This window comes from Ovis canadensis, chromosome 18 (assembly GCF_042477335.2).
Source record: "Ovis canadensis isolate MfBH-ARS-UI-01 breed Bighorn chromosome 18, ARS-UI_OviCan_v2, whole genome shotgun sequence".
NCBI classification, from domain to species: domain Eukaryota; kingdom Metazoa; phylum Chordata; class Mammalia; order Artiodactyla; family Bovidae; genus Ovis; species Ovis canadensis.
Window position 1 is genome coordinate 48,059,951 of NC_091262.1, and position 127,280 is coordinate 48,187,230.

Here is a 127,280-nt window from a genome sequence, read left to right on the forward strand (position 1 = left end):
AGGTCCGCCCTGGTCTCCCCACTTAGAACAGGGGCTCATATCCTTGAGACCCTCAGCACTGAGCAACGAGGGGTTCTCAGCTCTGTTGAGTCCTGAGAGATGCCCTCACAAAGAACAGCTATGCCAGCAAGCTCCCCCTTTACCAGGCAAGAGACTGCTCAGGACTCCTGGGGTGGGTTGGGCAGAGTCTGTGATTGGCGCACCAGGCTTTGAAGATTCACATCTTTATTAAAGGCTATGACAGTGGCAAGAGGGCTGAACAGTCCTTCGCTATAACAAATGTGATCAACTCCATCTGAAGGAAGAAAGCCTTGTGGGGCTGGGCTTGGAGCTGGAAATCAGCAGGTTCAGTCTTGCGGTGGGGCTGGGGGGAAGATACAGTGAGGAGGGGCCCAAGTCCTGCCCTGCTGCCACCAAGATGGTCATCACAGGCAGACTGAGGCTCCAGCCCCCTCCTCCCCTCACCCAGCCGCCAGTTTTACTGAGCTTCAGAGCCAGCACTCTCACATGGCAACCAGTTCCTATGTGATCCCTCTGTGGGTCTTCAGGGTTCCCAGTGGATGGGGGCAGGGGTGTGGGCACACAGCCTTCACGCGTGTGAAAGCTGAGGCCATGGGGGTATCCCCAGGATCAGGGCGTCAAGGAAGAGGGATGGCAGAGGGGCTGAGGGGAAGGGGCAGTGGTTCCACTATGAGATGAGACCACCAGCCTGTGTCCTGCTCAAGTTTGGGGGCCTTAGTTAGCTTAGGGTTGGGGCCAAGGGCTCAAGAATGAAAACCTCCTTCACCACTGCCCCAGAGGCCTGCTGCTCATTCCTAAAACCCCAGAATGGTGGGGCTAGATGGGAGCTCTGGGACCACGCAGGCTAACCAGCCCATTTTATAGGTGGGGACGTGGGGGCTCAGGAAGGGGCCCTTTCCTGGGTCCCACTCAGCGCACAGTCAGGGCCAGGACTTTCTCTGCTGCTCCACACTGCTTCTCCTGGAAGGGCAGTCTATCAGAGCAATGGTGCTGAAACCTGGTGGGCCTCAGAATCATCTGGAGAACCTGCTAAAGCAGCCTGCTGGGCCCCACCCTAGAGATTCCCATGCTGCAGGTCGCTGGACTCCACTGAGAGCAGTGCTGGGTTGGAGGTCACACCTTGGGAGGCCTTGGGGCAGGTAGTGGCGTTGCAGAGAGCCAGAAGGGCCCAGTGTGGCCAGCAGGAGGGAACCAGGCTTGGAAGGTCATGTCTGGAAGCAGGGGGCGGCAGGGGGCGGCAGGGGGCGGCAGGGGGCGGCAGGGGGCGGCAGGGGGCGGCAGGGGGCGGCAGGGGGCGGCAGGGGGCGGCAGGGGGCGGCAGGGGTGGCAGGGAGCGGCAGGCCCTGTCTCCGCTGAGAGGAGGCCCTTGGGGGGTGAGAATGCCCCAGAGCGGACGTGAACTGGGCTGGCCTCCGGGCAGGCAAAGGCTGGAAGAACCCAAACCCCCAGGGAAGGTTTGGTTTGAAAGGCACTTTGGTACCCGTGGGGCCCCTGGTGGTGTAGGCAGTGTCTGTGGGTGCTGTCAGCAGGGCCCCTGGGGCCATGCCAGTGCTCAGGGAGGAGCAGTAAGGGACCCTCCGGAAGCTGGGCTCGGTTGGCTGGGGCAATATGGGGGCTGCTTCGAGAGCCCAGCAGCCAGCCCTTCTTCATCAGGGACCCTGCCCTGCCCCCGCTTCTGGCTCCCGGAGTGGGAGGCTCAGGGGATCTTCGAGCTAACTCACGGTGCTCCCAAGGCCGCCCGGGGATCTTGTGGCCCCCATCGGGTGGTTGCTTGGCCTTGGAACCTTCTCTGTGGAATTTTTAGAGAGGTGGAATTTGGTCCCGGAGAAGGAGAACTGATTCTGGACCAAATGACAAGGGAGATAGCTGGACCTGGGGATGCTGTGGTGGGCAGGGGCTCTCAGGGACCCCATCTCTCTCTGTCCCCAGAGAGTCTGAGCCAGTCAGCCCCTCCCCTCAGGTCTGCTGCGTAGCCCTTTCTGCCAAGCTGTGGCCAGCCGGAGGGGCAGCGACGCCTCCTGCCCCTGCCGAGGCCGGCTCCCCCAGCAGGCCTTCGAAGTAGGTGCCCAGAGACTGCAGGTCGAGTGCAGGCTGAGACGACGTGGGAGTCTGGAGGCTCAGGAAGCGGTTGTACCTCTTCAGGCCACCCTGGGGGTCATGGTGGTGTGCGGTCAGCAGCTCTATGAAGGTGACCTTGTGCAGGGCCAGCAAGCGGGCCTCGGCCCGGGGCAGGATGGCTGCCCGCACCAGGGGCTGCAGGGATGAGAAGCACTGCAGGCTGCTGAAGGGGTGGATGTGCGGGGCCAGCTGGGGGCCGGGGGACACCTCGAGGAGTCGGCACAGGTCGCGCATGGCCAGCACGGCCGCGAGGGCGCTGCGTTCGCTCATGTTTCTTGCCAGGTAGGTCTTGGCCAGGCTCTTGAGTTTGAAGCTGCTGGCCCCCGGCACGCACTCCCGGATGAGGGGCAGGGTGGCCAGGAAGCCTGAGATGGACTTCTGGAACTTCCCCAGCATGTTCATCTCCTCCAGGGCCTGGAAGAAGCTGGGGAGACTGGGTCCCCACAGCTTATAGCAGGCCAGGATGGGCTGGTGCATGCTCGCCAGGAAGTACAGGAAGTGCTGCAGTCCCACCTCTAGGGAGACAGCCTTGGAGTACACGTTGAGCGCCTCGGGCTGGATGAGCGCGCGGAACTGGCTTTCCTGGTTCACGGCTGCCAGCTGGCTAATCTTCTGGGCTGGGCAGGAGAGAATGGCAGCGTGAGGCCTCAAGGGCATGGCGGGGGGCACCAACCCCACCATTCAGAGACCCCACCTTGGGGCCTGATGGCAGGAATCAAGCATCAGCCTCAAACGCAGCTCTGACCCTGGCTCCAATAGGGATGGGGGTCAGAAGGGGAGGTAGGGCTGCCCTCCAGGGCCCCTTCCTCCCCTGCCGGGAGTCCTGCTCCCCCCTGCCCTGCCACCTTCTGGAATCCACCAAACCCTTTCACTCCAGTCTGTCTGCTGCCAGCCTCCACCCACCTACCCTAGGGATCCCTCACTGCTTCAGCCTAGCCCTCCACTCCCTTTCCCCCCGACCTCCAACCCCATCAGTCACATAGTTAAGGCCCCCAGCCATCAGAGCGCTGGGTCAGAAAGCACATTTGCCCAATCCACTCCATTCAGAGCATGGTCCCGAATCTTCCAGTGAGGTCTGCAAATGGCTTCCCTGTCCTGTGAAATACCCGCTGTTTGTGTCTCCCTGGGCTGACCCCACGCTGAGCCCAGGCAACTGGATGGGACCTAGCCTCCCGCAGGGCTAGGGTAAGCACCGCGAATTTGAGGGAGAAGGGGTCACATCTCTCTGTGACCTTGGCTCTGTTGGCCGCCCCCTGCAGCAACCTTGGAAAGAATGGGCCCTGTACTCAGCCTAAGGCTGTGTTTGGATTGCTGGTGTCACCTCAGCAACTTTAAGGTTGCGTTTCTGTTTACAAGTGTGTTCCCAAGGCTCCCTAATGGAAGCACCAGTCAGGGAGGGACTCATGGAGGTGCCTGCCTCATGCCTTCAGGCCCTGGTCAAAGCAGACGTCCTTATTCAGAGAACCAAGTGCAAACACCTGAGAGGCCCCGGGAGGTGCGGTGCTCTGACCACCCTCTGGCTGCAACCTCTGGCCACAGCTCAGGGCTCTCCCGAGCTCACAGATGGCTCTGCCTGCACTTATCCTGGGGACTTAGGGACTGAGCAAGAAAGGGTTGAGGGGTGGCCACCGGAGAACCCACTTTCATTGTCAATCTTGAGGTCAAAGAAAACCAGGGGCTTGTCTTCCACCAGGGAGTTGGAGGGGCCGTCGTCCAGGACTCCGAGGGAGCTGGGGCCCTCCAGCTGGAGGTCACTGGACTCGCTGCTGTTGTCGGCCAGCTCTCGGGAGTCCTGCAACACAGAAGAAATCAACAGGTCAGGGGCTGTGGGGGCTGAAAGGGGGCAGTGGCCATGTGAGCTGGGTCCCTGGGAACAGGTGTGCATGCTGGTGTGTGCGTGACCGTGGGGTAGAGGGCGATGAGAGCGCGTGGATATGGGGGGGGTGGTCTGTGTGTGCCTCAGGGAGGGCCTGTTACTGGAAAAGGGAGGGGGCGTTTCCAAGCGAGTGCCTGAACGGGTGTGAATGTGCATATGCACGTGTGAGGGTCATGCGTGTGAACCAGGGCACGTGTGTCAGTGCGTGAGTAGGATGGGATCATGGGGGGAAGTGTGAGTGTGAAAAAGTGTGGGAATGAATGCAAATATTGTGTGTGTGTGTGTGTATGGGGGGTGTGGGTTTGCGAGCCTGCGTTGACACACGTGTGTGTGCAAGTGTGATACTGTGTGGCTGAGTGTGCACATGGGTGAGCAGGGCTGGGGGGGTAGGCTCTGGGAAGGCGTCGGGGCCGAGGTGGGCAGGGCCGCGTGTGTCTGCTCCTTGCTTCAACTCCTTGAGCCGACTCAGAACAAACATCGTGAACTGGGGGGCGGTGGGGGAAGGAGTCCCATCTCGAACCTCAGGTGTTTCTCTGGAAGGGGCAGGATGCCTGGCTTTTCTTGTCCCCCAGGTGAGCTGAGGTCCCGGCACCCTGCACAAAGGAGAGGGGAGGGCCACCCGGCCCCTGGGATGCCGCCTCTACGGGGCACATGGCGCCTGGCTGTGAGAGTAGTGGAGAGAAGCAGGCTCAGACCTGGGAGCCCTCTGCCATTTGGCGTCCAGAAGACAGCTGCTTAGGCAAGCAGGCCGGGGCTCCGCCAGGCTGGGCACCTGAGGCTCTGTTCTCTGCAGCACCAAGGTGTGAACACTGTTGAAAGGCCCTGGGGGTGGGAGGGGCTCTAGCTGTAAGCGTTTAAACCCCAGGGGCTAGGGCGAAGGAGGGAGATAGAGCCTTTTGTAATATAGAGTTAATTGCTTATCATCTGCACACCAGGCAAAGCTAGGCTTTGGGGGCCCGCTCAGAACTTCCTGTGTCACCTGTGGATATTAACCAGACACCAGGGGGAATGGGTGTGGCCACTGACACAGGGCCTGCTGAGGGCACTGCTGGGACAGAGTCCAGAGCAGGCCCCAACCTTCCCCTCTGACAGACGGCCCCTGGTGGTTGATGGAGTTGGCCTCACCCAGGGCCTCTCTGAACTCTGACCTCTGGCTGTCGTCCCTGGCCTGGGGCAGAACTAGCCTTCTGTCTTCCGCCCTTCCACCAGGTGAAACCGCTGTTTTACTGAAACTTCAGCCAAGTGCAAAGTCTTTGCTAACCACAATTAAAATGTGCTGGGATTTTCCTTCGAGTGGCTGATTTTGGCTCTATTTGCATTTCATAGCCCTCTCCAACTTCCTCCTAGGCACTGATAAAAACAGACACTCCCTGAGTCCATATAGAGCTGGTTTGGCTTAAAGCACCCTGAGTTTTCTGGGACTTTATACCTGAAGCCCTACTGGGACAAAACATAGGCCTTGTGGACCAGTATCCTCGAGCTGGCCACGCATCCAAGGCTGGTTCGGCATGTCCTGCTGAGTCTCCGTCTTGCTGTCAGGGTTCCCTTGCCTCCCTGGAGTGAGCCTTCTCCAGGAGTCTTCTTTTTGAAGTTGCTAGAGCGCCGGCAGGAGACACCACCTTTTTCCGCCGTGGGAGAATCTCGTGGTTTCCTATCTCCAAGCTTCCAGTGCCTGTTCCGGCCACAAGGCAGGGGTGCTCTCACACTTGGGCTGGTGGAAACAGCTGCACTCCCCTTGCTGTGGCCTCCCCTGGGCTTCAGGTGAAGTGCCGTCCCCTTGGCCGAGTCTTCTCTGCCACCCACCGACATGGCCTTCCTCTCTTTGCTCCAAACTGCCAAAGCCTTCGCAGTGGCCCTGAGTGCTTCCGTCTGTCTTCCGGCACTGTCTCTTCAGGCTGGAAAGCCAGTGTCTTCTCTTCAGATAGTCCTTTCCAAGACTTGATCTCCCTGGAGAGCAGCATCTTTGAGCTAACTCCCCCATCTTTATACCAGGGTCACTTATGATAGCCACGAGACCCTCACTTTTTAAGAGCCTCCCATGGTCCTGGGGTCATTCTCTCTTTTATAGTCAAGGAAATATCCTTTGTCCTGAACTTGCTGAAGACCCTGCTGGCCCCCTTAATAAAAGAACACCCCTTTCCATCAAGTTGTCAAGGGAGGGAAGGCTGAATCTTCCAGCCCTGACTCCTTCCGCCCAGATTTCTCTTGCCCTTGGGGACAACCATAAAGTATGGCTACTCCACCGGGCTGGTCTCACAGGAATGCCTTCCACTGAACTCCAGCTAGCACTGCAAGCAGTTCCCCATCCCTGCCTTAAATCCCAGCAGTACAGCTGGGAAGTACTGACATTTAAAAAAGACTTTCCTAAAGACCCAGGGTTAACAGAATCAGCACAGCTGATTATCCAACTGATATCCAGCTCCGATGCTGAATATCTTTCTGTCCCTCTTCCACGCCCCCCACTGCCACTCCTCGGCCTCATTCCACAATCAGGATTAAGTGGGGGGTGGTGGTGGTGGAGCATGGAGCATAGAGGGGGAGAGTAGCAGAGATCTGAACCCAAGAATCCAGGAGAGGCCTTTTGTTGGAAAAAAGCTTGAGATTTCCTTGGAAGGGAAAGGAATGGCAGCAGAAAGAACCAGAGGAGGGGAGAGATCAGAGCCCTCATGTGAGGACTGGAAAGTGAAAAGTGAGAAAAGGCTTTGAGGGACCAGTGAGTAGGAGACGATGGTGGTGAGAATGAAGGGATGAAGGATTCAAGGAGTGTTGCTGTGAGGTATGAGTTGTATTCTCTGTAACAGTCTTTGAAAGATGACTGGTTAATGGACTGTGCTTCTTTGACTGCAAAACTGAGCCATGTGGGATCTGGGATATTTCTCAGGATACACAGGCAATCAGGATACATGTGCCATCGGGTTGAAGAGCTCAATTTCACTTATCTTCATCACAGTCAATTTAGCAGATTAACCACACCTCAACTTAACACAGCAGGTGTAATGGCCATACTGAGGTGCTCCGAGGAAGCCACTAGCTTCTCACCTTCCAAGAAACTGCTAGGAGGTTTATCTGGAAAGACCCAGCATCTCCCCTTCCCAACCTGGATCATATCCCAGCATGTATACATCACCTCTGTTCAAGGCTGATACATACACAAATGAGCAGCATTTCTTTCACACAGATATGCAATCGAATCCCTCAAGAGGAGAAGGGGGCGACAGAGGATGAGATGGTTGAATGGCATCAACAACTCAATGGACATGAGTTTGAGCAAAGGGAGATAGCAAAGGACAGGGAAGCCTGGTGTGCTGCAGTCCATGGGGTTGCAGAGTTAGACGTGACTTAGCGACTGAACAACACAACCTTGATTGTGCATAAGCAGTTTAAAAAAATCCTGATGTCCCGGCTGAGCCCCAGACCAATATAGTTAGACTCCCTGGGGGTGGGACTCAGGAATCTGTCCTTGGTAAAACCCCCAAGTGATAGCAGTGCGCAGCCAGGATTGGGAACAACTGTCCTAATTATGGATTCATTCCACGTTTGGGCATCAGCAAATCAGAAGCCAGGCTCTCTGCTATTCAACATTCTCACCTGAAGTATCTAATATTGACATTAATGCTAATCTAGAGGTCCTCGGCTCCTGAGGAACTTTCTCAGCACTTGAGCTTACAGTTGGGATCAGAATGGCCAGACACATGCATGCCTGTATTTTGCAGGCAGAAAACCCTAGCTCTTGCAAAGCCTGAAGGCCCCAGAGATACCGCACATGTTATCTGTTAACCCAGATGATCCCATTAGCCAGCCTGTGGTCCCTACGGCCCTCTGCCTCCTGCTCTGGCCCCTCTGCAGGCTCCAGGGGCCACGGCTCCCATCTTCTCAGCTGAGCACCTGTGTCTTTTTCTGAAGTGCACACTCACCACCACACATCCCTCCCCTGGGTCAGTTGCTCCCCTGGGCCTCCCTTCCACTGCTGGTCACCATGCACTTCTTCCGGGGGCTGCCCCCTCGGCAAGGCCACCTCCTGCTTCCACTTGGTCCTGTTGCTACCGGGAACTGGGGCATCTTCTGTTGCAAGAGTGGGTGAAGACATCTACCTTTTTCTCCTTTGGCTCTGTTGACACAGAGCCCGCAGTAGAGGTGTGGCTGACCCACCTCATTTTTAAGCACAGTCCTCACCACCATCAGACCTGGGACTCCCTCTCCACCCCAAGACTACAGCCCCACTGCCTCTCCCAGCAGGGGAGAGGTCTCCGACAGAACACCTGTGCTGCTCGAGCAGCCTCTCCCCAGCCCTGCCCACCACACCAGATCAGTGCCAGAGCCCCGACATGTCTGGATTCCAGCCATTGACACAGCTGCAGCCCAAGCTGGGGGCTTGCTTGCCCTGGTACACTTGGAAAACACAGTATCTTAGCAGGCCACTATTCCACAGCTCAGCAGGCAACATTCAAGAGATGTGAGTTCAACCCCTGGGTGGGGAAGCGCCCCTGGAAAAAGAAATGGCAACCCACTCCAGTATTCTTGCCTGGAGAATCCCATGGACAGAGGAGCCTGGTGAACTACAGTCCATGGGGTCACAAAGAGGTGGACACAACTGAAGCGACTAAGCAGGCATTCCGAAGCTCTCATACTTCGGAGGGGCAGGATGGATAAAGGCCACAGGGAGGGGAGGACGTGGGAGCCGGGAGCAACCTGCAGACATTGCCCTGCCCCCTCCTGCTAAGGAACTCTGGGAGCACCAGGGGTCTGGAAGGGGGCATGGCAGGTGGGTGAGAAATGCACCTACTTAGGAGGACCTAAATTGTTTGCTTTCTAAAAATTTTTTTTTTCCAATAAGTTTCAGACTCCTGTAATGGTTAATTTTAAAAACGTGTCTGAAGAACGCCCACACAAAAGCAGTGACCCTCTGGTTCTCTTGCCTCTAACCTGGTCTCCAAACATGAGCAGCTGCTTCTAATCATTTAATTCTTTGTAACCTGAAATGCACTTCTTCTTCCTGAGTTGATCAACCTCAGATAGCACCTAGTGGCTCCTTGCTACTGACAGCTAAGTACTAGTCTGACCCCCCATCCCCATGCCACCAAAATATTGCTGGTTTCAGTGCTTCCACCTGACTCTCACGAAGCCTGGCCATATTAACAGCATTCGAATCCTTTTCTTGCTCTTTCTTTCTCAGTCTTCTACTTCCATCCAGGGTTAACCTTGTTTTCATGTTATCAAGATTATGGGATAGAAAGAAGTAACCAGCTTTCTGAGGAATTTAGAACATGGTAAGATTCACAAAGTGACTGGCTCTAAGGAATAGTGAAAAGGGTGGGGGCACTCCTGGGCAGCTCTGGGGTCCCAGCTTCTGCAACTAGGCAGATGTGTGCAATTTACAGAGAGAACAAGAGGCGAGGTGAGTTTGAGGTTTCTGTGGGGCATCTGACTGGAGACACTGGGCTCTACTGGTCTGGCGGGCAGGAGCCCATATGCAGCCATGGACATGGTTGAGATCATGGGGATAAGTGTACAGATTCTAGAAGGAGATGAGATCCCAGAACCTAAGCTGGGAGAACAACATTTAGAAAAACAAAGAGACCTGAACGGGGAGTGAGGAGGACCAGCAGAGCTGCAGGAGGAAAATTCCTGAACCCAAGGGAAGCAGAGTGTGGGGGCGTTAGGACTGAAGGTGACCACTGGACTGAGAGGCACGGAGGTTACCCTGGAAATGGTGGCAGGGCATGGTGGGGAAAGGCACGGGACTGGGGCAAGGAAGGAGCACCGAGGGGTGAAGGTTGAAAGGTAAATGGTATGTGTGTTGGGGGGTGGTGCATGCAAAGATGGGACTTTCTCCAGGGTGCTTAGTTATAGCCCACAGGAAGTGTTTGAAGATGCAAATGAGGATGGAGAGATGGAGGGAGGTTCCCAAGGGGGCAGGAGGGCATGGCCAGGGAGAGGAGGAGTGAGTCCTAGAGGGGGGTCCTCTAGTCCTAACAGAAGGGACGGGGAGGGATGTGATGGGGTCGGGTCAATCAGTCATCAGAGAGCGAGATATGGGCCGCTGCTGAGCCACCTGTCCTGTGGTCCTCCTGGGGCAGAAGGTGCAGAGCGGCCAAGAGCGAGGGTGGGGAAGAGGGAGCAGAGCTAGGGAAGCAGGGGTGCGGCGAGGTGCCCTGGAGAGCAGGGGGCGGGGCATGCCTAGGCCGGAAGCTAAGGAGTCCAGGAGACAAATCGTTTGTAGCTTTCCTCCCTTCGACTTTTCTCCAACAGAAGTTGGCCTCCAGGTGGCAGTGCAGAGCAGGGGACAGGACTGCATCCTTCCAGGGCTGTCTTTGGAGGGCAGGCTACCAGGAGCGGGGCGGTGGGGAGACAGGGCACCAAGATCCTGGTGGAAGACTGGCTGAAACGGTGGACCTTGCTGGCTGGTGGGCGGGAGGTAATGGCAGAAGGAACTGGGAGGCAAACAGCCCAAGTCCTGGAAGTAACTGATGGAGAGCTCAAGGAAAAGGAAGCTATGGTCAGTCTGGGCCAGTCTAGAGAGGGAAAGTTCTCAGTGATGGAGTGGTCTGGGGGGAGGAGGCAAGGGGGATGGGGCTGGCAGCTACAGGGGAATGGGGCAAAGATCCCTGAAAGGTCAAGGAGAGGAGAGGCCAGGGTGGTGGACGTTGAAGTCATCCAGGAAGAAAGCGGGACCCGGGTGGGGAGAGGAAACCTAGGAGGCAGTCTTCCAATACAGTGGGGAGCCCAAGAATGTCTAAGATGAGCTGGGGAAAGCGGGGTTCATCTGGAGGGCCCGAACCTCAAGGGCATGGAGGATGTTGCCAGGTGGCAGAACCAAGACAGTCCAGGAGGCAAAGGGCCTGGACCCCACCTCCCACCTCTGCTGCTCACACAGGCTATGGCAGAAAGAGGGTCACAGCAGCCCCACAGGTGAACCAAGAGTCCGTGCAGAGGAGACAAAGACCACTAGCCGGGAGGAGAGGCCCAGCAGGGAATCCGATGGTCATGGAAGAAGGGTTTGCGAGGGTAATTGTTCAATAAGTATTTATTGAGCAGCTGCACCTGCCAGGGCCTGGGAGCCACACAGTCCCTGCCCTCATGGGCTTACATCCTGGCAGAGGCCCAGTGGGAAAGCTTGGGGTGGGAGAATGGGGCTGTGGGAGTTGCAAAGGGTGCGAGAAGCTTCCTTGTCTTGGGCAAAGAGACTTGAGGATGTGAGGAACGAGAATATCCTGACTGGGGAGGCCTTAACCCTGTTTGTTCAGAGGTCCATGGAGCCATGCATTCCCTGCTTCATTCTGTGACAAGATGTTCGAGATGCCAACCTGCCGAGCTCCAGGGCTGCAGAGGAGGGAGGCGCTTGGGACACTCAGAGGCTTGTCTGCGGGGTGTCTGTGCCGATGGGTGGCCTCTCCAGAGGGTGGAGTGGTAGGAATGTACTTGGAGAGGCCTCCGGGGGGACCTGGACTGGGGGATTTTCCATGGGGGCCCTGCCAGAATCCCCAGGGGAGACCCCTGCTCCAGGAATTTGGGATGCTCTGCCTCCCCCCATTATTCTCCTATAAAAGGTGTTACGCTGGGAGATCCCAGGGGGGTGAGGAAGGGGAAAGATGTTGAGCCACTGGGACACAGGAGGGAAGGGGTCAAGGGGTCGTGCAGCCAGTTGCACCAGGTGGGGTTGGCCGCTGGCCCTTTGGGGCCAGGTGGGATCCTCCTGGGGATTGGCAGGTTGGCTGGGAGGCCCAGTGGTGGCCGGGGTGGTGGCTTGACCCATGGACGGAGGCCAAGGCCACCTGTGGGCACCATACGTTTTGAGGGGCAGGTGAAAGGTGCTGCGAGGGCGCAGGGCTCTTTGCGCCCCACGTGACAGGAAGCTGATCCCACGGTGGACGGCAGCTTGCTCCTGGTGACCGGCAGGCTGGCTGGGACTCTCAGCGTCGGGGATGGCAGCTTGCTCGGCAGGATGGTGGGGAGGCCAAGCCGAGGGGCGGCATGTGCCATGGGACAGACGAGAGGCCCGGAGGGAGTGGGACGCTCGGCGAGCTCTCGGCGGGGGTTGGATGGATGAGGAAGGAGGCAGGACGGCGGTCTCAGTGGGCTCCGCACGCTTTCCAACACAGAACCTCAGACTGAAGGCTGGCAGGGGCCTCAGGGGCCACCCAGTCCAGCCTTCCACTCTAATTCCGATCCCTTTCACCCCTGGGCAGGTGACAGCCTGGCCTTTATGAACCGCTATGAACAAACCTCCAGGGACAGGAGGGTCACAACCCGTGCGGCCACTTGTCCCACTGTGGGATGGCTTTAAAGGAAGTTCTGCTTACATGGAGTCACAGTGTACTAGTCTGGGCCCTGCGTGGTGCTGCCCTGCACCCTCATACCCCCATGTGGCCCTGCATCACTGCCGTTAACCGGGGAACGGGTGCAGGTCCGCCCCCCTCACTGAGACTTAGGAGGGCAGACAATGCATAAGGAAGCCGCAGACACAGGCATTGGCTAGTCCAGAAAAGATATAGGGCTCTGAAGGGAAGCCCTGTCCAGGCCTTCAGAAAGAGTACGTGTGATTACTGATGGCTCCTACCCTGGTACGATGGGAGGGCTGGGGCGATCCAGGCCACAGCTGGCAATTGGAGACTATCCTCCGGACAGCTCAGGACTCACTGCCTCACTGATAAATCCCCTGGGCGCGAGGTGAGTCTGAGAGTCACCTGCTGGGGCTGTGCCCCTGGGGACCTGGAATGGGGGGAGGCAGTGTCCTGGGTCAGACTTCTGAGCAACTCACCGGGTTTTCAGCATCTGAGTCTTCCGAGCTGCTGATCACCACGACGCGCTCCTCTGAAACGGAGCAGGGGAGACGGGGTTAGGCCCTGCCAGGGCTGCTCGTGGACGGAGCCCAGGGTGTTCTCCTGTGGGAATCCTTGCAGGCCAGTGGGCTGGGTGGGTAACATGTGCCCTGCAAGGGGGCTGTCAACATTCAGCGTGTGTGCCAGCGTGGATCTGCCTGTTTAGTCGCTCAGTTATGTCCGACTCTTTGCAACCCTGTGGACTGTAGCCCGCCAGGCCTCTCTGCCAGTGGAATTCTCCGGGCAAGAATACTGGAATGGGTTGCTGTGCCTCCCTTCAGGGGACCCCCAATGCAGGGATCGAACCTGCCTCTCTGATGTCTACCTGTGTTGGCAGGCGGGTTCTTTACCACTGGGCCACCTGGGAAGCCAGGATCTGCCTGTACGGAGGGGTTACTCAAGGTGGCTTGCCATCACTGCCTGCTATGCCTTGTCTGTGACGACTTAATTCAGCTACTGGCCCTGGAATGATTCAGAACTGACTACCTGTGGAGGGGGTGTGACAAGCACCACCTGGTTTGGAACCTTTGGCCATCCTAAAGCAGCACACTGGTTGTTCCAATTCTCAGCTCTGTGAGCTGAGATGTTTGAGTTAAAAAATACTTTAGGTTTACAAAACCTGATTACCAATAGCATTTGTGAGCGAGGATTCTCCATTGGGGCTGAGTGTATGGCCAGGGTCAGGGTTCAGTGTGACCGGGGACAGGGGTCAGTGTGGGACCTAGAATGAAAACAATGCTGGACACTGGGTAAAAGAGCTCCAGGAAGAACAGTCTTGAACATTCCAGGATTCTGGGGGTTGACCTCCACTCACATGAAAGGACTCCCTGTCTGGCAGTGGCCATAAAAGATACCTTGAGCAAGCGAGATACCTTAGGTGGATGGCCTTCGTAAAAAAAATTTGGGAACCAACGGGTGTGGACTTTACCCAAGTCTTCTCTGAGCATGTGCTAGACACCCACCAACAAACATTGTTTGGGGAGACCCATCCTGTGCAGAGGCATGGTACTGGGTTCAAAAAGGGTGTGTCAGGGGAAGGAGCTAAGGAAATGTGTTCCCCAGGCTATCATGCTCCCTATATGGGCATCCCAGAAAAGCATGGGCTAAACCATCCGCGCTAGCCCCCCCCAGACAAACCCTGGGCTTGCCCTTCCCCATTTGGTGGCAGCTGAGGGCAAGACACACAGGGAATGCTGCTTGCCTTGGGCTTCCTGGGAAGGGCGTGAGGATGCAGAGGAGGGGTCCCACCCAGCCCCTGGAAGACAGCATGCAGGCCTCAGCCCATCCTGCCCATCCCCACTCCCTACCTGTCTCTGCAGGGTCGCCGGTTTGATGGTTGCTTTCAGGCAAGGGGAGCTCATCTCTTATGATGGGGCTCTTGGGGCTGGAGGGCCCATCCAGGTGGGGTGGCGAGACTGCCCTGGAGGTGCTGGGCCTGGGCTGCTCAGGGGAGCTCTGAGCCAACCTAGACTCTTCCCCCTCCTCAGACTCCATCTTGATGACCTTCCGGGGGCACTCGGTCTGGCAGGCCTTCCTCTTCTGCGTGTGGGTGCCCTCCTGTGCAGTGGGGTGTCACAGGGCAGGGTCAGGAGCCCTCAAGGGGACTGGGGCCGTGGGCAGAGACCCAGACCTGAGTGGCAGGAATCTGTTCCCCGCCCCATGCCCTTTGCTCCTCCTGTCCCCTTTGCTATCTGCCGTGCGGATCACACCTCTCTACACAGAGGTCCTCCCAAGTCAGCAGGCACACTGGCCCTGCTGGTGACCACTGACCACCAATCTCTGCTGGCTTCTGACTGCCCTGGGAGGGGCTCCTGCTTGGAGGGAAGCTTCCTAACACGGCAACCAAGAGCTGGGAGAGTGCAGAGTCAGTGCCTATTGAGGTCTGGGTTCTCACTTCCATTCCACCTCTTACCACCTAGTGGGATCCGGGCCCTGGGAAGGGGAGGGGAGGGCTGGGGAATATCTTACTTCTCTGCGGGAGGGGTCTTGGATGGAGAAGGCGTACACTGGCACAGGGTGTGCCCCTGGCACCGGCTGTACCACGGCCAATCCCGCGGCTTGCATCTGGTCCCTCGGCACCTCCTCTGGCTGCAAAGTTGGGACACAAAAGTAGTCAGAAATGACCAGGTAGGGGACTACCCTGGTGGGCCAGTGTGTAAGTCCCTGTACTCCCAATGCAGGGGGCTCAGGTTTGACCCCTGGTCAGTGAACTAGATCTCACATGCCGAAACTAAAGAGCGCGTGTGCCTCAACTAAGACCCAGTGCAGCCAAATAAATAAATATAAAAAACAAAAATGACCAGGCAGTAGGACCACCCAGGTCCCCTGGTGTGGGGTCAGCTCAGTCTCCAAGGCCTCACCCAGACATAAGAGCTGGCTCCTGGTCCAATACCCAGAGCCTACTGGGGACCAGAAGTCTTCCTTGCAGCCTCCATGACTTCACCTATGGCAACCCTGAGGCGCGGCACCCCAGGGACTACGTCAATGCCTGTGCATCCTAACGGTGCCAGAAGATGGCCTCAGGGATCATACTGCCAACAACTCAAGGCTCGCTTGACAAGTAGACCCAGCCTAGACAACTCCAGGGCTTCCCTGGTGGCTCGGACAGTAAAGAATCCACCTGTAATGTGGGAGACCTGGGTTCAATCCTTCGGTTGGGATGATCCCTTGGAGGAGGGCTTAGCAACCCACTCCAGTATTCTTGCCTGGAAAATCCTCATGGACAGAGGAGCCTGGCAGGCTATGGTCCATGGCGTTGCAGTCAGACATGACTGAGCGACTAAGCAGAGACCAGCACAGACAACTCTAGGGACAAAGTGGTGGTGGTGGTGGTGGTCCCTACTAATGGTAGTAGCTCCTCTCTAGCTGCAAATTCATCATAGAGAGGGGACCCTTCCACTGAGCTGACATTGCCCCCTGCCCCATCACCTGTTCACAACAGCCCAAAGGTGGAAGCAGCCCAAATGTCAACTGATGAAGAGATAAAATGTAGGGTAGCCATTCAGGAGAATGCTATTCAGCCAGAGAAAGGACTGAGTTCTGACCACACAAGGTGGAGGAACCTTGAACGCATCATGCTAAGTGGACAGCTAGCCACAAAAGAATGTATACTGTATGATTCCATTTATACGAAATATCCAGAAGTGCCAACTGCACAGAGACAGCAGACTAGGGGTTGCCAAGGGTTGGGGGAGGCAAAGTGAGGAGTGACTGCTCCATAGTCTGGGAGAGTTATACCAGACTGTGAGTGCACTAAATGTCACTGGATGGTATACTTTAAAATAGTGAATTTTACAATGAAATTAGTTAAAAAAAAAAAAAAGGAGGTGGTACTATATTATGATTATTGCCCATCTACAGAGAAGGAAACCAAGACACAGAGAGGTTAAGTGATTTCCTAAGGTCATATACCTAATAAGGGCCTGGACCAGGGGCTTGAAACTAGTGTTCTTTTTAATTTTTTAAAAATTTATTTTTGGCTGCATTGGATCTTTGTTGCTTTGTGCAGGCTTTCTCTAGTTGTGGCAAGAGGAGGTTACTCTCCAGCTGTGGTGTGCGGGCTTCTCTTAGTGCACAGGCTCTAGGCGCATGGGTGCCGTAGTCGCGGAGCATGCTCCGCGGCACGTGCAGTCTTCCTGGACCAGGGATTGAACCCACGTCCCCTGCACCAGTAGGCAGATTGTTATCCACTGCACCACCAGGGAAGTCCAAATCCAGTGCTTTTGAAATGCAAGTTCCCTTTCTGCGCCTGAGTATGTTCCCTTTTCTTCACTCACTGTCTCCTTTATGTCCCTCTGCACCATCTTTCCCTATCATGGGAAACTTAAGAGTAAGCTGGACCTTTTGCTGAAACGGTGTTTGTGATGTGGCGAGCATCCCTCTGCAATGAGAGGCCCAGATTCCAGGGCTCAGTCCAGGGGCTCCGGCCTGCCCCTCCTACCTCCAATCCTGACTCCTTGGCGCCTCACACTCCCTGTGTGCACTCGGCGGATGAGGGTTCATCCAGAGCCCGAGGTCCATCCACACAGCTGGAGGGCGCTCTTGGCCAAGCCGAGCTGCCTTAGAAAACCCAGGCACTGGGCTGTAAGAGGGTGAGGTCAGGAATGTGGTTTCCTCATGGGGACAGGCTCTGTCTGCTCCCGAGCAGTGGGGCACGGGGTCAGGCCCACCCTCACAGGGTGAACGGCAGGGCTTACCTGGCCAGGCCAGGGCAGGGGCAGTCGGGGAAGCCCGGCACGACCGGCCGTGTGCTGGGGACCAGGACCCTGCGGTGGGGCTCTTCTTGATGTCAAGTGCCTTCATGTCAAATGTGGGTTCCCAACTCATGGACTATCATGGACTGATTTCCTCCCCTCCTTCCTGGGTTTCTTTCTCTCAACAGCTTCACAAAAAGAGAGGAGAGCTGTCTCTCTGAATCAGAGTGGACCTGTTTGGGGTGGGGGTGGGGGGGACGGGTTGTGTGGGAGGAGGGGATAATTTGGCAGGTTATTTTCTCCCAGGCCTCTTGGAAAAATATACAATCTCCAGGGTACTCTCTGTGCCAGTGTTTTACAAATTACAGTTGTGACCCATGGGTGGATCATGGCAGCAAAGTCATGACTAGCATTTTTTGTATTACATAGAATACTACAGAACAGAAAAGTCTTGAGAGTACATTCCACATTTATAAGTGTAATTTATGGCACAAAACTTCTGTTTTAGCTATAGGTATGTGCATGGGTATACACCAGTAGGTTAGATGTAAAATATATCTTTTACAGTGGGTGGTGGTCAAAAAGTTTAAACCACTCCACAGTCATTAAGATGGCCACTACTTAAAAAAAGAGTGCGAATGAGAATGTGGAGAAACTGGAACCATTGTGGACTGTTGGTGCACCCATGCGGTGCAGCCACTATGGAAAATTTTATGGTGATTCCCCTAAAATTAAAGACAGAATTATTACACGATTCAGCAGTTCCACTTCCAGGCAAATTGATGTTATATGTATTTGATCACCATTAAAAATGAAAGAGTGGGGACTTTACTGGTGGTCCAGTAGTTAAGAATCGGTCTCTAATGCAGGGGACCTGGGTTCGATCTCTGGTCCAGAAAGATCCCATAGGCTGAGGGGCAACTAAGTTTGTGTGCCACAACTACTGAGCTTGTGTTCTAAGAATCTGTGCTCTGCAACGAGAGGCCACCACAATGAGAAGCATGCACACTGCAACTAGAGAGGAGCCCCTACTTGCTGCAACTAGAAAAAGCTCGAGTGAGCAACGAAGACCCAGTGCAGCCAGAAAATAAATAAATTTTTTTAAAAAATGAAAAGAGTTCGAAAGGTCTTGGTCTGCCTGCCTGTGTGTGTCTCTGAAAACTGCTGGCATGTAAGAGAACCTTGTTCCACGTGGGCTGTGAACTCCCCAAAGGCAGGGCTGGGCTCCTCTCAGCCTCTGCCCCATCCTTCCTGACACCACCTACCCATGTTAATGAAGCAGGGACACACATGAGAGCTCAGTAAAGAAAAAAAAAATCATCATGACTGATTCATAGTTATTTTACAGTTTTAAAACAATTTATTTTTTCCATTAAAGTATTGTGACATCATTACAAAAAGAACCAAGGGAGAGAGAGGAAGGACAATGTCCGAGGTGCCGTCCTACCCAAGCGCTCCTAGTTAATTACACCAGTTGGTATTCATCATCCTCTCCACCTAGGCACGGGGCTTCCCTGGTAGCTCAGAGGTTAAAGCGTCTGTCTCCAATGCTGGAGACCGGGGTTTGATCCCTGGGTCGCGAAGATCCCCTGGAGAAGGAAATGGCAACCCACTCCAGTATTCTTGCCTGGAGAATCTCATGGACAGAGGAGCCTGGTAGGCTACAGTCCATGGGGTCGCAAAGAGTCGGACACGACTGAGCGACTTCACTTTCACTTTTCACTTTCACTTTCCACCTAGGCATGGGGTGGGGATTAAAATAAACCAGCAGTTTCAGGAGGGACGCATGTTGGTGCTGGAAGCCCAGTTCCTGCCTCCTAAGGCAGGAATGTGGGTCCAAGCGGTGCTTCTCTCCTAGCACAGCCAGACCATGCCTGCCCTCCTCAAGCAGCTGCACCCGTCCTTTGCACTCACGGTGTATGACCCACTTCCATTCCCCAGCTCCATCCATCCCCACCCCCAAGCCTATTATGAAAATGAAAGCAAGAAGAGTCTGCACAGAGCATTCTTCTGATGCTCCAAGTTCAACCTGCTTAGAAACTGGCAATGAGAGGGCACAAGACGAGACCCAGAAAAATGCCCAGACCTTCTTCACACAAGACAACATAGGCTCTCTTGCTGTTGTTCATTAACTAACCACTGACACCTGGAAGCCAGAGCAGTCTGTGGCCCTGGGGCACTTTTCACCACCATTCATAACTTCTTTGAAGACTTTCTCATTCTAGCATTGTCTATCATATCAAAATAACCTAAAAGCCAAGGAACTGGCTAAATAAATCACACTACACCTATTTTAGCACAGACCACTATGCAGATGTAAAAAGGCATCAGGAAGCTCCCTGCCTACTGATGAGATAAGAATTCCCCAATAGTATTGTGCCCTAGGCATAATATATATGTGGCACTGTGCTACCTCTGTCCAAAAAAAAAAAAAAAAAGCAAGTATATAGTCGTATTTGCTTGTAACTACATAAAGAAATTCTGGAAGGATATATAAGAAATAAGCGTGGCTCAGTGGTAAAGAATCAGCCTCTCAGTGCAGGAGATGCAGGCTTGATCCCTGGGTTGGGAAGATTCCCTGGAGAAGGAAATGACAATCCACTCTAGTATTCTTGCCTGAGAAATCTCATAGACAGAGGAGCCTGGCAGGCTGCAGTTTATGGGGTCGCAAGAGTCGGACACAATTCAGTGACTAAACGACAACAATATGGGTGTAAACACTGGTCAGATGGGGACAAGGTGGGAGGAAGACATGATCACTTTCTGTTTTTATTATGATTTCTGACCATGTGATTGTATTACTTCTCCTAAATATCCAGAATTAAATGTCCTTTTAAAATTTTATATGTGTGTATATGAGAGTGCAGTACCCAAGACAGTTGGGAACTGGCTTCAAGTCCTGCCCTTAGCATTAGCATGCTGTGTGGCCTTGGGTTAAGTCACACCCTCTTTGGGGTCTTAGCTTCATCCTCTATACAACAGCAGGTCAGACTCCAAGATTTCTCCTAACTCTAAAGCTCTCAGATCCTAAGTTCTGCTTCCTACAGGAAGCCTCTTCTGATTGCCTCAACCTACAGCAATCTCTGTCTCCTATGGGCCACACCATGGCAGAGCTAGAAAGGCTGACTGCCCTCACCAGAAGACCTGCTTTCCAAGGAGGACCAGTCAATCCTGGGCCCAGCTCCTTGACATGCACACAGACCTGGATGACCAGGATGGGAAGCAGACCAGGTGCCCGATCCAGGGAGGAACTGAAAAAGCTTATCCTGGGAGAGAGGAGAAATGCGTGCAAGTAGCCAAGAGGACAGGTAACAGGATGCCAGTGCATTTGCACCCAGGGATGCGCTCTAAGAGCACTGCAGAGATGGGAGTGGCTCAAGCCTCAGGAATGAGCAAGCTTCCTACCCCTGGAGGTGTGTGCATGGTGGCTGACAGTCACAGGTCAGCGGCGCTGCAGAGGAATGACCGCGTGAGAGGCAGTGCGGGCGCTTTCCAACCCTGAATACTACGGCTCTTAGGCCTGTGATGGCCCTGAAATCACATCGATGGAACCCAGGCTGCTGTGATCACTGTCTGATACCTGGCCTCATTCTCCATTCCTCTCCAGAACCCTATGTGGCGGAAGGGCCACATATCTGGAGTGGGGCACACAGAGGGGAGGGTCATCTGCCATGTCTATCAAGGGCCTGCCTGCCAGGGACCACTGCTTTATCTCCTGTCCATCCCTGGGCCTAACACCTCCTGGAGACCTACTATGACATCAAGACCTACTATGGCACGTAGGAGCCCAGAGCCAGCCAGCCCTTCCTCCGCCCCCTCCCACTGAAGCTGCAGTCCAGGCCCCTGCTGTCATTCTCTCAGGTGCTCTCTCTCCTCCGTTGCCTGCAGACACGGGGACAGCAAGACTCAGCTTCCTTCCCAACAGAGGAGAACTCCCAACCCACCCGGCCTGCAGGATGAACCTCCTCCCCCCTTCAAACCTCAAGTCCATCTCACCGGGTCAGGGCCACAAGTGTCTCTGGGAGTGCTGGCAGCTTCTGGGCTGGCTCTCCTGGATAGAGCTGCATCTGGAGAACACAGAGAAGGTCATAGGCAGGTCAGGGACATCCCTGGCGAGAGGCATCCTGTCTTAGGACAGTGACAAAGGAAACATTCCTGTTGCTTTTCCTGGAGACCCCTTTTCCAGGGCCTCTGGCAGCTCCATGGAGTGGCTGTAGCTGGAAAGAAAGCTCCCTGATTGCAGTGGGCATGAACTCACCTAGAAGGAAGAGAGGGGTGGCATGGGAGAGTGCTTGCCTTTGGCTCCAGACCCCAAGCACAGCTCTCTCCAACTTGGGGCCGCCACCAAGGCAAAGCACGGACAATTCTAACAGCGTTACTGCTCACTGATTTCTCTGCACAGTGAGAGCTCCATGACACTCTTCTGACCTGTGGCCTGTTTTTATTAAATCTAAATCTCTCATGCTGGAAGATAAAATAACTCCTTTCTCTTTCACCACCGAGGCAAGCTGTTTAAACTCTATGGAAGTCATTTCCTGTACATGTGGTAATAGTTACCACCTAGGTGGAAAAGGCGCATGTCCACGCTAGGACTGCATTTTGATGAATGCATCCACTAGCTCCGAGGCCAGGAGTGAGCAGGTCTCCATCGCTGCCATCTGCCCAAGAACCTTCAGATTCTGAGGCTTCCCTCCCCTTTCTCAGTGAAAGGGCATCCTCACACCAGAACCGGAGATTTTGTCAAAGAGCCATTTCAGCCTCCCTACCCTGGAGGCCCTCCTGTGCAGCCCCTGTGTCTCCTGGAAGCCTCCTTGCTGCCTCCAGCCCCTAGAAAGCTGCTGTAAGTCCTGGATTTGGGCTACAGAGCCAAGCACTGTCTCATTCTCCAGCCACACGATGTGCCCCAACCTTGTCTCCCAGTCGGACTGGACAACTCCAGGTCAGAAACTGGTCCTCTGTCTCCTCACTTCCCCAGTGCCCAATACCAGGCAGGGCCCACACAGATAGGCAGCTAGTCCAGATGGCAGGCCATCCGAGGGGCAAAAGATCCCTTCCACTGAGCCTGGTTTTGGGTAAGCACCCCACCAGGGGATGGGGGTGGGGGTTAGGAGTGGTGGTGGTGGTAGTGGTCAGCCCCTCTGGGGCTAAAATGATACAGGGTATGGTTCTCAGCTTTATAGTTTCTTAAGTCCCTTGAGGGGCTTCCCCCAGTGGCTCAAGCGGTAAAGAATCTGCCTGCAATGCAGGATACCGGGGTTCAATCCCTGGGTCGCCAAGATTCCCTGGAGAAGGAACTGGCAACCTATTCCAGTCCCTCTTGCCTAGAGAATTCCACGGACAGAGGAGCCTGGTGGGCTACAGTTCATGGGATAGCAGAGTTGGACACAACTGAGTGACTTTCACTTTCAACTTCCTTGAGCGTCACAAGATCACAACTAATACTTAGGGTCTTATAAATCAGTCAGACGTGACCCTACTGGGTGGCTGCAGGCTTCTGCTCCCCCAGACTTATCCTGCGCTCTGTAACCTACAATGTGATCAAACCCAAGAGACTTAATAAAAACCCCACAGTTTCCTCTTATGTCACATGGGGCTGATCTTTTCCACCTGCCTTTCCCCACGGGCATCAGCAGGCCCAAGCCCTCACAGGGTAAACAGGCCAGCCATGAGGTGATGGTGGCTTACCTCTACCCTGGGTGATGCAAGAGACGAGGCCCTGCAGGCGCACCCTGAATTCGTTGAAGCTGTCTGTGTGCACAGTGGCTCGCAGACTCTGGGGCTCCTCTTGGCGCAGCTGGTGGAGTGCCTTGCGCAGGAAGTCATGCATGTCCAGCACCTCCTGATCCGAGGCGTATAGTTTCATCCTCTGCACCAGCACGCTGCCCATACGGATCCGCTGCAGTACAGCATCCAGCCGGCCCAGCTGGCCCGCTATCTCTTCATAGTCGCGCTGGTACCGCGCACCCACGCCTTCCAGCAGCTCACGCTCCTGCTCTAGCACGTGCGCTACCACCTCGCGCACGCGCTCACGGATGAACTCCTCAGTGTCGGCGCGTACGCGGCCCAGCTGGCTGATGGCAGAGCGCATCTGCGCCTGCGCTGCCCCGAAGCTGCGGTCCTGCTCCTGCAGGTCCTGGGTCATGGTGTCCAGCTCATCCTGCCGCTGCTGGATCTCCATGCTGATGTCGCACTTGAGCTCGCCGTGGTCCCTATCCAGGAGAGCGCACGAGCAGCACAAGGGCTTGGAGCAGCCTCGGCAGTAGATGCTGCGGACACAGAAGGTTGGCCTGATTTAGGGGATTCCTGCTTTCTTTTTCTCTTTAAATATTCTTTACTAAATGCCTCTTCAAAACAGTTACAAAAACTTTGAGTGCTGGTATGTTTCTACATCTGTGCTTTTCTCAGTTCAGTGTTTCTGGTTATGGGGATAGTATCCAAACTACCAATAAAACTTATTGGAACATAAAAAAAGTTACTAAAGTAGTAATAGCTAGCCTCCATCCATGAAATACTGTATATTAACACATACATGTAATTTAGAAAGACAGTAACAAAAATCCTACATGCAGGGCAGCAAAAGAGGCACAGATGTAAAGAACAGACCTTTGGACTCTATGGGAGAAGGCGAGGGTGGGATGATTTGAGAGAACAGCATTGAACTGTGTACATTCCCATATGTAAACTAGATGACCAGTGCAAGTTTGATGCGTGAAGCAGGGTACCCAAAGCTAGTGCTCTGGGACAACCCAAAGGGATAGGGTGGGAAGGGAGGTGGGAGGGGGTTTCAGGATGGGGTGGCACATGTATGCCCATGGCTGATTCACGTCCATGTATGGCAAAAAAGCATCACAATATTGTAAAGTAATTATCCTCCGATTAAATAAATTTTTTTTTTTTAAAGCAGAGTTAATCATCATCAGAAGTACCCAGCACTTCTGAATTTCTTTTCTCTGCCTCGGAGGCAACCAGGAGAGCATCCTGGGTGCATCCTTCACACCTCTGGCTCTTCAAACTGCTCCACATAAATAGTCACACTCTTCTGCTGCTAGCAGAATCCCAAGGACTTGAAACATTTCATCCCACTTAATCCTCCGTAGAGTGTCTTAAGAGAATGATTATTATCCTCACTTCACAGACAGAAGAAATCAAGATGTTCAGAGGTTAAATAACTGACTCATACCTACAATAATTTTGGGCAGGTTGATGTTTATTTAAAGAAAAAATCAGATCATGCTAAACGATTATTTTGTAACTTCCTCCTCTAATTTAACTTTTGTTCAGGACACTCCTCATCTAGGTCTACAAGCATAATCTTCAGTTCAGTTCAGTCGCTCAGTCGTGTCCGACTCTTTGCGACCCGATGAACTGCAGCATGCCAGGCCTCCCTGTCCATCACCAACTCCCAGAGTCCACCCAAATCCATGCCCATTGAGTCGGTGATGCCATCCAACCATCTCATCCTCTGTCGTCCCCTTCTCCTCCTGCCCCCAATCCCTCCCAGCATCAGAGTCTTTTCCAATGAGTCAACTCTTTGCATGAGGTGGCCAAAGTATTGAAATTTCAGCTTCAATAACAGTCCTACCAATGAACACCCAGGACTGATCTCCTTTAGGATGGACTAATGTATTTAATAGATCCATTACATTCCAGATGGACCACACTGACTCAGCCATTCTATTAATAATGCATTGGATCAGTTTAGTGGAAGACAATTTTTCCACGGGGTGGGTGGGAGGGGTGTGTGCAGGGGAGGGGGGATGGGTTGGGGAAGGGGTGGCAAGGGGTGGTTCAGGCAGTAATGAGAGTAATGTGAAGCAGCAGATGAAGCCTCCTTTGCTCCTCGCCAGTTCCTAATAGGTTCTGACCAGGATGGGTCTGCAGCCCAGGGTGTTGCAGAACTCTGTGTTAACGGGCATTCCAGTGATTTCCTGTTTGTGCATTTCCCCCCAATATGGACAATGCTTTATGTAGCCTAATGCATAGATCCTTTTGTTTCTATGAAGTATATGATAAAATAATGGAATTGCTAAGAGAGTGTATATTTTAATATATTTTAGCCAGCAGACACTTCCATAGTATTTACTATGTGTCAAGATATTTATAAACATTTCACAAATATCAACTCACTTAATCCTTATAACAATCCTGTGGAGTGGGAATTATCATTGTTCCCATTCTAAGGATGGAGAAACTAAGCATGAGGTGCAATAACTTGTTCAAGGTCACACAATTAGAAAGTGACAGAGTCCAGAAGCAAATTGTAGTAGGCAGAATAATGGTGTGCATTCAAGTACTAATTCCTGGAACCTGAATAGGACCCCTCACATGGCAAGAAGGGCTTCCCTGATAGCTCAGTTGGTAAAGAATCCGCCTGTAACACAGGAGACCTCAGTTCAATTTCTGGGTTGGGAAGATCCCCTGGAGAAGGGATAGGCTACCCATTCCAGTATTCTTAAGGCTTCCCTTGTGGCTCATTTGGTAAAGAATCCACCTGCAATGCGGGAGACCTAGGTTTGATCCCTGGGCTGGGAAGATCTCCTGGAGAAGGGAAAGGCTACCCACTCCAGTATTCTAACCTGTAGAACTGCATGGACTGTAGAGGCTATGAGGTCGCAAAGAGTTGGACTCGGCTGAGCGACTTTCACCTCACTTCACTTCACATGGCAAAAAGGACTTGATAGGTGTGATTACATTAAGGATCTTGAGATGGGAAGATTATCTTGGATTATCTGGGTGGACCCAATGTAATCACAGGAGACCTCATAGGGGAAAGAGGAGATAGGCAGGAGAGTGAGAGAGGGAGAGGAAGTAGGGGTCAGAGTGATACTGTCCTGGTGGCTTTGAAGGTGGCAGGGGATCATGAAATACAGAACGGAGGCAGGGACTTCCCTGGAGGTCTAGTGGCTAAGACTCTGCTTTCCAAATGCAGGGTCCAGGGTTTGATCCCTGGTCAGGGAACTAGATCCCACATGCCAAAACTAAACATTCCATGTGCTGCAACTAAGACTGGGAGCACTCAAATAAATAAATAAACAATATTTTTTAAAGAAAGAAAAGAATGCAGGCAGCCTCTAGAAGCTGGAAAAGGCAAGAAAATGGACTCTCCTCAAGAGCCTCCCTAAGGAACACTGTTCTACAGACATCTCGATTGTAGCTCAATGAGACCTACTGCAGACTTCTGACCTCCAGAGGTAAATAACCATCTGTCTGTAATGGTTCAAGCCCCTAAATTTGTGGTAAATTGTTATAGCAACAATAGGAAACTAACTAAAACCCAAGTAGCCTGGCTCAGAGTCCATGCTCTGAAACACTGCATGAAATATTACTCTTCAAATAGCACCAGGAGGACTTCCCTGTGATCTGGTGGTTAAGAATCTGCCTGCCAAGGCAGAGAACATGGGTTTGACCCTTGGTTCAGGAAGATCCCACATGCAGGGAGGTGACTAAGCCTGGGCACCACAACTACTGAAGCCCGTGTGCCCTGGAGCCTGCGCTCTGCCAACAAGAGAAGCCAGTGGAATGAGAAGGCTGAGCACCACAGCGAGAGAACAGCCCCGGTTCACCACAACTAGAGAAAGCCTGCAGTGCAGCAACGACGGCCCAGCGTAGCCAGAAGTTCATTAATCAATAAATTTAAAAAATATTACCAGGAAAAATATTAGTTACTTCCCTAGAAATACTGCTGTAACTTACTCTTGCCAGCAATGTGAATAACAAGTAAGCCCATCTAAGGCCAGGAGAAAGGATTTTAGCTGGGGCCACTTTGGTCTCAATTAGTGAGATCAACTTGTCCCAGAAATGCCAACAGAGAGCCTGCTGGCCAACCCAGTTCCAAAGTCTTGGCACCAGGTACCAGGTACGAGTCCTCAGCTTTGCCAGCTCTCAACCTTCCCAAGTTACCCAAGGTGGTAAGTCCCAAGGCTTGAGCCTCTTGATCAAACAGAGGAGACTTATTTCACACTAGCAAAGCTTCTCTGGAGACAGAAAAATGTGTGGAAAGGGGAATGGGGGTCACTACTGGGTCATGAGTCTTCAACGCCTCCAGCCTCAGCACACTGGATCTAAGTAACAGCCTCATCTAGCCTGTGAGCAGGGCCAGTGACTGAGGTAATGGTAGTGGGGAGCAGAGAAAAAAGCTGCGCAGATGCGGATCTGACCTCAGCTCAGTGTCCTTCCTTGGCAGGTCATGTAACCTCTCTGGACCTTGGTTTTCTTATCTGTAAAATACAGGTAATTCCCACCTCATATGGGAGTGGTTCTACTGCTGCTGCTGCTGCTGCTGCTAAGTCACTTCAGTTGTGTCCGACTCTGTGCGACCCTATAGATGGCAGTCCACCAGGCTCCCCCGTCCCTGGGATTCTCTAGGCAAGAACACTGGAGTGGGTTGCCATTTCCTTCTCCAATGCATAAAAGTGAAAAGTGAAAGGGAAGTCGTTCAGTCGTGTCCAACTCTTCACGACTCCATGGACTGCAGCCTACCAGGCTCCTCTGTCCATGGGGTTTTCCAGGCAAGAGTACTGGAGTGGGGTGCCATCACCTTCTTCGATGGGAGTGCTAGAGGAGATCAAGTAAGTCCTTCATGAATGTTTTTAACAAAGACTATAATTATGATTGACTGAAATATTAGTGTTCTCTAATGACACTATTAACAAGAAATGCTAAGGATCATGAAAACAATGAGTAACTCTAGAGAGGGAAATTTGGCAATATTCATCACAATTACAAATGTAATTATCCTTTGACCCAGCAACACCCCCTTCTAGATTTCTTTTCTACAGCTCTGTCTCCAGGCATAAAAGGTAACATCTGTACAATGTAACACAGTCCGTAATAGCAAAGAATAGAAACAAGTGCCCATCACTACTCAAAGAGTTACATAAATTAAGATGCACCTGTGCAAGAGAGTACTATGCAGCTGGAAAAACAGAGGAGGTTCATTAGAGGCAAAAATCTCTCTGGCAAAATAAGGATAATAATAGGAGTATTAGAAGGATTAGATGTGTTACATATATATAAGGTTAGAACAGTGACCAGCATATACTGTATTCAATTATGATGATATATATTTTAAATAAATCAAGATGTGGAAGTGTATATATAGGATGTTACCCTTTATATATGAATGGAGAAAAATAAGAATATATTCATATCTGATTGCATTTGAATAAAGAAACCTTGGAAGGTTACAAATTATTAGTTATGGGATGGAGCAGGGCAGAGGTGGAGTAAGACATTTCACTGTACACCTTTGAGTTTGCTCTCCTGGTTGAACTGTGTGAATGTATTACCTATGTTTTTAATTAAAGAACAGAATTCTATTAGATGTGGGCAATGCTGCTGCTGCTGCTAAGTTGCTTCAGTCATGTCCGACTCTGTGTGACCCCATAGACGGCAGCCTACCAGGCTCCCCCGTCCCTGGGATTCTCCAGGCAAGAACACTGGAGTGGGTTGGCATTTCCTTCTCCAATGCATGAAAGTAAAAAAGTGAAAGTGAAGTCGCTCAGTCGTGTCCGACTCTTCATGACCCCTTGGAATGCAGCCTACCAAGCTCCTCCGCCCATGGGATTTTCCAGGCAAGAGTACTGGAGTGGGGTGCCATCGCCTTCTCCGTGTGGACGATTAGACAGGCTATAGACATAAAGGCAGAACTAGAACCCGCTGTCATTTTCTCAGCTTTGGGTCCATGGGAGAGGGGCTGAGTCTGTGGTGAGTGTCCCTTTCTCAGAAAAGGTGCTCCATAGGGATTTCCCTGGTGGTCCAGTGGTTAAGACTTCACCTTCCAATGCAGGGGGTATATGTTCAATCCCTGGTCTGGGAGCTAAGATCCCACATACCTCGTGGCCAAGAAACCAAAACATAAAACAGAAACAATATTGTAACAAATTCAATGAAGACTTTAAAAAATAGTCCACATTAAAGAAAAAACAAACAGAAAAAAAGAAGAGTGCTCCAGGCTGGGAAGGGGACCCCTAGAGTGGCCTGGCTGGAGGGAGAGCAAGACTTGCTGGATGGACCACAGTCTCTGCTGGGTCCTCTTCTTTGGCCCCTTCTGCCCCTAGTGCGGTCTCCCAAGGGAAACCAGCCACCACTCCCCCTCTGCAATCAAATACTCTACCACTGAGTGATACCCCCACCACTCCCCCTCTGGATGGAAGGAGACAATTAGCTTCAGGTCTCTCTCTGTTTGGGGCCTTACAACAGACACCCTGGGGCCCAAAGCCCCCAACTTTCTGCTAAGACTGAGGTGCAGGCTCTGAATCAGAATGACCCCTCACGCGGCTGCCACCCAAGACCATGAATGATTTCCTTGGCTTAGTTCTTCATTCAAAAGACACTGAACACTTCCTGTGTGCTTGGCATTTTTAGGGGTGACAGAGGTGAGGTGGGCACCTGCCCACAGGAGCTCCATGATAAGGATCTGGACTTAACGCAGAGAAGTGTAGCTCTGGAGAGCAAAAGGGCACTAATTTACTCCTGGAATACTCAAAAGAACGAACTAAAACACCACAGAATCAATATGCCAGAATTAAAATAGCTTAATTCTATTCCAGCAAAGCAAACGAAAAGAAAATATGGTAAATATTTTCCAGTCCCCATTCACAATGGCAATTTTTAAAATGCTAAAAAATAATAATAATACCTAGACATAATCCTAACAAGAAACGTGTAGAACTTATATAGACTAAACGACAAAAAACCCACTAAGAGAGAAAGTCTAAAAAAAGGAAAGAGTGTATCAAGGACCCAACTACAGAGACTACTGAAAGGTTGTTGAATCACAACGCCGGGATTCTTGGCCCCCAGAGGAGAAGAATTCAATCTGGGGCCAGAGACGAGGCTCGATCGCTCAGAGCTTTTGTGTAATAAAGTTTTATTAAAGTATAAAGGAGATAGAGAAAGCTTGTGACATAGGCATCAGAAGGGGGCAGAAAGAGTACCCCCTGCTAGTCTTCAGCTGGATGTTATATAGTCACAAGCAGCCTGCTAATGAAAGAAAGGAATGTCTCAAAACTCAGAATGGCACCAGGCCCTTCACCCATAAGATGTATTTTGGGATAATCTTGGTACCAAACGGTTAATCTTGGGCCATAAAATGATTAACTTGAATCCTGAAGGGCAGATCACCATACAAATAGTTTCATTTACATAGATTAGAGGAACAATATCGGAATATAACATACTGGTTTATCAAGTAGGTTCTGAGCCAAAAGGCTTGAAGACAGAGAGACACAGAGACTTGAAGACAGAGTTTGGGGTAAATGCATAGTATATTAGCATAGCTTAAGATAAACATTTTCATAAGAAAAAGGCATTGGTTAACTTCAGGTGAAACCAGGTATCACTATGGCAACACAGAATTTTTAGAGAAACTTCCTTTTAAATTTGTATAGATTAAGGAAAAAATATCGCTAGTTTGTTTCCTCCTGCCTCTTAAGAGAGATAAAAATGTCTGACACTTGCAGGCTATTTCCTCTGGAGACCCCTGGCCTTCCTGCCTGTTACCCTCTCACTATTATTAATTTTTCCGAAGTTAATATAAAGGTTTGAAGCAATTTTAGGCAAACTACGAATGAGATTTTAAAGCAATTAAAATTTTTTTTAAATTATTATTTTTGGCTGCGCTGGGTCTTCATTGTGGTGTGTGGGCTTTCTTTAGTTGCAGGTTTGGGGGGTTCTCCAGTTTCAGAGCATGGGCTCTAATGCACGTGGGCTCTCTAGTTGTGGCACGTGGGTTTAGTTGCCACTCAGTATGTGGAATCTTAGTTTTCCGACCAGGGATCGAATCTGCATCCCCTGCATTGGGAAGGCAGATTCTTAACCACTGGACAACAAGGGAAGTCCCAAGAATGAGATTTTAAAACTTAACCAATTGATTCTAGATTTCACATGAAGGAGTAAACAGATCAAACAGCTAAGAAAATTTTTGAAAAATCCGTGTAAGGATAGGGATTTTTAGTGCCACTGACAACATTACAGAACTGCCACTATTAATGTAATGAAAAATAATAGCCAAGAGAAAGATCAGCACAACAGAAAGCCCTGAAAGAGACCCTGTCATCTATCAGAATACAGCATTTTACATAATGAAAAAGAGCATCCCAAACTAATGGACATTAAAGGGGTTTTCAACAATTTTATCAGGAAAACTGGTTACGGGAGGGGGCAGATAAATCAAGTTAGAGCTTTGCCTCATACACTACAGCAAGATATATTTTTGATGAATCAGAGTTAAATATGAAAAATAACACCATGGGGATATAATAGTTGGCTATTTACTCTCATGATGGTAAAGACCTTATAACCAAGGAAGAAAAAATCATACAATCAACAGATGGAGTCACCTGAAAATTCAAAATGGTCTATTTTTTGAAAAGACATGCATGAGCTCCTATTTTAAGGAAATTACACTTTGTGACACTCAGGGATGTTCATTCTGTTTTAGATAATTATAGAGACAGCAGGAAGGAAAGGAAAAATTCTATACTGATAGTAGTTACCTCTTTCTCTTCCTCCCTCCCCCTTTTTATGTACTGAGATTTTCCAAAAGTTTCCATAATCAATTCTAAGCAAAGGCTTTTGGACTTTAAGTAGGAAGCAATGGGGAACCAACAGAGAACCCATTCCAACTGGGAATTACAACAAAGCTCTATCTCTTCTGTTTTGTGACACGTTGTTCGGTTTACTCCATTATGACTGTGCAGTGAATTGACTGCACTATGACTATTTAAACAGAAGCTCCAGCAAGTTCCCTGGGTTCTCAGTCTTCCCATTCCTAAGCTGCCTGTGTCTAAACATCCACGCCAGAGGCCACTCAACCGTGGACAAGGCATCTGGAGCTCTTCCATGATTCCCATCTATGAGACCATGAGTGAGTGAATTACGTTCTCTGAGTCTTAATTTCCCCATCTATACAATAGGGACAAAGATTCTGTCTCACAGATGGTTACAAAGATGAGGGGCTGGTGTATGGGAAGCAAGCAGCACAGTGCCAGGTACACACTGGACATTCTGGAGTTGTGGAAGAAGACAAGGCATTAAGCACATAGCGGGGCTGTGTATGCGGGGAGGGGGGCTAGCCCTGCTGCTGGTGGGTGAGCCTCTCAACCTCGGGCAGTAAGGAAATATAAGCACTGAGTGTGGTCTCTGGACTGCTCCCTTCCCAGTATGGACATGCCACCCTAAACCAGCCTCACCTTCCACGAAGACCACAGCGGCATGCCACTTTTGCTGTCCTAGGAATCTTGCATCCTCAGAATGCAAGAACAAAAATCCTATGAAATCAGGACCCGTGGAGGAGAGCTGGCCCCAGAGCAAAATTCCAGGGCAGGGCCTGGCTTGGTGAATGGTGACAGAAAACTGTCCACGTCACACCCCCATCTCAACAAGGTGACTGGGAGCTTTCACTTCTGTGGAGTAGTGAAAGGAAAGGCCTCCTTTGGAAATTCAAATAATTAGCTAGAGGGGAATTAAAGGGCTCCATTAGTCATTTGCATGACTAATGCAGTATGAATGCATTTAACGGGACTGGTTTCCTGCTATCTCCAGGGTGACACAGTTGAGGAAATAAGATTTCTGAAGCCAGGAGAGGAGATGCATAGTTGGAGATGCCAAGATGCTCAAAGAGACTGAAAGCATTATCCATTAACTAGCCATTGGCTGAGGGGGTGGTGGCAGAGATGGGGAAACCTGAGGTCTTAGGAAGATAAAAGAAGTTAGGAAAGAGGGGAGAAGGAAGCCTTGTCTATTTCCCACTATCTCCTTATACTGGCCCCACAACCAAGAAAGAGGAAGAGAAAATTTGTACTTTTCCTCCCCCACTCTTTTCTGTGTAGGTCTCTGCTTTCAAGATGAGGCGGTCAGTGTTCTGTTGGGCCATGTCACTCATTCAGCAGGAGCCCTGCTGCATGGGATCCCGGCCTCCCCTTCTCTCTTTAGGGCAGTGAAGGGAACTAACATCCAAAGGCCACTCAAGCCAAACATCAAGGGGAATTCCAGACTCCTCCCCTTCTAGACTGCTTCAACAATTACTCATCGTTAAGTCTTATTAAATTCTATCTTCCTTTACTTAAATATAATTACTGAATACCAACTATGTTGCAGCTATGGGGCTAGAATGTAGAGATGATTAAGGCAGAATTCTAGTTCCTAGATCTGTCATACCAATTCCCAACAATACTGCCTTTGTTCTTGCCCCAATTATGACTTTGATGCCTTTAAGACTGTCCCTTTGTAGGCCTCCTTGGTCTCTCCAGTCAACCCTTCCTCCACACAGTATTTCTAATATGTAATTACCATCATTAGCTTAAGTGATTGCAATGATGCCCCTTGGAAGTACTGCCAGAATAGTTATCAAGTGCAGGAAATATTTTAAGTGACGTGTGAAAGTAAAAGTGAAGTTGCTCAGTTGTGTCCGACTCTTTGTGACCCCATGGACTGTAGCCTCCCAGGTTCCACCATCCATGGGATTTTCCAGGCAAGAATATTGGAGTGGGTTGCCTTATGTTAATGAAGGAGATTCAAGTTTGAGCAAACTTAGATCACTTGGGCAAATTCATTGAGTTGTATAATAATACACTATATAGTATTGAATACTAGTCCACATGAACATGATTTCAATTTACATGTCAGTAAATCTTGCAAGACAACAAGACAAAGTTTATCACATGGATAGTAATTATCAAGCTATTTTAATTTCTGCTTTATTGACTATGCCAAAGCCTTTGACGGTGTGGATCACAATAAACTGTGGAAAATTCTGAAAGAGATGGGAATACCAGACCACCTGACCTGCCTCTTGAGAAACCTATATGCAGGTCAGGAAGCAATAGTTAGAACAGGACGTGGAACAACAGACTGGTTCCAAATAGGAAAAGGAGTACGTCAAGGCTGTATATTGTCACCCCTGCTTATTTAACTTCTATGCAGAGTACATCATGAGAAGCGCTGGGCTGGAAGAAGCACAAGCTGGAATCAAGATTGCCAGGAGAAATATCAATAACCTCAGATATGCAGATGACACCACCCTTATGGCAGAAAGTGAAGAAGAACTAAAGAGCCTCTTGATGAAAGTGAAAGAGAAGAGTGAAAAAGTTGGCTTAAAGCTCAACATTCAGAAAACGAAGATCATGGCATCCGGTCCCATCCACTTCATGGGAAATAGATGGGGAAACAGTGGAAACAGTGTCAGACTTTATTTTTGGGGGCTCCAAAATCACTGCAGATGGTGATTGCAGCCAAGAAATTAAAAGATGCTTACTTCTTCGAAGGAAAGCTATAACCAACCTAGATAGCATATTGAAAAGCAGAGACATTACTTTGCCAACAAAGGTCCGTCTAGTCAAGGCTATAGTTTTTCCAGTCGTCATGTATGGATGTGAGAGTTGCACTGTGAAGAAAGCTGAGTGCCGAAGAATTGATGCTTTTGAACTGTGGTGTTGCAGAAGACTCTTGAGAATCCTTTGGACTGCAATGAGATCCAACTAGTCCATCCTAAAGGAGACCAGTCTTGGGTGTTCATTGGAAGGACTGATGCTGAGGCTGAAACTCCAATACTTTGGCCACCTTATGCAAAGAGTTGACTCATTGGAAAAGACCCTGATGCTGGGAAAGATTCAGGGCAGGAGGAGAAGGGGACGGCAGAGGATGAGATGGCTGGATGGCATCACCTACTCGATGCACATGAGTGTGGGTGGACTCCAGGAGTTGGTGATGGACAGGGAGGTCTGGAGTGCTGCACTTCATGGGGTCGCAAAGAGCTGGACACGACTGAGCAACTGAACTGAACTGAACTAAATTTCAATAAATAAAATGACAATTTCGCCTGCAGTGCAGGAGGCCTGGGTTTGATCCCTGTGTTGGGAAGATCTCCTGGAGAAAAGAAAATCTACCCACTCCAGTATTGTGGCCTGGAGAATTCCATGGAGTCCATGGGGTCGCAAAGAGTCAGACATGGCTGAGCGACTTTCACTTTCACTTTATGGGGGCTTCCCAGGTGGCGCTAGTGGGTAAAGAATGCTAGTGGGTAAAGAAGTCTCCTGCCAGTGCAGGAGCTGCAGGAGACTCAGACTCAGTCCCTGGGTCTGGAAGATCCCCTGGAGAAGGAAATGGGAATGCACTCAAGTATTCTTGCCAGGATAATCCTATGGATAGAGGAACCAGGCAGGCTACAGTCCACACGGTCACAGACTCGGACACAACTGAGCGTGCATGCACATATGTAACTTAATACTTTATTAGTTAAGGGACATATGATATAAAGAGGCAGCTCTTCTATTTAGTTGTACCAATCTCAAAATACCTCTCCAACTCTAACAGCTTTGACAGAACAAATCCAAAGCAGGTATTTGTTATGCAGTTCAATGACTATAATCATTAAATGTAAATAGAATCTGGGGACATAGAAAACAAGTAGTAATTCCTTATGTGACAAACAGTTTTGACATTCTCAAGTTCTTTTATAAAAATGTGTATAAAATGATTTTATGTAGTTTTGATGTCTACTGTGGTTCTGATCTTTGTTGTTCATTCAATACTCATTAAACATATACAACTAACTCCAGTATTCCTGCCTAGGAAATCCCATGGACAGGGGAGCCTAGTCCATGGGGTTGAAAAGAGTCGGACATAATTTAGCAACAAAAGTACCACCATAATTACTCTTATAAAAAAGATAATAAAATGATTTTATGTAGCTTTGAGGGTCTACTGTGGTTCTGATCTTTGCTATTCATTCAAAACTCATTAAACATACACGTTTCCCCCAAACTGTAGTAATACTGTTAAGATTATTAATCTGAAAAACAATAAAATCATAAATTTAAAACTGTAATACTAAAGGTAACAGAGCAAGAAGAAAATCAGTAAGAGGAAGAAAGAGGAGGAGGGGTAACATAAGAAATTTTCACTGAAATAGAACTTTTAGACTAAAGGAGCAAGATAGGGTCTAGAATAATTTGATGCAAAATGCTCAACACTAAGACAGCTTGGTTAAATTAATAAATCTCAGGAATGAAAAGTATCTTTCGGCATCAAGACAGAAAAAGCAAATGAATCTGTCCTCAGGACTCTCCTGGTGAACATTTGATGCTGAACAATAATTCAGCAAAGTCTATAAAGCGCTAAACAAATGACATCTGGACATCACCAGATGGTCAACACCGAAATCAGAGTGATTATATTCTTTGCAGTTGAAGATGAAGAAGCTCTATACAGTCAGAAAAACAAGACTAGGAGCTGGCTGTGGCTCAGATCATGAACTCAATATTGCAAAATTCAGACTTAAATTGAAGTAGGGAAAACTATTAGGCCATTAAGGCATGACCTAAATCAAACCCCTTATGATTATACAGTGGACGTGACAAATAGATTCAAGGTATTAGATCTAAAAGATAGAGTGCCTGAAGAACTATGGACAGAGGTTCGTGGCATTGTACAGGAGGCATGATCAAGACCATCCCCAAGAAAAAGAAATGCAAAAAAGGCTAAATGACTGTCTGAGGAGGCCTTACAAATAGCTGAGAAAAGAAGAGAAGTAAAAGGCAAAGGAGAAAAGGAAAGATATATCCATCTTAATGCAGAGTTCCAAAGAAAAGCAAGAAGAGATAAGAAAGCCTCCCTAAATGAACAATGAAAACAAATAGATGAAAACAATAGAACGGGAAAGACTAGGGGTCTTTTCAAGAAAACTAGAGATACCGAGGGAACATTTCATGCAAAGATGGGCACAAGAAAGGACAGAAATGTTATGGACCTAACAGAAGCAGAAGATATTAAGAAGTAGTAGTAAGAATACACAGAACAATACTAAAAAGATTTTAATGACCCAGATAATCATGATGGTGTAATCACTCACCTAGAGCCAGACATTCTGGAGTGTGAACCAAGTGGGCCTTAGGAAGCATCACTATAAACAAAGCTAGTGGAGGTGATGGAATTCCAGTTGAACTATTTCAAATCCTAAAAGATGATGCTGTTAAAGTGCTGTGCTCAATATGCCAGCAAATATGGAAAACTCAGCAGTGGCCACAGGACTGGAAAAAAAATCAGTTTTCATTCCAGTCCCAAAGAAGGGCAATGCCACAGAATGTTCAAACTATCGCACAACTGCACTCATTTCCCATGTTAGCAAAGTAATGCTCTAAATTCTCCAAGCCAAGCTTCAATAGTACATGAACTGAGAACTTCCAGATGTTCAAGCTGGATTTAGAAAAGGCAAAGGAACCAGAGATCAAACTGCCAATGTCTTCTGGATCATAGAAAAAAATAGAGAATTCCAGAAAAACATCTACTTTTGCTTCACTGACTATGCTAAAGCCTTTGACTGTATGGATCACAACCAACTGTGGAAAATTCTTAAAGAGATGGGAATACCAGACCACCTTACCTGCCTCCAGCAAAACCTGTGTGCAGGTCAAGAAGCAACAGTTAGAACTGGACACAGAATAATGGACTGGTTCAAAATTGGGAAAGGAGTACAGTAAGGCTGTATATTGTCACCTTGCCTATTTAACTTACATGCAGAGTAATCATGCAAAATGCTGGGCTAAATGAAGCACAAGCTGGAGTCAAGGTTGCTGGGAGAAATATCAATAACCTCAGACATACAGATAACATCACCATTATGGCAGAAAGTGAAGAAGAACTAAAGAGCCTCTTTTGAAGGTGAAAGAGGAGTGTGAAAAAGCTGGCTTAAAATTCAGCATTGAAAAAATGAAGATCTTGGCATCCAGCCCCATCACTTCACGACAAATAGATGGGGAAACAAGGGAAATAGTGAGAAACTTTATTTTCTTGGGCTCCCAAATCACTGCAGATGGTGACTGCAGCCATGAAATTAAGACACTTGTTCCTTGGAAGAAAAGCTATGACAAACCTAGACAGTGTATTAAAAAGCAGAGACATTACTTTACCAACAAAGGTCCATATAGTCAAAGCTATGGTTTTTCCAGTAGTCATGTACTGATGTGAGAGCTGGACCGTAAAGAAGGCTGAACGCTGAAGAATTGATGCTTTTGAACTGTGGTGTTGGAGAAGACTCAGGAGAGTCCCTTGGACAGCAAGGAGATCAAACCAGTCAATCCTAAAGGAAATCAACCCTGAATACTCATTGGAAGGACTGTTGCTGAAGTTGAAGCTCCAATACTTTGGCCTCCTGATGCAAAGAGCCGACTCATTGGAAAAAACTCTGGAGGCTGGGAAAGATTGAAGGCAAAAGGAGAAGTGGGCAGCAGAGGATGAGAAGGTTAGGTAATATCACTGACATGAATCTGAGTAAACTTCGGGAGACACTGGAGGACAGAGGAGCCAGGCACACTGCAGTCAGACATGACTTAGCGACTGAACAAGTCTAATTTTACTTCGATATCTTTTTCTTTTTGTCAAAGTCAAGAAAAATTAAACGTAACATTGCTTAAATAGCAAGCTTCCTTTGAATAATTTAATTCTAAGGGAAAATACAATCTCAGCTCTAAACAAGCAACTTGCAGAATTCTTTTCTTGCATCTGGGCTGGTTGTTAGTTGAAGACTGCCTGCAAGTGGAGGCTGGGAGTGCCAGGACAGGCTCTGTGCAGACAGAGTCTGCAGTCAGGAAATCTTGTGTCCTGGCCTGGTCCTCGCTCAGATAAGTCCTCTTACTTGGGCATGAGCTCCCTTTCATGTTCTGGCCTCTTGCAACAATTCTTTCTTTCTCAATAATCTTATAGGAGGGTGTGGAACAGAACTACCCTATGACCCAGCAATCCCACTCCTGGGCATATACCCAGGAAAACCATAATTCAAAAAGCTACATGCATCCCAGTGTTGAATGCAGCACTATTTATAACAGCCAAGACATGGAAGCAACCTATATGTCTACTGACAGAGGAATGGATAAAGAAGATGTGGTACAGATACACAATGGAATGTTACTCAGCCAGAAAAAGGAATGAAACCACGCCATTTGCAGAGCTGTGGATGGACCCAGAAACTGTCATACAGAAGGAAGTAAGTCAGAAAGAGATAAACAAACATCATATAACATCGCTCATATGTGGAATCTAGAAAAATAGTATAGATAATCTCATTTGCAGAGGAGAAGTAAGACACAGATGTAGAGAACAGAAGTATGGTTCCCAAGGGGATAAGATAGGGTGGGATGAATTGGGAGATTGCGATTGGCAAATATATACACTACTATGCATAAAACAGATAACTAACGATAACCTGTTGTACAGCACAGAGAACTCTACTCAGAGCTATGTGATGACCTAAATGGGAAGGAAATCCAAAAAAGAGGGATATATGTATATGCATAGGAAAAGGCAACTCACTTCAGTATTCTTGCTTGAAAAATCCCATGGACAGAGGAGCCCTGCAGTCACAAAGTGCTGGACACAACTGAGCGACTGAGCATGTATATGTCCAGCTGATTTACTTTGTGTACAGGAGAAACTAACACACCACTGAATAGCAACTATACTCCAACAGAAATTAATTATAAAAAGAAGAGGGCAGATCCAATCAGAAGAGCCCATTCTCCGACCATACTGGAAAAGGCAGAGTTTCCTACTTGAAAAGCACTGCTCCGGTTACCAAGGAGTCAAAGAGCTCCACTCAAGGCTGGCTTCATACCTGTCCCCTGCGCTCTGCTATCTGCGGCCACCGCATGCTGTTGCCTCTGCCCCGAACCCTTCCCTGGGCTGTCCAGGGTGCCTCTCCCTGGACCTGCTACAAATCATCCCAACTTCTGGTCTTGGGAACCCTTTTCCCAGTTTATCATCTCATCCTACTTCTCAAACTCGATTACTTTTTGTTTGTTCAGTCACTCTGTCATGTCCAACTCTCTGCGATCCCATGGACTGCTGCTTCCAAGACCCACACGAGAGGGAGCCCAAGGCGGGGCACCCTCCGCTATTCAAGCAGGCGCCTGTGGCCTTACGTAGACGGTGTAAGCCCCTTGTCTCAGGGCTTTATTTGGCTTTCTATGTAAACCAAGGAATACAGCCTCTTTTTCTCCTCTATTTTCTTAACTGCAAACTCTTTCCTTCTCTCTCTCTAAATTTATATATCTCTCTCACCACGGCGTCCCGCTTCGAATTACCCTGGATCCACCGGGGCTGGACCCCGGCACTAGCATGCACAGGCTTCAGTAGTTGTGGCGCGTGGGCGCAGTAGATGGAATTCCCCAGCTCTGGAGTATAGGCTTAAAAGCTGTAGGGCACAGGCTCAGTTGCTCTAAGGTACGTGGGATCTTCCCAGGCCAGGGATCGAACCCATGTCTCCAGCATTGGCAGGCAGATTCTTATTCACTGAGCCACCAGGGAAGCCCTCTCCCCCATGTTTGAGCCTACTCACCCTTCTAGCCCCTGTCGTCCTGCACAGCCTTTACCTGGAGTTCCTAAAATGCAGCAGACATGCTGGAGCCTCTCCGTTTGCACACGCTCTCTCCCTTTTCTGCTTCCTTACCTATCAGCCTAAGTATGACACCCCCTTGGAAGCTGTAGTCCCCAACCAGCAGCCAATCCAGGCTGGGCAGGTGGCCTTTCTTGAGCTCACTTGCCCAGTGTTCCTTCTTCCTCCTGTCCTTAAATAGATGCCTGAACACACATGGGACGTTGGCCCTCTGGCAAGGGAAAACATGAGGGAGAGTACAGCTGTCCTAAGGGCAACTATGGGCACAGACTGACCCAGGTGAACAGGCTTCCTCAAAGCTCTTTGCAGCCTTGATTGTTAACTGTAGATCTGGTTCCTTCACCAGACTATGACCTCAGAGGTCGAGGGCAGTATCTGTTTATATTTATACCCTAGCACGTAGCAGAGGGCCTGCTATGTAGCAGGAATGTGGGCTGAAACAATGGACTCCAGAGGCATGGTGACCAAATGCTGAGGGTCCCAGGGAGGACCCTCCCAGGCTGGATTTAAAAGTTTAAAGCCATTTCTGATGCTGCCTCCTAGTGTGAACCGTAAGTGAGCTCAATGTCAAAGGATGGAAAGGTTTATTATTGACTTGTAAGCTGAAGGAAGTTGTGGGTTATGTATGACACTGGGGTTTTGTGCAGAAGAAACATGTTGAGCTTTTCTAATAATCGCTGGTAAAATGTGAAACAATGTGAACTGTGGCTGTGTATGTATGATTTTTAAGTAACATGGTCAGCTTTTTGAAGCCATTTACCATGCTCAAGGGAAAAGAATCCTGTCCTCTTTCTGGAAGGACCTCTTTGCCCATTGTACCAGGGGAGAAATCCATCCCCACCCCCACACTAAAAGTGAAGCCCTCCATAAGCTACCACCATCCTGGGGCTCTGGCAGAGATCCTGTCCTTATTGCAGGGTGGGAGACACAAACTGTGGTTCATACAACTGCTGCCTATCAGCTACTAAAACTGCAATCTAGATGCTTACATTTACATGTGAGCAGACAACAAAGAACCACAGGATCTATAAGGAGAATTAGCAGCCAAAATGGGGACCAAACTGCTTTCTGGCTCACACTGAAAAAAGGGTAATATAGGAAACATAAAATTTCCAAAACTTCTAAGCCTGTTAGGGAGATTTAAGAATATACATCAAGAAAATAAGAACAGGCTGACAAGAAAAAGCATCCTAAGAACATTGACCTTATTTGGCAATTAAAAAAAAAAAAACATGATTGCTAGGGGAAAAACCTAAAAAAAAAAACCTCAACATAAGTAGTAAATAGTAGAAAGTAGTCTCAAAAAAAAAAAAAAAAAGCTGGTGGATTAGGAAATCAATTCAAGTACCTACGAGAATCTGGAAGAAAAAAGGCAAAGTAAAGGAATTAATGGAACTCCTGGTGGGCTACAGGCCCCGGGGCCACAACTGGACATGACTAAGCATACAGAGTGCCACAGTGAGTGACAGTAAGTCAGACAGAGAAACACAAATAGCATATGATATCGCTCATATGTGGATTCCAAAAAATGATACAAATGCACTTATTTACAGAACAGAAATAGAGGTACAGGTGTAAAAAACAAACTATGGTTACCAGGGGGAACAGGGGTGAGGGGTAAATTGGGAGATTGGGATTGCATTAAACACACTACTACATATAAAACAGATAACGAATAAGAAGCTCCAGTTTAGAATAGAGAACTCTACTCACTACTCTGTAACGACCTATTTGGGAAAAGAATTTAAAACAGAGTGGATATATGTGTGCATATAATGGAGTCATTCTGTTATACAGCAGAAACTAATATCACATTGTAAATTAACTATATTCCAATAAAAAATTAATTTTTAAAAAGCCGCACACACACACAAATACTTGTAAAAAGAAAAACATAAGCAAATGAACAGAGATCAATACATTAAAAAAAGTGGAAGACAATTTGTTTGAGCTGAAGAAAGACTTGAATTTTCAGTTCAACAATGTCAGAGAGAATTACTGAAAAAAGAAAAGACCTATAACTTGAAGAATCATTTTCAAGAATAAAGAAAAATTACATAAAAAGGGGCTTCCCATGTAAGAATTAAAGATTTTAAAATTTAAAAAAAAATTAATTAAAAAAAAAAAAAGGGGCTTCCCCGGTGGTCAAGTAGTTAAGAATCCACCTGCCAATGCAGGGGACACAGGTTAGATTCCTGGTCTGGGAAGATTCCACATGCCTCGGGGGGCAACAAAGCCTATGTGCCCAAACTACTAAAGCCCGCACGCCTAGAGCCTGTGCTGCACAAGGAGAAACCACTGCAATGAGACGCCCAGCCCCTCTCTTTGCAACTAGAGAAAGGCCACATGCAGCAACAAACAAAAATAAAATTAAAATCTTTTTAACAATCCTTAGCAAAAAAAAAACAAAACAAAACCAATTTACCCAGAGAGGAAAAATAGACAATAATTGACTTTCTCACCTGCAACACCAAAGGCCACAAATTTACAAAGCAATGCTTATATATTCCAAGATGAAAGATTTGTGATTGTGACCTCAGAATTTTACAACGAGCTAAACTTTCCTTTAAATGTGACTCCACTGCCTAAGGCCTGGGTTTGATCCCTAGTCAGGGAATTAAAACCCCACAAGCTGCATGGCACAACCAAAAAACATTACACATACATAAATGTGACAGCAAAAGAATATGCAAATTAAGATACTCAAGGTTCTGGAAAGTAAGCTCCAAAAATCAACCAGCAAATTTACCTGAAGTATTCCAGTCAACTGGGAAATGAATAACATTAAATAATTGAAGATAGAGGAAGATATTATAGAAAAAAATTTGTGGGCAACAACACCAATTAGAATCTAAGATTATAAATAACAAATGGGTTATAATGTGATAATTAACTGTCAATAAAGGATGCTTAGAATAGAAAAGACATAGACGATTTGGTAATAATCTAGAGATAAAATTTCATGTTAATCCAACTATATCTGAAAGGGGGAATGGAAGGAAAGAAGAAAAAGTACGCTAAAACTTTTATCCTATCTGGAAGAGCAGTTGTAATGTGATTGTGTGGATCACAATAAACTGTGGAAAATTCTGAAAGAGATGGGAATACCAGACCACCTGACCTGCCTCTTGAGAAACCTGTATGCAGGTCAGGAAGCAACAGTTAGAACTGGACATGGAACAACAGACTGGTTCCAAATAGGAAAAGGAATACGTCAAGGCTGTACATTGTCACCCTGCATATTTAATTTATATGCAGAGTACATCATGAGAAACGCTGGGCTGGAGGAAGCACAAGCTGGAATCAAGATTGCCAGAGAAATATCAATAACCTCAGATATGCAGATGACACCACCCTTATAGCAGAAAGTGAAGAACTAAAGAGCCTCTTGATGAAAGTGAAAGAGGAGAGTGAAAAAGTTGGCTCAAGGCTCAACATTCAGAAAAGTAAGATCATGGCATCTGGTCCTAACACTTCATGGCATATAGATGGGCAAACAGTGGAAACAGTGGCTGACTTTATTTTTCTGGGCTCCAAAATCACTGCAGATGGTGATTGTAGCCATGAAATTAAAAGATGCTTACTCCTTGGAAGGAAAGTTATGACCAACCTAGACAGCATATTAAAAAGCAGAGACATTACTTTGCCAACAAAGGTCTGTCTAGTCAAGGCTATGGTTTTTCCAGTGGTCATGTATGGATGTGAGAGTTGGACTATAAAGAAAGCTGATTGCCGAAGAATTGATGCTTTTGTTGTGTTGGAGAAGACTCTTGAGAGTCCCTTGGACTGCAAGGAGATCCAACCAGTCCATCCTGAAAGATCAGTCCTGGGTGTTCATTGGAAGGACTGATGTTGAAGCTGAAACTCCAATACTCTGGCCATCTGATGTGAAGAGCTGACTCATTGGAAAAGACCCTGATTCTGGGAAAGATTGAGGGCAGGAGGAGAAGGGGACAACAGAGGATGAGATGGCTGGATGGCATCACCGACTCGATGGACATGGGTTTGGGTGAACTCTGGGAGTTGGTGATCGACAGGGAGGCCTGGGGTGCTGCGGTTCATGGGGTCGCAAAGAGTTGGACATGACTGAGTGACTAAACTGAACTAAACTGAATCTACTCTTGACAGTTCAGTAGGAAAAGAATCTGCCTGCAATGCAGGAGACCTGGATTTGACCCCTGGGTTGGGAAGATCCCCGGGAGAAGGGAATGTCAACTTAGTATTCTTGCCTGGAGAATTCCATTGACAGAGGAGTCTGGGGGTCTATAGTCCATAACGTCGCAAAGAGTCAGACACAGCTGAGCAACTAACAACACATACACACTCACTCTTGATGGTGAGAGAGATACACATACACACATATGTTCTAATATGTTTGTTAAAAATGTAAACAATTAGAAAGAGGAGGTATAGATACATCTCTACAAAGAATACACATTAAAAAAAATCTGAGGAATATGCTAGTGAAAGGCATATGGTAGGCCCCAAAGAAAACCTCAACACAGTCATAGATACAACTCTTAAATACTAATAGACCATACTGTAGAAATTAACATCACATATTTAAATCAAACAACACAAGCCACTTGAAACTTTTTGACAACGTTCTTCCCCAAACAAACTCTTCTATCAAAGAGAAAGTGTTTAAAAAGAGAAAAGACTGAAATTAGAGATATTTGAGAAATGATTGACTATGATTACACTACTTGTCAAAGTTATGAAAGGCAGGCAATGTTATACTCAGAGAAGAATGCGGTAAACAATGAGGATAGCAAGTAAATGAATTAGATGTTCAGTTCAGTTAGATGAATAATGAGAGAAGAGTACAACAAAGAAAATAATGATGCTAAAAATAAAATGATTAATTAGAAAAAAGGAAACAATTAATATCAGCAAGCAATAAAAAGACCAAAAAAAAATAAAAAAGCTAGTGCTTTGAAAAGATCACTAAAATAAGCACAAATATACAACATTAGGAGGCTTCCCTGGTGGCCCCGCCTGCAGTGCAGGAGACTCGGGTTTGATCCCTGGGTCAGGAAGATCCCCTGGGAGAAGGCAATGGCAACCCACTCCAGTATTCTTGCCTACAGAATCCCATGGACAGGGGAGTCTGGTGGGCTACAGTCTATGGGATTGCAAAGAGTCGGACACGACTAACACTTTAACTTTCATACAACATTAGAAATAAGAAAGGGGACACAATTACAGGTACAGAGGAGATATTTAAATTGTAAGATAACTCAAGATGAATTAGAAAACATTCCAGAAAATCTGATCCATGACCCTCCACAAAAAGGGAAAAAAATCTACTCTCCAAAAAAGGCATCTGTCTCAGATAGCGTTTCAAGAAACTTCTGTAAGCTTGGATTGCTTATGTCCTTTATTCTACAACAGCGAAATTATAAGAATAGTATTTTCACATTTATTGAGTATTTAATATGTGCCAGGCACTATGCTAAGCAATTTATATATATCATCATGTTCAAAAAAGCTTACAAACTCATTGAAAGAGATTAGTATCAAATGGATATGAAAACTTGACAAGGAAACTTGACATATCATATATGATATGATGTATATCGTATATATGCATAAAATTGATCACATTTATAAATATAGATAATAGCTTAGATAAAATACTACTAAATGGAATCAAGCTAGAAATTAAAATAATAGTATGTCATGACCAAATAGTTTTTCCTTCTGGGAATTAAAATAATGGTGCAATGTAAAGAAACCTAGTAATATCATTCATTATACTAAACAGTGAAAGGACACCGTCAGAGTCCAAAGAACACCCATCCCCAAGTTAAAACAAAACAACAGCAACAACAAAACTCTTAGTAAACTAGAAGCACAAGGCAACTTTCTTAATGTGATTTTTAAAAGTCACCTAAGGAAATCAACAATAAACATCATACCCGAGGCTATGGTTTTTCCTGTGGTCACGTATGGATGTGAGAGTTGGACTGTGAAGAAAGCTGAACACCGAAGAATTGATGCTTTTGTTTTTTGTTTTTTTTTTTTTTTTTTTTTTTTTTTTTTTTTTTTTTTTTTTTTTTTTTTTTTTTTTTTTTTTTGATGCTTTTGAACTCTGGTGTTGGAGAAGACTCTTGAGAGTCCCTTGGACTGCAAGGAGATCCAACCAGTCCATTCTGAAGGAGATCAGCCCTGGGATATCTTTGGAAGGAATGATGCTAAAGCTGAAACTCCAGTACTCTGGCCACCTCATGAGAAGAGCTGACTCATTGGAAAAGACTGTGATGCTGGGAGGGATTGGGGGCAGGAGGAGAAGGGGACGACAGAGGATGAGATGGCTGGATGGCATCACTGACTCGATGGACGTGAGTCTGAGTGAACTCCAGGAGTTGGTGATAGACAGGAAGGCCTGGTGTGCTGTGATTCATGGGGTTGCAGAGAGTTGGACACGACTGAGCGACTGAACTGAACTGAACATGAAAACATAAGAAACTTTTTCATGAAAGATAGGTACAAAGCAAAGTTGCCTTTTCTAACCACTTCACATTATACAATGTTGCCCTGGCAGTTCTGGCCAATTTAGTGAAACAAAGCTACAAAAAGGTAATATATATGAATAATGGAAGGAACAACTTTTTATTATTTCTAGGTGATATGACTATTTACCTAGAAAATCTTAAAAAAAATTAATGGAAAAACTTACAAGAATAAAAGAGCCCAATAGGATGGCTAGATATAGAGTGAGGGCGCGTGCACGCGTGCGTGGGTGAGTGTGTGTGTGTGTGTGTGTGTATTAGTCACTCAGGTGTGTCCAACTCTTGGTGACCCCATGGACTGCAGCCGGCTAGGTTCCTCTGTCCATAGGATTTTCCAGGCAAGAATACTGGAGCGGGTTGCCATTTCCTTCTCCAATAGATATATACAAATACATATTAGTGAATGTTAATGATAATCACTTAAAAACTATAATGGAAAAGATTCCATTCATAATATTACATACTGTCTCATAGGCAGCGTGTGTTTAGTTGTGACCAACTCTTTGAAACCTCATAGACTGTAGCCTGCCACACTCTTTCTGTCCATGGATCTCCCAGGCAAGAATAATGGAGTGAAAAAAAAAGAATAATGGAGTGGGTTGCCATTTCCAGATCTTCCTAACCCAGGGATCTAACCCATGTCTCCTGAGTCTCCTGCACTGCACGCAGATTCTTTACTGCTGAGCCACCAGGGACCTTCACTACATATTATAAATTTAACTATAATTTAAAAGTTCAAGATAATTGTGAAAGTGTTAAAAGTTCACACAGGTATGCTATCTTTTTGCTAAAAAAGGGAAAAATAAGTCCTATAAGACTATATACTTATATCTGTGTATATATTCATAAACTCTGGAAACTTTTAAAGCTGGTGAAAGTGAAAGTTGCTCAATCATGATTGACTCTTTGTGACCCCCATGGACTATGCAGTCCATGGAATTCTCTTTCAAACCCAAAAGATGTAACCAGAGATGAGGTCAATTCGTCCAGGATTTAACTCCATCTCAGTCAAAATCCCAAAGAACATGTGAATTCTGAAGCTGCCTGAAGCGTAAGAGCCAAAGAAGCTGCACAAATTGTAAAAGCAAAATTATTTCTGAAGAGTGGGAATTCATCCCACCAAATATAAAGCTACTGAATGCCTTACAGCAGTAAGGATTAGCATAGGAGTTGGTTCTGCACTCTGTGGGTGCAGAACAGAGATTTACAAACATATTCATGACTACATGGACATGTAGTACAAGATTAAAAGGGCATTTTAGATCAAAGCCAAGAGCAGATTATTCATAAGCTAGAGGGATATATTGTACAACATGGGGCATATAGCCAATGGTTTATAATAACTGTAAGTGAAGCATAACCTTTAAAATTGTGAATCACTATCCTGTACACCTGTAACTTAAAGAATATTGTACATCAACTATGCTTCAATTTAAAAAAATGGGAAAAATCAAACAAAAACAGTGGATTATTCAGTGAAAGTTGTTGAGAGAACTGGCTTTCCATCTGGAGAGAAATGAGAAGCGAGTGTTCCTATCTCACATCACACAAAGATAAGTTCCATGGGAATTAAAGATTTAACAATAAAAATAAACTATTAAAATAGAGTATAAGTAAATATTTTCAGTATTGGCATAGGCAAAATCTTTCCTAGGATGACCAAAGCCAGATACCATAAAGGAAGAGATTAATGGATTAGACTATATAGAAGTAAAAACTTGAACACAACACCTCATATTAAATGAATGACAAAGGTCAACACAGGAAAAATGTCGGCACTATAACAAGCTCTTATAAGAGTAAACAAATAAACAAGCAAAGGACCTCAGCAAGCAATTCACAAATGAAGAAGCTCAATGACCAATAAACACAAGAAAAGCCACTGGACAGCCTCAATAATAAATAAAGAAATCCAAACTCAAACAATAATATCAGCCCTTGTGGAATCTGGTAGTACAGGTGGTAAACCTCCTAGCAGGAAGCAAGCAAGTTATAGTTTAGCCAGAATGGAGCTCTGTCTGAGTGTGCCCCTTATGGGCAAGGAATACCTTCACTTTGTAAGCTGATTCCCCAAGAATCGTATACAGCTATCTATTGTAGTTGCGTGAGAAGAGAGCATTAAAAGTTCACACAGGTATGCTATCATTTTGCTAAAAAAGGGAACAATACGTCCTATAAGACTATATACTTATATCTGCGTGTATATTCATAAACTCTGGAAAGTTTTAAAGCTGGTGAAAGTGAAAGTCGCTCAGTCATGACTGATTCTTTGTGACCGCATGGACTATGCAGTCCATGGAATTCTCTAGGCCAGAATATTGGAGTGGGTAGCCTTTCCCTTCTCCAGGGGATCTTCCCAATCCAGGGACCCAGGTTTCCCACATTGCAGGTGGATTCTTTACCAGCTGAGCCACAAGGGAAGCCCTTTAAAGCTGGTAACAATGGTTAACCTTGAATTGGGAAGGGAGAAGGGATGGGTATTAGGCAGATGTGGGACAAAATGGAATGGAGATTTTGTTCTCTCTATAAATCTTGTTAGCAATTTTCTGAACCGTATTAATGCATTTTATCTGTCTAAAAAAACCTGAACTTAAAATTCCTGTGCTGCGTGGTGAAAATAATTAAAATGGAACTTGACTTTCTTCATACAGATCCTCCCAGGACGCTCGGGAGTGCTTTTGAGCCAGGAACTAACTACCCAGATCTCATTCTACAGTCCTAGCTATAGGGAGACTGAGTGGCAGTGCTTATGGAAAATTTCACTCTTTAAGAGTTTTTAAAGGGCAGTTTGGTAACATGTATCGAAATGTAAAACTTTCATATCCCTTCACCGAGTAACGTATTTTTAAAAATTTATCCTGAAGAAATGACTGGATATGTGTGAAAAGATGATTCTGCAGCATTATTTTCTTGTGAGGGGAAATTGGGAACTATTACTATCCATCCACTCGCACGGGAGAGCGTAAACTGTGGTCATCGCTACTGATGCTGCTGGTGTGTGGACCACACTGTGAGTCGCAAGGCCTCAGAAGCTCCTTGACCCACGCCCCAGCTATGAGGCTCTGGGTCTCTCCTCCCCGCACCCTCTACCTCGCCCTTGGATGCACCATCCCACCCTCGGCCGGCCTGCTCACCTGGTCAGCATAGGGCTGCGGTGGTTGGGGTTGGAGCAGAAGATGTTGTTGGACTTGCGGGTGCCGTCCAGAAACTCCCGCACCGACTGGCTGCGGAGCTCCGCCAGCGGCCGGGCCTCGTGCTTGAGGAACCACTGGTGCGCCTCGAAGCACTTGGCGCAGATGAGCTGCTCACACTCGAAGCACCAGTAGTGGGCCAGCTCTTTGCAGCGGGTGCAAAACGCCTGCTCGCGTGCGATCTGCTGGTACACCGACAGCCGCCGCTGCAGGCTCTCGAAGAAGACGTTGTCCAGGGCCTGCGCGCCGGCACCTGAGGGCCAGGGAGCCTGGCAGACGGGGCACTGTATGCCGGACTCCTCCAGGCATCCTGAGCACAGCGTATGCAGACAAGGCAGCAGCTTGGGGCACTTAGCTTCTGCCCGGCAGCCCTGGCAGCGCAAGAACTGGAACTCTTCCTCCGTGGCTTGCTGGGGAATCAGGGAGGGAGGTGAGACGTGAAGTCCCAGGAAGCCCCACCCAACCGGACACCCACCCTGTGGCTGCACGCTGAGAGTGGCACTTCCTGTTTCATACCAAGCTGTCAACGGATGACACAAAAACCCAGCCTTATCAGTATCCCAGTCCTCCATTGACTTAGGCCTTCTCACGCTCACTCCATGATTTACTGAGCATCCGTTTCTCATAAGACACAGTACCAGGCCCCAAGATACACGGATGTATAGCAGCAGTCCCCAACCCTTTGGGGACTAGGTTACCGTTTCCTGAAAGACAGTTTTTCTATGGGTGGGGTGATGTAGGGATGATTTAAATGCATTATATTTATTGTGCACTTTATTTCTGTTTCCACTGTGAAAATTCGGTAGTGCAAGTGATGAGAGCGGCTGTAAATACAGATGACGTTTTGCTCTCTTGCTGGCTGCTTGCCACTGTAAGCCCGGTTCCTAATAGGCCAGGGCAAGTGACAGTCCGTGGCCTGGAACTTGGGGACCCCTGATTCCAGGACAAACCCCTGCCTTCACGGGACTTTAAAAAAGGAGATTCATTAAATGTGTGTCATATAACCTCACAAAAAATGCTTACTGCACTTTGATGGTTCCTCAAAAACTTAAACATAGAACTACCATAGGACCCAGCAATTCTACACCCAGCTATATACCCAAAAGAACAGAAAACAAGGATCCAGATGCTTGTACATCCATTATTCTGTACACAGCATTAGTCACAGTAGCCAAGGAGTGGAAACAACTGAAGTGTCCATCAACAAATGAATGGATAAACAAAATGTAGTATATACATACAATGGAATGTTATTTGGCCTTAAAAAGGACATTCTGATACATGCTACAACATGAAAATACCTTGAAGACATCATGTTAAGTAAAACCAGCCAAACACAGAGACAAATACTGTAGCATTCCACTTATATAAAATATCTAGACTAGGCAAATGCAGAGACAGAAAGTAGATTAGAGGTTACCAGCAGCTAGGGGGAAGAGGGAGAAGGCAATGGCACCCCACTCCAGTACTCTTGCCTGGAAAATTCCATGGACGGAGGAGCCTGGTAGGCTGCAGTCTATGGGGCCACTAAGAGTAGGACACGACCGAGCGACTTCACTTTCACTTTTCTCTTTCATGCATTGGAGAAGGAAATGGCAACCCACTCCAGTGTTCTTGCCTGGAGAATCCCAGGGACAGGGGAGCCTGGTGGGCTGCCATCTATGGGGTCACAGAGTCGGACATGACTGAAGCGACTTAGCAGCAGCAGCCAGGGGGAAGAGGAGAATGAACAGCTTAAAGGGTACAGATTTTTGTTTCAATGAAAAAATTCTGAAAATTGACTGTGGTGATGGTTACATTGTGGAATGCATTTAATGCCACTGAATTGTACACCTAGAAACAGATAAAAGATACGTAACATAATACAGTACCTGGCACGTGAGAAATACTCGAACATGTTAACTAGTATGGTCAATATTATTCCTAGGTGTTATAATGCAACAAATAAAAGTTAATGCAATATTATTTGTACTTTCATGAAGGGGAGTAAAAAGGGGCTGGAAGAAAACAGAGCAAGTGATCTAAGCACTTCCTTTGGGGGTGGGGAGTTTGTGCAGGAAAAGACCAGTAAACCCTTAAAAAACTCCTCCGGATGGGGGTTGAGGGAGCACGGTGCTCCAGGAAAAGGATCCAAGTAGCTTCCTAGAGGAGACACCACAGGAATCCTGGGCCTTAGCCAAGACACCCCTTTCCCACTTTCTGATCTGAGGACAAAGATTCTGGCTTGTCCACACCTGGAGCTTGTCCGGGTCTGCCAGGCGGGTGCGATAAGACTATTACTTCCATTTTCCTTAACAGGTGGTCCTTCATCTGAGGTAGGGGATAAGAGGCATGTCGCCAGCTTGGGCGGAAGAGGCTTGGGCGGAAGAGTCTGGTCCGGGGTGCCACTCACCCTTAGCATCACCCCGCTGCTCGTGGAGAATCGCAACCCAGAGAGACCTCTCCCCTCAAACTCATGCTGGCCCCCTTTTCTACTTTCCACGACCCCTAACCCAGCCGAGAAGATCAGGACCCTCGCACCTGGTCTCCCTTCTTTACGTCATTTTTCAAGGTACTTGGTCAAGTTCCCCAGTCCCTCTATTCCACCGACCATACGTAATTAACAAAGCCCCAACCCCATCTCCCAAACGCAGTAGTACCTCTGTGGGGCTGTCGCTGTGGCTGGACTGGTGGCCTTCGGAGAGTGCCTCCGGGGGAGGCATGCTGGGGGAGTGGGGCAGTGCGGGGTCCTGCTGGGGCCCCGGAGATCCGGCAGGTTCCGGATCCTGCTGCATGGAATCCAGCGCAGTTTCGATTCTCAGTTTCGCTCTTCGAGAGCGGAGAAACTGAACCCGAGGAAGGCGCCAGAACACTGAGCTCCCGAGCAGCCCTAAAGGGGAGGTGCCAGCTCAGGGCCCACCTCCCAGAGGAAGTGAGACACTAGCCTAGCTACCGGCGGTTCTAGGGTCGGAGAGGCTGGCCCACGGTCCTGAAGACACGCCCAGAGCGGCGAGGAGGGAGAGAAGAGCAGTCACACGCAGGACAGCGGCAGAACTGATGTTTGTGCAGAATGGAGGCCGTCCCTGCCCTCGGCTTGGAATCTTTCATTCAGCTCACATTGGCACAGCTTCGTGCGAGCCCTCAGCTGGGAGCAAGAGCCACACAGCCGGGCCACGCGTGGCTCCTACTTTGGGAAAAAAAGGGAAAGTGTTAGTCTTCTAGTCGTGTCCGACTCTTTGGGACCCCATGGACTGTCGTCTTCTAGGCTCCTCTGTCCATGGGATTCTCCAGGCAAGAATACTGGAGTGGGTAGCCATTCCCTTCTAAAGGGGATCTTCCCTACCCAGGGATGGAACCCAGGTCTCCTGCACTGCAAGCAGATTCTTTAGCGTCTGAACCACCCCAGATCTAATGCAGGAGCAGTCCCCCAAAGGGAGATTTTCACAGTGTTGAGACTGGCTGGACAGGAGATCACTCAGCTGGGATTTGAAGTGATGGTGGGAATTTGCCAGGGATTCAGAGGCTGGGGATGGGTGGGCAACACTTAAGACCAAGAGAACAGCATATGCAAAGCCATGGAGGTTTGAAACAGAAGCTGTTTCGAAACTAGTTTTGAAACAAGCAACTCATTTTGGTTATTTTCAGATTCAAGAGGGGACCCATGCATGATGTCAGACCAAGATGGGCTGGGCAAGATGAGGCTAAGGAGATGGACCAGGGCTATGGACCACAGAGAGTTGGTGAAGGGTTTGAAAACAAGGAACCATGTCCATTGTGTATATTGGGACAGTCTCTCTGACAACCTAGGGCCAGGTGGTCTGGGACAGTGGCTGTGGGATAAGAGGAGGGACCCGAGTCAGACTGGGAGGACGCTGAGTGGAGATGACGGCATCAGGATGATGCCTGATGTGACAGCAGAAAGGGCTGGTGGATCTGAGGCAGTAGGGAATGGGGAGAGCTGGTGGGCAGGTATGAGAAAAATGAGGAGACAGCAACTTAGCAATGGGTCAAAGGAGAAGCCCCAGCTCTCAGCTGGTGAGGGGAAAAGGCACAGCTCCAGGTGGCATCACTGGGCCAGTGCCCCTGTCTTCAAACCTCAGTGCATTCCATTCATTGTGATGACTCCCATGGACCCATTTTGTGTTCAGTTCCAGCTTGGGACAGATTAGAAGGGCGGTGACAGGACTTTGCTCTTGTAAAACTTTAATAGTTGGGGGTGGGGTGAACTTATAGTTCAGGGTCAGGGTGGGAGGATAGGGGAGAACTAACTTCATAGGGACAGTGCAAAAACCTCAAGAGCCTACTGCATGCACCCTGCTGCTTGATTAGTGTCCCCAGGGCTTTAGAACCAGGCTATGAAGCTAGGAAAAGCCAAAGATGGTAAGGAGCCATTTGCAGAAGGGATCTGGAAGTGGACTATGGCTGAGGGGCCTTAGGAGGCAGGACCGGCATGTGTGGAACAAGAAAAGCTTTAATTTCTTTGCCCACTTTGGAACACAGCCTGCCTTGTTGGAAATTAAAATTTGTTGGTATACAGAGTAAATTCACCTTTTGCATTTGGTTTTCTCCAGCCAGGGAGAAGCAAGTTACCTTTGGGTACCTGGATTGTGGGGTGTGCTATTTCAGCATCTGTAAGACTGAGGGTCTGTGATGCTCGGGAGGGCTGTCCTGGGATAGCACTATGCAATCCCCTTCTTTACTCTGCCATGTTCCCTGAGATCTGCACACAGAATTTCTTTCTTTTCGTGCTGAAGCTCAGGCCCTCCTGCCCCAGGTTGACCCATAATGACCTGGTTACCCCTTCATGCAACAGATAAGCACTGACATCCTCTCTGTGCCAGGCCTTGCTTGCTGGGCTTTGTTGTTGTTCAGTCGCTCAGTCATGTCCGACTCTTTGCAGCCCCATGGACTGCAGCACGCTAGGCTTCCCTGTCCTTCACCATCTCCCAGAGTCTCCTGGAGCTTGCTCCAACTCATGTCCATTGAGTTGGTGATGCCATCCAACCATCTCATCCTCTGTCGTCCCCTTCTCCTACTACCTTCAATCTTTCCCAGCAACAGGATCTTTTCTAATGAGTTGGCTCTTCGCATCAGGTGACCAAAGTAATGGAGCTTCAGGGATAGGAACAGGAATAATTTGCTGATCATGCCTTGGAGAAACCCTAAAGGCAATCTTCCCCAACTCCGTCCAGAGTTTGCTAGTTTGTGCTGAGAAGGCTGGTAGCATTTCTTTGCTTCTGGAGAAGATTCAGCTCCTGAAAACTCCCTTACAAAGCTCAGCTTCTCTTCCTGCTCCTTTTCTAAGACCTAGTGGGAAAAGGTTTAGGAGGAGCGGACCGCTGCGGGCCTCCAGGACCACTTGACCACCCTTCCTCCCAGCCCCGCGATCGCAGTTCGGTCCTCCCAGCGCAGGGGGCGCTATGCAACGGTGCGAGCCGGGCGCGGTCGGCCTCCTCCTCCTGCACTCGGGCCGCCCCTCCCCCTCCCCCGGCAGCACAGGCGAAACCGGAAGCAGCGGTCGGCGGGGGCGGGGCAGTGTAGCGGCTGGCTGGTCAAGCCCCGCACTGCCCTGGGGCGCGGGGCGTGCCCTCTGTTGGGAACCATGCTTGGCAGGTCTGGGTATCGGGCGCTGCCTTTGGGGGACTTTGACCGTTTCCAGCAGTCGAACTTCGGCTTCCTGGGCTCTCAGAAGGGCTGCTTGTCCCCGGAGCCGGGCGGCGTGGGGCCGGGGGCCGGTGAGTGGCCGCCCAGCGCAGCGGACCCGAGGGAGATCAGCAGGCACCCCCGAACTCTGCCTCTCGGGAGTCAGAGTGTCTTGCGTCCTCGCAGCCTAAGAGGAGGGACCGAGAGGGGTTTTCCACGATGTGGAGAAGGGCTTGGATCAGGCACTGGGACACTACCGCCCATCCGCCCTTAGAGCTACGGGGCGGCAGCACTGGAGCTCTCTCACTTTCAAGAAGCCTCGCCCCACCTCGTTTCTTCTTGGCATTTATCACCCCAAAGGTTTCAGGTTTCCGTTTTGCCCAGAAAGAAACTAAGGTCAAGGCATAGGAGGTCACCAGCACGCCAAGAACACTTGGTCGCCGAGAAGTGGCAGAATCTTCACCTCAGGGGACACCTCTAGATTCCTCAAGCCTGAGTATCTCCCGGTTTCCTGGTGGAGATGCGCCGGGCAAAAAGGCAGGCCCTTAGATGCCTGTCATGTCTTCCCAGGCCCTGTTTTTTCTCCAAAGCCTTGAGTAATTCCCTTGACCCAGAGGTCAGATCCCACATGCCTCAGCCTGACAACCAAACCCCAGAGGATTCGGCCCTTCTGTGACCCCCTCCTGTAATGAGAGCTGCCCCTATTCAAGAGTTCTTTTCCTGCTGGGGCCACATGGATCAGAAAGAAGCAGGAGATTTAGTATTCCAGTGCTCAGAGAGCCCAAAGGGTGTGGTGTTCCTGGAAGGGTGGAGCAGAGGATTCTGTCTGCTTCTAGTTCAGGGTTGGGAGAGGATCCCCAAGATCATGGCGTTTCCTCAGCTTTCAGTCCCATCCTGGGGTTCTCATTCACCAGGAGCAGGGACCTGTGCTTCAGCCAAGTCTTTTCTTCCTAGTCCCCCTCCCTCACCTCTCTTCTGAAGCTGCTTCAAGTGAAGCGTGCATTTTGATGGTCATTAGGACTTTAAAGTGTGGTGAAGAATTGTGAGCTAAGAAAGAACATCTTAGCCCTCATCTGTGTCATCTGTTGAAGAGCCATTGATGCTTTTTTGGTTAACGCCTTACCTCCAAATTGAAAGCACACTTCCGGGCAATAGTGGAGGAGGTGTTATGCCAAAAGCCTTCAGTTCAACCCAGCATGTGTTTATAGATGCTGAGTTCTTCCTGGCTTTACCAGAAGTGGGAGGCCTAAATCAGACAAAAGGATTGACTCCTGCTCAGCCCATTGAGGAGAGCCGAGCTGTCCTGTGATTAACTTCTCAGTTCCAATGACTGCTGCTTAGCAGAGAATGGGCCTTGTGAGGTTGGGACTTGGAACAAATTGATTCTGATATGTGGGAGGAAGGAACAGTCCTTAACTAGCTCCTGCCCACAGATACGGAGTTAGTATTAGGCAAGGCAAGTATTTGATGGTTTTTAGGGCACTCCAGTGAAATGAAACACTGTGAGTTAGGAAAGAACATCTTAGCTCTGAGGAGGAAGGAGCCCCTGAAAGGGGAGGTGGGCAAAAGGTGCAGTTGACTGAGTTCACTCAGCCTGCAGCTGTCATGCCAGACGCAGTTGGCATTTTTTGACTGTCTCTGCTCTTTTGTCCCTAGATGCACCTCAGAGCTGGCCCTCCTGCTTCTGCCATGGCCTTATCAGTTTCCTGGGGTTCTTGCTGCTGCTGATCACCTTCCCCATTTCTGGTTGGTTTGCCCTGAAGGTAAGGCTGGCTGGGTCAGTCCCCAGAGTGGTTGGGCCACACTGAGAGCTTTAACATTGGTGCATGAATTTCCCATCCTCTGCCTGCTTCCTCTAAGTATTATCACATCTCTGTGAAATGGGCGCAGATGGTTAAGAATCTGCCTGCAGTGCAGGAGTCCTGGGTTCAATTCTTAGGTTGGGAAGATCTCCTGGAGAAGGGAATGGCACTCCACTCCAGAATTCTTGCCTGGAAAATTCCATAGACAGAGGATCTTGGTGGGGTCGCAAAGAGTCGGACATGACTGAGCAGCTAACACTGTGAAATAGGCTGGACAAGAATTGTTCATTCTCAGCTTTCAGATGAGGAAACTGAGGCTCAACTTTATTGGGAGCCAGTAAGTGGCAGAAACAAGTCTTCCCAAACGCCCAAGTTTAGGGGTCTGAACACTGGTGTTAAGGTGCACAGGAATATCTTCTTCCCTTTGGGTTAGGTTAAGTTAGAAATGAAAAACACTCAACCTGGCCCAGGAAGTGATGTGTAAAAGGAATTTCAGCCTCGTTTTCAACAAGGGATGGGGCAGAAGGGAAAGGATGAGCTAGAGTAGAGGCTCGCACCTGGGAGCTGCAGTGGAGGTGGAAGCTGACCCTCACGCAGCCCCAGACAACAGCCACTGTCTCTGGAAAGTTTAGGGTTTGGGGTGGTCTGGAAGGGAGTCCTTCCTTAGGCCCTAAATCCTAATCCTAAAACTGCCACTGAAACAAATATCTTGTAACCTTGGGCAAGTCACTGCCTCTCTGAGCCTTCTCAATTTGGATATATTTCCTTCCTTGAGGACTCCAGGAACCTGAAGCTGGCAAAGCCCTTCCCTCAGGGTTGCTATTAGAGCAGCCCAGCTTATGCCTTGACTAAGACAAGGGCAGACAGTTTCCTGGTTTGAGTCACGTTTAGCTTTAGACCATACAGGTAAAAGGTTTCACAGACAATCAAGTCAGTACAGTATCGTAGTTGAGAGCATGGCTTTTGGAGTTACTCAGAACTGCCTTCAAATCTTGCCTGTTTCACCTGGGGGCTTTGTGGTTTTTGAGCAAATCAGTTAACCTCTCAGAGCTTGTTTTTTTTTCATCTGGAAACAGAGCTAAGGATCCCTGACCCTGAACCTGAGGGAGAGAGGTGGGGGAAAAGACCTGGGCAGATATAATTGTCAGCATCAGCTCAGTGCTTTTGACCCTTTCCCTTGCTATTACGAGCAGATCGTGCCCACCTATGAGCGCATGATCGTGTTTCGACTGGGCCGGATCCGCACCCCTCAAGGACCCGGTGTGGTTCTGCTCCTGCCCTTCATCGACTCTTTTCAGAGGGTAGATCTGAGGACACGAGCCTTCAATGTTCCTCCCTGCAAGGTGAGGGGCTTCTCGGCTGCCCTGGACAGAGGGAGTGGGGAGCTTATGCTGGGTGTGTTGTGGATGTCAGTACCTTGGCCTGCGAGTAGCCAGAAAAAGGAGGAGGGAGGCTGGGAGGACATCTTTGCTCTGTATATCGAACCCCCTGCACTTGGGGTTACCATTTTGTTCTTGAGGAGCCAGTGGCCAGGCAAATGGGTCAGGTTAGGTGGTCTCAGTGGGCCTGGCCTCCCTGCAGCCCCTGTCCCTCTTTCCTGGCCTCTCCTAACAGTTGGCCTCTAAGGATGGGGCTGTGCTGTCCGTGGGGGCCGACGTCCAGTTCCGCATCTGGGACCCGGTACTGTCGGTGATGACGGTGAAGGACCTGAACACAGCCACACGCATGACAGCCCAGAATGCCATGACCAAGGCCCTGCTCAAGAGGCCCCTGCGAGAGATCCAGATGGAGAAGCTCAAGATCAGCGACCAACTCCTGGTAGGCAGCTCTGCACCGGGCAGAGTTCCGTGGCTGGCACGTGAGCCCAGCTCTGCCTGCTGGGGCACTTTAGCATAGCACCAGATCACTCTGGGCCTCAGTTTACCTTGTGTCCTGAGAGTGTAATAACTTGTGAAGAGTCAATGATCTTGATGGGACTGTGAGCTGAGGAATGAAAGATGGGCACAGACCATAGCGATCTTGGGCAAACTGGGCCTGAGAGGTGAAGGGGCTGGGCCAGGGGAGTGGCCTTGAGTCTTGCCTGAGGTTTCACTCTTCACTGCCCCGCAGGCATTGCCATGAACGCTGGGCCTCAGGGGCACTGAGCGGCCTCTTGGGCGGGCAGGTGGGTGAAAGGAGCTGAGGCCTTCCTGGCCCAGTCAGCTTCTGGGGAATTCCATGCTCCCCAAGGCAGCATGTGCATTTTTGTGGTTTTGTGTTCTTTGTTCTGGGCCTTTTTCCTGCCTCTTGTCTGAGTGTGAGCAGTTACACTGGAATTCACCTCAGATTCCTCTTGTGACAAGAGGGGTTGAAATAAATTCACGTGTGAGGGCATGTTGCCTGCTCCTCATGCTCACCTCAGGCTTTCTCCCATGTCCTGGCAGGGGACCGTGGGTGAAGTTCCTCCTCGTTCCCCTAGGCTCTGCCTTCCCCAGGGTTAGAGGACAGGGAAGGGAGTGGGTAATACCATTCCTGGAGGTTCCAGTCCCTTCAGGAAATAAATCAACTGGCTGAAATTCCCAAGAAAATTCTATTTTTGATAGTAACAATACTTCTCACACACATAGCATTTTGTTTGCCTCAGTATATCTCAGCTTTGTATTTTGCTGCACAAAGGCTAGTATCACTCTTTTATTTTGGAGGAAGGAAATTAAGGCTCAGAAGTTATGACTTGCCCCTAAGAGCCGTGGTCAAGGGCAGAGCTGGGCCAGAGCCAGATCACCTGCCCCTGCCCTCCAGTCCACTGCTTGCTGCTGCTGCTAAGTCGCTTCTGTCGTGTCCGACTCTGTGCGACCCCATAGACGGCAGCCCACCAGGCTCCCCCTGTCCCTGGGATTCTCCAGGCAAGAACACTGGAATGGGTTAGTCCACTGCTTAGTCTTACACAAATCAGATTTTGTTCTTGGCCTTTGTTTTTGGCCTTGCTGCCCATTACTTTGGTGCAACAAAGCCACCTGAGGCCATTTGAGGGTGTGAGTCCCATACCAGGGCATTAGAGTCCTGTAGGGCCATTACCCAGACTGACTTAGCTCCTGGCAAAGTGGATTCAGTACCTGGATAAAATGAAATCTCAGGAAATCCACCACCTTCGGCAAGGCCTGGTTCAGACATCCGTCTCTCATTTTCACTTCTCCATCTGCCTGTTTTGCACCTGGAGGGACTGCAGGCTTCCCACCTCTCCCTTGCTGGGCCCTCTTAGCTGCTTACCCACTTGTGCCTGCTGCTTTACCCCTCCAGGCCTGGCCCAGCCTCCCCTACCGCTGGCCCCACCCCTACCCATCCCTCTGCAGCAGGCCTTGCCTTTTGATCCTCAGGACAAAGCCCTCTAGGGTGAGAACTCCTCCAGCGTCACCCCCTGAAGCTCATCTACCTCCTTGCTGTTTTCCTGCCTCCCTGGAAGCATCTGGTTCCTCTGCACTCCCCAGTGCTCGGGGCCCAGGACTCGGCTCCCTCCCTCCACTCATCCTCTTCTTGCCTTTCTGCACGCTCTCCTTTTGTCCCACACCCATTCTAGCTCTTCACCCCTCTCTTCCCTTTCCTTCCTCCCTTCCTCTTGTTACTCTAGGCTCCTAAGACTGACGTCACTGCCGACCCCACAGTGACCTCCCTTCTTGCCAGCACAGGAGCACTTCTCAGTCCTTCCCTCTCGTCACCTGGAGGCAGCCTTGGACTTCACGGCTTGTCCTTCTCTTATTATTGGATCCCCTGTTTCCTCTGAATTCCGTTATTCCACACTCCTGGTTACTCCCTGTCCTCCTGTTTCCAGGGTTCCCTCAGTGGTCTCTTTTCACCTGTGATCCCCCTGGGGCTGTTTGCTACTTCTGGACACTAATTATTCATGACACTCTGATCCAGTCCCATTCTGTCCTACTTCCTGGACCTGCTTACCCAGTTGTGGTTGGCTGTCCCATAGACACCTCAAGCTTAATGTATTTAAAAATACCTTATTCCTTCCCTAAAGGAATACTCATCATTCCTTCCCTGCCCACCCCCACATCTGTGTCTTCCTCTGTGTGTGCTTTCTGGGTGAATGCCCACACTCTTGATCTGTGCAAGGACCCACATCAGAAACCTGGCTTCCCCGCTCCTCCCCATCCTTCCTCCTTTTGCACACTCAGGCAGCTGAGAAGCCCAGTGGTGCTGCTGCTTTAGTGTCCTTCTGCGGCTTAGATTCTAAGAGTTGTGCCCCTCTGCCGTGAGTCTCGGCTCAAAGCCGCCTCTGCCTGACGCTGCGTCTGTGTAACTTTTGCCTGCGGTTTGCAACACCATCCTACCTGGTCTCCCTCCATCCTCAACCCCTCCGGTCCAGCCTCCACATAGCAGCCAAGAGAATCTTTGCAGCTAGGAAGACTACTCTGTCACTTTGCTGCTAAACTCCTCTTGGGGGCCCCTTGTGCCTCAGAATAAGTCCAAATGAGAGAGAGCAGCCACCCTTGGCTGTCTCCAGTGTCCCAGGCCGCACTTGAGGGTCCAGCTAAGTGGAGCTGTGGTTACTTGCAGTTCCGCAAACGTTCGAGGTGCTCCTCTCTGGGCTTTGTCACATGCTGTTCCTGTTGTCTGGAAGGGTCCTCCTTTATGGCCTTCACCTGGATAACTCCTCCTCCTCCTAGCATCACCCCTCCTCCCTGCCCCACACCCTCCCCTGGTGCACACTACAGCTTCCCATGGCTGCGTTGTAATTGCCCTCTGCCTCCGTCCAGGCTGGGCACTTCTCAAGGGCTGGCCTGGCACCTCATGGGTCACTGTGGCCATACCAGCCTGCCTAAAGAAGGTGCTCTGAATGGGACCTTTGTGGAATGAGTGCCATTTCTCCCCACACTTCCTCCAGCTGGAGATCAACGATGTGACCAGGGCCTGGGGGCTGGAGGTGGACCGCGTGGAACTGGCAGTGGAGGCCGTGCTCCAGCCGCCCCAGGACAGCCCAGCAGGGCCCAGCCTGGACAGCACCCTGCAGCAGCTGGCCCTCCACTTCCTGGGAGGCAGTGTGCCTTCAGTGGCAGGAGGTGCCCCGCGCCCTGGACCAGGTGAGGAGCCTCAGGGAAAGGGTGGTTTCCCCCGCTGGGCGTTCAGGTTCGTGCCCAGCATAGACTGAGCTTCGCCTCTTGTTCCTTTAACCAAGCACCTTGTGCAGTGCACACCCTGCCCAGCTGTTCCAGCCGCCCTGATTCTAGAGCTGACTAGAACTAAGGTAATGAGAAGAGTCTGAGTGTGCGGAGGCCTTTGGGAGCCTCCATGGGAGGAAGCAACAGCATCCAGAAGAGAGTTTAAGACTTAAGGCTGGAGTGATTTAGAAATGGGGGTTGGGGTTATGGCTAGAAACTCAAGGGCAGCCTCTTAGCAGAGGAAGAAACTGAACGCAGGCCTGCGGTGGGTGTAAGAGAGAGCGCTGTGAAAGCATGAGGGCCACCGTCATCCTGACCTTGGCAGCGCACTGACTTCCTTCTCTCTGCCTCCCTCCCCAATCCCATTGGCCACCACCAGCAGATACCTTGGAGATGGTGAGCGAGGTTGAGCCGTCTGCACCTCACGGGGGTGCTGGGTCCAGCCCCAAGCAGCCTGTGGCCGAGGGGCTGCTGTCGGCTCTGAAGCCCATCCTGTCAGAGGCCCTGGTCAGCCAGGTCGGGGCCTGCTACCAGTTCAACGTCATCCTGCCCAGCGGCCCCCAGAGCATCTATTTCCTGGATCTCACTGCAGGTGCCGCTGCCCTCCCTGCCCTCTCCTTCCCCACTGGGGTTGCTCATAGCCCTACCACCTGTGGTCCTTATCAGACCAGGTCCTATTCCTGCCAGCAGTTTAGGGCAAACCCATAGCTATCAGGAGCTCAGATGGCATTTGCAGGCAGTGACTGCCCAGGCCTTGGGCTCCCTGTCCCATCCCCATGAGCAGGACTGCCCGGATGGCCCAGCTGCCTGGACCGAGAGCCCTGCACACGTTGCAGGCCTGTTCGTGCCAGGCTCTGTCTGAGTGTGTTTTGCGCATCATGTCACCTACTTCTCATCATAAACCAGTGACTTAGTGATTATTATCATCCTCATCTCACCAGTTTGGAAACTGAGGCTCTGAGTGGTCACACAGTCAGTAGGACTTGAACCCTGGGTATTAGCACCTGAGCTCTTAGCCACTCTTTCCACCCCTCCCAGTGGGACGTGCTGACCTCTTCTACCCCCTGTAGCATAGCTGTCCCCTCACTGATTCTCAGTTTTCTTTCTCCCCACAGGGCAAGGGAGGGTGGGACGCGGAGTGCCTGATGTCATCCCCGACGTGGTGGTGGAGCTGTCCGAGGAGGACCTACGGGCCCTGTTGTGCAGGGAGCTGCGGCCCCTGGGGGCCTACATGAGTGGGCGGTTGAAGGTGAAGGGTGACCTGGCCGTGGCCATGAAGCTGGAGGCTGTCCTCAAGGCCTTGAAGTAGCAGGTTTGGCTGCCTGTCAGTAGCCCGGCCCTGAGCTGGGCACCAAGCCAGGGAGACATCTTGGAGGCAGAGGCTCTGGCACTGCATCTTGGATTGTTGAAGCCCTGAGGAGTGTCAGACCCAGCGGGAGACAGTGAGTGGAGGCTGGGAGACACTGGAGCTAGGAGAGGCTGAGTCGGGCAGCCCTGCCCTTCTCACCCACAGTGGTTCTCTTAGCAAGCATTTGCTGATCCTGGTCCCCTGCCGAGTGCCCTACCTGAACTGGGTACCAGGCAATGACAGGAGAGCCAGGCCTGCTCTGCTCCTCTGGCGACCTGGCTGGAGAGGAGGGGCTGACGGAAACAGCCCAACAGTAGCTGGTTTGGTCCTGGTGTGAGGGAGCTCTGCATGTGACTCAGGCTCCAAGTTCCAGGAGAGGGGGTCAGAGAGGGGGGTCAGAGCAGCTCGGGGAGGGAGAGAGAAGGGACCAAGCAGAGGTCCCTGCATTGGGAGGGATCTGAGATTGGGCTGGGTCTGCCTTACTGATTGCAATCCAGGCCCAGACGGGGTGGGGGAGGGGGGGAAGACAGGGGGTCAGGGCAGTGTCTCTCTGGCCCTCTCCTGAGGGTGTCTTGACTCATCTCCCAGCCTCAGTCTTGCATGCCTGACTGGCTGGGGCCAGGGCAGCATGACGGAGAGCCCTGCTGTTCTTGTGCTTCTTACCAGAGGTTTGAAAACCTCAAATAAACGTGCTGTTTACAATGTATCTGGAGAGCAACAGGGGACACGGGGGTGGGGAAGAGGGCTCCGAGGTGATGTCCGAGCTGCCAGCCCGGGACCCAGGCCCTGAAGGGTGACCCGAGCCCCAACAGTGATCTGGAATCACCCACAGTTCCCCTTCCTGACAAGGGCCTTGAAAGCAGGCAGGAGCAGGCACTCTGTTCCTCTCTATAGTCTGGGGAGAGCTTTGCAGGAAGGATGTGGGTGTCACAGCGCTGGTCGGGCAAACCGTTCATCCAGCGAAGGGCAGGGGCTCCTCACACTCGAGGGGAGATGGAGCTGCCATCTCCTGCCCCTCCTGCTGTACCCCTGGTCACTGTTTCCCCATTGGTCCGGCCCAAACCCCAGGGACCCCAGAGAAGGAGGGCCTTAGACATCTTGAGTTCTAAAGAATGAATCTCACATCGCAGAGAGGCTTGTGAAAAAAAAACCCACAGAAATTTGAGCCTCCTCTTTGAGGAACAGCCTCTGGCTTGTCCTCTGGCACCAAGCCTTCCCTGACAGGTCCCTGTCCAACTGCCTTGGCACCAGGCTCCATCCAGTTTACCCTTTGGTTCCTGCCAGTGCCTGTCTTGGCCCGCCTCTTGTAGGTCCTCCTGGAGTAGACCAAACTGCCACTGGGTTTTGGTTTCAGCCCCAGGGCCCCTCCCTGAAGGGCCAGAGCCCGAGGCTGCTGACCGCCCCCTGTCCCTCTCTCCATCTCTCTGGAGGCCGCCCAGCTGGGGCTGCCTGTTCAGAAGCCTTCCCTCCAATCCCCACCATCCATGAGCCCCAGTGGGGCCTGGGCTCCCCGACTGCTTCGGGGCTGTCTTTGTGCCCATTCCCCACTGTTTCTGTTACTGTTCTCGTGTGAGTGTCCGCCCTCCCTGTGGGACCTTGAGCTTCCTGCCTGAGCTGTTCATCATTGTTCCTTCCGCTGCTGCTGCACACAGCGCCCCACAGGGTGAGAGGGGAAGCCCCAGGCGCCTGCCTCGTGACAGCTTAAGGGAAACCGAAACTCAGATTTTCTTTGTGGGTGTCAGAGAAGCAGCATCACCAGGGGAAACTGAAACTTTTATAGATGTCTGTGTGGGTGGAGAGCAGAATCTGCTGCTAGCCGTTAATGCCCTCATCCCATTGAGGGGAACTCATTCCTTGGCGAGGCCAGCGCTCCAGGACAGGGAGCCCACAGGCTCAAGGCCTCTGGGCTTCGGAGGACCCAGCAGACTCTGCAGTCCCTGGGGGTGGGGGTGCAACGAGGGGCACCTAACGGGGCCAGGGTGTGAGGGGGCGGGGGAGGAAAGGGTGTCCATCAGAGAAAGCTTTCTGTGGAGTTGATCCCAAGATACAGTTTACATGGAGATGAGAGAAGAAAGGAAATGGGGGAGACACTCAGCAGAGGGGAAGGTCCCTGTGAGGCCACAGCAGGCACCTCTGATTTGGGGAACTGGGACCTAAAGTCTGAGGGGGGATGTGTGCAGGGCTTTTGTAGTAGTAACTGATACCTCGTGCCAGCCATGCCCCTCTACTGCGTTAGACTCTTCCTGTATTTGTTTCCCCAGGTAACTTGATGAAGAATGATAACTCAAACAATTATGTGATGCTTTTTCTATATATAATGCATTATTCTGATATTATTTTTTAAATGAGTATTTAATTTTGAATGCTGCTGCTGCTAAGTCGCTTCAGTCGTGTCCGACTCTGCGACCCCATAGATGGCAGCCCACCAGGCTCCCCCATCCCTGGGATTCTCCAGGCAAGAACACTGGAGTGGGTTGCCATTTCCTTCTCCAGTGCATGAAAGTGAAAAGTGAAAGTGAAGTCACTGAGTCGTGTCCAACTCTCAGCGACCCCATGGACTGCAGCCTACCAGGCTCCTCCATCCATGGGATTCTCCAGGCAAGAGTACTGGAGTGGGGTGCCATTGCCCTCTCCGATTTAATTTTGAATAGAGAAGTTTAAAAAGGCAAGCTGCAAAAATTGTTCCTCATACTCTTGACTTCATCCACAGAGTTTCAAACAGATATTCTCTGGTATTAGTTTCCAAGTTATTCTTCCAGAAGTTGGGCTCTGGGGATTTCCCTGGTGGCCCAGTGGTTAAGGCTCTGTGCTTCCACCACAGAGGGTGCAGGTTCAGTCCCTGGCCAGGGTGCTAAGACCCTATATGCTGTGCTGCACAGCCGAAAAAAATGAAGTTGGAGTTTTAAAAAAATACACTTACAAGAAAATCCACATATATTGTTTTTTGGGATTCTTTTTTTTTTTTTTACAGAAATGGCAGCATAGCAAATACAATGTTAATTTGTTCACTTAACATTGTGCTTGAGAGTCTTTCCATATTTGCATACCTAGACTTTCCCTATTCAGTTTTATATTAATAGTTACATAGGATTCAGTTGTATGGGTGTATCATAGTTTATTTTACCTGGTTTGGATTGATAGACATTCAGATTATTTTTTTATGTTTTGCTATTTCAAACAATCATGCAGTAATAACCTTTCACATATGCTATTGTGGTTGAAGTTCATCTGTGGGATAAAGTCCTAGAAAGGAAATTTCTAGGTCAAAGCATTTATAATTTAATATTGCCCAAATGCCTTCTTTAGGGATTATTCTAATTTACATTCCCATCATCAGTAAGTGAGAGTCTGTTTTTCCTCACAGCCATGCCAACACAATTAAACTCTGGAATTTTTTGACAGTCCAGTAAATGAAAAAGCTCAGTGAAAAAGTAAATTAAAAAGTTCAACTTTTAAAAAAGTTGTTGAATTGTTTATTACTTTTCAAGATTTGGATTTTCCATCCCAGCAAAAGCACAGGGTTTCTTTTCAGTCCCAGGTGAAAAGCACAGAATTTACCTTTTTAACAGATAATAGGATAAAATGCGTTCATTTTTTAATAGTAAAAGATGTTTATCATTTTTCACACTAAGCCAGATAAATGATAATTATAATTGCAAGCCATATGGAAACATGATTAACCTAAGAATATGAAATAATTACATACAGTTTGGGGGGTATATATACAATATGCTTTCATCCACCTGGCCAGTCTGTGTCTTTTGGTTGGTGCATAAAATGCACCCATTTTAAATATACTTTGACAAATGGAACACCATGTAACCACTACCCACCAGAATCAAGATATAGAACATTTCCATCAGCTCATGTGGTTCCCTGTATCCCTTCCCATTCAATCTTCAGTCTTCCCACCCCCAGCCCCAGGCCCAGGTCACCACTGATCGATCTGCTTTCTAATAGCTACTGATTAAATTTCACATTTCTAGGATTTCATACAAGTGAAACCATGCCATGTATATCCTTTTGTGTCCAGCTTCTTTCTGTAGTGCTTTTGAATCATCTATGTTATTATGTGTACCTATAATTTGTTCTTTTTTATTGTGAGTGAGACTCTGTTGTATGGATAGAGGTACAATTTACATATTCACCTGTTGATAGACATTTGAGTAGTTTTGTTTTGATTATCAAAGCTTCTCTGGACATCTATCTGTGTATGGGTCTTTGTATGGGTATATGTTTTCATTTGGGTAAATACTAAGGAGTAAAACTTCTGGCCCTAGAAACTGCCAAACCAATTCCAGGATGGCTGTGCCAACACTTGGTGTTGTCAGTCGTTTCCAGTGGGTCTGCCTGATGACTTGGAGCCCCTTTTCAGGTGTTCATTGGGTATATGTCTTTTTTGGTGAAGTACTGTCAAACTTTTTTCTCACTTTAAAATCTGGCTTTATCTTATTGGTATAATATTCATATTAGTTCTAAGAGTTCTTAGTAAATCCTGGATACATGTCTTTTAGCAGGTATTTGAAATATTTTCTCCCAGACTGTAGCTCGGCTTTCTAACTTCTTAATGATTAATTTTTTAAAGCAATAGATTTTAATTTTGATGAAGTTAGTCTGTACTTTTTAAAGTATTTATATATGTGTATGTTTGTGTCGGGTCTTAGTTGGGACACGCGGATGGGGTCCTCATTGTCATGAGGGGTCCTTGCAGCGCACAGACTCCTTAGTTGGGGCACTCAGGCTCGTGGTTGTGGTGTGTAGGCTCCGGGGTGCGCTAGCTTCAGTAATTGCTGCCCATGGTCTTAGTTGCTCTGTGGCGTGTGGGATCTTAGTTCCCGTCCAGGGATCAAACCTGCATCACACGGTGGATTCTTAACCACTGGACCACCAGGGAAATCCCTATAATTTTTTCATGGTGAGAGGTTTTGTGTCCTTTTCTGGAAGTCTTTGCTCATCTTTGCTGAAGGTCTTGAAGATTTTCCCCTGTTTTCTAGTACTTTTAGCCACAGTGCCTTAAAGTACTAGCTGAATCTATAAACTTTTAGAAGTGCTTTTTTTTTTAAGTACTTTTAGGTCTGATCCACTTTGAGTTACTTTTTGTATATGGTATGAGATAAAAGGCTGAGACATTTCCCCCGGCCCGCCCATGTGGGTATCCAGCACATCTTCTTGAAAAGGTATATTTTCCCCATTGAATTACCTCAAAACTTGAAATTTATCATGTCTCTTATTTTGTGTGAAGTTGAAATTTTGTAATATGTTTAAGAGCTATTGTGTTTCTTTTTCTGTGAAATGTTATTTCATGTATTTTTTTTTTAGTGTTGGTTGTTTCTATTTTTGTTTTGACATCTGGAACTCTTTATAATAGAGAGATTAGTTCTTTTTGATATAAGTTGTAAAAATGTTTAACCCAATTTGTTGTTTGTAGTTTGACTTTGCTTATATTTTTTCATGAAATTTGACAGATGTATTTGAAATGATATATATTTTACTTTATGGCTTTTAGGTTTTAAGTCATAAGAAAAACTTCCATTCTAAGATCATAAAGGAATTCCATATACTTCCATTATTTTATTTTTTACATGTAATTGTTTGACAAACCCCTTGGGATTTAAATGAGCATAAAATATATAGAATCACATTTTTTTCAGTGCTATGTATTTCCGTTTGCCTTGGGATCTATCTCTGGGTTTTCTGTTCTGTTCCATTTGTCTGTTCACTAAGACCACATGGTTTTAATTACTGAGGTTTCATAAAATGTTGAATATCTATAAGATTAATTCTTTTTAATGCTTCTTAAGACATTCTTCGTGCCAGTTTCCTGGCAGTCAGTGTTTAACCACTCAGCACTTTCACTGCCGAGGATGTGGGCCGACTCCCTGGTCTGAGAAGTAAGAGCCTAGAAGCCACACAGCGTAGCCAAATTTAAAAAAAAGAAAAAAGAAATTCTTCCTGCCTATTCTTGTTGCTGTTTTAAAATAAACTCTAGAATTACCCTAGTAACTGTTTAGGGGACTCTTGTTGGTGATCCAGTGGTTAAGACTCTGCTCCCAACACAAGGAACTTGGGTTCCATTTATGATCGGGGAACTAAGATCCTGCCTGCCAGTGGAGTGGTCAAAAAATTGTTTATATCTTTATGGAGACCATATTAAATGTGTGAAGTAACTCAAATAATTGCAGTCTTTATGGTACTGAGTCTTCCTGTCCATGAACTGGCATGTTTTTATGTTTTTTTTTTTTCCTCTTAGTGTTCTTCAGAAGTTTTCAGTGTTCATACTGTAAAATGTCTTGAACACTTTTTTAAAGTTTATTCCTAGGTACTATATCTTTTCTGCTACTACTGTAAACAGGGTCTTTCCTTTCATTATATTATCCAATCAGTGTACAATTTACTTCTCTGTAGGAGTTCTGTACCTTACTAACTTAATTCTCACCTTACTAACTGTATTTTTATTCACAGTGCTTCAAAGTACTTCATCTTCAATATACAGTCAGATGTTGACAACGTCACCTCCTCATATCAGTGCTTTAAAATGCTTTCCCTTTTATAGTTGATTGGCTAGCGTGGAGGTGGGTGTTTATAAGGTGAAAGAGAGAGGATATTATGGGGAAAGATCCAGTAGAGAGAGAGGCAGAGGGAGACTGTAGAGGAAGAGAAGGGAATGGGCTCCTGAGCCCTGATGGGATTAGCTCTGGACAAAGACTGACACCTCACCCTGGAGAAAGAAGGGAGGAAGTAAGGCTGGGGGCAGGATCCCGGCTCCGGGGTGTTTATTAACTGAACAGTTTGCAAGGGAAAGTGCCAGTGGTAAACCATGGTCACTGTGTCACTCACACAGGCCTCTCTGGGTTAGCCCTTTGGTGGGGCCTCCAAGCCAAAATCCATGAAATTGAGAGTGATGAGGTGGTGGGGACTTGGGGAGGTTTGTGTATTGCAGGGGTAGAAGCTGGGAGGAGAAATTTTCTGGTTCCTCCTGGTGGGTGGTTCTTGATTCCCATCCTAGGCCAAGTGGAGTCCAGCACCCCCAACCAGGGCAGCAAGAGATGGTTGGTCCACAGATGGGATGACTGAGCACCAGCAGGCCCCCAGAGGGCCTTTCCTGAGGGATTTGTGGCAGGACTGGGCCCAGAACCTGTGTCTCATGGCTCCAGCCCATGACTTCCTCTTCCGTCAGTGGGGACTGTGGGGCAGTGGGATTAGCTTGGAATAATGAGCGTCTTAAGATGCTGGCTTTGTGTTGCTCCACTGAGCCTGGCTCCACTGTGTGGGAATGGGCGTGGACTGTGTGGGGGTGGGCAGAGGGGGCCATATTCCCCATCTGCTGCCCCAGGTCCTCTGCCACTCAGCCAGGAGAGAGGCTGGAGAGAGACAGAGAGAGAGAGAGAGAGAGAGAGAGAGAGAGAGAGAGAGAGAGAGAGAGGAAAGGCGTGAAGAGAGGAGAGGAGAGGGAGGAGACTGAGGACCAAAGGGACTTGCCCACCACAGTCCTCAGCCTGGAGCTTCTTCCCCTGGACTGGGACTCCAGTGTGCTTCCACTGACTTTCCAAGATTGGCAGTGTCCACCATAGAAGAGGCACCAGCAACTGGTTTTTAAAGTGGACTTGTTGCAGGACTTCCCTGGTGGTCCAGTGGCTAAGACTCCAAGCTCCCTACGCAGAGGGCGTGAGTTCAATCCCTAGTTAGGAAATTAGATCCCGCATGCCACAACCAAGAGTTAGCGTGCTTCAACTAAGACCCAGAGCAGCCCAATAAATAAGCACACATTAAAGTTTTTTTCTTTAAATGGACTTGTGTAAGATGAAGCAGCATTAGATTTGCTGAGGAAGATGAAGACAGATAGCACAGGTGAAGAGAGGGAGAAAGGAGAGACGGAGGGAGAGACAGGCAGATGGAGAGGGATGCTGGAAGATGAGCAAGGAGAGACAAGCAACAGGGAGACGGACAGCAGGAGGAGGTAGGAGCCAAACCATGGCACCTGCCACAGGGGCGAAAACAGGGCCCTGAGGGTCACTCTGGAGGAGCCAGAGTCACACCTGAGGGGAACCGAAGATGCTTGGGGCGGGGGGGTGCCCAGCTGTCTCCTGGGACACCTTGTCCTGTTCTGCGTTTTTTTCTCCTTGAAGGAGCTGGCAGAAGCCCAGTCATGAGTTTGTGGCACCATCTTGTGGCAGTTTGGGGGATAGCTGGTTTTCCCCTGGAAGTGCTTTCCAAAGCTGGGAAGGATCTTGGGGGCAAAGGAGCTGCCGCTGTGGAGAGAAAGTGAAGAGTAGAACCAGAGGCTGGGGCGCAGGCCTGGAAGATGCCCACCTTGCCCAACTGTTCCCACACACACTCACACACCCATCCCTGTGTACACCCAGGCCCAGGGTTGGCGAAGCAGTGATGAGGGGTCAGGAGGGATGTGGGAGGCTGGATAATGTGAGGGTTTGGCCAGGAGAATTGGGGGAGATTGACCAGAGAGGAACAAGGAAACTGCAGATCATGGAGCTAAATCTGCAAAATGGAGCCAATTATATCAAAGGGCATTTTAAGACCTTTCTAGGATGAGGTGTCTCCCCCAAATCAATTATTGAAATGCACAGAATTGTCAAATATAACATATTACCATAAAATAACACAAAGTGATTTTTATAAGTTTGCCTTGGAAATTATTTGACTAAGAGTAATTCATTCACGGTGTAATTATCTGCATGTTCTCAGCACTCCGTGGGGTTCTCCGCACTCCATGGACATTCATTTACATTCTGGAAGTACTTGTGGAGTTAAAAAAAAAAATCTACAAATTATTTCCAAATCGAATGAAGTTCTTAATGAATACTACATATTTAATAATTAAAGAAGTTGACACAGAAATTAATGATATGTTAACAGTTGATGACATTTTTTAGACATTGGATTAAACATTTATTAACGTGGGCTGTTCTGTAGTTTTTGCATTTTAGAGCCAGACTTCCAGGTTTTAAACATTTAATGTAGGTTCTTGAGAAGTTCTGGGACTCTGGTCACTGTGTCCCCTGGGATTACCTTACCTGAACAGTAAGTGGCTCTAGTAATGTTGAGTTGGTGAAAAAGTTCATTCAAGTATTTGTATATGATCTCATGGAAGAACGCAAATGAACTTTTTGGCCAACCCAATACCCTATCGGACAGCTATGAAGAGTAAAAATGGGGGTGATATATGAAAGCATTTAGCAGTGTCCAGTAAACCCCAAGCACCCAATAAGCAGGAGATGTCATTAAATATACCTGCATACACACATAATCCCATATTCATTCTGAAAAATTGTTTTGGGCACTCACTTTACATTAGATCAAGCAATGTCTTAGGTGCCGGAATAGTTGCTAAGTTGTGGCCTACTCTTTGCGATGCTGTGGACTGCAGCACACCAGGCTCCCCTGTCCTTCACTATCTCCTGGAGTTTGCTCAGATTCATGTCCATTGAGTATCTGCTGGAGTTTGCTCGGACTCATGTCCATTGAGTTGGTGATGCCCTCCAATCATCTCATTCTGTGTGGCTCTCTTCTCCTTTTGCCTTCAATCTTTCCCAGCATCAGGGTCTTTTCCAGTTAGCTGACTTTTCACATCAGGTGGCCAAAGTACTGGAGCTTCAGCCTCAGCATCAGTTCTCCCAATGAATATTCAGGGTTGATTTCTTTTAGAATTGAGTGATTTGGTCTCCTTACAGTCCAAGGGACTCTCAAGAGTCTTCCATAGCACCGCAATTCGAAAGCATCAATTCTTCAGCTCCAGCACCACAATTTGAAAGCTGGAGACTACCAGTAGCCTTAATCAGTGCACACTTGAACTTTCCATCCATTTTTCACTATAGAGCTTTCCAGTCCTCTGCCTGTCTTTGAATCTCTGCCAGGACAAAGCGATAGTGGCTGACTCCCTTGCTCTATAGCAAGCTCTGAAAAAATAACCTTTCCCTTTCCCATTTGGCTGGTCTTCATTTATTTCCACAAATGACAAAAACTGCCTAACTTTATAAAAGCTGCTCTATTGAGAATAAGCTGTATTTAAAAGTATGGAGACCCATTAGGAGGCCATTGTAATAATCTAGGCAAGAGATGATAGTGCCTTGGACCATGCCGATAGCAGGGCAGGCGATTAGAAGAAAGATTATAGTTATGTGTATTTTATTATTTTATTTTGAAAGTATAGATTCACTGGCAGCTGCAAAGAAATGCACAGAGAAATCCCATGTCTGCCTCCCTGAGCTACCCCAGCATCTCATATAACCACCAAACTATCAAAACCAAGGGATTGACATTGGGATAATCAGTCAGATTTATTCAAATTTCACTGGCTGTGTGTGTGCTTATTTGTGTGTGTGTGCGTGTGTGTGCGTGTGTATAGCTCTACACAGTTGAATCACATGTAGGCTATACATGAGTAACACCACAGCAATCAAGATGCTCTATGGTCCTGTCCTTGGCATCACCCCTTTATAGTCAAACCCCTCCTTCCTGTTGCTCACTCTGACAGCCACTAATCTATACTCTTGGCTCGGTGATTATGTTACTCAGGGTTGCCAGATAAATGGGATCCTGCAGTATGTGTTCTTTGGAGGCTGGCTTTTTCGCTCAGCTTCACTGCCTAAAGAAGCACCCTAGGCTTTGCATGTGTTAGCGGTTCGCCCTCTTCCTTGCTCACTGTTACACTGTAGTGTGGATGCAGCGCAGTTGGTCTCACACTTCCCTCTCTGAGGGGCATCTGAGTAGTTTCCAGGCTTGGGCTGTGACAAGTAAAGCTGCTGTGAACTTCTGTGTACAAATTCTTCTGTGAATGTAAGGCTTTGTTTCTCTGGGATAAATGCAGTGGCTGGGCCCTTGTTAGGTCTGTTTTTAGTTTTGAACTGGTTATGTAGATATTTTTCAGTCTGTCTGCCCTCTGATGGAGAAGGGTAAGAGGCTTATGGAAGCTTCCTGAAGGAAGAGACTGCCTGAGGGGGAAGTTGGGTCTTGCTCTGATGGGCAGGGCCATGTTCAGTAAAACTTTAAGCCAATTTTCTATTGAAGGGCGGGGTTGTGTTCCTTTCTTGTTATTTGACCTGAGGCCAAACTATGGTGGAGGTGATGAAGATAATGGTTCACTTCAGTTCAGTCCTTCAGTCGTGTCTGACTCTTTGTGACCCCATGAATCGCAGCCAGGCCTCCCTGTCCATCACCAACTCCCGGAGTTCACCCAGACTCACGTCCATCAAGTCAGTGATGCCATCCAGCCATCTCATCCTCTGTCGTCCCCTTCTCCTCCTGCCCCCAATCCCTCCCAGCATCAGAGTCTTTTCCAATCAGTCAGCTCTTCGCATGAAGTGGCCAGAGTACTGGAGTTTCAGCTTTAGCATCATTCCTTCCAAAGAAATCCCAGGGTTGATCTCCTTCAGAATGGACTGGTTGGATCTCCTTGCAGTCCAAGGGACTCTCAAGAGTCTTCTCCAACACCACAGTTCAAAAGCATCAATTCTTCAGCGCTCAGCCTTCTTCACAGTCCAACTCTCACATCCATACATGACCACAGGAAAAACCATAGCCTTGACTAGACGGACCTTAGTCGGCAAAGTAATGTCTCTGCTTTTGAATATGCTATCTAGGTTGGTCATAGCTTTTCTTCCAAGGAGTAAGTGTCTTAATTTCATGGCTGCAGTCACCATCTGCAGTGATTTTGGAGCCCAAAAAACTAAAGTCTGACACTGTTTCCACTGTTTCCCCATCTATTTGCCATGAAGTGATGGGACTGGATGCCATGATCTTCATTTTCTGAATGGTGAGCTGTAAGCCAACTTTTTCACTCTCTTCTTTTACTTTCATCAAGAGGCTTTTTAGTTCCTCTTCACTTTCTGCCATAAGGGTGGTGTCATCTGCATATCTGAGGTTATTGATATTTCTCCTGGCAATCTTGATTCCAGCTTGTGTTTCTTCCAGTCCAGCATTTCTCATGATGTACTGTACATATAAGTTAAATAAGCAGGGTGACAATATACAGCTTTGACATATTCCTTTTCCTATTTGGAACCAGTCTGTTGTTCCATGTTGCTTCCTGGCCTGCATACAAATTTCTCAAGAGGCAGGTTAGGTGGTCTGGAATTCCCATCTCTTTCAGAATTTTCCACAGTTTATTGTGATCCACACAGTCAAAGGCTTTGGCATAGTCAATAAAGCAGAAATCGCTGTTTTTCTGGAACTCTTTTGCTTTTTCCATGATCCAGCGGATGTTGGCAATTTGATCTCTGGTTCCTCTGCCTTTTCTAAAACCAGCTTGAACGTCAGGAAGTTCACGGTTCACGTATTGCTGAAGCCTAGCTTGGAGAATTTTGAGCATTACTTTACTAGCATGTGAGATGAGTGCAATTGTGCGGTAGTTTGAGCATTCTTTGGCATTGCCTTTCTTTGGGATTGGAATGAAAACTGACTTTTTCCAGTGCTGTGGGCACTTTTGAGTTTTCCAAATTTGCTGGCATATTGAGTGCAGCACTTTCGCAGCATCATCTTTCAGGATTTGAAATAGCTCCACTGGAATCCCATCACCTCCACTAGCTTTGTTCGTAGTGATGCTTTCTAAGGCCCACTTGACTTCACATTCCAAGATGTCTGGTTCTAGATGAGTGCTCACACCATCATGATTATCCGGGTCGTGAAGATCCTTTTTGTACAGTTCTTCTGTGTATTCTTGGCATGTCTTCTTAGTATCTTCTGCTTCTGTTAGCTCCATACCATTTCTGTCCTTTATTGGGCCCATCTTTGCATGAAATGTTGCCTTGGTATCTCTGATTTTCTTGAAGAGATCTCTAGTCTTTCCCATTCTGTTGTTTTCCTCTATTTCTTTGCATTGATTGCTGCAGAAGGCTTTTTTATCTCTTCGTGCCATTCTTTGGAACTCTGCATTCAGATGCTTATATCTTTCCTTTTCTCCTCGGCTTATGGGTGACCTTCAAAAGGTCACTTGCATGCACTGCTACACTCAGTGCCCCCAACCCTGCAGCAGGCCACCGCCAGCCCATGCCTCCACCGGAGGCTCCTGGACACTTACTGGATGAAGCACAAGCTGGAATCAAGATTGCCGGGAGAAATATTAATAACCTCAGATATGCAGATGACACCACCCTTATGGAAGAAAGCAAAGAAGAACTAAAGGGCCTCTTGATAAAAGTGAAAGCAGACAGTGATAAAGTTGGCTTAAAACTCAACATTCTGGAAACTAAGATCATGGCATCTGGTCCTATCACTTCATGACAAATAGATGGGGAAACAATGGAAACAGTGACAGACTTATTTTGGGGGGCTCCAAAATCACTGCAAATGGTAAATGCAGTCATGAAATTAAAAGACGCTTGCTCTCTGGAAGAAAAGCTATGACCAACCTAGACAGCATATTAAAAAGCAGAGACATTACTTCACTAACAAAGGTCTGTCTAGTCAAAGCTATGGTTTTTCCAGTAGTCATGTATAGATGTGAGAGTTGGACTACAAAGAAAGGTGAGCGCCAAAGAATTGATGCTTTTGATGTGTTGGAGAAGACTCTTGAGAGTCCCTTGGACTGCAAGGAGATCCAACCAGTCAATCCTAAAGGAAATCAGTCCTGAATATTCATTGGAAGGATTGATGCTGAAGCTGAAACTCCAATACTTTGGCCACCTAATGCGAAGAGCTGACTCAGTGGAAAAGACCGTGATGCTGGGAAAGATTGAAGGCGGGAGGAGAAGGGGATGCCAGAGGATGAGATGGTTGGATGGCATCACCGACTCAATGGGCATGAGTCTGAGTAAACTCTGGGATTTGGTGATGGACAGGGAGGCCTGGCGTGCTGCAGTCCATGGGGTCGCAAAGAATCAGACACGACTGAGCAACTGAACTGAACTGATGTTGATATTTTATAGATAGAGCCAAAGAATCTCCTGATAGACTGGATGTGGGTGTGAGAGAAAAGGAGACGAATCAGGGTTCGAAATGGGCCAAGGCACTTAGTACTGGAACATTGTAGGGGCTCAGTAAATGCCAGCTATTCAAGTGACAGCAAACACAACTAAATCGTTTCCATGGGGAAACGAGAAAACCTGTGAGACACAAGTCACAAAACATCACCTGAGAAAAGGTTAGGAATGAGTCAGAGGGCATTTAGTGTCCGGAAACCCCTTTGATTATTTGCGTGTAAAAATGAAGGAGAGGGGTTTCACTTCCTCTTAGGATGTAGAAAGCTACAAGAAAATGTCACTCCCATTCTGACAAGAAGCCAGGAATCTGCAAAACTGTAATTTTTTAAACACAGCAGAGAACTGAGATCCTAGGCAACCAAGAGAACTGAATTCCAAACAGGCAAACGGTTTTGCCTTGGGGAGAGGATGTTGGAGGGTGGGGGAGTTTGACCCACCCCCACCCTCAACTCTTTCCCAGGAGGAAGACTGGAGGCAGAGCAGTAGTGGGAGAGAGAAGAGAACCCCCTGGTGGCACAGATGTGCAAATGGTGACTGGCTGCTGCGGGAAGGCAGGCTTCACCTTCCCAGAGGAAGTTCTCTAAAAGCCTCTGGGGTTGAGAAGGGAGATGGGAGGGAGCTTCAAAAGGGAGGAGATATACGTATACCTATGGCTGATTCATGTTGAGATATGACAGAAAACAGCAAAATTCTGTAAAGCAATTATCCTTCAATAAAAGATAATTTTAAAAGCCTCTGGGGTGTTGGGGTGGGTTGATGGCGGGACGCAGCATACTGCTGGAGGAGAGGCAGAAACTAAGATCCACTGCTTCTGGGAGAAGAATAAAAGTCAGTGCCCCCACTTGTCCCTGTGAGGCGGGCAGGAAAGGTTCTCCTGCCCAAGACGAAGGCGAGGGTCAGGAACACTGCCAGGGCGCACCCTGTGAGTCCCAGGTACACAGGCTGAGTGAGTGAGGCCCGGCCCGGGAACACCGAGAAACAGCAACAGCAGTGTACCACTAGGGGGCGAGCAAGAGCACGCAGAGGGAACCACTCCGTTGAAGAGGCAGGCAGGGACCTTTGAAAACAAATAGTGGGGCGAAAATCCTGTGGAACACCTAAGTACAAGGACTCCATTTTAAATATAAAGACCTAGGTAGGTTAAAAGTAAAAGAAAAAAAAAATACATGCTCTGATTCAAAGCTCAAGTGTCTATATTCAGTTCAGTCGCTCAGTCGTGTCTGATTCTTTGCCAGGCTTCCCTATCTGTTAACCATGGACGCCAGGCTTCCCTGTCCATCACCAAATCCCGGAGCCTACTCAAACTCATGTCCATCGCGTCGGTGATGCCATCCAACCATCTCACCCTCTGTTGTTCCCTTCTCCTCCCGCCTTCAATCTTTCCCAGCATCACGGTCTTTTCCACGGAGTCAGTTTTTCGCATCAGGTGGCCAACGTATTGGGAGTTTCAGCTTCAGCATCAATCCTTCCAATGAATATTCAGGACTGATTTCCTTTAGGATTGACTGGTTGGATCTCCTTGCAGTCCAAGGGACTCTCAAGAGTCTTCTCCAACACAACAAAAGCATCAATTCTTTGGCGCTCACCTTTCTCTGTAGTCCAACTCTCACATCCATACATGACTACTGGAAAAACCATAGCTTTGACTAGACAGACCTTTGTTAGTGAAGTAATGTCTCTGCTTTTTAATATGCTGTCTAGATTGGTCATAGCTTTTCTTCCAGAGAGCAAGCATCTTTTAATTTCATGACTGCACTCACCATCTGCAGTAACTTTGGAGCCCCGCAAAATAAGTCTGTCACTGTTTCCATTATTTCCCCATCTATTTGCCATGAAGTAACGGGACCAGATGCCATGATCTTAGTTTTCAGAATGTTGAGTTTTAAGCCAACTTTTTCACTCTCCTCTTTCACTTTCATCAAGAGGCTCTTACTTCTTTGCTTTCTTCCATAAGGGTGGTGTCATCTGCATATCTGAGGTTATTGATATTTCTCCTGGCAATCTTGATTCCAGCTTGTACTTCATCCAGCCTGGCATTTCGCATGATGTACTCTGCATATAAGTTAAATAAGCAGGGTGACAATATACAGCCCTGACATACTCCTTTCCTGACTTGGAACCAGTCTGTTGTTCCATGTCCAGTTCTAACTGTTGCTTCTTGACCTGCATACAGATTTCCCAGGAGGCAGGTAAAGTGGTCTAGTATTCCCATCTCTTGAAGAGTTTTCCACAGTTTGCTGTGATCCACATAGTCAATAAAGCAGAAATAGATGTTTTTCTGGAACTCTTGCTTTTTCGATGATCCAGCGGATGTTGGCAATTTGATCTCTGGTTCCTCTGCCTTGTCCAAATCCAGCTTGAACATCTGGAAGTTTACAGTTCACATACTGTTGAAGCCTGGCTTGGAGAATTTTGAGCATTACTTTGCTAGTGTTGAGATGAGTGCAATTGTGTGGTAGTTTGAACATTATTAACATGAGGCAAAGTAGATTAGGAAACAGAGAATATTTCCAGGAATAGAGGGACAATTCATAATGAAAAAGAGGTCAAGTTCATCAATAATGAAAAGGACCTCAAAGTGATGACCTGTAGAATGGGCCATCAGGATACAAACAAGTACGACTGATAGACTTGAAAGGAGAAATAGGCAAATCTTAATATTTGATAGAATGAGTGACTAAACAGAAAATCCACTTGGATATGGATAACTTGAAAAACACTGTTAACCAGTTTAATCTGAATGACATTTATAGGATTGACTCCACCCAACAACAGCAGGATACATATTCTTTTAAAGGCATATGGAACTGCACCAAGTTAGACCATATGCTAAACCATAAAACAAGTCTCAACAAATTAAAAATAATTAAACTCATACAAGTATGTTCTCTCATCATAATAAAATTAAGCTATAAATCAATAACCAAAAGATATATGGAAAATTCCCAAATAATTGGAAATTAAAGAATACATTTTAAAATAACTCATGATTCAGTGAAAAAAATATTTTAATTAATTGAAAGTGAAAACACAACTTATCAAAATTTAAAGCAGCACTTGGAAGTTATAGCACTATGTATTTATATTAGAAAATAGAGGAGAATATGACTTTGTTTAGGTAGAGATTTCTTAGATAAATAGTACAATCCATAAAAGAAAAAAACTCTTGATTATATTGACTTTCACCAAAATTAAAAACTTCTGTGCTTCCAAAATTACTAGTAAGAAAATGAAAATACAAACCACAGATTGGGAAAAAATATTTGCAAAACATTTAACTGATAAAGTATTTGTATCCAGAATAGATAACTCTTCCAACTCTGTGATAAGACAGACAATTAAAAATGGGCAAAGGATTTGAACAGAAACTTCATCAGACATGAGATACGATGGAAAATATGTATGTGAACAGATGCTTAACATTATTAGTCATTTGGGAAATGAAAACTAAAACCACAGTGAAATAACAGTGCTTACTTACTAGAATGGTTCAAAACAGACACACACGATATGAAGTGCTGGCAATAGTTACTTTGTGGAGCAATAGCCACTTTGGAAAACTGTTTGGCAGTTTCTTGTACAGTTAAACATACACTTATATGACTGAGAGCCTCATTCTTAGGTATTTACCCAAGGAAAAAAAATGTATGCCCACTCAAAGACCTGTATGTGAATATTGACAGCAGTTTTTTTGTTTTTGCTTTTTGTAATGGCCCCAAACCAGAAACAACCCAAATACATAGTTTCTGAAATAAATGGAAAAGCGAACTGTGGTCCACACAATGAAATACTTCTCAGCAATAAACAGGAACAAGCTGTTGATACAACCTGGATGAGTTTCAAAAGCCTTATGTCAAGCGGAGGAAGACAGATACAAAAGGCCGCCTACTGAGTCATTCCATTTATATGAGATTCTGGAAAAGGCAAAACTATAGGGACAGAAAGCAGATTAATAGTTGCCGGGAGATGTGGGTGGAGGTAGAAAATTGACTGCAAAGACGCATAAGAAAACAAGGATCATGGAAATATTTTACATCCTGATTGGGGTGGGGGCGTTTCTACAACTAGCACATACTTGTCAAAACTCATCAAAACGTATGCCTCAAATGGGTGAATTTTACTGTAGGCGGATTATTCTTTAATATATCTGAATTATATTTTAAAAGTGAAAGATGTAATAGCTGTGAGTCAGAAATGGAATGGACTTTGATGTCACATATCCTGGAAATGGGGCTTCCCTGATGGCTCAGGTGGTAAAGAATCTGCCTGCAATGTGGGAGACCAGGATTTGATCCCTGGGCCGGGAAGATCCCCTGGAGAAGGGAATGGCTACCCACTCCGGTATTCTTGCCTGGAGAATTCCATGAACAGAGGAGCCTAGCGGGCTGTAATCCATGGGCTCGCAGAGCTGGACATGACTGACCTGACTTAGCACATCACATCTTGGAAATAGAGTCCTGCGCCATCTAGTGGCTTCCTAGGGCATTGACAGTCCTATTTGCTGGCTGAGAAGCTCCTTTGTCAGCACATGTGTCTCCGCGGACAATTCATTTCTGAGTGTTAGACAAGAGCCCAGCTTCGGGCCCCGGAAGGGGTCCGCCTTTCTGCAACAAATGGCAACTCTGGCGGGGACTCTTCTTCACTGAGACTGACATCCTGACCACTCGGGGTACTCAGGGGCCAGCTTGCCTGCCAATGGATCAGACCCATCGGCCACAACTGGGACCCTTTTGTCCCTGGTCTCCTCCTGACGTGGACAACTGGCCAGAGTGCCCCGACCGGTAAGGAACAAGAGACTTTATTGACCTCCCTCCCCTTCCCTCTCTCTTTCCTCTCCTTAACCCTTCCTATCCTTCCCTGTTTTTCTAGTCCCCTGGTCCTGGACATAGGAATCTGGTCGAAGGGCCCTCAGCCTGAGCTGAGAATTGGAGACTGATCACCTCCTTTTGGCAGAGAACTCGAATTTTGGTTCTGGTCTGGTCTGATTTCTGGTAGGGCCAAGTTCCAGTCCTCCCTTCTCTGGAGGCCCAGGGAAAAGTCCCATAACGCCTGGGCATCTGTAGGTGGCAGGAGACGTCTGTAAGGGCACCCCTTTTGCCCCCCTCTCCCGCCTCCTCCCCCTTCTTCTTTCAACCTGGCTTCCTTTCCTCCCTTGAAATCTTTGATGTTAGTGCTTGGATCTGAAGTTCTGTGTCTCTATAGGAGGTTTTCTGAGAGACTGTATTCTTGTATTTAAGGGCTTCCCTGGTGGTGCAGAGGTTAAAGCGTCTGCCTGCAATGTGGGAGACCTGGGTTCCATCCCTGGGTCAGGAAGATCCCCTGGAGAAGGAAATGGCAACCCACTCCAGTATTCTTGCCTGGAGAATCCCATGGACAGAGGAGCCTGGTGGGCTACAGTCCACGGGTCGCAAAGAGTCGGATACGACTGAGCGACTTCACTTTTCACTTTCTGGAACCCCAGACAGAGGCCAAGGTGTCCCTTCTCTTGTCTGCCATGGGTACCCTGCCACTTGGATCAAGTACCTTGAATCCAGGATTCTGTTGCCCTGGTCACCATAGGCACTGTCCCCAAGTTTTTTTTGGGTATGCATATTGATACAGAAAAGAAGGAATTCCAACCAGGACTTGACTACTTAATCAGATGTGGCCAAGCCCAGCAGGGAGAAAACAAGAAAGCAACTTATTTAAAAACAAACAAACACTTGAGAACTTCTCAAAAAGGAAAAGAAGTGACAAATTAGCAACTTAATGTGGTATTTTAGCTGACTTCAAGGTTCTAGCAAGCAGCAATTATTCAAACTGTAGCCTTTTTGTATTTTTTGCAAGCTTTGCACACCTGTTCCATTTTATTCTCTCTGCTTCCTGAGAGGAGCACTTAGGACTGTACAAAGGGAATGTTGGGTACAAACTGCCTGGATCCAGATAGCAGGTCCAGTTTTGCCCCAGCACAAGTCTGGGGCCCAGGAAAGCATACCAAACACTGGGTGTTGGATAATTGTGGGTGCCTCTGACCTCTTTTGGAGAAGGCACTACTGGTACTCTTGCCTGGAAAATCCCACGGGCGGAGGAGCCTGGTAGGCTGCAGTCCATGGGGTCACGAAGAGTCGGACACGACTGAGCAACTTCACTTTCACTTTTCAGCTTTCATGCATTGGAGAAGGAAATGGCAACCCACTCCAGTGTTCTTGCCTGGAGAATCCCAGGGACAGGAGCCTGGTGGGCTGCCGTCTATGGGGTCGCACAGAGTCGGACACGACTGACGTGACGCAGCAGCTTAGCAGCTGACCTCTTTAGGCGACACCATAACAGGATTTCATTTGCTGGCCTTTTATCCAGGATTTTGTATACACTGCCGAAATAAAACTTGTCTGTGCTTATCATCATGAAGGTCAGTAGTGAGGACACTTATCTTTGTCAGATTTGAGTGTCAGGAGTACGTGACCTTTATAAAATCAATTTGGATGCATAAAACCCATCCATCATTTCCCCCATATGCTCTGGAAAAGTTTAAATAGAGAAATAGAAATGACCCGTTTTTCTAGTTCGGAAGAACTCATAAGAATACGCTACGTCTTGTATCTTTTTTAGAGAAATTTCTAAAATTTCTTCTGTAGCTATAGGTCTTTCACTCACTGAGTCCATTTTGGCAATTTACAAATATACTCCCAGAATATTGCTTGTAATGGTGAAGCACTTATCAATAAGCATGAAAAATGCACGTACTATTCTCTTAAATTTCAAAAGTCATCTTCATAGCTGTGTTATTACTTCCTTTCTAACCTCGTAGTTGGTATTATTTTCTTGACTAGACCAGTTGATGGGTTGTCTATTTTGCCTATGCCTTCCCCTTCCCATAAAGAACAATCTAGACATGAATTCCACTACTTCTAAGAGGCATTATGCTTCTCCTTGCCCAGCCACTTTTTGAGCTGCTGTTTCTAGGAGTTATGAATCTAGAGAGCTGTGGAGGAAGGAGATGAAGGTTTGAACAGAGCCCTGGCTCTGCTTCAAAGCACAAGCATATAGTTTTCTGTCTGGTCTCAGATGCCGTGAGGATCTGATGGAAGCCACACCCCTGTCTCCAGAAATTTGCCTGCATTTGAATCTTGGCTCTTCTATTTACTAGCAGAGGGAACTGGGGCAAGTCAGATGATTCTCTAGGCCTCAGCCTCCCCATCTCCTAAATGGGAATAACAACAGTGCTTTCCTCATAGGGTCATTGTGAGGATTAAGTAGAATAACTTTTGTAAAGCATTTATGGGGGAGCCTGGCGCATGGCTAGGGCTCCCCTGGTGGCTCAGATGGTAAAGAATCTGCCTGCAATGCAGGAGACCTGGGTTTGATCCCTGGGTCAGGAAGATCCGCTGGAGAAGGGAATGGCAACCCACTCCAGTATTCTGGCCTGGAGAATTCCATGGAGAGAGGAGCCTTGTGGGCTCCAGTCCATGAGGTCGCAAATAATTTGACATGACTGAGCGACTAGTGCTATCATACTTCGGCTGTCGCTGCTGTCAGTGGCTCACAGTTCAGGAAGTTAAGCGTCATCACCATCATCATTAGTGGTCTCCTGCTGGGCCCTTTTCTCTCTCCACCCCGGGAGGAAGCTTGTGCTTCCCCCACCTCAAGGTTGAGATCTGCGGGGGCTTCTGTGAGCCAAGGCACACTGTGGGGTGATGGAAAGAAAAAAAGTGAAGTTGCTCAGTCGTGTCTGACTGTTTGCGACCCCATGGACTGGAGCCTACCAGGATCCTCCATCCATGGGATTTTCCAGGCAAGAGTACTGGAATTGGTTGCCATTTCCTTCTCCAGGGGATCTTCCCCACCCAGGGATTGAACCTCTGGGTCTCCTGCATTGTAGGCAGACACTTTACCATCTGAGCCACCAGGGAAATCCTGGGGTGATGGAAGTTTGTCCCAAATGGGAAGAGGAAAAGAGGGAGGAGTTAGGGAGGTTGTGGGGGAAGCAGGCAGAGGGAAAAAGGTAAGACAGCTTCCCCCAGACTTGGGAGATGAGGGCCTATAGCTCTGCTGGTAGCAAGGACCGTGTCCTGCTCCTGGTGATGCCCTGAGGATGTATGAACCTCAAGGGACATGCTGCATGGGTGTCCCATGCCCAGGCTTTGCAGGAAGCAGAAATACCTGCCCTCGAGGGTTCATTCATCAAGCCTGCATGCAATGACTAGAGGGGACTGAAGACCACAGGACCCCTCTCTGATGTTCTGGGCCTTTTCAGGCTTCTAGGATGAGAGTAAAATGACTCAGGGCATTGAATTTCCCACCTGGTAACCAGGGACTCAAAGTGGATTACATTTTTTTTTTTAAGAGTGATTTCACTTAGCTAGGGCAAATGGGAACCAAAACCCATACCTGCTTCTCCTGTCTTCCATGCCTTGAGTTTCTCTGTTGAAGCTTTTTTAGGACTTCCTCATTCTTAGAAAGTTCTGTGGCAATTTCCAGGGTGATGTGTGTCAGCTGAGCCCTTGGGTCCCGAGTCCTGGCTGCTCTCTTGACCTGAATTCTTGTGATTCCCCAGTGAAGTTTCTAGGGTGTGGGCAGTGCCTCTCATTCTCCTTAGCTGGCTGGTGCCCACCCTGCCCGAGGGCACTGCCTGTAGGACTCAGTCTGGGGGACAGCAAGGAGATTATGGGGAGGTGGAGCTTCCCAACAAAGGCTGTAGTTGGGTGTGTACCCAACTTGGCCACAGTGAGGAGTAGCTGTGTTGGGACCATCCCTGGGCATGACCAGCAGGGCTCAGAGGTCTGGAGGGTGGCCAAGGGGGCCTCGGTATCTTGACCATGAAGGGGAGATGCTTGGTGGGAGCTGGGGAGTGATGCCCTTGCCCCGAGCTGGAAGGGCAGGCGTTGTTAACCTCACTCAGTCTGAAGCAGCAGGGCAAGCAGGAACCTTCCTCAGGAGGCTGGCCCCAGGGGCGGGCATCAGGTGTGGGGCCAGTGCAGATGCCGAGGGACCCCCAACACAGAGAGGAGGGGCTTGGCACACAGGCATTGCCATGGACCAAGAGGGAACCTGTTTGGCACCCAGCCCCTTACCACCCAGCAAGGCCCACACTGTTCTTGGAAGGCGGCTTCCAAGGAATTACCTTTTTTTGGTTCAGGCTTGAAGGTGGTTTGTGCCTCCTCCCCTTCTGCTCCTCCTGCCGCAGTCTCGCTCATCCCCGCCCTCTAGCCCCCAGCCCCCGTTCTCCAGGAGCACTGCGCCTCCCCAGGAGCCTCTCTTGAGAATCAGCTGAAGCCTGTGGCCTCAGACAGGCTCCTCCTCTAGGCTTCAGCTTTCTGACCTGGCAACTGGGGACTCTTGACTCTACCTCTTGGGACCTTCTGACAGTCTGGAATTTGGTGACCTTGTCTGAACTCTCCTTGCCCTCCTGGGCGCACCTAGGAAGGAGAGCGGTGGGGCTGGAATCAGGACAGAGTCTCGGAGGCACACGGGGCATAGGCTGTGGCGGAACGGGACCCCTGGAAGGCAGGCTTCTGCCCACACCCCTTCTCAGTCCTGCCGTCCAGCTCTAGATGGAGAGCAGCAGGGCCACAGCCCTCACCCTGAGTCGGGAAAGAGTCGAACCCTAGCAAGACTTAGTGAGGGAAGGCGAGAGGGGCTGCAGCTGCGCATTCCACTCGTCCTCTGCCTGGGCTAGTCACTGGCTCAAGGGCTCCAGTGGGCTGGGGCCAGGGCCTTCTGGAAGCACAGCATGGCTCCAGGAAGACCACCCTCTCCACCCTGTCAGAGCGCCTCCCTGCTCCAGGGGTCCTGAGGCATGACCAGTGAGGGCCAGAAGGGGGGACCCCCTTCTCCTTGGAGGACTCTGTGTGCAGCAGGTGGGAGAGACCACAGGGACCTGGAGGCGTGGTCTAACGCCCTGTGGCTGACCCGCAGGAGCAGCTCACGGGCTCTCCATGCCACACGTGGGCCAGGCAGGAGAGCGTTCCCATTTTACTGACGGGGAAACTGAGGCCCAGAGGTGTTGCAGGCCTTGCCCAAAGTCACACAGCCGGTGAGCAGGAGAACTGGCCCTGGAACCCACAGCCCTGGTTCTTGGGCCAAGTTTCTTTCCCCTTGTCACTACTGTCACTGCCCTGGGAAGGAAGGGAGCTGGCAGGAGGCAGGTGGGTGCAGAGGTGTTCCAAGGGCTTGTACGAGGAGAAGGAGCGGGGGATGTTCCTTCCCCTGCTCCTTCCGGCCTGGATCCAGGGTCCAGCTGAGGGTACTGCTGCCAGGACAGGAGTGAAAGCGCCACTGCCTCCGTCAGCCTCTGCCCAGTAAGCCTTCTCCCTCCCCTTCCTGGGCTCCACCGCTGCCCCCAGAGGCTGTCTCACTAAGCAGGCAATGCTTCCACGTTGGGGGCTGCACCCCCTCCAGCCCCGTGAGCAGGAACTGTCTCTGACTCTGATGTGCACTCTGTTCCACCACAGGCAGGCATTCAGTAGGTGCTCAATATGTGAGAGGGCGGCAGGTGGCTGGTGGAGGGGGTGACTGTGTGAGAGCAAGGGGGGTGGGTGGTGGTGGAGGATGAGATGCGGGGGGGCCCCTCCCCCAGTGCGTCATGGGCCTCTCCCCACGCAGAGGGCTTGGCGCCGAGAGAGACCCTATGGGGCTTCCACTGGGGGCTCGAGGCCCTCTCGGTCAAGCTGTGGTCCTGACAGGGTGGTGGCTGCCTTTCCACATTCTGCTGTGAAGGATGGGTCCCAAGCATGTCCCCTGAGCCCAACCTAGCTCTGGTCATCCCAGCCGGCAGGCCACATGCAGAAAACCACGGAGTAGAAAACCCTTGTTTTATTCAGCCCAGGCCTGGGCAATCTTACTCTGTGGTATGGCCAAAATATAAAAAATAAAAACCAACAACCAACAAAATAACGTGGTAGGGGAGAGTTAAGTACACAGTGGGGCCTGGCATCCGGAGTCCCTGTGGTTTCGGCCCCCGTTCGCTCCCTGAGGCGGGCAGGGAAGGATGCTCCCGCGCGTCCAGCTGCCCCTGCCTGTGAGTGGGGCCTGGGCCCCTTGGGCCGGGCTCGTCCTGGTGGGAGGCTGCCTGGGGAGCAGGGCCTGCTTTGGAAGGTGGGGAGGTGGGCCGGCTGTATACACCTCCCTGGGATCAGGATCTAAGGAAAGAAAGAGAGCAGGTCAGTGGCAGGCTGAGGGGCAGGGAGTCAGCCAGGCCCCCACCACCTCCCCAGCTGAGCGCTTCCCCTCCACTCCCCTCAGTCACTGGGGCTCAGGGAAAGGGGCCTTGCACCCCCCAGCTCTAAGAAGAGGGGTTTCATGGGCTCCCACCCAGGGCGTGGTCATGGCAGCACGCTGCCCCATGCCCTGAGCTCCAGACTGTTTTTTAGGCCATTAGCTACTGTCTGGAAATACTTTCTTACTTCTTCTAACTCAGTACTTTTGGGGAAAAAAAAAAAGCCTCCTTTTTCCTCTTCAGAAACATGATTGAAACCCACAGGCGTCAGTCCCGTGGCCTTTCTGGGAAGGCTCCGTCCAGCTTCCTGCGCACTGGCCCAGCCGCCTGCCTGCGGTCAGGGTCGCAGAGACGCACTAATGAGACCTGAGCCTCTCCAAGCACTTATGTAAAGGGCTCGGAAGGAAGGGCCTCGGCATTCCCAGCGCCCGCAGGCCCCTAGGCGGCGGGGGGGGGGGGCGGCTGGCGAGGGGGGGGGGCAGCTGCTCTGTCCACCCTGCTGAGGGGCCCAGCTCACAGTGCCTCCCGGAAAACAGGGGGCTGTTTGGATGCTCCCTCCCCAGCAGGAGGAGCGACAAGAGGGCGTGTGCGCTCCCTGCCTCCCTTGCTCCCCGCTCAGCCCCCTTTCCTCCTGTGAGGCTCCTGCCTTCCTCCCCGCCCCCCACCACCCCTGCTAATCCTTCCCTCAACTGCTTCCCAGAAAACCTCTACTGTTCAGGTGACCCCTGGACTTTTAATGGCTGAAAGAGACAAGCCCTGAGGAGCAAGAAGGTGCTGGAAACCCAGGCCTGCCAAAGGGCTAGGTTGCCAGGGATGGGGCAGGAGTCAGTCGTTCCCAGGTCACTCCATGACCTGGATAATTCTGATCTAATCCCACTAATGAGGAACAGAATCTCTGAACTGAACCAGAGGCTACTGTTCCCACAGTGTGGTGGGGGCTGTGAACAGTAAGCTTAGTGGCAGCAGCCAAGGGTGAAGGGGCTATCTGTAAACACACACAGAGCACTCACATGCCAAGCCCTGACCCTGGTCACATGCTGAGCCTTAATCCTGGTCACACACTGAGCCCTAATCCTAGTCACACTCTGAGCCCTGACCCTGGCGACAGGCTGAGCCTCTCATATCTGTGAACCATTAATAAGCAGGCATGTCCGGGGAAAAACGCTTTTCTGGGCCTTAGAATCCCTGCCAGTTGTCCCCTAGCTGATGGACTACAGCTCTAGAAGACTATCATTTTTTTCTTTATTTTTTAAATGGAAGAGAGTTGCTTTGACCTGATCTAGCATTTAAAATTCACACAGAGTGCAACTGCATTTCTTAATGAGTTTGTAAGCAGGCAGTCCCTCTGCAAAGTACTTCACGTGAGGAATCAGGAGAGAGGCTGAGGACAGCCAGCCCGGGCAGCTGAAGAGCCATGTGCCAAAGGCCCGGGCGCAGAGTTTATCAGCTCCCTCCACAAGGGGGCCCAGGGGCTGATGACCAATTAGAAGTGACTCTAGCCAGAATCCCTGCTAATCTGGGACTGCTTCATTCAATCCACTTTACAGGGACCCTAAGGCTCACACAGCTGCCATTCACTGAGCACCAGTGTAAGGGTTCTGGAACAGGCAGAGACAGCTGTCAGGCCTTTCAATCCGCCTCACAAACCTGCGTGGGAAGTGTTGAAGAGAAAAGATCAGAGAGGTGATGTGAGCTGCCTGAGGTCAGAGTGAGGGGGTCACAGAGCAAGGCCTGCAGAGCCCTGCACCTCCTTGATGGCCCCTGCCAGTCTCCAGTTGAGAGCTGGGGGGCCACGCCCCAGATCAGCGCCTGCAGCCCGAGTGCCACCCCCATCCTGAGCACTGGGCTTGGGGTGGGCACAGACGAGCCTCCTCCTGCCCAGCCTGTGGGCTGGTCCAGCTGCAGCCATGCGTGGCCATCAAGGTGACCCACAGGCAGGTATCCTCCGTGTTTCAGGAGCAGGCCCTGCTTGCTCCTCGAGTAGGAGAGGGGCTGGGGCAGGGAGCGGGGTGGCCGAACACTTACTGGACAATTTTGCAGTTTGTTGTAGAAACGTAGCGACCTGTATAGTGGATGTTGCATCTCACTACATTGTTGGTGAAGTCAGACTCCAAAACGATGTACTTTGGGTTCACATGCACCTGAAGAACGAAGGGAACAGATGGAAAGGGATCTGATCAGGGGGCTGTGCTTCACTTGGTCGCCAAGGAAGGTGGAGAGGCAGATGGGGAGACACAGAGGGGACGAGAGAGAGGGAGACGAGGAGATGGAGACACCATGCCAGAGCAAGAGACGCACTGATGCAGAGGCGGGAGAAGAGGCGGAGACACAGAGAGAGGAAGGGAAAGGCAGCTCACAGGCAAAGACAGCATCATCAGATCACCCTTCTGGGAAGACAGGAGGCTTCCTCAGTCAGAGCTCAGGACAGGGGGCCCGGCACAGGGCGTTCAGAGCCACTGCCCCAGGGAACCCAGCAGTGAGTGAGGGGCTGGGCAGGGATCCCATGCCTGGTCTCCCTGACTATGAAGCCCGCAGCCTTTCACCACGCGTGCCCATCTAGATGATCCACTGATGGCCTATCTGATGCCAGGTGGCATCTCCTGGCCTGGAGCCCCAGGTAGCTGACACTCAACTGAGATGATGACCCAAGCATAACCTGGCTGAAGAGGAGCTGTTGGGACACGAGGAAGTCTTTAAAATGTTGGACTGACAGGGGAGGGCTTCATTGGGTTAGGCCACACCCAGCCTTCACTGCAGAGCATTTAAGAAGAGATGCAGTGATGTCATCTTTAAGTTACATTTCTTAGAGGCAGGAACTGGGCATTACAGGTCTTGAATCCTTGGAACCTAGAACTCAGAAGGGCTTTTGTGTGAGTTTGTTGAGTGGATGAATGAGGGAAGAAAAAAGATACCCTGAACAATGCTGGCCCCTAGGTAAGGCTGAGCAGAGGCCTCACCAAGCCCAGTGAGAGGTGCTTAGGACAGGGCTGCAACCAACAGCTTCTGGGTTGCTGGGTTCTGAACGCAGCTGCCTAGCAGCCCATCTTTGTGCAGATTAAAGCTGCTTTCCAGGCCTACCTTCTCTGCTCTTCTTTTACTCCAGAGTAGAGAAGAGCCCAAGGAGCCCAGTAGAGTGAGCCCTACCCTGGCTTTGCACCTGCAAGAAAGAGGCTAAGATTTGGCTTCCCCAGGTGAGGCGGTGATGACCTGGCCCCTGCCCAGCCTGCATGAAGGCACCATGCTGGGTTCTGTGCCCCTGATGTCCTTTTCTACTTGTGCCCCCAACCAAGGGACATTGGGGTGATTGGATGTGGAGGAGGGGTTCAGGCCAGAGGGGATAAAGCCCTTGGCTTTACGAGGGGTCCCGTGAGGAGCTGTGTCTCAGGGAAGGGCAGTGTCCTCTCCCAGATGGCACAGTGCCTGCCCTGCCCACAGACAGGGGGAAGGCCTACGTGGTTCTCCAAGTCCTCTGTCACTTGGGAAGAGAGTCACCCCTCCTCCAGCATTACCACGCCTGGGCTGCAGCTTTCTTGGCGTTTTTTATGGGAAGAGGCTGTGTCTGCCCGAGACTAAGACCTTCAGATGCAAAGTGCAGACCTCAGGGGACATCATTAGTTGCAGAGCAACAGGACTGTGAACGAGGAGCCTTAGCCTGAAGATACTGGCCTCCCCTTTCCCCTGCACCCTGGGTTCCAGCTTCAAATACTGCTTCCCAAACAGACTTAACTTTTTCATTTCTGTTCACTTGACCCAGAATCCACCCAGCCTCCTAGACCCACCTCAGGTCCCCTCCTGCAGGAAGTCTACCGTGATTGCCGCATTTAGAGTGCTCGTGACTGCCTGTGAGATCTAACACCCAGCGGGTGTACACCAGAATGTGCAGCTTATGTCAGGGGTGAGGACACTGGGCTGGAGGAGTGCCTCCAGGGCCCTACCTTGAGGATGTAGTTCCCGGGCTGCACATCGGTGATGTCAATCCACTGGCAGTCGATGTCTGCGTTGTACGTGTCATAGCAGCCTGGGCTCAGGCCCTAGGAGAGGGGACAGGGGCAGAGGTTGGGGTGCTGTGCACTCCTCAGAGAGCCACCCCATGCCCACTTCAGCAGCCTGGGCCTCCTTCCTCTGTGCTTTGTCCTGACCCTGCCCTCCCTCCCCCCAGGAGCTGCTCAGCATGGCTCTGCCCTGTACTAGACTCACTGGGCAGATGGACCAGAGCAATGAGAGATGTAATTGGCCAGAAGGAGGGGTGAAATGAAGGTGGGGGGATGCCTGGGAGAGATGCATGGATGAATGGACAGAGAGAGATAGGCAGGATAGATGGACACTCTCTGGACAGAAAGATGGATTTGGGGGCCCAGCTAGGCAAATGGAACATTAAGCCATCCGGACTTCCTTGGAATGTCCCTTTTCCTTCCATAAGGGGACACTCCTGGAAATGGAGATGCAGGGTAGGCCCTGAGGAGCCCTGTGGTGGCCTCAGGACTGGCGAGAAGACCCACACTCTGGAGAAGCCAAGTGGCCAGGAGCCTCGGCACTAGCCTGTCTTCAGGGTGACCCAGCCTCCCATCTCCAGGCAGCTCTGCCCCGTCCTCTGGAGCCTGGCCCTACCTCTCCAGCCCGACCTGACCTGACCTGGGTGTGAGAGGTGCAGGCATAGCGCTTGAGGTTGCCAAAGTCACAGGTGCTGTCCTCCAGGCAGAAGCTGGCCTTGTGGCCCTCGGCCACCTTCTTGCCTGTGGCTGCGTCTAGCAGGTCATAGTGGCTGAACTCGTCCATGCTGTGGTAGTGCCTGGGGTGGGAGAGGAAGCAGGAGAGGAGGGCCTAGTCGGCCCTGCCCACTCCCCTCCCGAGATGGCCCAGGTGACCCTGCCTCCTGACCAGCCTGGGCTCCTGGGCCCCTGTGTCCCACAGGCAGCATCTCTGGTGTCCCCACCGAGCCAGGCACCCCAGGAGGGCACCTCCTCAGGGCCCCTCACTCCTCCCTGGGCTCCTACCTAAACTGCCCTCCCTTGGGCGATGCCCTGCATTCTAGACACTTCCATCTCCTATCCAGACCGATCTTTCTATGTCCCATCTTCCAGCCCAGCTTTTGCTAAGGCTCCGCTGAAAAGTCCTTGCCCCAGTGATGGATTCTTGGCAGAAAACACCTCACGGGGCCCTCCCCCCAGCCCCGCCCCTGCCAGGGTGCTCGCGGGGCACAGGGTCTGGGCCCAGATGGGGGCGGCCGCTCACTGGTGGCAGCTGTGCCACTCCCAGGCGTGCCGCGGCCGGTTCGGGAGGAAGTCCGCTGTGCCCTGGTTCTTCACACGCTGGGGGAAACGCAGCAGCACCCGCACGTCGTAGTCGGTGGCCTCGGGGGCGTAGGCTGTGCTGTGGGGACAGGTGGGGAGATCAGAGGGGGCTTAGGTACCAGCAAGAGACACCCCGCGTGGGCCGTCTTGTCCCTCAAGGTTCTCACAGCCGAGCCCTGCGTTGCAGCCAAGGCTCAGGCCTCCACTCCTCTCTGCTGGCCGCCCCCTCCCCTCTGCCGTGTGGCTGGAAGCTGCCGGTGGGGACGCTCTACAGCAGGGCCTGATAACGACCCTCTGAGGATCCCTGATGCCTGCTTATGACTCTCAGTTGGGGACAGTCCCTGAGAGTGGTGGCTCAGATGGTAAAGAATCTGCCTGTAATACTGGAGACCTGGGTTTGATCCTTGGGTTGGGAAGATGCCCTGGAGAAGGGAATGGCTACCCACTCCAGTATTCTTGCCTGGAGAATTCCATGGACAGAGGAGCCTGGTGGGTTACAGTCTAAGGGGTCACAAAGAGTAAGACACAACGGAGCGTGGGGGCATATCAAAATCTTTGGAGGGCTTTTTAAAAAACAGCCTTGTCCAAGAGATTCTGACTTCCCCGCTCCCCCTACACCCTGGGTTCTAGCTTCAAATACTGTTTCCCAAACAGACTTAACTCTTTCACTGATCTGTCCTTTTGTCTGTTCTATTCACTTGACCCAGAACCCAACCAGCCTCTTAGCCGCAACTCAGGTCCCCTCCTCCAGGAAGTCTGCTGGGATTGCCCCACTTAGAGGGCTCTTGACTGCCTGGGAGATCTAACAGCACTGCCTCTAACAAGCCCTGATACCACACACACCCCAAGCTGGGCCTGTGTGAGTAGGCCACCTCTCCCTGCTTGTGTGGCTTCAGGGCCGGCTACCTGACGTGTTTCGCTGGGGAAGCACTGGTTGCAAACTGCCTGCTCACAATTCACTTGCTGTCCCCCGGTTGCCAACTGAGATGGGCCTTGTGGGGAGGGAAGGGAAAAGAGAGAAAATTGGGGGGCGGCAGTGAGGGGACACATGTCCACACCCCCCATAGGTAGGAAAAAGGGCTGACTGCAGGCATCCCCCCTTCAGCTGACTGCGGACAGCTGTCTTGGCCAGCCTCAGGGGCACTTCCCTAGCAATCATTAAAGGTTGGGCCCTGAGGCCAGAGGCAGGAGGTGGCCAGCCATGGGGATTAGCTCTCTGTGAGAAGATGTCTGGACACCAGGCGCTGCAGGCTTCTGTCTGCCAGGATGTAAGTCCCTTGGCCTTGTCTGAGGGAGGCTTGGAATTTGTCTCTGTCTGCGCTGGAACAGAACATCCTCCTTCCCTCTGTTCAGCTAAATCCTGCCCTTCTGTTGGGCTCGGCACACCGTGGGAACCCATTAGGGTCTGGGTTCTAGGCCCAGCTTGGCCACAAGCCCGCGGTGAGGCTTGGAGTGAATCCCTTCCTTCGTCTGAGGCCCGCCTGCTGTCTGTGGGCTGGCACCAGTCTGCGGCTGCACTTTCGGCCATCTCTTCGGGCCCTGCCGCTCCAGGGCGCTGGTCCTGCTGCATTTTCTAGGTCTGTATCCCACGCCCAGCCTCCGTGGACGCCTCAGCCCTTGCCAGCCGCCCCCTCCTCTGGCCTCGTGCAGCTCCAGCCTGCCAACCACCACTTCTAGCTCTCCTCCACTCCCTGTTGCTTGGGTGTGGGTGAGCGGCTACCTTCTCCCGCTAGATCAAAAGAGCCCTCAAACGGAGCCCCGGCTGCCTCCTCCCCAGCCCCCCTGGGGGCCCAGGTGTGGGCGCACGGGATGTTCCATGAAGATGGAGTAACAGTTTGGTTTTGACTCAGACTCTTCAAAACTCAGCCTCAGTGGACAGCCATGGAGACCGAGCTCCTGTTCTCTGACGGCGCTGCAGTTAGAGCAGTACTCTGATGCTCTGTTCCCAGGTATGAGACCTGAGTGGGCAAGCCCGTTGAGGGGACTCACATGTGGTCCCTGGACCTCTGCCAGCTCTCACACTGTCTGTGGCCAGTCTGTAAGGAGATAAGGAACTTCCACCAACACGTAAATCAGCTGCATCACCGATCACACTGGTTCAGCTGATACTTCTTTTTTTGAAGCAAGACTTTCTCGATGAAGGAAGTGGTGAATCGAGTGACAGTCACTGCGAGCGCCCTCATCTTGTTACAGACAGATAACAGTCTGTGGTCGGCTGCTCTGAGTGGCAGTGAGTGAGAGGTTCCCTCAGTGAGAAAATGCTGAGATCCCTAAGTGCTTTCCAGAGACTCAAAAGTGAAAGGAGAGTTCAACTGCTTTAAAAAAGCAAATAATTAAGGTGCTTTCAACATAGCACCTTATGCTTTCATAATAGGTGCTTTCAACACAGAGGGATGTAAACAAAAGAAGTCAATGTAATCTTTAACTAGTTGTTTTAGCATGGGGAGATGTCCTCAATGCATACATATTTGACCAGAACATTCGCCGTCAAACTGAGAAGCAAGCTCTGCAAGAGGCAGAATCACCCAGGTGTAATGGAGAGTCAGCTGTGCTCACCTCCTGGGTTCAAGTAAACTGATGACCTTCCGCTCTCTCGGGTGCAACACGCAACGGAGGCCTCACTGCCACCTGTGCCCTTGGCCCCTTCTGGCCAGCCTCCACCTGTCCTCTGTGGAGATGGCTCCATAATCCTGCCCTCTGTCCTGACGGCAGCTAGAACCCTCAGATCTGAGGGTTTCAGTTCCTCTCACTGCTCCTCAGTTACTGATGGGGCAACACAGACCCTTTGGGGTTGGTGTGAAGTTGCGTGCTTAATTGCTCAGTCATGTCTGACTCTGCAACCCCATGGACTGTAGCCCACCGGGCTCCTCTGTCCAAGGGATTCTCCAGGCAAGAATATTGGAGTAAGTTGCCATTTCCTTCTCCAGGGGATCTTCCCCACCCAGGGACAGAACCCTTATCTCTTATGTCTCCTGCATTGGCAGGCAGGTTCTTTATCATTAGCGGGTGTGAAGATGAAATGTCATTAAGTTCCTGGCAGGGTGATGTATACCTAAAAGCTGGATCTCCCCATTCCCTTCCCCACCTGAAACCCTGGGGGCAGACAAGGCCCACCAATGAGAAGGCCAGGGTGGTGCAGCCTGCAGGGTGGTGCAGCCTGCAGGCAGGTTCTGGGTAACTCCCAGCGACTGTCCACACTTCATCTCCTTACCTGGCCAGGCACTTTTCCTCCGCAGCACAGCGCAGGGAGTACAGGTGGGCTCTCTGGACGTAAGTGGACGCTTGCACGTAGTTGGGGTCTGGGACCAAGTCAGGGAGACCTGGAGTGAGGAGTGGGAAAGAGAGAGAGGAGGGAGCAATAGCTTGGCATTGAGGAGGGTCGGGATTAAATTTAAGGCCCAGAGACCTCCCCAACCCCAAATATCCTTGGTCGTCCTCAGTTCTCTACACTGTCACCTCCTCCTGGAAGCCTCCCAATATGTATGTAAGTGAGGTGTGTGACATGAACCATTCTCTCTAGGCTCAGGTGTGGGGTCAGGGAGGTCAGGGAGCAGGGGCTCACCTCTGGAACCCCGTGCTGTGGGGATCACTGAGCCTCCTGGGAGACTGGGGGGGATCTGGAGAAGTGGAGAAGCAGAGAAAAGAGAGTGCTCTTGACAGGGGGCGGAGCAAGAACAGGGGCCTGGGGGCAGGGCCGAGCTAGCTGAGCGATGTCCTGGTGCAGACACTCCCGCTGGTATCCTTATTTCCCAGGGCACTCTCTGCTCTCTCTCCCCTGCAGCTGGCATTCTTCGTGAACCACCAAGAGCAAGCCCTAGGCTTCCAGCCCTCAGCGGGTACCAGAAGCTCCTGGGCAGAGCCAGGTGAATGGCGGTTGGCAGAAGTGAGGGTGGCCAGGAAGGGATGGGCTCACAGGAAAACACATCCCTGGAGCAGGCTGCTGACAGGGCAGGAATCTTGGGCGCCCAGCCCGCCTTGCTCAGGATTCCTTTCATCCTGTCATTGGCCCCCAGAGCGGACCGCACCTTCCCGTCTGCAGCCTCTGGCCTCCAGTCTGAGGAGGGCCTGGGGCCCAGTGCCCAGGGGAAGTCTGGAGTCTGGTCCAGTCCCCGGATCACTTGTTCCTCTGGTCAGGCTGCAGCCAAGAGTATGTCCATTCTGCTCCCCACCCCAATCCCCGTACATAACCTCATCCCAGTGAGTTATTAGGACTGAGCAGAAGCCGAACTCAGGTGTCCAGACCCTAGCCACACGGAATAAAGAAGGAAAGATCTTGATGTTGGGTGTGTGGAAGGTGTAGGGTGGGAGGTGGGCAGGGGGTCTCCAGAGCCCTGGGCACCGTCCCAGCTTAGCCACCAGCTTAAAGGGGAACGGACCTAGGTCTCCACGTCCCCTCCTCTCTCATGCTGCCGGGCTTTTGGCAAATAAATGATAAAATGAAGCTGTAAGTTCTTTTTAGCTTCTTTCAAGCCCTGTGTTTTTTGGGGGGCAGGCACAGTGAGGGGGCTTGAGTCATATAGACAGGCTTCTAGCCTCTTCTTGCTGCCAAAACCCTCGTCAGCTTGCAGGTCCAGAAGACAAGACAGAAGAGGGGGATGCTGGCTTCTGAGCCTTTCCCAGAGGTTTCTGCCTGCCTGTCACCCCTCACAAATACATCTCTGGGGCTCCCAGACCTTACCCCTGCCTGCCTAGGGCCCAGGCCTCAGGCAGGAGCAGCCAGTGTGATCTCACCTGCTTGGAATGAAGAGGAAGCATGGAGCACAAGGGTGGGTGAGGATGAGGTGGCTCCTGGCTGATGGGGGCTGTCTTGGCCAGCCTCGGCCCCGTTACTCAAGCCCCTAGGAATGCTTGCAGTCATTTCCCCATGGAGCGTCAGGCCCTGAAAGCAAGGGCCACCTCCGAATCAAGCTGTTTCTCACTCTCTGGTCCATAGAAGCTTGTGGGTGGGGGAGAGAGGGGTGAACGGCCAGGAATGGTTCCCTTCCCATTATCAAAGAGCCTTTCCCTCAGCAACATGTGGTGGTGGGTCAGCTGGGCCTGAAGCTGCATGAGACCTACATTTGGCACCAGGCAGCCTGCCACCCCCACCCCAGGCCCAGTTTCAATAAACACTGTACAGATGACTCTACAAAGCTTTCTGGCCCGACCCTTCCTCTCAGTCCAGGGAAGCTCGAAGAGCCAGCTAAGAGGCTGGGGGTACTCGGGGCTGGTGCACTCCTGGCCTCTGACTGCGCCTTGACTCTGATCACATACTGAATTCTGATCCTGGCCACACGCTGAACCTTGCTCCTGGTCCTAGGCTGAGCCAAAGAGGGACCTCAGGTTCAGGCAGGTGCCTCCTGTTCCAGGAAGCCTTCTCTGATTGGCAGTGACATTCCAAGCTGCTCACACTTCTGCCTCACTACTAGGTTTCCTCATATGTACCCGTGTCTGCTCCCCTCCAGTCTGTACTCCCTGAGGGCAGGGCTCAGGCCCCACTCACCCCCTCAGCGAGCTTCAGGGCCGACTGTTAAGCTCTCTGTCAGGCCAGCTTCTATGCTGATGGTGGCCTCACACATTACTGTTCCACTCATCCACGAGCGTGCTCCTCACCCTCCCTCAGGAAGCCACCGCACACAGTGGTGCTGGAGGGAAGGGGGCTCAGAGACGGCAATGAATTTGCCCACAGTCACACAGCAAGTCAAGGAAGCCCCAGGATGAGCTTCCAGGTCCCAACCTCTCCTTTACGTGTCATTTCTTCTTTTCATAAAAATGATTTTTTTTTTAAGTTATAATTTACACTGAGTCAAATGCACAGATTTTGGGCATACAGTTTGACAAGCTTTGACAAATGTACACAGGGTGTTAGAGCCACCACAATCATGCTACGGTCTGTTTCCATCATTCCTGAAAGTTCCTCCCTGGCCCTTCTCAGTAAATCTCCCCTCCCTCCTCCCCAGGTAACCACTGATCTGCTTTTTAATCACTTTAGATCGGTTATGCCTTTTCTAGAACTTAAATGGAATCACCCTGGTCATTATTTTATGTTCTTTATTCTGCATCTCTGACCAGCATGGGGGTCCTGTGACTCCCCACCTTCACTGCCGTGGGGGAAGCAACAGGAAAAGACAGAGTCTAGGCTGGGTCCCCTCAACCCCCCTTAAAATCCCCACCGAGGTCTCTGGGAACAGCAGGCCCCCTCCCGCAGCTGGTATGTTTTCCCAGGGAGGAACAATGCCTCCTTCTCTGCTGCTCTCCCAGGAGGCATTCCATCAGCAGCCAGGCCTGCAGGCTTGGGCTCTCAGCCTCTCCACAGGGGCCTGGGTGTGTGGGTGGGCTGTGTGTTGCTGGAAGGGGGCTGAAGGAAGGCTTGAGTGGGCACTTGTGGATGTAGGGGTCGGGGTACCGGTTTGTTACCTCTGGTTGTGGGGGTACATCCAGGCCCTCCAGACAGAGTGGTCAATGTTGGTTAAAGTTCAGTTCCAACAAGACCTGTGCTCACCTCTCTTCCCCACCATCCCAAGAAATGTGCATTTTAAAAGGAAGATCCTGGTCATCAGGTCATCAGAAGGCAGGGAGAACCATCAGTCATGGGATGTAATTTTGTGTGGGGGGGCCGGGGCTGGGATCTCTTATGCAGAATGTATGGAGTCAGCCAGCTTGTGGACCTCGCACTGGAGACATTATAAAGTAGTGTAGTGGGAAGTTTTTCTGGAGACACTTGTTTTTATAAATGCAGAGAACTTTTATAAACTTTTATAAATGCAGAGAAATGAATTCTCATTTCAGAGCAACCACTATCACTGGTTTCTGGAAGACCATTCTCATAATTTTTTTTTAACTTTCATCTTTACCCTGACCCTTAGACACGTCTTTGAACATCTGTGTCTCTGCATAAAATTGGAAGTGGGTATGTATCCGTGAGGTATATGAATGATATTGTCTTATGGGTCTCATTCCGTTTCTTGACTTCCGGTCAGTATTAACTTTTAAGATATGTCGAGTTCATTGGTTGTCATTGTGAGTATGATTCCACAGTTTCTACCCTCCATGACCAACCTAGCCAGTCTGCTGGGGATGGGGTTGACTCCTCAAAGGCTGGGCGACGGGCTTGCTCAGGCTACCCAGGGAGGCCTGGCCGCCTTCAGCGTCCTGCCGTCCTTGCCCAGGAGGTGGGCAGGAGCCTGACTTCTTACCCTACTGTCACAGGCCTTCTGCGAGGCCCTGGGTGGGTCTGGCCCCTGTCTGTGCCTCACTGCTTCCATTAACACAGACTGACTGTGCTCCACTTCACTCAGGGCCGGGAGCCTGGGGCTGACCCTCTGTGAACACGCTTCCCCAGAGACAGTGTGCTGGCCACAGGGGTTCAGGCTGCACTAGGGTTGGGACGACACTGAGTCAGAGGGCGAGGGCCCTGGGGATGACTAAAGCTAGGCTGCTCAGCTGGGGAGGGGGCTGGGTGTGAGCGAACCGGGTCCCAAGGCCATTCTGCAGGCAGCCTCTGGTCTGGAGGAAGTCCCTCAGCCTTGGGGGCCCTGTTGGACCCTCCAGGGCTGGGAGGACACGGAGCAGAGGGCCAAGCGCCAGTACGCGGCATTCCCGCTCTGCCTCTGGGCTTCCTCTCCGTGGGACCCAGGGCCCCTGCACACTGCCTCCTGGGGGTCTGATGTCCTCCCGCCTCCCCCGGGCTGGGCCTGGAGCTGCCGGCTGGCCCCCACACCAGCCTGTGGAAGGCTGAGGACTGTCTTCCTGCTCCCTGGCAGGACTCAGCTGGGGCCTTCTGGTGGGAGAGAGTCTAGCAGGCGCTATCTGCCATCTCGCCCCGTGCCTTATGTTCCAGGTCCTGCCCCTTCTTTAGGCTCAGTTTTCCCACGTGGATGACGGGGAGATTACAGTAACCATCCCTTGAGAGCAGGTTTGATGGCTCCATAAACACTTGGAGATTAAAATATTTTTCAGGAGCTATTCAGGCCATTCCCCAGCTTTGGGCGAGAGCCCAGGACCTCTTACAACCTCTGCAGACGATACTCTAGCTGCCAGGAAATTCTCCCACCGTCTGACCTAAACCCTTCCTGCTTTAGGAGGGATCTGCTCCCTCCTGCTCAGCGGTTCCTGGCGGCTGCCCAGAGCGGAGGGTCTGAGGTTACATTCCCTCCGCGTGCCTACACCTCACCTGTTTTCCTCTTGACTTCCTCTTTCCTGTGAGTTCCATAAACCTCGTCTCCTTTGAAATCCTTCTCCCCAGCCTCCTGCTCACACGAAGCAGCTGAAGGCAAATGGAATGCCAAAGAGCCCTAATCTCTCCAGCCTGGGGCTGGAGGATAAACAATGTCCAGCAGGAACCGGTCAGTGGGTTGTGAAATATGTAGACAGAGGGATGTTTTGGCCCGAGTGGCCCGACTCCAGAGCAGCCCCTCAGTGGGGAGAGCAGGAAGCTCAGAGAGCATGGCCTGGAATAAGGAGGGGCCGGGAGAGCCTCCGGGGTGGCAGCTGGCAGCTCTGGGTCCTAGGAAATGATCGTCTAATAATAAGGACATTAAACTGTCAGCGCCACACCTGGGTGACCAGCAGGCAGGCAAGGTTCTGCAGGATCCACTATGGCCCACCACGAAGGGCAATACAGTCCAGGCAAAGGAGCTAGGATAGTCACTGAGCCTAGCCCAGAACCTTCTGTGGCTCCCCATCACCTACAGAAACAAGGTCAGATTTCTCAGGGTGGCGGCCAAGGCATTCTGTGGTCTGACCTTAACCTGGCCTTCCAGAGCTCTCAATCCTAAGGATCAGGAGGCAGCTCCTAGCACAGCTGACCTTTTCTGCCCCTGACCTCTGACCCCATAGCGCCCTTGCCCTGGAATTCTCGCTACACAGACACAGACACAGACACACACACACACAGACACACACACACAGACACACAGACACACACAGACACACACACACACACACACAGACACACACACACACACAGACACACACACACACACACACACAGACACACACACAGACACACACACACACACACACACACACACACACACACACACACACACACACACACACACACACACACACACACACACACACACACACACACACACACACACACACACACACACACACACACACACACCCCTTATACGGGGTACAGTCCTGAGGCCCCAAAGCCGACCTCGCTAGCCCTCCTCTGCCCCGCCCAGGGCCCCTCCTTCCTCCTTTTTCCAGCTCCCATCTGCTGCCCCCACCAGACTGGGAGAGGCAGTACAAGGGCAGCGATGGCCTCGCTACTCTGGGTGACAGTTCCAGACTCGGAGGAGGGCAAGTGTGTTTGTTCAATTGAGCAAACTACCCAGAAGTAGCTGGGGCGGAACTGGAGGAGGCCGCCAGGGGAGGTGAGCTACCTTCTGCCTCCTGCCACCTCCTCACACCCCTCAATCACTCACTCTTCCCAGTGTGAGCACGCCCACCCACCCCACCCACGGGCCCCCTCTTGCAGGCCCTGCCTAGTGCCCTGCCCCCACCTCTAGAAGGCTCTGCAGATCCCGTGGTCTCCTGGGTTCCCTTGCTGCCCCTCAGACCCTTCTCAGTGACCTGAACTTTTTATCTTTCTTGCAAAACTGCCCATCTCAGCTTATGGTGACTTTACCCTTTCAGCCATACAGGACATAGTCCTTTCCTATCATGCCTGACACCTCTCTTTCTCTTACACCCCACATCCAATTCATCAGGAAAAGCTCATCAGCTCTATCTCCAAAATATATCCTGAAACTGACTGCCCCCCACCTCGTTGTTATCCCCCTGGCCCGGCTGCGGATATCTCAGCCTCGATCTCTGTACCAGCCTCCTCTCAGACTCCCCCTGTCTGCCTCCACACAGTCCATTCCCAGCACAGCAGAGAGAGACCCTCTTAAATGTCACTGTAGTGGCTCCCCCATGAGTGGACCGTCGAAGTCCTCACAGTAGCCTACAGGACCTCCATGGTCTGGACCCTGTTACCTCTCTGACCTGTCTCCCGTAAGGCCCCCACACCCATGCCGTGCTGCTCCAACCACGCTGGAACACACCTGACAGCTCAGGGAGTTCCTACCTCAGGGCCTTTGCACTGGTTGGCTCTTCGGTCTGGAATGCTATACTGGCAGATGGCTGCATGGCTCACTTACTTGACTCCTCTAAGTCTTTGCTCAAACGTCACCTTCATGAAGCCCACTCTGACACCTTTGCAAGCTCTCCCAACACTTCAGAGCTCCCTGACTTCTCTCTGCTTTCTCCACAGTACTTACCACCTTCTATTATTTACATATCATGTTTACTCATGAAGATACAAGATCTACAAGGACAGGGATTTTGTCTCTTTTCTTAAACTCATGAATACCCAGCGCTAGAGCAGCACAGAGAAAGGCACTCCATGAACTATTTGTTGAATGGCTGCATTTCCTCATGAGATGGTATCTGCTCTCCTCAGCCAGCCTTCTGTGGTCTGGCCTTAACCTGGCCTTCCAGATTTCTTAACCCTAAGGAGCAGGAGGCAGCTCCTAGCACAACTGACCTTTTCTGCCACTGACCTCTGACCCCATAGTGCCCTTGCCCTGGAATTCCTTGCTATGCAGGCACACACACACACATACCCTTCATGGGGGTACAGTCTTAAGGTCCCAAGGCCTACCTTGTTATCCCTCCTCTGCCACTGCCCGGTGCCCCTCCCTCTTCCCTCTTCCACCACCTGTCTGCCGCCACCCCGCTGTGGCCCAGGTCTGTGCAGAGCGTGTTCGGAGAGCTGGCGAGTTGGCAAGAGAAGGAAGTAGACCTGGACCATGGCATCCTGCCTGCCGGGGCTCAGGCCCCAGCAAGAACAGGGATGGGTTCAGGGTGCCCTTTGATTCCCTGTACCCCAGCTCGGGGCCTGGCACCTGCACGCCCTCGGCTAGCCTGAGGACAAACACCGGCATCCCACAAAGGGTCTGCTGGCACTGCCTACAGGAGCACAGCCTTCATTATCACGTAGAGGCTGGGACTGACTCCAAAAGCCCTTTCTTTTCAGAAAGGATTAGCTTTGGGGCTGGAAAACCATGGTTCCTGTCGACCCACGACAGGGAGGAAGGGCGGCTTGTCTCCTGAGACTCGGGTGGCTGACGCTCCTCAGGCCTTGACTTCCCTCCCTGAGCACCTTCCTGCTCTGGTGTCCTGACACTCTTGCTCCGTTTTCAGGTGATGCCGAGATGCCCGGTTTCTGGGTGCCTGTCACTAAGGGGGAGAGGGGCCCAGGTGCAGCCTGGCCCTGCACTCCCGAATCCAGACAGCAAGGCCCTCTGGCTCCAGCTGCCTGTGGGCAGGAGGCTGTTAGGTCAAGGCAGGGGCGGGACAGGAGCAGCCTCTCCTTCCGGCCTCCCTCCCTCCCAAGCGGGCTGCTGCTCCACAGGAATGCCGGGCACAAAATTGGAAGCAGGTGTGGGCTGCTGGGCCGACCAGCGGCTCCTCCCCCGCCCTTCCTCTCCTGCCTTTCCAGCCACTGCCCCGGGGAGTTTTCCATGTGTTCTTGGCTTGGACAGGAGTCGCGTGGACTTGGGCTGGGACTACTGGGGAGAAGTGCCCCTTCGGAGGTGAAATGCCCCTTCGGAGGGGGCATTGAGATGGGGGTACCTAAAGTGGGAGAGAGGAGGAGAGGGGGGCGAAAGGCCAGAACAGCCCCCTGTCCCCCCGCCCCAACCAAGTGCGGCAGTAGACTGGTACCTATAAAGTCTGAAGCACCTTGCTGGGCCACCACCCCAACAGGCTCTCTGGGGCCTGTGAACTCAAGGCAAAAAAATCCAACTTTTTGTGTCTTAACGGGGTTTAGATCTGAGAGAAACAATGAAGGTGGAGACATACCCTTCCTTGAGGGGCAGGAGCAGAAGGGGAGGTTGAGGCTTGGTGAGGGGAGCCAGCCTGGATCTGAGCTTGGCTGCTGATGAATTCTGGGACCCTGGATGAGTTACCGAACTTCTCTAGCTTCAGCTGCCTCCTCTGTAAAATGGGGGTGATGATACCTCACAAGCTTGCCAGGAGGACTAAAGGAGGAAACAACAATAAAATGCTTGGGTAGTGTCTGGGGCATGGCATACTGTGCGCACTCAGTCGCTTCATTCATGTCTGACTCTTTTGTGACCCCATGGACTGTAGCCCGCCAGGCTCCTCTGTGCATGGGATTCTCCAGGCAAGAATACTGGACTGGGTTGCCATGCCCTCCTCCAGGGGATCTTCCCGACCAAGGGATCGAACCTGGGTCTCCTGCATTGCAGGAGGACTCTTTATTGTCCTAGCCACCAGGGAAGCCCTTGTTACACAGTAAGGGTTCAGTAATATCAGTTGCAATTATAATTATTTAATTATAAATAAATAAATCTCTTTCTGCAGGGATAGTCCAGTTTGAGAGCAGGGGGAGAGGATGTGGCCCTCAACTGGCAGATATGAGAGGAGACAGGAAGTCTGCCTGCAAGGAGGCTGTCCCCGACACAACTTGTTTGTTCCGACACCAGTGACCTCTGATTGCCAAACAGGGGAGCAGCAAGAGGACCCAGGCCCCACTGTCTCCATAGCTGTCTGACCCTTTACCCCAACTTCCTCGGCCTGAAACTCCATTTCTTTCTAAAGGAGCAACTTGGGACAACTACAGGGAAGGAAGGAGTGCTGAGCTGTGATTCTGCCTCCACCAGTCACCAGTTAAAGCAAGCGTGGTCAAGTTCCTTAACCTCTGAGGGCCTCAGTTTCCTCATCTGCAAAATGGGAGTAATAGTAACAACAAGGGTTGTTATGAGGATTGTATGTGTGCTTAGCCGTGTCCTACTCTTTGCAACCCCGTGGACTGTAGCCCGCCAACCTCCTCTGTCCATGGAATTCTCCAGGCCAGAATACTGGAGTGAGTTGCCATTTCCTACGCCAGGGGATCTTCCTGACCCAGGGATGGAACCCACGTCTCTTAGGTCTCCTGCATTGGCAGGTGGATTCTTTACTACTAGTGCCACCTGGGAAGCCCGTTATGAGGATTAAACGACTCTAACTATAAATTTCCAAGAACAGTGTCAGGTGCTGTCCGTGTGCTTGTTAAGTATTCTGGAGTCTGGAGTGGAAATGATAGGGCTTCGTGCTAACAACACACTGGGAAGGTGTTCTTTGCTTCTAAATCTGTGCACATTTTGTTTCATCTCACTTTGTCACAACCAGTGCTCACTGCCCAGAACACAGCAGGAGGCAAGTATCTGCTAAATGACCAAATGGAAGTGAGAGGTTAGCCTCCATACATGAACATTTAGGAAAAAAATAATGCATGGGGGTTAAGAACGCAGGGTGGGGAGTCATACAGATCCAAATTCTGGTTTCACTACTAACATGTCATGTGACAATCAGCAAGTGAACCCGCCACCTTATCTGTGAAATGAGATGGATTATCAGCATCTGGCTGGTGGGGTTGCTTTGGGAATAAAGAAAGATGATGTATAAATACAAAGTGTCCAACATATGCTAGCAGAATATTCCCCCTGGAGGTGGCTGGGGGTAACTGGGGCCTGGCTCACAGGTGGCTTGAGGGTGGGGTCCCCTCAGTGTCATGAAGACATGACAGGCTCAGTGTGAAGTCTTGGCTCTGCCGAATCCAGCTGTGAGACCTCCCTGGTCTCAATTTTCTCATCTGTACCACTGGCCTGTAATCCCCACCTCTCTAGGAGGCTGTGGGGTGAATGAAATTGCACATCGAGGCCACTAAGCTCAGTGGGTGTTCCTCTGCAAATGGTTGGAGTTGTGATCATCTTTCCTGCCTGGGGGCTCTGACTCTGGATGTTTGCTGGGTGGAGGCCTGCTCTGTCTGCCGTTGCATCTCCTTCAAGCCTTGTGGAGGTGGGTGCGTGACCTGAGTCAGGAAGGCAGGTCCTGGTGGGGAGAAGGGCAGGCAGCAGGGAGCCTAGGCCGCTCTCAGGCACTAAAGGGTCCCATCTGGACTCTTGGGTGCAGGAGGCTGGATGGAGAGGAGAGGACCCTAGAAACGCCTAGGCCTGCACCGTCCCCGGGGGCTGTGGAGGCCTGAGAGAGGGAGAAGCAGGGGATGGGAGGAGGTGCCTCAGGTTCTGGAGCAATAGGCTAAGGCATTTGCGATTTTGTCCTGAAGGCCTTGGGAGCCCCAGAACCTTGTTGAGCAGGAGAGTAATGTGATCAGCAATGCAAGGGTGTATCTGCCTCACATGTAGGGTGGACTGAAAGAAACCAGGGAGGGGGCAGTCATAGCTCTAACTGGCTGTGCGAGATAGGGCTGGAAGAACTGTGTCAGGCACGGCTGGCACAGCCATCAGAGGTGCCCTGGGAGGATGTCCTCCAACTGGCTGTCCTCCCAGGGCAGCGGTTCCACCTTATTTTCACAGGGTGGCCAGAACCAGTGAAACAGGCCAGGGGTGTAAGGAGGAGCCCTGGGAGAAGAGGCACGGTTTTCCAGGGCCTGCACAAATATCACCAGATCAGAGGAGCTGAGGCTGTGGGGAGGCAGGAACAGGGACAAGGAGGCCAGGAGGAGAGAGCCTGGCCATGGGACAGGGAGGGGCACAGCTTAGGGGTCGCAGCGGGGCCTGGGAAGCAGGCACCCCCACCCCCAGGCCTCTGCCTGGATTTGCTGGGACAGTCAGGCCAGGTATGTGATCTGGGCCCTTTTCCTTGCCTTCCATCCAGTTACACGTTTCAGAGACAATGGCATTGCAGGAACCCTTGGGTCCCCCTCTCCAGGGTGGGAGGGAAGCGGGTACAGGCACCCGAGGAAGAAACCAGGCTCCCGACAGGCGCTTGGAAACCGCCCAAACGTGGAGGCCGTGGGTGGTGTGCACATGTGTTTGGTATTGTGAAGACATGTCCACGCCCGTACACGCGCGGGCTGCCAGCGCCCAGCCTCAGACCCCTGGGTGTGCGGCCAGGAGGAATGAGGTCAGCCTCAGAGAATCCGCCCTGGACTCCCACACCAGGCCTGGGGGTCTGATCTCAAGCACAAAGCTTGGCCTTCCCCGAGCCGGGATTTTCCACGGTCCCAGCCTAGCAGGGTGGGAAGGGGAACAAATGATGGCGGAGAAGGTACTGCTCCCTCTCTGGCCTCTCTGTGAGCCCGGATTTAGCCTGCATTCCCCACCCACACACCATCCCCTCCAGGACTACTGAAGGGGCACCTGGAGGGTGCTGACAGCTTGCAGCAATACTTGGGCACCTACTCCTCCTAGAAGTCCTCCCTGTTTCCTAGTCCCTGACTGGGGAGGCCCCTCCTCTGGCTCCCCTACACCACCACCCTCTCCCCACCTGCCCGATCACAGCCCTGAGATGCCCCCTCATCTATGCCTTCCTCAGGGCAGGGCCTGGATTCAGCTTGGCATCTTCTTCAGGGGAGAAATGTCTTTAATCTCAAATGAACACTGGGGCTCAGGGGTAATGGCCAGAGGCCCTCCAGAGCACCAAGCACCTCTACTCCAGACACAGCTTTGCCCTGGTCAGTCTCCCTCTGAACCTTAAGACCTGACAGGCCACAGAAGGGCCTTAGAAAAACCCACTGGCTCGGGGCACAGACGTTGAGTCCAAGGCCTGGCTCTGCCAGTACTGCTATTTGAGGCCTGGGTTTTCTCCTCTGCCCAGAGGTGGAGCGCTTCTGGCTGAGCCCCACTCCGCAGTCTTGCATTCGAAGAAAATTCACCACAGCAGTTTAGCCTATAGGTAAAATGTGCTCTCCTCCACGGAGCTCTAGCAGGGGCTGATGCAGAGTGGTACCACACACCCCTGCAGGGCTGCTGTGAGTCCTGCTGAGGATCAGATGCAGGTGAGGCTGCGAAATCCTTCATCACATCATAGAAGGGCCCTCCCTCTAGCTCCTGTCTTGAGCTCCTGCAGATTCTCAAAGTGGGATTCAGCATTCCAAGTTGAAGGCTATGCTTTGAATGTGAGGGAGAGCTGGAGCTAAGTCGCTTTAGTCGTGTCTGACTCTCTGCGATGCTATGGGCTGTAGCCCACCAGGCTCTGTGTCCATGGGATTTTCCAGGCAAGAATACTGGAGTGGGTTGCCATGCCCTCCTCCAGGGGACCTTCCCGACCCAAGGATTGAACCTGCATCTCTTACGTCTACTGCGTTGGCAGGCAGGTTCTTTACCACTAGTACCAACTGGGAAGCCCCTGAATGTGAGGGAGCGAGTACTACCATTGGGGACACTTCCCTCCCCTAGCCTTGGGCTCCAGCAGCTCATAGAGAGACAGGAGTCCCCACCCCTGCAACCCAGCAGCAGCCTCTCATCCAAGGTCAGTATGGCTGGAGACAAGGATGCATCCCCATGTGGACAGAGGCTGAGGAACAAAGGCTGGAGGTGCAGTATCTGTGCCCCTGAGCCCCTCAGTGCTTAGCCCTCACCTGGTGGGCCTGGCACAGCCACCCTGGTGTGGAGCAAAGAAGCAGGAGTAAAGATTCAGGAATATTAATTGCAACCTGAAAGAGGCAAGGCTGACGTGGAACGCACACACATTGGGTCTGAATGGAAAACCTTGACCAAAGCTGACTGTGGACTTGCAGAGACAGAAGCAGGAAAGGGAATTCTAGGAGGGCAGAGGTTAGGTCAATGGCCGTTCAGCCCTGGCCAGACCACTCATGGGCCCTCGCCAAGGTAGCCTGCCTTAGAACAGCATGTGTGGAGCTGCTCATCTGAAGAAGGAAGGCCGCCCCTTCCACTGTGCAGATAGCTTTTCCAAGACTAGGTTATATCTTCAGCCTCCCCCTATCATCTCTGTCCACAACTGCCTCCAGGGATTCTTCCCAGCCTGGGTGTAAAACTTAAGAGGGCATCTAAAATCTCAGTAACTAAGGGAAGTAATATTTGAGGCAGTATTTTAAAAAATTAGCAGTACTGCAAAAAAAGAAATCTGATGAAGCAAATATCAAAATTTCAAATAAAGACAGATTGCTATTGCTAATTTTCAGTTTTTCCCTGGCTTGAATACAGTTTGGCATGGCACCATTACTCATTCTATTTCAACATTTGATATTTTGTTCATCTTTTTTTGGCATGATTTTTGATCTAAAAATGCACTGAAATATTACTTAAGTAGATTACTAAGTTTTCTGGCGCCCAGGCCAGTGCCTCACTTGCCTCTCTAGTGCAGGCCTGGCAGTGTCCCTCGAAGGAACCCCCGGAGGTCCAGTCTGCTCTCCTGTCAGGCCAGACCCTCTCTTCTCATCTCCTGTTCATTTACGCCAAGCCAACCTATGTCCAGTGATCGGGAACTTGTCACACCTCCGGAGGTGTCCCCGAGGCCTTTCTGACCCGGATGCTCCGTGTGTCACCCTGTGAGGCTGGCAGAGGGGCACCTCCAAGAGGGGAGGACGTGCCCCAGTGGGAACGAGGGAGAGGTGGGGAGAGGGGCTCCTTTAAGTGTCCTCAGATGACCCAAGCGTCTCTTTCCAAAGCCTGTCCAGCCCCTCCATCCCCTATCCCCCAGGTCAGAGCCTTGGCCTGCCTGGCCAAATCTTGGCGCCATGGGGATGTGTGGACGGTGGTGAAGGCCTGGGAAGCACTGGGGCTGCCGTTGGGGGCCAGGGTGGGGGTCCTGACTTAGCAGGCGGGGGAGCCTTCTGTAAAGGATGGACGAAGCGCCGTGCGCCGGGACGGACTCACCTCGACCGTTCTGGTTGGGCCGGTACACGCTGCCCACGCTCAGGCGGCCCTGCTGCGCGCCGTTGCGCTCGGAGCCCGGCGGGGGCGCGTCGGAGCTGCGCACCGGCAGGTAGGGAGGCTCCAGCACACGGAAGGGGGGCTGCGGCTCCACGGCCCGCGGCGGGCTGTAGGCCTCGGGCGGCATGTTGCCGTAGGGTGGGTACCAGCCGAAGCGGGGGTCGCCGCCGCCGCCGCCGCCGTACGTGCCGCCGCCCCCGCCGCCGTTGGGCTGCGCGGCGTCGGGGCCCGGGTCGGGGTAGGCCGGCTCGAGGCCCGCGGTGCCCTCGTGGTACAGGCTGTGCGAGTAGCGCCGGTCCAGGCCGTCGGCGGGCTGCGGCGCGTACGGCCTCTCCGGGGCGGCGGGATAGAAGCCCTGCGGCGGGTACTCGGGCTGCTCCTCGCCGCCGCCACCTCCGTACTCCTCGTAGCGCGCCCGCGGCTGGAAGGGGTAGACGACCCCCGCCGAGGCCACGGCCGCCGCGCCCAGGCCGCCGCCCGCGCTGCGGTAGTACACGTAGCCCTGGTCGTAGGTCCGCGTCGCGGGGTCGTACGTCTCATAGTGGCTGACGAAGGGCGCCTGCGGGTAGGGGAACTGCTGCTGCGGGAAGGAGGACGGCTGGCGGTAGGTGCTGGCGAAGGCAGAGGCCGAGGCCGAGACCGAGGAGGCGGAGCCCCCGTGCCGTTGCTGGGAGACGGAGGTGCGGGCCCGGGCCATGCCCGTGCTGTCCCCGACGGCCACCTCGCGCCAGTTGTCGGGCACCTGGCCGAAGCCGAAGGGGTGCCGCGCTTGACCGCGCACGGTGTCCGAGGCGACGCGCCCCGGCAGGGGCAGGGACGGGGCCTGCCGACGCCGAAGGCCCCCCTGGCTGCGCCGCGGAGGGGCCTGGGGCGCGCCCGCCAGCAGCACCCGGGAATTAGCCTCGGAGCCCTGAGGCCCTGGCGGCACGTACTCCGCGCCTGAGTTGAGCAGGCTGTACACCTGCCCGTTGTTCTCCCACTGGATCAGCTGCCGCCAGCGTCCCGGGTCCGAGCCCTGTCCTGGCGGCGCCTGCTGCCCGCGCACCAGGACGCAGACGCAGGCGCCCCACACCAGCTGCCAGCCGGTTAGGGCCAGAGCCATGGTGGCCCCTTTGCGGAGGCCCGGTTGACCGAGAGGCTCTCAGGAGTGGTCCCCCGTGCGTGCTTCTCTTCCCACGGCCTCGAGGACAGGACGGCTCCTTGCCCGCCCCAGCTCTAGCTTTGTCCATCCTGGCCTTGTCCCGAGCGGGACGGCTCCTCCGATGACAGCATTTCGAGGCCAAGGGGGTCAGGGCAGGGCAGGGGCGGTGCCCAGGGCTGCACGAGGCTCTCTGTAGGGTACCGGGCAGGCAGGGCCGCCTGGGGGCCTTACATGGCCAGCCCGGCTGTGGCTGGCCGCGCTGGGCTGGCGCTTTCCCACTCTGAATGAATAAGCAACAGGCTGGGAGCTTCGGGAGGTTTTTCGGGCGGCCTGGTCCGCCTGCTGGGGCCTCCTCCGCGGGGCCCTATGGCCCGCCGGGTTTTAGCTATGTGGTCTGTCCCACAGCTGCTGGGCTCGCTCCCTCAGTCCCTGGAGCTCCCAGCCAAGCCGCAGACCTGCCTCTGAGCAAGGGAATGAAATAGGGAGTAGGAAGGAGGCCTCTGGGGACTCAGGCCTGGTGAGTGGGGTCCTGGCAGGCATAACAGGGCAGAGGTGTCAGCACCACTCTGGCCGTTTCTTTTTGCTTTGGACCCAGCATCCTGGTTTCTTATCTAGGCTTTAATGAGCCCCTGACTCCTGTCCATTCCAGCCTCTGCCCAGGACACCTGGGCTGCTAGTCTCCAAAGCAGTACAGAGACTTCCTCTTTGTTGGTGGGCCTTCTAGGGGGATATGCTGAATCCCACCCTCCTGTGGGGAGAAGCTGAACCATTCTAATTCAGGTTCATCTTCCTTCACTGGGCCTGAGCACAAAGAAGATGGAGCTTCAGCCTTTTCCCTCTTGGCACAGCCCTGGGCCTTACTCTCCTGGTCGGTAGAATGGAAGTTTGCCTTCCTGCTGAACAGAACTTGTGCAAACATGGGAGAGATAAATTTCCTGCCCGTCCTGTCCTGTGTGGTTTCTGTCATGCATCTCTGAAGTCCACATGGCCAAGAAATAGCCTGAGTGTGCACCTGGATAAAATGAAATTCAGGGGCTGTCTTTGATGTGGGCTAGGAGTCATTGGGAGGCACTATAGGCCGTTTGCATGGAGCAGCAGAAAAGAGGATTTGAGAGAATGGGCCTACTCCAGTTGCTGTGGTTAAGTTGTTGGATGAACTTGGGCAAGTCTTTCCCCTGTTCTGATTCAGTCACCACATCCGATCAGTGGAGGATTAGACCAGATGGTCTCCAAGAGGGCTTTGGCAGGTTCTCTGTTCTCTTGGCAGAAATAGGAGGGGCCTCAGAAGTTTGAACACTTTGGAGTCTAAGAAATGTCTCTGAATGCCTCCCCCAGGCTGCCTTCTCCAGCCTTGGTCGTGGGAACTGGAGGGCAGAAATCCCCCTCTTGGGCCTATACATCCAGGAGGAAGAACCTGCCCTTAACTTGGTCTCTCCAGATTCCCCTCCTACTTTGGAAATGCCTGGAGACCACTTTGGGAGGAGACAGCCCAAGTGGACATTCCTCAGAGACCCTGGGCCCCTGCTTCCTCATCCAGCCTGCATATGTTCCCCCATCTTCATATGTTCCCCCATCTTCAAGATTTGGCTCTGGTGACTCAGGGCATCCGTCTACCTTCCTAGTCCAGCCAGTGACCGCTCAACACCAGCCCCTCTGCTCCCTCATGTAGGGTTTGATCTCAGTCTCTAAACAAGACTCCTGCAAAGGGCAACCCATTTGGTGCAGGACCGCGAGCCAGATGCTGAGGGCCGGGACCGGCAGGGTTAAGCCTTCCCTCCCTCCAGCCTGCCCCCCTGCAGTGCTGGCCTCAGCTGCTTGGAATCCCTGGGGTCCTGTAGGGCCCTCCCGACAGCCAGATGGGCAGCAGCGCCGGGAGAGGAGGAGGAGGAGCAGTGGAAACAGGCCCCAGGGTACCCCCGGGCAGGGAGGGGAAGGGAAGAGAGGAACAGAGGGAGGAGAGAGGATGTGGTACGGGAGCCCCACTGGCAGAGTGGAGAAGGCCGGACCCTTCTTCTTGAGCCAGGCAGGGGGACAGGGCTGCCTTGGGGCTTTGGAGCTGTGGGGAGTTCAGGGCACAGGCCATTGTGCTCAGCCGGCCTCCGCCTGGGAGCCAGCTCTTGGCGTGAAACCCTACCCAGTGCTGGCTCCTGCTCCTCTTTCTTTTTTCTTAATAAGGTCGAATCAGAGTGAGTCAGAGGAGCCAAGTTTCCTGTTAGGCTCTGTTTGAATAAACTCTGCTCTGAACATAGCTTGGGCCTCTGCACAAGCTCCTGGGGCCAGGATTGTAGCCCTGCCAGCCATCTCTGCTGAGACTGGAGACCTGGGGTCCTGGCCTGGCCCCCAGACACTCCCCAGGGAAGCCTGTTAAGCTCTCAGAGCTTCAAAGTCTTCAGCTATAACTTGGGAGTAATAATACCTTTCTCATGGTATATTTGGGAGGATGAAATAAGAGGATTATGAAGAGTGCCCAGCCCAGTGCCAGGCATGTGGCCACTATTATTTTTTTCCTCTGGACCGATGAGAGAAGGGAGGGCTTCATCCCCCAGGGTGTTCCCCCCTTCCCCATTTTCTCTGTCCCTTTCATCTTTTTCATCTGTCTTTTGCATCCTTTTCTTGTATCCAGCCCAGGGCACACTCCTGGGGCCAGTCTTCTCCTCCTCTCCGCTTCCTTCCTTGCCCTCCTTCTCTCTTCCAATCTGGGTCTCCCAAAGTGGCTGATAAAACCCTCTTGGATCTCTGAGCCCAGAGGAGCCTAGCTGGTTCCCCCTCTGCACACACAGGACAAGCCTTGCCTGAGTAGCTGGAGGTGTCCTGACATGATTTGATTGGAAGCACCAGAGCCAGGGTCTGAGAGAGACCCCGGGCAGGCAGCAAAGGATGCAGAGCTGGGGTCAAATGAGGGCTTCGAGTCACCAGGCTGGGCCTGAGCTGTCTGGAGGTGAGGGGCGGGTGGCAGGCAGCTCCTCACCAGGCCCTGTTCCTAGAGGCTGGGTTCACACCCACAGTTTTAAGACCTAGCCCTGTGGTTGAGGCTTGTTGCCAGTTCCTGGCACTAGGAACCAGGCACAAGTGTTCTTGGAGGGCTGGGGTATAGGGCTGCAAGAGCTTGTTGGTAGTGTGTGACTTTGTTAAGAATCTAATGTTCTGGACGGGGCTGCTCCTCCCCTGGGCTTCCCATGGGACACAGCCAGTGTCTTTTGATCCTGTGCTGGAACTCCAGGCTCTGGAAAATCTGGAGGGAGTGAGGAGGCCTCAGACCCAACCAGCAGAGGGTTTGGGAAGCCGAGAAAGGATATGAGCTGTGGGATGCCTTACTGCTTTGCAGAGGAAAGGACCAGGAGGCCCACTGTGGGTCAGAATATTTCTATGGTTGTGGGGAAAGGATGAGGCAAACTCTGGGTGTCCCCGCCCTCTGTCCCCCACCTGGAATGGGGCTGGGCCTTATCCACCCACTGAGATTCCTGGCTGCTGAGCCTAGGCCCCTGGCAAAGTCTCCTGATGGGGTTTGTGCAGACCTGGGGGTGGAAGCCCCAGCCTAGCTGGCAGTGAACTGTGCAGGTCCCTGCTGCTGCTTCTAGAAATTGGGCCGAGGAAGTGCTGAGTGAGGAGGCCTGGCAAGCTGGCATAGAATGTGCTGACTTTGCAGCAAGAGGAGCACCAAGTGACCACTGCCAGCTGGGCCCTGCACCCACTCCTCCCCTGCAGCCACATCTGGCACAATGGTGGGGGAGGCAGGGGGACTTCGGGGGTCTCCAGAGCCAAGGTAGCCGTGGAGGGGCCCGCGAAGGGGCTGGGGCCTTTTGGTTTGGAAGTGCCTCTCTTCAGCGCTGGAACTCTGGAGAAGCCCGGAAATGGGAGAGGTGAGGTCAGAGCCTTTTGGAAGGACAAATGGGGAGATTGGGGGGAAGGGAAGGAACCCACCCTTCTCTAGGACCCAGGGGAATTCAGTGGCTCTGGCCACCTCCCACTCTGCTTTTCCTCTTAGCTCTCTGGGGCTCCAGCCTCCGTACTTCCCCAGAGAATTGGAAATACCGGGGCTGATACATGGGTCTGGTCATCCAGGCAAAGCTCTGTGAGGCAGGAAGCCTCCTCGCTCCCCAGATCCCCTCGGCCCCCAGCCCAGCCAGCTTTTCCACTTCCAGACTTTCTCCCTGTCCTGAGGGATGGGCAGGGCTCTGGGTCTGGCTGAATGGTAACATTCCCTGTCCACTCCCAGGGTCCAGAGCTGGCATGGTCAGGGAACATCATGATTACAGGGATGGAGAAGGGGTCTCCTCGCAGAGGCCTTCCTTGGGTAGAAGGATTTTGCTGAAGTTGTTGGTTGGGACCTGCTGGGTAGGACAGCCCCTGATGTCAAGGTTCGCATTGGGCTGGCTCTCAGCCAGCATGTGGTGGGGAGGAGGAGGTCACAGAGTCCCCTGCCCAAAGGCAAGAACTGGCAAGACCAAGCAGGAGGCCAGTCCCTTGGGCTGCAGCCTGGCAAACCCTGAGGAACTGGCGGGGAAACTGAGGCAGGAACCCAGGGGTTCTAATAGCAGCCTGACAAGGCTAAGGGAAGATCCTCCTGGAGCAGGAAACGGCAGCCCACTCCAGTGCTCCTGCTGGGAGATCCCGTGGGCAGAGGAGCCTGGTGCTACAGCCCGTGGGGTCCCAAAGAGTCGAACATGACAACTAAACAAGGCTAAGAGAAAGCTCTTTTCTCTCTGTCTCTCTCTCTGCTTTGTTTTCCTGCCTCTATATCTTTAACTTCCATTTGGGTCTTTCTGGGTTTCTTTACCTTTTTTTTTTTCCTTTTTCCAGAATATGCCTTTTTTCCTTCAGTCATTCATTTTCTCTCTCTCCCTGCATTTCAGTGGCTTACAATCTCTACTCATTGTTTCTAGTCTTTTATATCTCCCTTACTCCACCTCACCTATTTCTCTGAATTATTCCCTCATATGTCCACTCATTCAATCAGCATGTCCCCTGGGTGCCTGCTGAGTGGAAGCCCTGTGTTGGCTGGGGGATCCCCAAAGAGCTCACGCTCTAGTAAACAGACAAGAACAGAGTGGCTTGTCCTGAGGAGAGAGAGGTGCATCTTTAGGCTGACTCTGTGACCTTTGAGTCACCTAATAAATATTAGTTGAACAAATGAATGAACGGTGAATTTCTGTATTCTTTGACTGTTTTCTGTTGTAACATTCATCTGCTTAGTATTGATTTATAAGATGTAGTATATTTAGCATCTTTTCGTACATCACTCTTTTTGTCATATGGTGTGCAAGTAATTTTTGAAGTTTGTCATTTGCATCCGTAGTTTTTATACTTTCCTGATATATTGAACTGCTTCAGTTTTAAGCTGTCAAATTATTTGATTTTTCTGTTATGATCTCAGACTTTATTGTTATATGATCTTTGCCTTCACCAAGAATGCATACATTTTCAATTAAATTTCAAGATTTTATAATTTAATTTCACCTTCATATTTAACTCTTTTATTTTTGTATCTGATGAGAGGTAAGGAAACAACTTTAAAACAGATTAAGTCACTGTCCCAATATAAATGATAAATTAATCCATAAATGAATTCCTAGTGATCTGAAAGGCCATTTAATCATATATTGAATAGTTTTCTGTTTGATTGTGCTTTCTATTCTGTACCATTGACTTATCAGATCATTTTTACATTGAGATTACCTTATTTTAATAGTTGTAACTTTTAAATAATGGTTATTAACTGAGAATACAAATCTCATTTATTTATTTATTGGCCGTTATGACCAACCTAGATAGCATATTCAAAAGCAGAGACATTACTTTGCCGACTAAGGTCCGTCTAGTCAAGGCTATGGTTTTTCCTGTGGTCATGTATGGATGTGAGAGTTGGACTGTGAAGAAGGCTGAGCGCCGAAGAATTGATGCTTTTGAACTGTGGTGTTGGAGAAGACTCTTGAGAGTCCCTTGGACTGCAGGGGGATCCAACCAGTCCATTCTGAAGGAGATCAGCCCTGTGATTTCTTTGGAAGGAATGATGCTAAAGCTGAAACTCCAGTACTTTGGCCACCTCATGCGAAGAATTGACTCATTGGAAAAGACCCTGATGCTGGGAGGGATTGGGGACAGGAGGAGAAGGGGACAACAGAGGATAAGATGGCTGGATGGCATCACTGACTCGATGTATGTGAATCTGAGTGAACTCTGGGAGTTGGTGATAGACAGGGAGGCCTGGCGTGCTGCGATTCATGGGGTCGCAAGGAGTCGAACACGACTGAGCGACTGAACTGAACTGAACTGAACATGGCTTGTAGAAGGCAGTATCTTAGTTCCCTGACCAGGGATTGAACCCATATCCCCTGTAATGGAAGCATGGGTATTTTAACCACTAGACTGCCCAAGATTATTCTTAGTGCTTGTCATTGAGGTGAACTCTAGACTTTTTTTCCAAGTTAAATATAAAACAAAATGTCCCTCTGGAAATTGGAATTGGATTAAATTTATAGATAAATGTAGTGGTAAATAACTTCTTTGCAACACTGAGTGTTTCCATTCAGGAGGATGGTGTATCTTTCTATTATTAAGGTCTTTTAAAATTGTTCTACAATAAAGTTTTATAGATGAATATATATGTCTGGTGCATCTTTTATGAAACATGGCAATGATATCCGTAGTTGACAGCTTCTGAAATGGTTCTCAATGATCCCTGGTAGTCACTCCCTTGTATAATCCCCACCCTTTATGTGTGGATTGGGCCTAATGACTTACTTCTAGTGACTAGAATGTGGAAGAAAATGATGGGATGTTACTTCTGAGATTAGGTTGTGAAAAATTGTGACTTCTGTCTTGCTGGAGCTCTCTTTCCCTCTCAGGCTCTCTCACTTGCCTTCTCTAATAAAACCAGCTGCTATGTTTCGAGCTGCCTTGTGGGAAGCCCATGTGTCAAGGGACTGAGACCGTCAGCCCAACAGCCTCGTGAATGAGCATACCTACTTGAACCTTCAGATGAGACCGCAGCCTTGGCTAACTAACTCCTTGATTATAGCTTTGTGAGGGACTCAGAGGCAGAGAACTCAGCTCAGCCACCCACAGATTCCGGGCCCGCAGAAACTTGAGATAATAAATTCTGTTGTTTTAAACCACTGTGCTTTGGGGGTAATTTGTCATGCAGCAATGGATAACTAATGCAGCATCTTTATTTATTTAATTTTTGCTTAATGTTTTCCAGTAAGTTATCATCAGGAAGTAGAAAAGATATGAACTTTTCTGTAGTTATTTTATAACTGGCTACTTTACTAAACTCTTCTATTCTGATAATTTTGTATTCCTTTTCCTAGTTTTTCTGAGTACTACTTGCAAATGACTATGATTTAATCTTCTTATTTTTTTTTCAAATTGCAGTAGCTAGAATTTTTATAATATGTAGTGTTGAATAACAAGACAGTAGAAATCTTTATCTTGTTCACATATTTGATGAGAATGCTTTTTGTGTTTCACTGAGTTGGTGTTGGCTGTGGGTTTGAGAGCTAGTGTTTTTTACCATGTGAAACAAATATGCTTCCATCTTTAGTTCACTAGAGTTTTTTGAAAGAAAATCAGGAATGGGTATTGAAATTTACCAAGTATCTATTCAGCGTGTAAAATGATTTTTTTTTCCTCCTTTGACCTATCGCTATAGGTAATCAGTTTCCTGCAGTTTTGATATAGCATTATCTGTGCATTCCAGGGGTGTTTGCTCACGGTGTATCCTTTTCATAGTTCAAGATACCTTCACTCTAAGTGTGTTTGCCCAGACGTCTTTGACACAAACATTTACATCACATAACTAGCTGGCCATACGGCAATTTTGGCATAAAAGTTTAAGAGGAACATGAAGAAGGACAGAAACATGAAGAATGAATAATGAAATCTAAAAGACTTTATTTTAAAATACAAAATATTTGAATACATTTAAAATGTGTATAGATTCATAGAAAGACTACACAAAGAACTGATTTTATTTTGTGGGTTGGACCTATTTGCAGCTGTCTTCCAGGTCTTCCATTCATAGTATTTTATGTGTTTACTTGTTGACTTGTCTTCTCAGTTGGCATCACTCTCTTTCTTTCAGGCTAAAATGTCTTCCTTCGCTAGAGGAGGCATCTGGTCCCCAATCTTGGGATGTGTATTTGTGCCTGAGCTCTGTAGTGAGCTGTGGAGGCCTCTGCACTGTCATTAGCTCTTGGTGTAATGTCACCTGTCCATTGATTGTCACTCCAGACGTGTGTGGGAAGAGTGGGTTCAACTGTGCCTGGAAGGCCTCTTTCTCCTCCAGTGTAGTGTGTTTCAAAATAAGAAACCAACTCTTGGGGCAAATCATTGTCTTCTGTCAGCTCCACAAAGCCATCAATAACCTTGCTAACTGGAAGAAATGCTAACACACTTCAAACAGCGGAAACCAAGCTGTCAAACCCCAAACTGTCAACCAGTTATTTGATCTTTCTCACAAAATTGCCTCACAGCCCTTTAGTTACAGGGCAAAAAGGTTTGCAGCAGAAAACGCTCTCGGCAGAGATTTCCGTGGCAAAGATGCTTACAGTGAAAACACTGGACGCATTCTTTCGATATGTTGTTAGACTGGGTTTGGACCTTTCTGATTGAATTTTTATTAGGATTTTACATCTCTATGAAAGAGACTAGTGAATGACTCATTCGTTCGTTGTGTTTTTCTTTGTGCCATTGGTCAGGTTTTAGTGTTAGGGTTATTCCAGCTTTATAAAAAGAGTTGGGAAGTGTGTGAGTCAGGGTCCTGGCAAGAAACATTCTCCCCACTGCCAAATTGTTTAAACAGAGAGTCTTTATTATTATTATTATTATTTTTTTTTTTACTTTAAAAATATTTATTTGTCTGCCCCAGGTCTCAGTTGTGACACTCAGGATCTTCGACCCTCGTGGCAGCATGCGTTAGTTGCTGCTTGTAAGATCTAGTTCCCCCAACCAGGGGTCAAACCTGGGCCCCCTTCATCGGGAATGCAGAGTCTGAGCTCCTGGATCACCGGAGAAGTCCCTGAGTAGAGAGACTTTAATGAAAGGAGTTCCTGTAGAAGTGTGGATAAGGTGAAGGGGACAAATGAGGGACAGTGAGGTACCCAGAGACTAGTACCAGTCCCAGGGCTGCAGGGACGAGGGAGGAACCTAGAGCTGATGCCTGGGAGAATAGGTCCAGGCGAGTGCTGAGGTTGGAGACATTGCTACTGCTGGAGCAGTTTGTGGGGTCAGCCCCCTGGGGCTTGAGACCAGACAGGCAAGGATGTGGTTTCTGCTGCGGTTTCTGTCTCGTGACCAGACTCTGACGGAGACTAGCATAATCATATGCCTGACAGAGTTTTAATATTCACGTCCACATCTATGCAACAACTTCCTAGTACTGATTTTTGTTGTTTAGTATGATCTTGCTTATTTTGATTTGTCCTTGCCTGCTAAGAGTGCATCCCTGAATATTTTCCCCCATGAAACATTACACATGGTACATAGCCTAAGTTCTGGAGTACAGGAAAGTTTCTTTCTGTTGTCTTCATGCATGAGTGCCCCTGGCAGATGGTGGGAATTTTAGGTCACAGCTGCAATCTCGCAAAATTCTGTAGAAGCGTGGTTTCCAAAGTGTGTTCCATGGAGCACCCGTCTTTCCATGCAGTCAGTGGAAAAGTGTTTCATTGCTAAATAAACTTGGAAAACTGTGCTTTCCAAGCCCCGAGAAAGCCCCAGTATAGGATCTTGCCGTACTTCATTCTGCATCTCCCGAGTCAGTTTTATGGCAGAAGCTTTCTTCTCCAGCATAACTGGAGACCCTTTGCTGGACATGGGACCCTTTGCTGCAGTGCTTCAGTGCTTGCACCTCTCCCCAGGCAACACAATATGCAGCAACTGTCTGGGATTGAAAATAGCTGCATGCATATGCAGTTGGGACAAATTCTGGACAAAAGATACAAAGAGACCAAAAACCCAACTGCCATTTTTTGAAGAACGTGGAGCAAAAACAGTGTGTCAGGAGGAAAAATAGGGTACTGCGCATGCCCACTGCACTCAGCATCATCAAAGGAGTGGGTAAAACGCCCAAGCCACGCCTCTGACCTGACCCCTGGACACACCCCTATCCTCATTCTGCATAAGGAACAAATTGGCACCCTGCTTTATGAAGCAAGTGAACAAGGGGAACTTGTTTGTTCTTGATCTCACTTGTTGCAGCCAGGGCCCCAGAAGAGCTTTGTCTGAATTTCTTGTCTGGCCTCTAGTCGATTTCTGTTGATTGGGGAAGGACAAGAACCCTGGTTGGTAACATAAGTACTTCTCAGCATTCCATGGAATGGAATTTCTCTTCCAATTAATTAAACATGTTTCCAGAATGTTGCAGATGTGTCTCCTGTAGTCCCCCTCTGTATGGGTGCTTATAAGATTGCTTTGCTGTTGTTCAGTTGCTAAGTTGTGTCCAACTCTTTGTGATCCCATGGACTGTAGCCTGCCAGGCTCCATGATGTTCTCTGGGCAAGAATCCTGGAATTGGTTGCCATTTCCTTTCCTGGGGGATCTTCTTGACCCAGGGATCGAATCTGTGTCCTGTCGAACCGTGTCACCTGCATTGACAGGCAGATTCTTTACTGCTGAGCCACCAGGGGAGCCCATAGAATTATTTTTTTACCCTTAAAATGGACAAAATCCTGCATGGTATTTCTAAGTTTTTTTTTTTTAATAATTTGACTTATATCAAAAGGAATCTTTTAAATGTTTAAGCTCAGGCTTCCCATCAGGAGTATCATCTTCTTTTTTGATTTTTGCTTTTGTTTCGTTTGCTCAGTTTCTTCTTCGGACCTCTATGTCTGCTGTGGCCTCCCCCTTTGTTTTTATTCCTTTGGGCCTTTCCTCAGCCTTCTCAGAGGACTTAGGTCTGTCTCCGCAGTTACAGATCCAATCTTCTGTAGTTTCGATTCTGTCCATTACCATCATAATGCAATTTTAAATCTGCTGCTGCCTTTGTAGTTTCTTTACAGCCTTTTCTTTTCTTTCTTTCTGTCTCTCTCCTATATGGTTTGCCTGTGACTTCCACCTGCCTCTCAGCCAGCAGCCATCTCATTTCATTCTTCCCATTTGTATTTCAGCTGTCCTTTCTTAGAGTTTGTGTTTTGATTACATGAAGTGCATACAAAGCAGATGTGGTCTGAAAGTTATTTGTGTATCTGCGATAAATCATCTTCAAAGGAATGGTTTTTCTCTGCCCTTTGAAGGACTTGTTCTTTCCCTTCATGATATAGAATCTTTTCAAAGACTGTGTGTTTGCAAGCATATGTGTGTGCATGTGGGTGTGTGTTTGCTTTTACTCCTCCTTAAAAAATCAGTGTTTTGTTAAATCTTATTATTTCCTCCTAAACAAGAGGGGAAGAATTGGATTCTTTTTAGCTCATCATTCACCTAGATATTTTTCCAGGTCCTGTCATCTTTTAGGCTGAAGGACTGGTTAATGCCAACTCATGTCACCAATTGGCTGTCAACACAAATTATCTTTCTCATTATGTGCCCCCACTTATCTCTAGAGTTGACTTGCAGGTCTCACTGGCTGTAGGGTGTGTGTGTGTGTATCTGTGTATTTGTCCTGTTCTTTCTCTACTCAAGTGGAGCCTTCCAAAGGCTATTACCAGCTCCGGGATCTAGTTAGGGGGAAGGAGTGGGAATTGGCAGTGACCCAGTGGGGAATCTTCTGTTCTGCACCAGGGGCCAGCGATATGCCAGGCTCCTCCACTAGGTAATTGATGCAGCCTTGGCAAGACTTGAGCTCACCCTGTCAAGGAAGAGGAAACGTGGTATCAGGGTGAAACTGATTCAGGGAGGAGCTTCCTCCCAGTATATACTTGGCCTAGCAACCACATGCACCCCAAAGCCTTCCAGTCAGGTCTTCCCAAACGCTATTGATCCACAGCCCCGAAAGAGCTTCTGAATGACATATTCTCGGCAAGCCCCGTGTCCCACCATCTGCTCTCCGATTCAGGGGCAGTTGACAAACACTGCCAGGATTTCATCTACTTATTTCTCTTGAAGGAAGTTTACCTTTCTCAGAAACTAGTGTTGTGAGCCAGCCCTTGAGGGGTCTCACTTCAGCCCCGATGGTGCGTGTTTTCCACAGATCCCCAGCATTCCTGCCATGGAAATGTGCTTCCCCTGGCTTCCAGGCTGATTCAGGGCTTGCCCTTATTTTATTTTATTTTTTTAATTAAAAAATTTAAGGGGACTTCCCTGGTGGTCCAGTGGTTAAGAGTCTGCCTTCCAAATGGTGTGGAGATTCGTTTAAAACTAGGAATAAAACCACCATATGACCCAGCAATCCCACTCCTAGGTATGTACCCTGAGGAAACCAAAGACATGTGTACCCCAGTGTTCATTGCAGCACTATTTACAATAGCTAGGACGTGGAAGCAACCTAGATGTCCATCGACAGATGAATGGATAAAGAAGCTGTGGTACATATACACAATGGAATATACTCAACCATTAAAAGAAACGCATTTGAGTCAGTTCTGATGAGGTGGATGATCCTAGAGCCTATTATACAGAGTGAAGTAAGTCAGAAAGAGAAAGATAAAAATTGTATGCTAACGCATATATACGAAATCTAGAAAGATGGTACCGAAGAATTCATTTGCAGGGCAGCAGTGGAGAAACAGACATAGAGAACAGACTTATGGACATGAGGAGCAGGTGAGACATATGGAGAGAGTAACATGGAAACTTGCATTACCATATGGAAAATAGATAGTCAGCAGGAATTTGCTGTATGTCTCAGGGAACTCAAACAGGGCCTCTGTATCAACCTAGAGGGGTGGGATGGGGAGGGAGATGGGAGGAAGTTCAAGAGGAAGGGGATCTATGTATACCTCCAGCTGGTTCAGGGCTTCCCTTGTCGCTCAGCTGGTAAAGCGTCTGCCTGCAACGCAGGAGAACCAGGTTCGATTCCTGGGTTGGGAAGATCCTCTGGAGAAGGAAATGGCAACCCACTCCAGTATTCTTGCTTGGAGAATCCCATGGACAGAGGAGCCTGGCTGGGTGCAGTCCATGGGTTTGAAAGAGTCGGGCACAACTTAGCGACTAAACTGCCACCACAGCTGATTCATGTTGAGGTTTGGCAGAAAACAACAACATTCTGTAAAGCAATTATCCTTCAATTAAAAAAAAAAAAGAAGCTGCCTTCCAGTGCAGGGGACACAGGTTCAATCCTTGCTAAGGGAACTAAAATCTCACATGCAGTGGGGCAGCTCAGCCCATGCACCACAAGTAGAGAGAGGCCCAGGCATACAAGGAAGGATCCCACAGGCCACAGCTAAGACCCAATGCAACCAAAAATAAAAAAAAATAAATACAATATTAAAAAAATTTTAAATATGTTTATTTATTGAGCTTTCCCTTCTATATATATATCCAAGAGCTGCGCTCTTGGAGGAAGGAGAGCCCTGCACCAGCATACCTGGATGCTGTGTGGGACTTGTCCTGTCCTGGATGCAGCTAAGACCCAAAACTGAATATGAAAGACACCAGGAACCCATGTGCCTACATTCAGAGCCTCCAGTGAGCGGCCAGGAGCTCACAGCATCTCCCCTCTGCAGGGCTTGCAAGGGGGCTGGACTGGCTCTTCTCTCATCAGCACCATGGCTGGCTGCCCGCAGTGACTGGAAGAGGAGCTGGCATGGGGGAGAGTCATTTGCCATGTGGGGAGCGCACTGCTTGTGGCAGAGGGTCCGCTCTTCCCTCTTGTGGGGGAGATGGGGAGGGGTGCTTTTCCTTCCCAGGGCCACAGGAAATCTCTTGTAAGGCGAGACCAGCATGTCATCCCCCAGGTGGGTGTCTGCTTTGTCTGTGGGCTCTGTGATGAACCTCCGGCTGCCTGAGGAGGGGAAGGGGAAATAAGAGACAGATGGCGGGGTGGGGAGAGAGCACAGAGGGAGGCAGCTGAGCTCAAACTGAGCACTGCTGCTGCTGCCTCGCCCAGGAGGGCCTCGCTCACAGGCTTCA

General features: G+C 50.1%; 3 protein-coding genes and 1 long non-coding RNA gene across 13 annotated transcripts; 2 read left to right on the top strand and 2 right to left on the bottom strand.

Annotated features, from left to right (window-relative positions):
* Positions 1–208: 208 nt before the first annotated feature.
* Positions 209–53,288, bottom strand: PML (PML nuclear body scaffold). Of its 8 annotated transcripts, none has more exons than XM_069559634.1 (9): positions 52,762–53,035; positions 50,066–50,532; positions 22,713–23,293; positions 21,024–21,094; positions 14,803–14,922; positions 14,142–14,391; positions 12,774–12,826; positions 3,781–3,931; positions 209–2,751 (listed from the first exon to the last, which is right to left on the bottom strand). In XM_069559634.1, the coding sequence occupies exons 1-9, from the start codon at positions 52,894–52,896 to the stop codon at positions 2,744–2,746; spliced, it is 1,836 nt and encodes a 611-aa protein (XP_069415735.1). In that variant the 5' UTR covers positions 52,897–53,035; the 3' UTR covers positions 209–2,743. The 8 variants fall into 8 exon arrangements, 7 of the variants coding, with proteins under 7 accessions (XP_069415735.1, XP_069415733.1, XP_069415734.1 ...); XM_069559632.1 differs by having other exon boundaries at positions 209–2,756; XM_069559633.1 differs by lacking the exons at positions 209–2,751; positions 3,781–3,931 and adding an exon at positions 11,022–12,101 and having other exon boundaries at positions 52,762–53,288.
* LOC138423578 (uncharacterized) lies at positions 3,833–5,306 on the top strand. The gene is made up of 2 exons (XR_011250320.1): positions 3,833–3,955; positions 4,588–5,306. It is a non-coding gene; the product is annotated as an uncharacterized lncRNA (long non-coding RNA).
* A 2,314-nt stretch (positions 53,289–55,602) lies between the features above and the next one.
* Positions 55,603–64,741, top strand: STOML1 (stomatin like 1). Of its 2 annotated transcripts, none has more exons than XM_069559640.1 (7): positions 55,603–55,836; positions 57,401–57,507; positions 58,740–58,889; positions 59,161–59,364; positions 62,414–62,609; positions 63,067–63,279; positions 63,803–64,741. In XM_069559640.1, the coding sequence occupies exons 1-7, from the start codon at positions 55,704–55,706 to the stop codon at positions 63,994–63,996; spliced, it is 1,197 nt and encodes a 398-aa protein (XP_069415741.1). In that variant the 5' UTR covers positions 55,603–55,703; the 3' UTR covers positions 63,997–64,741. The 2 variants fall into 2 exon arrangements, with proteins under 2 accessions (XP_069415741.1, XP_069415742.1); XM_069559641.1 differs by having other exon boundaries at positions 63,070–63,279.
* A 24,004-nt stretch (positions 64,742–88,745) lies between these two features.
* On the bottom strand, positions 88,746–113,727 carry LOXL1 (lysyl oxidase like 1). 2 transcript variants are annotated; one of them, XM_069559642.1, is made up of 7 exons: positions 112,079–113,727; positions 97,666–97,774; positions 94,396–94,533; positions 93,796–93,952; positions 93,099–93,194; positions 91,189–91,304; positions 88,746–89,086 (listed from the first exon to the last, which is right to left on the bottom strand). In XM_069559642.1, exons 1-7 carry the CDS (start codon positions 113,235–113,237, stop codon positions 89,080–89,082), a joined length of 1,782 nt encoding a protein of 593 aa, XP_069415743.1. In that variant the 5' UTR covers positions 113,238–113,727; the 3' UTR covers positions 88,746–89,079. The 2 variants fall into 2 exon arrangements, with proteins under 2 accessions (XP_069415743.1, XP_069415744.1); XM_069559643.1 differs by lacking the exon at positions 112,079–113,727 and adding an exon at positions 106,296–106,474.
* Positions 113,728–127,280: the final 13,553 nt, after the last annotated feature.

What these genes read in the sequence shown, in the direction of transcription:
- STOML1 (XM_069559640.1), top strand. Translation starts at nt 55,704, where the DNA reads ATGCTTGGCAGGTCTGGGTATCGGGCGCTGCCTTTGGGGGACTTTGAC. An exon ending in CGGCGTGGGGCCGGGGGCCG is followed by an intron (nt 55,837 to 57,400) that starts GTGAGTGGCCGC and finishes TTTTGTCCCTAG; the next exon opens with ATGCACCTCAGAGCTGGCCC. An exon ending in TCAATGTTCCTCCCTGCAAG is followed by an intron (nt 58,890 to 59,160) that starts GTGAGGGGCTTC and finishes CTCTCCTAACAG; the next exon opens with TTGGCCTCTAAGGATGGGGC.
- LOXL1 (XM_069559642.1), bottom strand. Translation starts at nt 113,237, where the DNA reads ATGGCTCTGGCCCTAACCGGCTGGCAGCTGGTGTGGGGCGCCTGCGTC. An exon ending in GAGGAAAAGTGCCTGGCCAG is followed by an intron (nt 94,534 to 97,665) that starts GTAAGGAGATGA and finishes CTGTCCCCACAG; the next exon opens with CACAGCCTACGCCCCCGAGG. An exon ending in GAGTGGCACAGCTGCCACCA is followed by an intron (nt 93,953 to 94,395) that starts GTGAGCGGCCGC and finishes CTCCCACCCCAG; the next exon opens with GCACTACCACAGCATGGACG.
- PML (XM_069559632.1), bottom strand. Translation starts at nt 52,896, where the DNA reads ATGCAGCAGGATCCGGAACCTGCCGGATCTCCGGGGCCCCAGCAGGAC. An exon ending in CGCAGCCCTATGCTGACCAG is followed by an intron (nt 23,294 to 50,065) that starts GTGAGCAGGCCG and finishes CTGTGTCCGCAG; the next exon opens with CATCTACTGCCGAGGCTGCT. An exon ending in TTGCATCACCCAGGGTAGAG is followed by an intron (nt 21,095 to 22,712) that starts GTAAGCCACCAT and finishes TGTGTTCTCCAG; the next exon opens with ATGCAGCTCTATCCAGGAGA.